Source organism: Schistocerca americana, chromosome 2, assembly GCF_021461395.2.
Source record: "Schistocerca americana isolate TAMUIC-IGC-003095 chromosome 2, iqSchAmer2.1, whole genome shotgun sequence".
Taxonomy (NCBI): domain Eukaryota; kingdom Metazoa; phylum Arthropoda; class Insecta; order Orthoptera; family Acrididae; genus Schistocerca; species Schistocerca americana.
The window spans coordinates 736241073-736385251 of NC_060120.1; the positions used below are offsets into that span (position 1 = coordinate 736241073).

At 40.3% G+C, this 144179-nt stretch overlaps 1 protein-coding gene across 1 annotated transcript; it reads right to left on the reverse strand.

Moving 5' to 3' along the window:
* Window positions 1-24127: 24127 nt before the first annotated feature.
* Window positions 24128-86096, reverse strand: LOC124593674 (coiled-coil domain-containing protein 174). The gene is made up of 8 exons (XM_047131967.1): window positions 85777-86096; window positions 78137-78330; window positions 69803-70006; window positions 59470-59729; window positions 51112-51351; window positions 42523-42642; window positions 27455-27595; window positions 24128-26050 (listed from the first exon to the last, which is right to left on the reverse strand). The coding sequence occupies exons 1-8, from the start codon at window positions 85813-85815 to the stop codon at window positions 25611-25613; spliced, it is 1638 nt and encodes a 545-aa protein (XP_046987923.1). The 5' UTR covers window positions 85816-86096; the 3' UTR covers window positions 24128-25610.
* Window positions 86097-144179: the final 58083 nt, after the last annotated feature.

Consider the following 144179-nt stretch of genomic DNA (forward strand, 5'->3'; position numbering starts at 1 on the left):
CAGTCCGGAACCGCGCGACTGCTACGGTCACAGGTTCGAACCTTGCCTCGGGCATGGATGTGTGTGATGTCCTTAGGTTACTTAGGTTTAAGTAGTTCTAAATTCTAGGGGACCGATGACCTCAGATGTTAAGTCCCATAGTGCTCAGAGCCATTTTTGTCTGACTTTTTTCCTCTCTTGAACAAGTTTCTTTTCCTCTTTTGAATGGATCTGCCACTTCTTGATGGTTATTTTATAGGACACGTGCAACAAAAATTTTATGCATCTTATTTGGGCATGGAGTATGGATAGAACAAACTGAAGAGCTTCTGTATTTACTACTTTGGTTTTTGACAAGTCATTGAAGTTTTCTAAGGTAGCCTTGCAAATCTAGCATCTCATTGTCGATACTATCTCTGTTGCTGCATTGCAGACTTTTGCAAGTAGCCTAGTCATCAGCTATATGTGCTTCATGGATAAATCACCGTCTGTTGTCGAAATTTTTGTTTCTTGTAATGTTTCAATTTTCCTGTTGATATGACCAGCTTCTTCATTAGTAAGAGCAGCTGTGTCATGAACAAATCTAATTCATGTTGGTCTGCAATAGCGAGGAGATGATGGTATGGGATTTTCCCAAACAATTAGGTTCGTACGACAAATATTTAGAAGAGGCACTGAAGATGACTGAAATACGTTCGCATCAGAATCGTGGTTGTTTTCAAATATTTGTTTAAACTGAATTTACTGTGACCCATCACAACTCCGTTTAGACATAAGTTTCAACGCACTTATGCCGTCATTTGGAAGATGATTTACAACTTCTTCCAATTACAATATTAATTGCTCGCATGTGTGATTAAGCAAGGCTTGAAGTTGAATCTCTGCACATGTAGCAGTCACCCAATAAGAATCAGTCATAGGGTGGCACAGCTTTTTAGCGTCTTGAAGGATACAAATGAGACCTTCTTATCAGTTGTTCGAATTATTTCGTACTGTTTCCTTGTCAGCAAGTCTTCCTCAAAGATTGAGAAGGCTTGTATAAGTTAAAGTCGTTTTCTTGCTTGTAAGTGTCAGCGATTCCGTTATAAGGCTTGTCTGCGTCTTACCTCCTCATGTAGAACGTGAAGTAATATGTTTAACCATTTTGGAATCCTCAGCATTTACAGACTGGTGAACGTTAATTCTGTGGCTCCATGATTGTTTCTCAATAGCTGTGTATTATGCATTTTACTGCATTCGCTTAAGTCGAGTTTTGCAACAGGGGATTTTAATGGCATTTTGCAGCCAATTACGGTTATTTTTTAAGAAAGTACTTTAAACTTTGTGTGAAGTAATCAATCATTCATTTAATTGTGACTTCGTATAAGGCAGTTTATGTTTAAAACCTTTCATTTCTTCACCAGGGAAGTTAGGACGTAATAACAGATAATTTTCCATAAATTCCTATCTTTTTACAAACTGTTTTTCAGAACATCTCTTCATAAGATCACAGATGCCTCTTATTACATAATTTTGACCTTCAAAGGACTTATGATAAAAACAAAATGCTTTCAGAATTAATTTTGGAGATGACATTTTTTATAGCTTAATGTAAAACAACGATACAAAATCAAACTACGGGATTCAGCGGCTATTTTTATAAATTTCAAGTAGAGGAATGATTTTTGTACTGTATTTATAAATATGCAGGGAGACACCCTAAACTATAACAAAAAATAATTACTAATATAGTTAAAAAATAATTTGTAACAAAATAATTTTTTATAACAGTACATACCCGGATCTTCACAACCCATGTTGCTTTTGAGCATACTTCACGTAGAAACACATCTTAACACATTCACAAACCCAGTGTGATTTCAGAACAGTAGAGAAACTTCAGATCCATTGCAGGCGAGATGTAAATACAGACTAACTCTACTGCGTATCAGTGTACAGTAAGCAAATACACTCTGCCTCAGCAAGCCCCATCTATCAGACTATAGCAGGAAGTCGTGCATTCCGTGAATTACTCGCACCTAAAAAGTGGACGTTTGGCCAGCTTTTAGGGCAAAATATCTTTAAGTGCGCCGTGTGGACTGTTCCATTTCATTACGGACAGCAGGAAACTTTGCATTTTTTGTGGATGTTCAGTTTTCTGTCATCTAAATTAGACGTTAAGTAAATATCTTTTGCAAAACCGCAGCTGTGATTAACAACTGCTTCCGGTTGTTTTTAAAGGATCAATGTTACAGTAATTTGATACGAGGGTTGTTTTTAAAGTAAGAGCCGTTTTTATTTTTAAAAAGAGATACAAATACTTTTGTAAAAAACTTTTATTTTCTGATTCTACACACTTTTACCTATTTTTCCACATAGTTGCCTTGTTTATTTAAGCACTTGTCATACCTTACAACTAAGTTTTTAATGCCCTCTTCAAAGAATTCGGCCGCCTGCCCGACAGCCAAGAGTTCACAGCCGCTTTCACTTCATCGTCATCATTGAAGCACTGCCCGTCAAGATGGTGTTTCAGGTACCGGAAAAGGTGAAAATCACTAGGAGCAAGGTCGGGGCTGTATGGTGCATGGTCCAAAACTTCCCAGCCAAAAGAATCAATCAAATCCCGAGTCTTTTGAGAGGTGTGAGGCCTAGCGTTATCGTGCAGGAGCAAAACTCCTTTTGCCAGCATGCCGCGCCTTTTCTTTTGAATTGCTCTGCGGAGCTTCTTTAGAGTTGCACAGTAGGCATCTGAGTTGATTGTCGTTCCTCGTGGCATAAAGTCCACTAGCAAAACACCGCGCCGGTCCCAGAAGACAGCTGCCATAATCTTGCGCTTTGACAGCGTCTGTTTGGCTTTGACCTTGACAGGTGAGGTTGTGTGTCGCCATTCCATCGATTGTCGCTTGCTTTTGGGAGTGATATGGTATACCCATGTTTCATCTCCAGTGACAATTTGACTCAACATGTCATCCCCTTCTTCCTCGTAACGAATCAAAGAGTCCAATGAAGTGGCAAATCTCTTCCCTTTGTAGTCCTCTGTGAGGAGTCTGGGTACCCACCGAGAATACAGTTTCTTAAAGTTTAGGTTTTCAGACACAATTTTGTACAAAACCGATCTTGAAACTTGTGGAAATTCCAAAGAAAGAGTGGAAATTGTGAATCTTCTGTCCTCACGAATCTTTGTTTCGACTGCAGCTACCAAATCATCAGTGATTACAGAGGGCCGGCCTGAGCGTTCTTCGTCATGGACGTTTTGACGGCCATTTTTAAACTCTCTAACCCATTGACGCACTTTACCTGCATTCATTGCATTCAAGCCATAAACTTCTGTTAACTGACGATGAATTTCTGCAGCTGATAGGCTTCTCGCGGTCAAAAAACGTATCACTGACCGTATCTCACACGCGGCGGGCGATTCAATAATCGTAAACATTATAAAGTAGCACAGCGATGCGTACACGTCAGTTACAGAGCTGCATCTTGCATCAGTGTGAACGGGAAGGATGCCGGCAAGTGGCGCGGTGGCTTGTTGCGGCGTCCGCGCGAACTACGGGACTATACGCGCGAACGGCCCTTACTTAAAAAACAACCCTCGTAAAAAGAGGCGATTGTGAGACTCGTAGCTAAGGAACTATTCAATGTAAAATTCTCAAACAGAATTCAAAAGGAATGTAATACTGTACAGTTTGAGGCTATATTCATGCGGTATTTTTCGAACTTAGGTACTTTTCATTCTGTTTTACTTTTTTCTGAAAAAAATTTAAATGGAATAATTTATGCCATATCGTTCAACATTTGATTTAAAAACAATATTAGTAAATATTTTTATGGTAAGTTCAGTGGAAATCTTTAGAAAAAGCCTGCTGGTTGCGCTATGTCACATGATTCAACACAACACTGAGGCCTCTTCCCTTGTTGAGTGGCAGACGGGAGCCGATTGCAACGGAAGCGCAGCGCAAGTGTAAATATTTACTATTTGTTTATTCCGTGTCTCGGGCTCTGTAAAACTTAAAACTAAAATCAATGTGTAATAAAAAGAGACTCAAGCCTATGTAAGTTTGATCCTTATGAAAATTGTCTTCATGCTTAATAATGGCATAAAGGTTTTTAAAAACTGTATTAACTTTGTGATGTTATTGATAATACCTCTATCAACAACAGGCATTCAGCTTCAGAATGAATCCTGGTTTACTGAAATCCAATATAAGGTTATTGAGTTACAAGACACACAAATTCTCTCATTCGGCAAATACTGGTAACGCAAACTTCACCGTTTTAACTCGAACACTAGGAACATTTACGAGGTAATTTAATGAAAATTGTTTTCTTGTACTGTAATTGACTCATGTAGAAATTATTAGTGATCTTAGAAAATATGGGGTCAATTTTCACGTAATTCAACTTATTTGGAATGGAATAGCCCATGTGCCTTGACCTGCTGGCGAGTTGCACTTACCAATATTATTTGCGCCGGCTTATTACTCGTACCTTGGGTTGGGTGTTGGCTTAATTTAACTTGTATCAAATGGAGTTCAGGTACATTGTATTTTTGGCTTGCTAGGAACATATTGGGTGTCAGAGGCACTCGCTTATGGACGTCCACCGACTTTGCTATTGACTGCTTGAAAGGTGATTGCGTTTCCTATTTGGGCAAATGTTTTCTATTTGCTACTGATATTATAACAGTTCTATGTTAACTTATGCTGCCATTTGAACGGCAGAAATTGTGTTTTTTCCTTAAATTCTCTGGTGATCATTGACGTTGAAATTTTTTTCTTTTCTTTCTTTTTTTTTTGGAATCATCCACCTGGATTGGAAATAATAAAGCAAATTATGTAGTTGTTTTACAAAGGCAAATGTAAATGGTGTCATATATCTGAAGTTTTTCGAGTTTTTATATAGGGTGAACATTAATAAAAGCAAAAAAGTGTAGGGACGGATTCCTGACTGGAAATGGAGGAAAAAATGTCCTATGAACATGTGTCCGGAAATGTACAGTGTGTGTGCAATGACAACAAATCGTCCCAGAACACAGTAAAGAGCTGCATCGCATCCACTTCACAACAAATGTTGAAAGTGGGCTCCATGGGATTGCAGGTATAGTAGGGATAACACAATCGTAATTTGGCTTACACCATGTTGGTGCGCCACTCACCTGGAGTTTGTACTAGCGTTCATCTCAACATCCTGTAGAACCTGGTCCAGATCTGTTGTACACACAGTCCGCCACCTTCCTGCATGTTCATCTATCTGATAGGACACATGATCACACAAACGTCCAGAAAGAGCTTGACATATTGTGTGATTTGATTAGTGTCTGTGAAGGTACTTGTTTTGGTGTAGCCATGCTGCCCCTCGACCATTTCCATTTGCTTGGCCTTACACAAACACCATCTTGGCTTGTTCCCAACATGAATACTGGACCATTCTGCTGCTTACAGTATGCTACGTCGGTCCCATAGCCTGCAACACACAAGGCACTTACGGCATCTGGTCAAAGGAACTGTCATTCACCAGCACTACCTACCATGGAAACAATGTACTTCTGGACACTTGTCCATAGGATCTTTTTTCCTCCATTTCCAATCAGGAATCCATCCCTGCACTTTCTTGGTTTTATTAATGTTCACCCTGTATTCTGCTGGAGAAAATTGGTACACCTGGAAAAATGATGTTGATTTTGATCCGATGACAGCACATGCCACCTGGGGGATAGGAGATGTACTGAATATGGTTTCAGCATCATCCGCCAACAAATAGCATAGTGGTATAGCTACCAGAATGCTATCTGTGTCTACCCTTTAACAGGGAATGCTCACAGCCAGAAGGCTCAGTGTGGTGCAAATGTGTGAAGCAACCAGGAAACCATGCCATGGAGATGCACTCATGCTTCCTGACTGACCAAGTTTGAAAGGGGTCAAATTGTGGTCTTCCGAGTGGCAGGATGGTTCTATCAGAGAATTGTCACACAAGTTCAATATGCTGCATCAGTTGTGCAACAATGGTGGTATCAGTGGTCACATGAACATTCTCACACCTGCAGATGAGGTTCTGGACATCCATGTAGCACAGATGGTTACCAGGATTGTTGTACTGTAAGGGCAGCAGTGGCAGATCATGCAGCTACCACAGTGCAGATAAGAGGCCTCGTGAGCCCAGACATGTCAACGCAAACTGTTGTGAACCAGTTATTAGAGGTGGGACTACACATACGCACACCTCTAGCCTGTCTTCCACTCGTGCCACAGCTTCAATGTTCATGATTCAGCTGGTGGCATCAGAGGATCGCTTGGAAGACAGAATGGCACATTGTAGTCTTCAGCGATGAAAGCAGATTCTGGATGAATGCAAGTTATGATTGCTCGTGTATAAAATAGACCTGGTGAGTTCTGGCTCATAGTTTGAATTCGTCCAAGATGTACTGGCTCCACCCGGGACGTATGTTTTGGGGTGCAATAAGCTACAACTCTTGCTCACCTTCTGTGTTCCTGGAAGGGGTGCCAACTAGCACTCAGTTGGTGCAGAATGTTCTCAGACCAGTTCTTTTGGCGTTCCTGCAACAGGAAGGTGACATGTTGTTCAAACAGGATAATGCTCACTCATACACTGCCCACGATATTCAATGAGCTCTATGTGAACAGTCGAGCAGGCATGGAATAATGTATCCTAAGACAGTAATCGCCATCTGTACAATCGACTGGTTGCAAGAGTCAGTGCCTGCATAGCCATCCACTGAAAGTACACCATATACTAATGTTGGTGTCCAAGGACGTACCCAGGATCTGAACTGGGGGGGGGGGGGGGCAGGTCATACTAGTCTCAGGAAACAAGGACTTGAGACAACATACAGCACTTCTTATTAAATAAAACAGTAAACCAGTGAAAAACTGCTTTTAATAAACATTTTAAATACAATAATGCACTTGCACAATCCGAAAAAACATGCAGCATTTCTTATTAAATAAAACAGTAAACTAGTGAAAAACTGCGAATATCTTCTGGGGGGGGGGGGGGGCAGCTGCCCCCCCCCCCCTGCCCCTCACTGGGTACGCCCATGTTGGTGTCTCAGCATGGGTCTGTACATAGTATTTCATAACTGTGTGTGCTATTGACCTGCAAATATAATCTTTTCATGAAACTTTGTGGCAGATTAAAACTGTGTTCTGGACCAAGACTTGAACTCAATCCTGTGCCTTTGCAGCTGGAGGAGGGCATCGTAGATATTTTGGGCTACTTTATTTCCTGAGTTTTGTAGAGGGTGAAGTTCTGCATGAGGATGCACAGTCCTGGGTCAACATAAGTGCATGATGCAAGTTCTTCTGGGAAAAAGTCGATAAACCATGATTTGAGGCTCAGTTATGAGTATGTACTTTCTGTATGGCACTCTGGAGTTGGTGCACTATGGTGCACACTGATGTGGAGCTGTAATATACGCAAAGGTTGTCCACATACGATGATGGTTGGTGGGACTGTGGATCCCACTGGAGTAAGTTGGAGAATTTTATAGTTGAGTGAGTAATGGGGGCTCATTCATGAGAAAATCCTGTAGTAACTGATCTCAGAGCTGCACAATTTTAGATTGAAGTCAGCTATTTTAGGGAAAGTCTTTCCAACAAAGGAAACACCATCAATAAGAGTCAGGTATCAAAGTAATGAAGGAATTAGCATGTTTCACCAAAAAAAAGAGGTATTAGAGATAAAGTTAGTGAGCTGTTTGTAGCTAATTGTTGTTATTTATAAGTCTCCTAACTCAGACGTCAGAGCATTTCTGCTCAAGCTAGAGAGAGTTCCTGATTCACTTTGTATGAAGTATCAGAAACTAGTTATATGTGGTGACTTCAATATAAATTTTGTATATGATGGTGCAAGAAAAAGAATGTTGGTAAATCTCCTAAATTCGTATGATCTGATGCAGACTGTTTTTTTTTTTTTTTTTTTTCAACTAGGGTGCAGGGGAACAGTAGTACAGCCATAGACAATATTTTTATTCATTCTTCATTATTAGATGGGCATTCTGTTAGTAAAAGCGTGAATGGCCTTTCAGACCATGATGCACAAATTTTAACACTAAAAGGCTTTTATACTCAAAACAATGTCATATTTCATTACAAACTATGTAGGAAAGTTAATCCAACAGCAATAGAGTGTTTTTTAAACCTTGTCAAGGAACAAGAGTGACAGGATGTTTATAGTGCCGATAACATAGATGATAAATACAATACTTTCCTTAACACATTTCTCATGCTTGTTGAGAGTTGCTTTCCATTAGAACATTATAAATTGGGTACTAGCAGTAATAGGCAGCCTGTGTGGCTGACTAGTGGGATGAGGACATCTTGTAGAACAAAGCGGGAATTATTATTATTATTATATCAAAATGTTAGAAGTAGTCACAGTCAAGGTACAGTAGCCCATTACAAACAGTATTGTAAGGTGCTTAGAAATGTTAGGAAGGCAAAGACTATGTGGTACCCAAATAGAGCAGCTAATTCACAGGATAAAATTAAAACAATATGATCAGTTGGAAGGAAGTGTCTGGTCAGCAGCACAAGTTCTACAATATAAAGTCAGTTCATAGTAAAAATATTTCTGTTACTGATAAATCAGATATATGTACAGTATTTAACAATCATGTTCTGAGAATTGTTGGTGAATTACATAAAAATTTAGTTTCTACAGGAAATCATATAACTTTCTTGGCAAATGCCTTTCCGAGATGGATGTCTGAAATACTCCTCTGTGAACAGACAAGAGGGAGATTGAGTCAGTAATTAAATCACTGAAGACTAAGGACTCTCATGGTTATGATGGAGTGTCTATCAGAATATTAAAGTACTGAGCTGCACATGTTAACCCTGTATTTAGCCATATTTGTAATTTTTCCTTTAGGAATAGTCAGTTTCCTGAGCAATTAAAGTACTCAGTAGTAAAGCTGCTTTATAAAAAGGGAGATAGGGATAATGTAGATAATTTTAGACCTATTTCTATGTCATCAGTGTTTGCAAAAGTTATTGAAAAAGCTCTGTATGTAAGGATAATTGATCATTTTATATCACACGATTTGCTATCAAATGTACAGTTCAGCTTTAGAAGTCATTTAAACTGAAAATGCTATATTCTCTTTTCTTTGTGAGATACTGGATGGGCTAAACAAAATGTTTCGAATGCTTGGCATATTTTTTGTTTTAAGTAAGGCACTTTATTGTGTTGATGACAAAATATTGCTCCAGAAGTTGGACCATTACGGAATACAGGGTTCACAATTGGTTCTCCTCTTACTTTAGCAACAGGCAGCAAAAGATCATTATTCACAATGTTGATAATTGCTGTGATGTGGGGTCTGTGTGGACTACTGTCAAGTGGGGGGGTGCCCCAGGGATCAGTGTTGGGGCCACTCCTGTTCCGTATTTATATAAATGATATGCCCTCTAGTATTACGGGTAACTCAAAAATATTTCTGTTTGCTGATGAACTAGCTTGGTAGTAAAGGATGCTGTGTGCAACATTGGCTCGGTTTCAAATAGTGCAGCTCATAAAAGAAGTTCATGGCTTGTAGAAAATAAACTAATGCTAAATCACAGTAGGACTCAATTTTTACAGTTTCTAACCCACAATTAAACGAAACCTGATGTTTTAATTTCACAGAATGGGCATACGATTAGTGAAACCGAACAGTTCATATTTCTAGGCCTTCAGATAGATAGTAAACTGTCATGGAAAGACCACGTTCAGGATCTTGTGCAAAGACTTAATACTGCCGTTTTTACTATCCGAACAGTATCAGAAGTGAGTGATTGTTCAACATGAAAATTAGTCTACTTTTCTTATTTTCATTTGTTTATGTTGTATGGTATTATATTTTGGGGTAACTCTTCCCATTCTAAAAGGATAATTATGGCTTAGAAACAGGCGGTTGGGGCAATAAGTGGTGTAAGTTCACAAACCTCTTGTTGACCCCTGTTCACAAGTCTGGGTATTTTGACATTGGTCTCTCAATATATATATTCCTTACTGTCATTTATTGTTAACAATATTAGATTATTCCTAAGAATAAGCAGCTTTCACTCGGTTAATACTCGGCAGAAATCAAACCTGCATTTGGATCGGACTTCCTTAACTCTTGGGCAAAAAGGTGTGCAGTAGTCTGTTGCATCCATTTTCAATAAGTTACCACTCGAATTCAAAACTCTTAGCAGTAATCCATGTGCTTTAAAATCGAAACTTAAGAGTTTCCTCATGGGTCACTCCTTCTATTCTGTCGAGGAGCTCCTTGAAAAATTAAGCTGATTCTTGTTGTATTGTTGATTGTGTTTTCTTAAACTTATGGACTGACTTTTTTGGGTTCATGAACATTTTTTTTATCTGTTATTACTTTTATGTTGTAATTTCATGTACTGACACATTCCATGACCCTGTAGATTTGCTCCTCAATTTGGTCCTACAGAACTTGACATGTAAATAAATAAATAAATGTTGAATCTGCCATTATTGGTACACCACCACTCATTAATTTCAATACACCCAATAAATGACATGTAGTTCTTTGCAGATAAGGTCTAATACCATGGGTACTGTTGACGAAGCGAAGGAGTAGTACAGCAGTTGTACATGTCATGATTTTTGTTTGTGGTCATCGAGATACAATAGTATCCAACAAACAATGTCGTGTACATAAACATTATGTACCTATTTGATATGTTTGTTCACATATTTCCTGACAGACAATGCACTTGGGGCATCTGTGTTGTTCTTTATAGTGATGTGATGTCCACAGTGAATGGCAAGCATTGCTGCGATACATAACATGTGGTTCCTGCACGTCAGTTCCTTCATGACGAAGTGTGCACATTGCTAGTATGGCTCCACGAGTGGAGATATCTGTAGAAAAATTCACCGCCAGAGGACAACAAGTAGCAATAAGGACATACCACAACCAGGACGACCTCATAAAACAAATAAAAGTGATGATAAACATATCAGAATTACCAGTAAGAGAAATAGATTCAAAACAGCACCCCAAATTCATGCAGAATTGGTATAAATGAACACAACAACAGTATCTACCGTAACAGTAAAAAGAAGACTGACTGAAGCCGGCTTGAAAGGATGTGTTACAGCAAGAAAACCCTTCTAAGGCCCATAAATAAACAGAAGAGACTTGAATGGGCTAGAAAACATCATAATTGGACAAATGTGTTATTCACCGATGAATCGAAGTTTGAGATTTTTGGAACCAGAAGGAGAATAAATTGTTTGCCGATTTGTAGGGTAAAGGGTAGCTGAGCAGTGTGTTCTACCCACAGTTAAACGTGGTGGAGTTTCTATTATGGTTTGGGGATGTTTTGCCAGAGATAGAGCTGGCGACATTGTGAAAATACAAGGATGTATGGATCAGAAGCATTGCCACTGCATACTTCAGTATTATGCAATATGAAGTGTATTGCACTTAATAGGAAAAGGGTTCACCTTACAACAGGATAATTACCGAAAACATTGGTCGGCATACTGTATGAACTACATTGCAACAAAGGAAAAACAGAAAGCACTGAATGATACGGTATGGCCGTCCCAAAGCCCCCAATTGTAATCCCATTGAAATGGTCTGGGACGAAGTGGACATATGTATCAGGGAAGTTAATATATCCAGCAAGGAACATCTCTGGAATATTGTTAAGGATGTGTAGAATCGTATAGATTCACTATACCTACAAAAACTGATTGACCGCATACCTCAAGTTTGTGAGGCAGTCATTAAATCCAAAGGAGGGTACTTTGATGAAAGCAAAATATATTGATTGGGATTGTATTACATATGTGGAAATTAATATAATTATATTTTGTGAGAAATAACGTTTGATTTGTGTTGTAAACCTGAAATACCTGGCTGTATTTAACTTAATGAGCGGTAGTGTATATCAGAGCACCACTAAAATAATGTGACAGTTAAAGGGCTTTGCATACCATGATACAGATTAACTGGCTACTTTTTAAGGAGCTCTTTGCAGAATGGAGGTACTGAACAGAATATAAACAATCCAGAACAGGAGGAAATTCAAAGTGACAAACTAAAAGTACCATTAAGGCTCATGCACTTAAATATACAATATCTTAGAAATGAGCTCAATGTTTTGCAGACTTTTGTAAATGATCATTCACCTCATGTACTTTTGTTAACTGAGCATGGACTGAAATCTGAGGAAATTATTTACTTTAAACTAGATGGCTATTTCCTAGAAAATAGCTACTGTAGACAGCAGCTTAAAGGTGGAGGTGTAGCAGTATTTGTTAGAGAGCAGCTCAAAGTAAATAAATTAAACCATCTAGATCTGTATAATAATGAAGGCTTCACTGAAGTGACAGTCATTGAATTCCATATCAAAGGTTGCGGAGAGGACACGATGAAACAGAAAATTATTGGGATTTATCGTCCACCTAAATCAGAGGTAGGGTGTTTCATAGATATTTTTAGTAGAATAGTGGGACACTGTGACCCAGACGAGGTAACAATACTTGGTGACTTGAATATAGAGGCAACATCTTGCAATAACCATAACAGCAGGCTAGTAGATACCCTTAACTCCTATAATCTTATGAATGCAGTAAATTCAGATACAAGTGTAACTCAGTCTACTTCTAGTAGAATAGACTACATAATAATAAGTAAAGAGGTAGAAGACAGTATTAGATGCTGGAATATGGACTTACACTACTCAGACCACAAATGTCAATTTGTAGACTATGAACACACAAGCGTCCAAGAAAGGACTCAGGTTGTAGAATATAAAAGAATGCTTAAAGAGAAAAACATTAATGCTTTTAAAAGTAAACTAGAATCTGAGGAATGGCAACTAGTTCTTCAGCAAAAAGGGTCTGAATGCAAATGGGCCAAATTTTATGATATTATTTTATGATATCTTAATTTTTGCTGCCCAGCGAAAGGGATTAAGCAAGTAGTAACTCACAACCAAAATGTAAAAAACACCAGACTGACTCTTCCAGCTTACATGATTAAACTCAGGCAAAATATCGAGGATCTAAGTGTGCTTCATAAGTCAACTAAATTGCAAATATTTAAAGATAAGTAAAATCAACCTAAAAAACAATTTCAGGAACAGCTCTCAAATTTAAGAAAACAGGTCCTAGATAAGGAAATAGCTCAGTCATCAAATCTAGGGAAGACTTCATGGAATATAATAAACAGATATCGGAAAGCCACCCCTAAGTTAGATGCTCAGATTGACAGAATCCAACATGAAGGAAACCATATTAATGATCCAGATAAGATCTGCAATATATTTAATGAATATTTTATATCTTCAGCTGTGAATTCAGTTAATAACACTGGTCTGACTCAGATGGTAAAGCCTTACCATAGGCTGGGAACTGCTTTTGAATTTAAGGAAGTGAAAGTGGAGGAAATAGGAAAAATAATAAATAACTTAAAGAATAAGGCCTCATCTGGCTGGGATGGACTGAGTAGTACTATAATTAAAAAATGCAATAAGGAATTAGTTGGAATAATTACCCATATGATCAGCAGTAGTATTAGGGAGCACACATTTCCAAATATATTGAAGAAAAGTACAGTTAAACCTGTGCATAAAAAAGTATCGAAAGAAGAGCTATCAAACTTCAGGCCCATATCACTAATATCAATTTTCAGTAAAATATTTGATATTGTTTTGTTGACACAACTTATTGATTATTTCACAAAGAATAATTTACTAGCAGAAACACAGCATGGCTTCAGAAAGCATCACAATACCATTACAGCAATTACCGAATTTATCCACAAGGTGTATGATGTTCTGGATGAGGGAATGCAGACAGCAGGGATATTTCTAGACCTTACTAAAGCACCTGACTCAGTGAACCATGAGCTACTACTAAGCAAGCTGGAAACTTACAATATAAATGTCACATCCATACAACTACTGATCATTTATCTAACAAATCGTAAGCAGTATACAAAGCTGAGTTATGAAATTACTGTTCAGATCAAACATTTCCAATCCAGCTATGAAACAGTAAAACAAGGTGTACCTCAGGGCTCCGTATTGGGCCCTTTCCTTTTCCTGGTCTACATTAATGATTTAGAGGCGCCTCTGTACTCCCAACTAGTAAGTTATGCAGATGGTACCTCACTTTTGTTCTTTTGCAAACAAACTAATAACTTGACATTGGCTGCAACTGATGGCTTAAGTCAAATAACTACGTACTTCCATGATCAAGGTCTAAAAGTCAGTATTAGCAAATCCCAGCTATTACCATTTAAACTTGGTAATTCATACCAAACCTGTTTTGATAATATAAGTGGCATCAAAAAATCAAATGTAAATTTTTGGGGATATTCCTAGACAAAAATCTTAGATTGGTAGAACATACCAATGTTGTATGCAATAAAATCAGTAGTTCACTGCACTTAATTAGCAAACTATCAAAATTAGTCTCTCAACAAACATTAAAAACTGCTTATTATGGGACTACATTTGCATATAATAATTATGGAATATAGGTATGGGGATGTGTTGCTGACAGACACATGAACAGAATCCTAGCACTGCAGAAAAGAGCAGTCAGGACCATGCATCAACTAGGATACAGAGATTCATGTAGCGAAGCCTTTGTGCAACATAAATATCTAACAGTACACTCCTTGTATCTATACAAATTAATAACATTTTTTGTGGACCATAAAAATAATGAATCTAAGTGCTCTGATGTGCATACCAATAAAACAAGACAAAAAGATTGCTTCTTCAGAAACAGAACTAAACTAAAGACAACGGATTGAACAAATGGCCCGATATGGTTTAACAAACTTGGAAGTGTTAATCCAGTGTCAGCAGAGACTTTTTTCAAATTCATCAAAGAACAAAGAGTGACAGGATGTTTATAGTGCTGATAACATAGGTAATGAATATAATGCTTTCCTCAACATAAGTAGTGCTTCAAGAATTGTGGAGTAAATTCTAGAAACACTTGGCTCTCCACCATCTCAAACACCAGATATTTTAATGACAAGGGTGAGAGACTCTTTTTACTGCGCCACACATGTCTGTGTGTGTAGGAAGGACAGCTGTCACGAGGAGCCAGGAGCTGTGTCAGATGAGTGGCCCTGACAAGTGGTTACAAGCAGTGCCCTAGAAGTTATATCAAAAATTCAAAGAGTATTTCGGTAATGTTCCATGGTGTGCTGTGTCATGAGGATTGTTACAGAGACAGATGAAGAGTGTGTTGTATAGAGACTTTTACTTTGGCTCTGCATGAGGCAGAACATATGTAACTGTATGAATGTTTAGTAGATTCTGACATTTATCTTGGAACCAGTTGTCTTGCTGGAGTTTGTACAGAATAATTGTTACTTTGGGATGAGAGCCAAAAATACACTCCTGGAAATTGAAATAAGAACACCGTGAATTCATTGTCCCAGGAAGGGGAAACTTTATTGACACATTCCTGGGGTCAGATACATCACATGATCACACTGACAGAACCACAGGCACATAGACACAGGCAACAGAGCATGCACAATGTCGGCACTAGTACAGTGTATATCCACCTTTCGCAGCAATGCAGGCTGCTATTCTCCCATGGAGACGATCGTAGAGATGCTGGATGTAGTCCTGTGGAACGGCTTGCCATGCCATTTCCACCTGGCGCCTCAGTTGGACCAGCGTTCGTACTGGACGTGCAGACCGCGTGAGACGACGCTTCATCCAGTCCCAAACATGCTCAATGGGGGACAGATCCGGAGATCTTGCTGGCCAGGGTAGTTGACTTACACCTTCTAGAGCACGTTGGGTGGCACGGGATACATGCAGACGTGCATTGTCCTGTTGGAACAGCAAGTTCCCTTGCCGGTCTAGGAATGGTAGAACGATGGGTTTGATGACGGTTTGGATGTACTGTGCACTATTCAGTGTCCCCTCGACGATCACCAGTGGTGTACGGCCAGTGTAGGAGATCGCTCCCCACACCATGATGCCGGGTGTTGGCCCTGTGTGCCTCGGTCGTATGCAGTCCTGATTGTGGCGCTCACCTGCACGGCGCTAAACACGCATACGACCATCATTGGCACCAAGGCAGAAGCGACTCTCATCGCTAAAGACGACACGTCTCCATTCGTCCCTCCATTCACGCCTGTCGCGACACCACTGGAGGCGGGCTGCACGATGTTGGGGCGTGAGCGGAAGACGGCCTAACGGTGTGCGGGACCGTAGCCCAGCTTCATGGAGACGGTTGCGAATGGTCCTTGCCGATACCCCAGGAGCAACAGTGTCCCTAATTTGCTGGGAAGTGGCGGTGCGGTCCCCTACGGCACTGCGTAGGATCCTACGGTCTTGGCGTGCATCCGTGCGTCGCTGCGGTCCGGTCCCAGGCCGACGGGCACGTGCACCTTCCTCCGACCACTGGCGACAACATCGATGTACTGTGGAGACCTCACGCCCCACGTGTTGAGCAATTCGGCGGTACGTCCACCCGGCCTCCCGCATGCCCACTATACGCCCTCGCTCAAAGTCCGTCAACTGCACATACGGTTCACGTCCACGCTGTCGCGGCATGCTACCAGTGTTAAAGACTGCGATGGAGCTCCGTATGCCACGGCAAACTGGCTGACACTGACGGCGGCGGTGCACAAATGCTGCGCAGCTAGCGCCATTCGATGGCCAACACCGCGGTTCCTGGTGTGTCCGCTGTGCCGTGCGTGTGATCATTGCTTGTACAGCCCTCTCGCAGTGTCCGGAGCAAGTATGGTGGGTCTGACACACCGGTGTCAATGTGTTCTTTTTTCCATTTCCAGGAGTGTATATTGTTGTTGAACTGACAAGAGCGTATGAGTACATAATTTATTTCAAGAATATAGAGCTGGTTAATAATATTCCCCTTTAACCTGATACAGTCTTTGGAGATGAATTAAACGGTGAGAGTGACATAGCTGATAACCCAAAGAAGAGGATCATGTGCACGCACAATGTGAAAAGTCAACTGGAAGAGGCAGATGAGTCGTGCAACCCAACACCGCACTGCCTCTTGTCGTCCAAGAAAGTGTTAGACACATTTCTCATGCTCTTTGAAAGTTGCTTTCCATTAGGTAGACTAAAAGAGAGTAGTACAACCAACAGGGAACCTTGGTGACTGTCGAAAGGGATAAAGATGTAATGTAGAAAAAGTGGGAATTACATCAAAACATTAGAAACAGTCACAATCAAGCTGCAGTAGCCCATTGCAAATAGTACTGCAAGGTACTTAAAAATGTCATTAGAATGGCAAAAAGCATGTGGCATGTGGTTCTCATGATAAAATTAAAACAATGTTGTGAGTTGTGAAAGGACTGTCTGGGCAACTGCACCATGTTGAGGATATAAAGTCAATTCATAGTAAAAATATATTTTTGTTACTGATAAATCAGATATACATACAGTATTTAGCAATCACTTTCTGAATATAGCATGTGCATTAAATAAAAATTTAGTTTCTATAGGGAATCAATAACTCTCTCAGCAAATGGCAAACTGACATTCTGAGAGGAAGGCTGAATCAGTAATAAAACTGCTGAATAATACGGACTCTCATGGATATGACAGGGTATCTAGCAGGATACTAAAGCACTGCGCTACATTCATTAGCTGAGTAATTAGCCACATTTGACTTTTTCCTTTAGGAATCATCAGTTTCCTGAAAAATTATAGTACACAAGAGTGAAACCGCTTTATACAAAAGTAAAAAAGGGATAATGTACACAATTTTAGACCTACTTCTATGCCATCAGTTTTTCCTAAAGTTACTGTAAAGGCCATATGTGTAAGGGTAGTTGATTATTTCGGTTCACATAATTTGCTGGGTTTGGTTTCTGAAGTAGTTTAACAACTGAAAACTCTGTATTCTCTTTTCTCTGTGAGGCACTGGATGGATTAAACAAAAAGTTACTATCACCAGGCATCTTCTTTGATTTAACTAAGGCATTTTATTGCGTTGATCTTAAAACATTACTGCAGAACTTGGTCCATTATGGATTAAAAGGACTGGCTCACAGTTGGTCTCTCTCATACTTTAAAACCAGATAGTGAAATACCATTCTTCATAGTAATGAGAACAACTATTATGTGGAGTCTGACTGGGCATGGTTAAGTGGGAGATGCCCCCGGGGTCAGCAATGGGACCACTACTGTTTCTTATTCTAATATGACATGTGATTCCAAAATTTTCTGTTTGCTGATGACACTTGCATGGTAGTGAAGGATGTTGAGTGCAAAATATGCAAAGTATCAAATAGTGCAGTTCAAGACATAAATTCATGGCTTCTGGAAAATGAATTGATTCTAAATCGCAATAAGACACAGTTTTTACAGTTTCTGTAACACAGTTCCACTAAAACTGACATTCTGAGTACAAAGAAAGAGCATATGATTAGCAAGTATGAACAATGAAAATTCCTATATGTTCAGTCAGCTGTGATGGATAACCCTTGTTCAGGATCTTGTTCAAAAACTGAATGCTGCTATATTTACCATTAGAACAATATCTTCAATAAGCAATAGTCCAACATCAAAATTAGTTCTTTCCTTTTTTTATTTGCTTGTGGCATCTGGCATTATATTCTGGTGTAAGTCTTCCCATACACAAAAGGTATTTCTGGCTCTGAAATGAGCAATTTGAGCAAGATGTAGTATAAGTTTGCAAACACCTGTTCAAGAGTCTGGGAATTCTGACATAGGTCTCTCAATATATATTTTCTTCGGCGCAGTTTCTTGTTAAAAATCTGAGCTTATTCCCAAGAACTTGCAGGTTCACTCAGTTACTATAGGTACAAATTCAATCTGCATTTTGATCGCAGCTCCTTGAGTCTTGTGCAGAATGGTGTACAGTTCTCTGCTGCATCCATTTTCAATAAGCTATCACAAGAATTAAAAAACCTTAGTAGTAATCCTAGCATTTTCAAATCTAAACTCATGAGCTTCCTCATGGCTCACACCTTCTGTTCTGTCAGTGAGTTCCTGGAAAAAGTTAGGCAAATTCTTCTTTTATATTATTGATTATGCTAATAAAACAATGGAAAATCCAAGATGTAATAACAACACTACGGAAAGGATAGATTGCTACTCACCATACAGAGTAGGTGTTGGGTCACAGACAGTACAATGAAGGAGACTGCTAAAATATCTAAGCTTTTGGACAAAGTCCTTTTTCTGTCATCGAAAACACACATACATTCCCACAAGCACAACTCAAACATGGATGGCCACTGTCTCAGGGCACTAGAGCCTGACTGTGACTGCATCTGACAGAGCAGCAATCAGGGATGCGTGGTGGGGGTAAGGAGGTGGCATGAGCCAAGGAACAGAAGGGATAGCACGCTACGGGTGGGTGAAGATGCTAATGCTGCCTGGAGGAACAGGATAAGGCTGTTATGCGCAGTGTTGAAAGCTGTGGTGGGAAGAGAGAAAGGGGGGGGGGGGTTGAAGGTACTGGAGTGAGAGCAGAGAAATGGACAGGTAAGTGAGAGACAGGAACTAGCAAAAGATTTAGATCCGGAGGTTACAGGAACAGAGGATATGTGCTCTCACAGCGTGCACAGTATGTGGTCAAAGGGAGAATGGATACTTCACCACACTAGGAAAATGCACGTCTGTCAATGTGCCAAATGTCGATGGCCAGGGATAACAGGGTCCAAATCAGTAATCAGGAAATAGCTAAGTTTAACAAGGTCATTGTAAAGAACTCCACCAGGGAGCATCAGTGAGACAAGACAAGTGAGGCTTAGAAAGTCCACAAAAACAATTAAACATGCCACTGTTGTTTACCCATGTGACCTGGTGCCAGCTGATGTATCACTCCGTGCAGCAGTTAGTGACCTCATCAGATAAATGTTTAACTATATTGACTGATGCCTGGAAACATCCAGTGGGACTAACAGAACTCCAGTTGAAGACTGATAATTTCCTAGGTAAGAAAATATTGCCTTCACATTGTCTGTATTAGTTTAGATTTCCAGACAATAGGAAGACCACAATATAATAACAATATTACAAAAAGGATACAGTGCTACTCAGATTATAAAGGGGACATATTAGCTTTCGGCCAAAAGGCCTTCTTCCAACGTAGGAAACATGCACACAGGACCACTGTCTCTGCTTGCTGAGGCTGGACAGCAGAGAGAAACTGTGTCTGATGTGAGCAGCAATCTGGTGTGGGTGATGGGGATAAGGAGACAGCATAGTGTAGGGAGGAGGAGGGATAGCAGAGTGGGGTGGGGGGAAGTGAAGCACTACTTGTACAAGAGTGCAGGGATGTTGTGGGGATAAGGTGGGGCTAGAGGCAGTCAGGAGTTTAGGTTGGGTGGGGGGTGGAGAGGGAACTTGAGAGGAAAAGGAGAGAAGTAGGACAGGGGTAACAGACTAGTAGGTATATTAGTGGAATAGGTTGTGTAGCGCTGCTGTGGGGGTAGGGAAGGGGATAGGCAGGTGAAGAAGAGGAACTAGAGAAGGTTGAGGCCAGAGACAGTTACAGAAATGCAGGATATTGCAGGGAAAGGTCTCACCTGCATATCATCCCCCTCCTCGTCCTCCCGACTGCAGCTAGCAACCCTACCCTATCCCCACCACATTCCTCCACACTACAAGAAGCAGCACTTCATCTTCTCCAACATTACCCAGCTAGCCCTCCCCCTCCACACCCCATACCACCTCCTTAACCCCAACACCATGACAGACTGCTGTTCCCATCAGGCGCAGTTGCTGTCAGCAGTCCAGACTCAGCAGCCAGAGACAGTAGTCATGTTTTGTGTGTGTGTGTGTGTGTGTGTGTGTGTGTGTGTGTGTGTGTGTGTGTGTGTGTGTGTGTTTTGTATATCTGAAGATCTTTATAAGACTTGTCAGAATCAAACTATACTGTTTGTTGTCCTGAATGTCAGATTTTACCATAGTCTTTCCACCGTTTGCCCATATCACACTTTTAAACATTTTCTCTTGATAAACAACCTTCAATCCCCAATAAAGAAACCCCTAGTTCATTGGTTTAAGGTTTGTCGCTTTTAATATTTTATACACCTTCTGAGATTATCTTGTTGTTGGTTTTTTCCATCAATCATGTTGTTGTTGTTGTGGTCTTCAGTCCAGAGACTGGTTTGATGCAGCTCTCCGTGCTACTCTATCCTGTGCAAGCTTCTTCATCTCCCAGTACCTACTTCAACCTACATCCTTCTGAATCTGCTTAGTGTATTCATCTCTTGGTCTCCCTTTAAGATTTTTACTCTCCACACTGCCCTCCAATACTAAACTGGTGATCCCTTGATGCCTCAGAACATGTCCTACCAACCAATCCTTTCTTCTAGTCAAGTTGTGCCACAAATTTCTCTTCTCCCCAATTCTATTCAATACCTCATCATTAGTTATGTGATCTACCCATCTAATCTTCAGCATTCTTCTGTAGCACCACATTTCGAAAGCTTCTATTCTCTTCTTGTCCTAACTATTTATCATCCATGTGTCACTTCTATACATGGCTACACTCCGTACAAATACTTTGAGAAAAAGACTTCCTGACACTGAAATCTATACTCGATGTTAACAAATTTCTCTTCTTCAGTAATGCTTTCCTTGCCATTGCACTTTATATCCTCTCTACTTCGACCATCGTCAGTTATTTTGCTTCCCAAGTAGCAAAACTCCTTTACTACTTTAAGTGTCTCATTTCCTAATCTAATTCCCTCAGCATCTCCTGATTTAAATCGACTACATTCCATTATCCTCATTTTGCTTTTGTTGATTTTCATCTTATATCCTCCTTTCAAGACACTGTCCATTCCGTTCAACTGCTCTTCCAAGTCCTTTGCTGTCTCTGACAGAATTACAATGTCATCGGTGAACCTCAAAGTTTTTATTTCTTCTCCGTGGATTTTAATTCCTACTCCGAATTTTTCTTTTGTTTCCTTTACTGCTTGCTCAATATACAGATTGAATAACATCGGGGATAGGCTACAACCCTGTCTCACTCCCCTCTCAACCACTGCTTCCCTTCATGCCCCTCAACTATTATAACTGCCATCTGGTTTCTGTACAAATTGTAAATAGCCTTTCACTCCCTGTATTTTACCCCTGCGATCTTCAGAATTTGAAAGAGAGTATTTCAGTCAACATTGTCAAAAGCTTTCTCTCAGTCTACAAATGCTAGAAATGTACGTTTGCCTTTCCTTAATCTAGCTTCGAAGATAAGTTGTAGGGTCAGTATTGCCTCATGTGTTCCAGTATTTCTATGGAATCCAAACTGATCTTCCCTGAGGTTGGCTTCTACCAGTTTTTCCATTCAGCTATAAAGAATTCGCGTTAGTATTTTGCAACCATGATTTATTAAACTGATAGTTCGGTAATTTTCACATCTGTCAACACCTGCTTTCTTTGGGATTGGAATTATTATATTGTTCTAGAAGTCTGAGGGTATTTCACCTATCTCATACATCTTGCTCACCAGGTGGTAGAGTTTTGTCAGGGTCTGGAAATGTGGTGCTACAGAAGAATGCTGAAGTTTAGATGGGTAGAACACATGACTAATGATGAGGTATTGAATAGAATTGGGGAGAAGAGAAATTTGTGGCACAACTTGACTAGAAGAAAGGATTGGTTGGTAGGACATGTTCTGAGGCATCAAGGGATCACCAGTTTAGTATTGGAGGGCAGTGTGGAGGGTAAAAATCTTAGAGGGAGACCAAGAGATGAATACACTAAGCAGATTCAGAAGGATGTAGGTTGAAGTAGGTACTGGGAGATGAAGAAGCTTGCACAGGATAGAGTAGCATGGAGAGCTGCATCAAACCAGTCTCTGGACTGAAGACCACAACAACAGCAACCAAGTGTTAGCTATGATTAAGTTATGCTCTGTGCAAAATTCTACCGGGCGGCTTCCTCTTCATTTCTTACCCCTTATCCATATTCACCTCCTACGTTTTCTTCTCTTCCTTTTCCTACTATCGAATTCCAGTCACCCATGACTATTAAATTGTTGCCTCCCTTCACTATCTAAATAATTTATTTTATCTCATCATACATTTCATCAATCTCTTCGTCATCTGCGGAGCTAGTTGGCATGTAAATTTGTACTACTGGCTTCGTAACTATCTCGGCCGCAATAATGCATTCACTATGCTGTTTGTAGTAGCTTACCCGCACTCCTATTTTTTTATTCATTATTTGACGTGCTCCTGCATTCCCCTATTTGATTTTGTATTTATAACCCTGTATTCACCTGACCAGATGTCTTGTTCCTCCTGCCACCGAACTTCACTAATTCCCACTATATCTAACTTTAACCTATCCATTTACCTTTTTAAATGTTCTAACGTACTTGCTTGTTAAGTGATCTGACATTCCACACTCCGATCCATAGAATGCCAGTTTTCTTTCTCTTGATCATCATCCTGAGTAGTCCCCACCCGGAGATCCGAGTGGGGGAGTATTTTACTTCCGGAATATTTTACCCAAGAGTACCATACAGTAAAGCTGCATGCCCTCGGGAAAAATTATGGCTGTAGTTTCCCCTTGCTTTCAGCCGTTCGCAGTATCAGCACAGCAAGGCCATTTTGGTTAGTGTTACAAGGCCAGATGAGTCCATCATCCAGACTGTTGCCCCTGCAACTGCTGAAAAGGCTGCTGCCCCTCTTCAGGAACCACACATTTGTCTGGCCTCTCAACATGTACCCCTCCATTGCGGTTGCCCCTACGGTATGGCTACCTGTATCGCTGAGGCATACAAGCCTCCCCACCGACGACATGGTCCGCGGTTCATATTTATATCACATTTATATGTTTCTCATGCTTGATTTTTTTAAATTTATTCAATAATAAATATGACTTTTGCATTTTACTATATGTAAAGTTTCCGTTTATAACCTCACTACCACTTCAATTTATGGAGTTTACAGACTCTACCGAGGTTGGGACAATTATAATTGTAACAAAAAAATAAATCAAATATCTCTGGTTACTATTGTGCTGCTCATTTGCCAGTTATTACACTTGATGAATATAACATTCAATGGCACTTAAGGCTGAGAACTGGCATGCACGCGCTCTCTCTCTCTCTCTCTCTCTCTCTCTCTCTCACACACACACACACACACACACACACGTGTGCTGTTCAAGGAACCACTGGAGGAACTTAAGGAAAATCACCATTTTCAGCTTTTTATTTTTTTTATTTTTTTTTTACATTCAATTTTCTGTAAGAAATAAAATTAGTTTTTTTCTTTTATTAACAATGTACAAATCTACATTAGATACAGACAGCTGTGTCTGTCATTTGGCCACAGCACCACTACATCTCATCTGACTTTCAGAATATCAGTGTGTGAAGGTTGTTGTAAAGCAAAGTGTGTGAAGGTTGTTGTAAAGTACAGATACATAGTTTACTGGCCCAAAAGAATTCCTCAATGGTAACACTTAAGGCTGAACATGTGAAGTGTCAACTGATTTCTTTGCATAAAGTGATAAGTCTTGTGTGAATCTTCATAGATAAACTGAAAACATGCACAGAAAAATATTCTAATCCTCAAATGTAAACACTTAGAGATAAGTGCTGCCATCTGTTGCTAGGTATGAGAACTATCAAAACTGACATTGGTCTCAACCCTCGATATCACTTAGGAGAGAGACCAATGTCAATTTTGATAGTTCCCATACCCAACAATGGATGGCAACACTTATCTCTAAGCTTTTACATTTTTCTGTACATGTCTTCAATTATATATGTTCACAGAAATATTATGTACTGACATACTGTTTTGAATTTGTGCTGACAGTTCATGAGAGTCAAAGGAAATATGGATGATAACCATGGGAAAAGTAAAATGTCTGTGGTCTCAAAGGAGCTTTTGTAAAGAATAAAGGAAGCTGAGTATACAAATCAACAACTCACACTGCGTGAATTGTGTGTATTCCTTTTTGATGTCAGACATTTATTCATGCACCTCTGACACTACCATGAGAAAAGAAGAAACTGAGTTTGCACCAGGCAACTGGAATTTTATTTGATAAAGAGAATGAGCAATAAATGGGCCCCTCACTTGACTTCTTCTAACAGTATTAAGTAAAATGAATACATTTCTTGGTCAAGTTGTGTTAAGGAATAACATAAAGGTTTCAAATTAGGCAACAAACAATGCAATGGTAGAAATACATGCTTTCCATGAATGCTAATAAACCCAAAAAGTCAATTTCAACGAAGACAAGCATACAATCTTTTGTTTCCTGACAGGCAAGGCAGTGTATAAACTAAAGTTTGCTGTCAAATTTGGCAATGCCTTTGATGGGCCTTACAAAATAAAAGGAAGGAAATAATGAGAAGTGGAATCATCCTGTTTCCTGATAGCACTTGGGCACACATGGAAGTCATCATAGAGACTCCTTGGAAAATTCCATGCAAATGTTCAACCATTTGTCACACAGCAAGAATCTAAGGCTCACAGCTTCCATCTACTTCTGTACCTAAAAACATCTAACGACACAATACTTAACATCAATGATGGGATCTGAATATCTGTTTGGACAATGGTGCCATTTTCTAGGAAAATATGACTTGTACCAGGCAATAACTTATCAAGAATGTTTTTATCAATGAGAAATGTAGTCAGTTATTACCAGCCAAGACAGCTTTCATATTTAAACAATGCTCATAAGACCCTTCTCTGGCTTTGTTTGTTTCTCCTCTGCTTTCTGCCTGAGGTACTTCAGACCTGCTTCCACTGCTTCCGAAATTTCAGCCGGAGACATACCAGCATATGGATCTGTATTTAATGTAGGATGATGTCCAGTTTCACTTATGGGGGGAGCATACGAAACAGCATGAGAACCTACTTCAGCAGCATCACTGTTCTGAAATTTGTTGATTAACTTGTTATGAGAAGGAGTTGGATTTGAGAACACTTTTTTCCTCGAGGAGAAGAACAGAGTATTTTTTGATGCAGCTGGAAGTGATTCCTCAACAAGATTAACACCTGGCTTGTCTGGCTCTTGTAGTGGAGAAAATTCCTGCTGTCGTTCCTCCCTCTTCTTTTCTATCCACTTTTCTTGTGACATAACTTTCTTTTCTGCAGATCGCACTGTAATAGTAATAATACAATTAGAAAAGCAGCATGAAGGAAATAATGCTTACTACAATTTTACCACAAACAACATTTTCTTTCTAGGAAACAACTTACTACAAATGCAAATTGTCAGATGTGTTTAAACATGTGGTGAAATGTGGTTCACAAGAACAACAACAAAACTTGGAAGGGAAGGGTGGGGAAGTTTTCCACTGCATTTCTGCAATTACATTGAACTGCCATTATCTTACTATTGAACAGAAATTTACAATTAAATCTGATGCACACACAGAATCCAGAAACATCTGTGATATCAGCATGAATGATTGTTTAACTGAAAGGTTTTGGGAGTCACAATTCTTTTTCATTGGTCGATTTGTACAATCAAGGAAGACGCCCATAGACTTCGTAAGTCAACTGTAAAAAAGTAGGACTGCCTTATTCTGAATCATACATTAACATGTAAAGAAAGCATAATAAGATACTGGATGCTCCTTCTTGCGGAACATATTATGAAATGATGTGATATCTGAAAAGTGAGATCAAGAAACAGAGAACAGTACAAGTTTGGAAAAATATTTTCATAATCCCCATTTCTATGACTGTCAAAAAATATTGTCTCTGGTATATACTGTGGCCCTGATCAAGACCAGGTATTTAGAGATGTCCAGACAGAAAAGCAAACTGTACAGCAATTTCCAGTACATTGTTAAAAGTGTCACATTGTTTTCTATATAAATGCAGAAAGCAACAGGGAGCTTAGTGTATTCTCAGTTCTCATGTGAGTCTGCAGTTCAATACAAATTTCAGAGTTTTTTTTCTGCAGTAAGTGCTGGCTACTTATGTTTCTAGAGGAATTCAAGATTGATAAGCTAATGTTTCTAATGTTAGTATTTTCATCAGATGATATTACAAAGATATGGCTTTCTCGAGTCAAGCCCTCAAATGAGGTCAATAATACCAAGGATAATTTACATGTCTCTCAGAATAATCTTTGACCAGGCTTTCAAGCTCTGTATTAAACATATGGCACAGTCACATGATATCCTAACTATGTCTCCCTCCTTACCCTATGATTCTTACCTACACAAGCAGTCCATTTGTAAAATTTACTGTATGTGCCCTGATGACACAAATTCTTCAGCTATAGCACTGGAAAATCTTATGTAACCACAGGAAGAGTGAGCAGTTTGAGATGATCATGAATTACCAACAGACCTGTAGGTCTGGTACAGTATTTTATACTGGTATGACCAATACTGAATTGTCAGTAAAAATGCACAGCCACAGATAAAGTGCCTGTATTATGCAATATATGCAATAAGTACACTGGCCCTCAAACTACGCATATTTCAGTCACCTTACCTAACTTAAAATATCCAAAATCCCTTACTCATAATAAAGACATTAATTACTTACCAAATCCGTTATGATATTTAGAAGCAATACCCTCTTTTCCTTCGTCCCAGGGACGGATATGAGACTTCCTTATCGAATCATCCTCCTCCTTCTCCTCCTCCTGCTCGGTCCTCACATATGTTGGTCCTATGACAGCACCTTCTGAAACAACAAAGGAGAGTGCTGTGAATCACAATGTTTCCAAAAGGATGTTATAGATCTGTAAGTCATTTATTACTGTCAGCTAATCTTCTCAGATATTCTGGTATAATGGAGAGGAAGGCATTTATTAGTACACTATTAGTAAATCACATTTGATAAACAGAAATGGAAAACATTCCTCAGTATGTGCTTCATAGTAAATAGAAATCAAGCTCATATAATTTTTGCCTATTCTTATCATTTCTGCAGTAAACACCTCTGTGACGTGGGGGCAGGGTACATGTACTTTTGGTTACACATAATATTGCCTTAATGAACTAAACGTGACATAATATTTATGAATGTGTGATGTTTTTGTAATTTTACACCTTTTACTTGTCTATCACTATGGTTTTCAACACACTGGCAGAGTAAGCTAAGTGTTTGGTGTTGTGAATTAAATCTAAACATCTATTGTTGAGATATTTAAATTGTGTCTAAGTCATACCAGCAATTTTCACACTGTCTACAGATTTCACCACAAAATTATCTCCAACTACCTTATATTCAATATCAGATGGCTACAGCAACTGAGAAGTAATTATTAACAAAATCATTCCGGAATCAAGTTTGAGCTGTGGCTGGGCCCTTCTGTTTAAGGCGCCATAGTCCTAAGAGCCTGTGTGGAAATCAAAAAGGTGGGGGAATTTGTACTTGTAGACTGCAACTATGTGTCAGCCTTCGAGACTTGTGCAAGTGGCACATGAAAAAACAAGCTATAGGTTTCAGTCATGGTCTATAATGCTGTTTCAATCTTTAAGAAAGTAACCATTTAAGTTGATTTCACATCTCCAGAGAGAAAAAGAAAACAGAATTGAAAAATGCAAAACATATGTAGTGAAAAGCAGTATATTAAAATGAATGATAATATAAATATGTTTGATTTTAAATTTTCCCCAATCATAATAATTCTGAATCCTTCTCTTATATTCAGCCTGCAGTCATCATCCAGTTGGTGTGATACTTTAGCAAGTAGACCTGTTATCATCCTTGGGACATCTTGATAACTATTTTCCATTGGGCCATTGTATCCCCACCCTCTTGCTGTCAGTCACAGGGTAGTAGTACTGCCAGGCAGTGGCTCTGTTGGTGAGATGGCAGGGAAAAGGTGCAGTCGGGACATGAGTTGTGTTCATCAGTCTCTATGCTGCCACCACCAGGGTTAGAACATTGCTGATGAATAGGATATGTGTCTATGTAGTGTGGTCTTAGCTGTTCAATTGCTGTGCCCAAATGAATCTTTCCACAGAGTGCCATTGCGCTTTGACCACAGTCAAGACTGGATGCCAAGCCTTACTTAGTTGGAAACCACTGTCATTTATAAGTTTATTGCATAGCTGGGTCTCTTCAGATTATTTCAGGATGCAATCCCAGAATGTGTTGGCCTGTTTCACCTGCAGATGTAATCAACAATTCTCTCTTCACATGTGGAAGACTATAGATCCAGTCTGTTGATCTCAAGCTAACATACCACGGCAACTGGCAACATGCAGATAGCCACAAAATAAGAATGTCTTGTGACTAAACCAACATGTAAAGAACATTGATAACTGTTATCAACTGTAGGGAGAGAAAAAAATTGACACTGTTAAATTAACTGTATTAGGAAAGGGACTAAATTTTGCAGTGAATCTGGCAACACAACAAAAGGCAAGTTTTATTAGTGCTGGAACAAGTTGCTCTTGCCCTCCAATCAGATGCAGTGAAGGAAATACAGCAAGAAACATGTGTACACTTGTAAGGACCATTCCCCCGAAGGCAATGTTCTCTAGAGAAGAAAGAAAAATTCTTAAATGCCTTCAACAAGATTCTGAAAGACATAAATCCTCCCAGCAGATAAAGGAAATCCTACACTCCCGCTACTGCTTCAAGTATACAGGGTGTTACAAAAAGGTATGGCCAAACTTTCAGGAAACATTCCTCACGCACAAATAAAGAAAAGATGTTAAGGGGACATGAGTCCGGAAACGCTTAATTTCCATGTTAGAGCTCATTTTAGTTTCGTCCACCTACACTCAATGGAGCACATTATCATGATTTCATATGGGATACTCTACCTGTGCTGCTAGAACATGTGCCTTTACAAGTACGACACAACATGTGGTTCATGCACGATGGAGCTCCTGCACATTTCAGTTGAAGTGTTCGTACGCTTCTCAACAACAGATTCGGTGACCGACGGATTGGTAGAGGCGGACCAATTCCATGGCATCCATGCTCTCTTGACCTCAACCCTCTTGACTTTCATTTATGGGGGCATTTGAAAGCTCTTGTCTACGCAACCCCAGTGCCAAATGTAGAGACTCTTCGTGCTCATATTGTGGATGGCTGTGATACAATACGCCATTCTCCAGGGCTGCATCAGCGCATGAGGGATTCCATGCGACGCAGGGTGGGTGCATGTATCCTCGCTAACGGAGGACATTTTGAACATTTCCTGTAACAAAGTGTTTGAAGTCACGCTGGTACGTTCTGTTGCTGTGTGCTTCCATTCCATGAATATTGTGATTTGAAGAGAAGTAATAAAATGAGCTCTAACATGGAAAGTAAGCATTTCCGGACACATGTCCACATAACATATTTTCTTTCTTAGTGTGTGAGGAATGTTTCCTGAAAGTTTGGCTGTACCTTTTTGTAACACCCTGTATAAGCAGAAAATGTATGGCCTATTAGAGTGCAACACCTACAGTAGATGCAAATTGAAGAAGAAGACCAACAACCTTCTGCACAAGACTTTCCGAGATAAGATGGTAAAAAGACTTGGTCCACAAGCAGTTGTGCCTCCTAGACATGTGTGTGATGAATGGCAGCTTGCTGTAAATGTAGAAAAATGTAAATTAATGCAGATGACCAGGATCAACAATGCCATAATACCTGAATACAGTATTACCAGGGTGCTTCTTGTCATGGTCACATCAATTAAATGTCTGGGAGTGATGTTGCAGAGCGATATTAAATGGAATTAGGATATAAATACAGTACTAGGAGGGGGCGAAGGGTCAACTTTGGTTTACTGGGAGAGTTTTAGGATAGTGCGGTTTATCTGTAAAGGATATTATGTATAGAACACTGGTGCACCATTCTTGAGCATTGCTCAAGTGTATGGGATTCCAACCAGATCAGGTTAAAGGAAGACATTGAAGCAAATCAGAGACGGGGTGCTAGATCTGTTACTGATAGGTCTCCTCAATAATTGAGTATCATGGAGATAGTTCATGATCTCAAATGGGAACTCCTGGAGGAATTTCACAAAACACTAATGAAAAAAATTTAGAGAACCGGCATATGAAGTTGATTAGTAGTGACACAAGGTACCCTCCGCAATGCACCATACAGCAGCTTGCAGAATATTATGGTGCACTGGCAGTATGTATGTAGATGTACATTTAACAGACTACCTAAAATCCATAAAGAAGGGACCTCACTCTGTGCTATTGTAAGTCACACTGGCACAACAAACATATGAAGTAGAAAAATACCTGACAGCAATATTCAGCACCATTAAAGCAAATGCTAGTACCAAATATGGAATTCAGTGCAATTCATCCAGCTACTTCAGAATATTATATGTAAATTGAAGGTGGAGGGGGGGGGGCAAGGAAAGGAATGGGAAAGCATTACTGATGTCAGCTGCATTGGGATATTAATTAGAATCAGTGGTGATGAGTGAAAATGTGTGCCAGACCGGGATTCAAACCTAGGATTTCCTGCTTACTAGGTAGGCGTATTAACCACTGTGCCATCTGGGACACAGTGTTACTGCAACTCCACAGACTATCTCGGCACACTTCACAGCCGACACACATTCCCACCGAACGTCACCTATCCACAGTCCCTGTCCATTTCCTCCATACTCTGTACTCTGAGATTCCCGCAGGAGGTTGGACGTACTTGTGCATCTGCACTGAAGAAGGTAGCTTAATTGTTCATCATTATATGAATGCATGGTGTCTGTTCTTTCAGATATGTCCATCACACATTCATACACTTCAGAATAACTGACTAGGGCATGAAAATATCAAATTGAGCTTTGATGTGGTTTCCCTCTTCATTAGCATACCTCTTAAATCTCATAGATAAACTTTGAGCCATCATTAATAAAACTTTTTGAATTTGTGCTCGTGTCCTACCTACGTTCTGTTTGATGGGAATTATTACAATCAAGCTAGCAGAGTGTTGAAGGCTGTCTGCTATTACCAGTGGTGGCCCACAAATTGATGGAGGCACTTGAAGAAGAAGCGCTAGAGCCAGTGGTCTGCAAGTCCTGACATTTCTTCTAATATGTAGATGATATGTTCAAAATCTGACTGCATGGGCAACGTGACCTACAAGACCGTTAGCAACATCAGAACTCACTACACTAAATGTCATATTCACGACTGAGACATAAGAAAATAACCAACTCCTCAGCAGTTACTGTGAACCAACACATACAGATTTGTACTTGTGTGCTGGATATCCATCATTCTTAGTGATTTTAATTCGTGTGCCTGCTTGGTAGCTGCAACTCTTGGGGGTACTGATTGGCAATTAGCTTCTAGGCTGTCAAAGGGGGCTTCCTCTGTGGCAGATGTGTGGCACACAGCTGAGGTGAGAAGCTGTCTATTGGCCCTGTGACTTAGTGCAAGTGAGACTTCTCTGTAGTGTAGTGAGGTGTGGCTCGGACATAATAGGACAAAGTGTTAATACTCGATGTCTATGGCCAAATTGTAGAGCTCCAGTTCTTGCACCTTGGTTTCCACATGATTTGTTTGAATTATCGGTTTTGATAGGAGGATATTACAAAAGATGGGATACCTGGTTACTGAATGAAGACTGTTGTTTCATTTATGTTGAGTTGATTGGTTTTGTGTTGTACCTTGGGTCTGCTATTGTTTCTATTCAGCGTCATCACCACAGTTGATGGTAGCTTTTTGTAGACACACACACACACACACACACACACACACACACACACACACACTGGTTGGCGAAATTGTGAGTGCTCTGCCATCTGAATTTTGTCCATTGTTGTCACTGTGAACTCCTTGACTTCACTGTTTTGGCAAGTGTTAGGGAAAATATACTGAAAAACGGTACTACTGTTTGCGCAGCACTCAGGACTGAAATTTTGTGGAAGCTACTAGACAGCAGATGCTGCAAATTAACTATGGGCTTCCTATGGTGTGTTATGTGGACCATCAACAGCTACGGAACAAGGTCAGTGTTGTGTGTGTCTGATGTCACGTACTTGCATGGAAGTGCGGCCCATGTCAGTTGTTGAAGCAGTGTCACATGGTGTTGCTGTTATTCTGTTTGTCTGACTTGGTGTTAATAGCAAGCCATGTGCTATTAATTCTCTCCCTATATGTGCTCACAGCTGTAAGTGTCCTATGGGGACATTTTACACTCCCATAATTACACATTTATACACGTGTGTTGATTTAGCAAGACCATATTTGCAATTCTTGCTTAGACTTGTTTTTCTGGTACCATACGTGAGATAAAAGTGGAGGATTGAGCCTGTGAAAGTATTACAAGCCTTATGTCATCACATTATCATCTTCATCATCAACCAGTTTGAACACTTTGTGGTGTGGCTTCTGAGTTTGTGTTCAACATAGGATCCTTGCAGCTTCTTCCATTTCTGCTGATCTTGAACTTTACATTGCTAATTCAATCTGGCTCTATTTCTTAAGTCTCTGTCTTTTTTGGTAAAGTGGGCTCCAGTCTAGTACTTGTTTTGACCACCTGCCACCTTTTCTTCATGGGACATGACCAGCCCACTGCCTTTTCAAGATATTCATTCTTTCCATTATGTCACTGACTTTGTTATATCTGATATCAACTGGTTTCTTCCTGTCTTCCTGTGGGCAGTTTCCAGCCTAAATTAATATGTAGAAATATTTCTAGTTTTATATCTTCTTTCATATTTAGCAGCTGACTCAAACAGACATATTCTGTGATCCTTTGCAGTTGCATACTTCCCTCTGGTGTCCATTCACTCATCATGAGCTTAGTTTTATTATACTGCATTTTTAGGCCAAGTTCAGAGCAGGCTAATGCAAGTTTACAAACCAATATTTGAAGTTCTGCTATACTATTTGCAAATTGAACAGCATCAGTGCTGAACCTCAGGATATTTAATCTCTTTTGCAGAATTTGGATTCCCTTTGTTTTCTAATCCAATTTAGACATTGTTTTTTAAAGGACTGTTAAAAATAGTTCTGGAGATACAGTCACCTTGTTTCGCAACCTTTTCAATGGGAAATTCATTGGTTTCATCAACTACATTCACAAACACTGGAGGTTTTGTATATGTTGTATAATATTTTAGTATAGGCCTACTCTATTGTTTGTTCTGTTAAGGCCTCAAACACAGGTGGGTGACTGAATCAATTGGCTTTTCAAAAACTATGAGGGCAAGGCAAAGAGGTAGATGTTACTCATCAGTTCTACTAATTCTTTCACTCAGTGTAAGGGTACAATCAATTGTGCTAAACACTGGATGTAACCCAGCTTATTCAATGGGTTGGGCCAGGATGAGTGTAGTGCTCAATCTGATAGTCAGGATTCCAATAAAAACCTTGTACAGTATAGACAGGAAGCTAATAGGGCAATAGTTTATATCTTTAGTACTACCTTTCTTACATATTAGGATTATTTCAGCTTTATTCCAATCTTTTGTATCCTGGTGAAATATACAAGAAAATGTATTGACAGTTTGCCACACTCAATGTGCGCAAGGAACCGATGATTTGGTAATTTGTGATAAGGCAGCATTGGCGTGGCCTTTTGATATTCACTGCCAGCGAGAGTTAATTAAAAGTACAAGTAATTCTAAGTTAGATGTGGTGCATAATGCTCCCTAGTTATCTAGCTTAAATGGTATCAATGCATATCTAGTGCTGCTAAGCTGGCCTGTTTCAAAATCTATCTATCTTAGGGTGTGTAAAGTATTTATGTTCTGCTGCATGAGAAATAGCTAGTGGGCTGATGTTTTTGCATGCAGAAAGCATAGTGCTTAATAGTCTACCATTAAGGTGGTGCACTCATAGTTCTGTGTTGCGTTGTCCTATGGTGATTAGTGATCAGAGTTACATTAGTTTTTATTCGCGGTGTAAAATGTTATGGTTTGTTAAATGTAGTGTAAATTGTTATGCTAGGGTAGTTCTCGCAGACAAGAATAAATTGAATGTAGTTGAAACTTACTTGTTTTGGATATTTTACGGTGGAAACCTGTTAAAGAAAAGTAAACTGTTGACACTGATAATTTAAAATGCATTTTCATTGTTATGTGATTAAGTTAACTTTTCAACGAACGGCAGAATTTGGAGTCAGTTCTACATTTTTAATTAAATGAGACACTGTCAATTACAGAGAGTTTTTTTTTAAAAGACTATGTAAATACTTTCATATTGCATTTACAGGGTGTATACATGGACAAGGAAAAAAAATTCCTGGATTTTTCCCGGATTTCCCAGTTGAAAATACACTTTCTCCCGGGTGAAAATACACTTTTTCAGTGTTAAGAGACAGTATACTTTTCCTCGGCACTGTAAAACTTATCAATCCTTTGAATGTTTATGGTTTTATACACCGACGAATGTTTATGGTTTTATACACCAACATAGAATTTCCTGGCACTTTAGAAAACGAAACTAGGGGGAAAAAACACGTTTTGGGAAGATCTTTGATGTGCAGCAACAAGTACGCTGCATATTTTCGTGTTACAAAGGTATAAATTCGAATTCCAATAAACACCACACGTTACTATCTGAAGCACTGAAATTGAGATTGCTATGTGCTTTTGTAAACCAGTGATAGCTCATGTCACGTGATCTCGCCAGCTGATGACATGATGTAGTCAGCCATTAGCAAAATCACTCTTAAGTAGCACGAGCACACAAATAAGAAAAGTTAATGGTTTAAATTAATATACATAGTGTTGCCACAAGAAAAACAAAGCTTTCACATATAATATTGATCTCTAAGATTAATAAGCTGCAAGAGAAGCTAAGCTTCCACATATAATGTTGATCTTTTTTGCGCGTGTTACACTGTAAGATACAAAACACAAATGTGCCAGTAAAATTTTTAATAACAACGTAAATGTCTGATCTTCTGCGCTTGAAATTCTTCTGGACGGTCGTCCTCAAAGACTTGATTTCTAAATGAGAGTCAAACCCTCTGTGATTAAGAAATTCATCGTACATTCTCGCACATAGTTCATCTTGCATAAAAGGAAATTTACTTTGAAAGTAACGCTTTTCAAACCACCATTCGAAATATTTTCCCGTGGCCTGTTAGAAATTGGTTCGTTTCAGCAGTTGCCAGAGAGTGCCAGATAACAGGCATCACTGCGCTTGCGCAGCTACGATGATGCAAGAAGCCCACATGTTCGTACATGGTAAAACATTAAAAGATCTTGCATTATGTCATAAAAGAAACAAGACAAGGATACTTCAAGAGCATCAGAATTTCGTGAGCCATACTAAAATGCACAATTCGGCTTAAAGTGCACATTCGTATATCCAGATCCGGATGTAAATTTTCTTAAGTGCCAGTACTGTGTTATCTCATGTTTGGTTCTTTATTATGGCATAATGCCATACAAGCTAGAAGATGGAAAACATGTACTTGAAATGCAGCGAACAGTTGAAACTGGCCAACAGTTTGAAATTAAACAGTTTGTTTCAAATAAATTGACTGTCTCGGTGCAAAAGATTAATAAAAGCCAAATCTCTTTAGCAAACTGACAAAAATAGCTTGTTCTGCAGTGCGACTAATGCTGGACTGTCAGAAAGGTGGAAATAAAACCTGAAACTAATAAGATATTTTAGCCTTCCGTAATTATGCAAACATATTTTGATACATTTGATAGTTCCTGGCTACAGAAATCTATTTTGCTTTCATTTAATGTAAGAACAATTAATGAAGAGGAAACAGCAAAATCACTAAACGTAAACACAGGTCACGTGGAGACTACTCACCTCCTCACTACAACTCAGACTGCTCTGTGCATCAGCCCCGGTTCTACAATATTTCCGAACCGGGGCAATATAAGATAATGGCGCCCAGCCACACATCTTTAGCCAGAAGTGGGAGAAGGTACTACCACAATCTAGTACCACTCATATGTGACTCAACTGCGCATGCGCAAGAGCCCGCCCGCAACTGCTCAAACGAATCTAATGTAAACAGTTGTCACGTCACGCTTATCAGAGGCAATTTGTTGTTAGAAAGGATTGTATAGTCTTCCCAAAGCCTTTGACACACTTTGCTGTTGGCAGACGCTTGTATGAGCACTGTGTTTTGTTGTTGTATATTGCACATTTCCTTTGCGACTTAAGTTTTATTTTCGTTGTTGTTGTTGTTTTTTTTTTTCCCCCTTCCCCCCTCTCGTTCATGTTTTGTTACTGGAGTATTATTCTGCAGAAGCGGGATACAGTAGTGTCCTTTCTTAAAGTATTGGTTCTTACCAGTCAGAATCACAAAAATTTAACTGAAAAGTAAAACAATGAAAACTTCCTGGGATTCTAAAAAATTCCCAGATTTTTCTCGGTTTTCTCCCAATTTTTCCCAGATCTTCCAGTTGTCCTGGGTCATATACACCCTGATTTATGGAATTTCAAAAGTAAAACCTTTTCAAAATATCTTTGATACAAAGCCTCTAATCTTGTTGTGTTGTCTGTCATATTTGAAGGGTACTAATGTTTTAAGTGGGCCCTCATTCTTATACTGACCTCAACTATAGGAAGGTGTTGTAGTTCATTATTAGGTGACTGGTGGCAGCTGAGGTCACCTTCCTAGCTATGGTCCTGCAGCCATGATGGAATCTCCACTGTAGCTTCCAACATCACTGTTGCAAATGAATTCTTCAATAAATTCTATTCAGTTCAGTCCCATCTGCTGCTAAAATCCCAGCCCTGCACTTCTTAGCCACCAAAATCTTTGTCCACTTGCATGCTTCCAGCTGTCACACTTTTTCATAACCAAAATGTGTCCTATGCTCAGTAGTGCACAAGGCTTGCAAAATCTCTGACCAAGATAGTTTAGCAGAGGAGTTGTAGCACAATTTCCCATAAGAGCTGTAACAGCAACTATCAGCTCCAGCATGTCTAGGACACAACTTGCAGATGAAGAACAAAAACCTGTTGCTGTGGGGGTCTATCAATTAGATCAGGAACATTTCAGTGAAATGGAGCAGTGCTCCAGAAATATAATTTCAAGTGTGTGTTTCACCTATAACCCAAGACAGAAACCTTGTTGGGGTCTGTTAAGAACAGCTTACAATTCTGGAATTCTGGAAACCAGGAATCTACCACATTCCATGCCAGTGTGTGATAATGTACACAGGCCAGACTATGTGAATGGTACAGGAAAAATGTGTGGAGCGTAAGGGTCACATAAATAAAGAACTACCAACAAAGTCAGCTGGCACAGAACATCTCTAAAGCACATATCATGAATTATGAATGCACCTTGTCAACAGTTCTGGGACAATGCCTTAACAATACCTGTAGAGATCCAGCTATATGATGAACTTTTAATTAGGATAACGGTATCCAACAACGCGAGGCTTCAGAGCCAGTCTTGAGCGTGCTCATGCTCAAAGCACTACGGCAGCCTGTGGAAAGATCTGCTCACATCACGGCAATGGAACAGCTAAGACAACACCACAGGGATATGCTTAGAAACAGCAGCATTGCAAACCTGGCAACTGCAGCACAGAGACTGAGGATTGTGGCTCATCTCCCAACCACACACTTCACCCAACACCTTGTCAGCATAGTCAAGCTCAGTCACTGCCAGCCCAAGGCTGAAAGCAGGAGGGAGGCTTTATAAAGATGGTGACAACAAGTCAGGTTGGTGAAATATCACCTGGACATGACATCTGGCTGAAAACCAGAGAAACGTTCAAAATAATGTACATATACGTAACCCAAAGTGATAGAAAGGAGTGAAAGTGCTCCTCTATGTAAGACATAAAGCACTGATACAACTTACATATCTTTTAGCTATGCATGGTACTTTTACTATTTATGGTGAAAGGGACAATCCACAAGAAGGAAAGTCAATAATTAGACAATGTATAATTAATTTTCAGTGTTTCTGAATTTATGTCCTACCATTTCTACCAGTACACAGATAGGAAGCTTATTATTTAACATCTAATCATTGATTATGAGGTCATTAAAGATGAGGCATAAGCACAAAGTGGAAACAGATTGGGCGGGGAAACAACCTGTGTCATTTTGATATTACCTTTAAGTGATTTACACCAACTACAGGAAATCAAAATAGGAATGACCAGATGGGGATTTGAAAGCTGACGGGGATTTGAAAGCTGTATCCCCTTTATATGAGCCTGGCATCTTACTCACTGCCCTGCCTCGATCAGTGTTGACATTTAGACTATCTTATTAAATTAGATATTTTCATAGCTGCTGTATGCAACTTTTAACATATTTATTTTATTTGCTTTCAGCTACATATTATCCAGTTGAACTCTGGAGTATCATTTGCTGTACTTTTTTCTTACTCACTGCCTTTCAACAATGTAATTTCAAATTGAATATGGGTAAAGCAAGTTTCAGCACAAAGAACTAAGTGGTTAGTCAAACATCACACTTCCTCGACCAGTGGAACAACACATTTCATGCAAACCCGTAAGATACATCCGACAAAGGGATCAAACTGCTGGAAAATATGTCAGACTTACTGACGCATTGTGTATGCATCAGTACATGGATAAAAAGGAATGAAGCTGATTTCATAGACTGGTACAGAATCAGAATGTTTTTCTTTCAAGAAAAGGCAAAAGTGCACATTGCAACTTGTCAAACTGAAATCTGTTTAGTGTCTTTAATGTTGTTTACATTTTTGGATTCATCGTGGTATAGGTCCAATCCTTCTTTAGACTATCCAGTATGGTGACTAGCAACAATCAAAGAGGAAATGTTGAATTACAATGGAAAAACAGTCTGAAACCATGCAGGATGACACTAAGTCAAGTACCTTAAGCAAGAAGCATACAAAATGCCATTTATGTTGCAGCAAGAATGCTGAATATGGCAAAATACACAGTTCATGTTTGGTTATGGTGCCAGTTACAACTGTTTCATGCTATTTTGCCAAACAAGCAACCCTGACAGCAAATGCTTGCTAGGCTCATGTTGCAATACTATTGAAAATAATTTGCCCTGTTATCCCATTCAGGTGAGATCACATTTCAGGCCTGTGGTTAAATAAAAAGGCACAACTGCAGAGTTTAGGAAAATGAAACCTTGTGTCCAATTACTGAGTGCCAGCACTGAGGTGAATGTGTGTAAATGTCTGATGAAGACTGGCAACCTTGGAACATTCTTCTTCATCAAACCCACAGCAATCTTTATCATCTACAGTAGCTAAATATGATGGGAATTTTTCAATGTGTGCTCCTCTCCGCTAAGGTGACTTCATACACTCCTTGCTAAAGGAGAGAATTTCCAACAGCTAGACTGGAGAGGCAAGACATAACTCATGACTATGACTGGTGGACTTGATCCAGTCAGATTTATCACTGAAGTGTGATAGGCTGTATTGCATTCATGTGGCTAATATTGCATATTTGTACGGCCAAATTAATACAGTTTGCAGGCCACCTACAAACAGTTTGCATTACATACTGCAGTTACCTAGTAGAGGTCTAATATAATCTTACAGGCTGCTCTACTCTCTTAGATGTTCTTCATAATTACAGGACTTTTAGGTCAGTGCCCAAATATAAATTTCCCAAATCAGTACAACCCAATCCTCAAACAAACTCAAAAAAATCACCTTCAAATATTCAAAGATTTTGGAGCACTGCTCAGCATAAAACATTCTGAGCATTTTAACAGGGTCACTGTAATCTGAGTGCATAGTGTAAAAGTCTTATAATCGTGAAGTTGCTGGTTTCATTCTTGTTTTTTTTTCTGTATGTGTGTGTGTGTGTGTGTGTGTGTGTGTGTGTGTGTGTGTGTGTGTGGAATTCTGTACTTATTTTCAAGTGGAAAAGTTAATTAACAAATATTGAACCACATTTAAAAACACCCTTTTCTATTTTTAATTACTAATAATTGGAAAAGTAAACTGAAATTTGATACAGAAGCACAAAGGGCGTTATTGTTAAATGTGAAGACTATATAATGTTCAATCTCTATAAATAGAAAAGTATTTTATTTCATATGTAATATTTTCTATATTTGTACTAAATTTTAATATACTGTGAATTGATAAAAAAAGGTCTGCAAGATTGCCAAAGATCGTGTAATTCTATCAGACATGGCAATGAATGGAGTTTCAGAGCAGTTGAATGAATGACTAGCGTCTTGAAAAAAGGTTATATATATATCAACAAATGTAAAACAAGGCCAATGGAATTTAGTTGAATTAAATGAGGCAATACTGGGGGTATTAGATCAGGAAACAAGATACTAAAAGTAGTAGATGAAAATCATTATATGAGTAGAAAATAGTAGAGAGGATATAAGGCGCAGACTGCTAGTATCAAAAGAAACATTTCTGATAATGGGAAATTCATTAATATCAAATATGAATTTAAATGTTAGGAAGTTTTTTTTGAAGGTATTTGCATTGAGCATAGCCTTGTATGGAACTGAAACATGGCTGATAAACAGTTCAGACAAATGGGAATAAAAGCTTTTGTACGTGGTGCTACAGAAGAATGTTGAAAATTGAAGGAGTGAATCAAATACCTAATGAGAAAGTACTGAATCAATCTGGGGAAAAAAGAAATTTGTGGCACAACTTGACTAAAAGAAAGGAAAGATTGATAGCACATATTCTGAGGCATCAAGGAATCGTCAGTTTCATAATGGAAGGAAATCGGGGGAGGTAAAAATTGTAGATAGACACCATGACTTGAATACAGTAAGAAGGTTCAAATGCATGTTGCTTGCAGTAATTATGCAGATATGAAGAGGTTTGCACAGACAAACTAGTATAGAGAGTTGCGTAAAACCAGTCTTTGGACTGAAGACCACAACACAACTCTCCTTTTTATGCAATAGTAATTAATAATAAAAAAGATGTTTTTTTTTAAGTGATTCAATATTTGTTAACTGAATTTACATTTGAAAATAAATGTAGATTTCAAATAAAAATGAAAAAACTTGCTGCTATTGCTGAAAATATAATTACCAACTTTGTGATTATACAAGACTTCGACATCACAGACTCTGCTATAATTGCAACTCTGTTAAAATGCTTGAAATGTTTTGTACTTAACAGTCCTCTAAAATCTTCAGATTTTCAAAGGCACCTTTTTTTGCATTTGTTTGAGAATAGCACTGTACTGCTTTAGCAAACTGATGTTTGAACAGTGACCTACAAGTCCTATAAGTGTGCAGAATATCTTAAGAGGGCAGAGCAGCCCCATAATGTCCCTTTCACGAATATAAACCTTCAACAAAATACAGAAATTGATTTTTGAGAAGCAAATCCTTTTTTAATCAGTTTGTTCCCAGTAGTATTTCATATTTGATTGTCGTTTCATGTTGGCATTATTTTCTTATCAGCATAAGACTGTATGTAATAACAGGCAGGTTTGCTCTCCACTGCTCATTTATGAATTGTCAGAGAAAAGTAATACTTTCACAATTCTGTGTCCAGCGGATTTCTTACACCCTACTCCTGTTTTTCATCAAGGAGGTATACTGACAATCCAATATATTCACACATGCATGGAAATTAATGGCTCAAATATCTGACCACACAAAATATTTGAAATACGTAAAGAGAGACATAATGTGCTGACATGAGAGAGCATAAAAATGGAATGAAACACAATAACTTGAATTCAAAAGTATTAAACAATTCTTACTTATTCTAATATGAACGTGAATGCTGCACGCATAGCTTACCAGTTTCCTCCTCCTTTTCGCTGTTTTCTAACTGTTCTGTTCTTCGCGCTAAGACATCCTTCTGAGTAGCTTCCATTGCAGCCTGGACAGGAGTGAGGATGGATGAAGCTATCTCCGACACTGGTTGTAAGTGAAAACCGCATTTGTTATGTAATGTACAACAAATGAGAAAGATATTCTTACATTTAAACAGACACTTTGGAACTCTACTCTTCAACTCAGAAGCTAAACATTAGACTTTTTCTAAATATTGCTGTCAACTACTAGCAGATTTATAAGTGTCACAATAGTCATTAAGTTTAAGTAATAATAAAACAATGTAAAGGGAGACTCACTGATAGCAGCATCTCAAACAGAAGCATAAAGTCTTTAAAGATGAATCTAGAGCCTTGAGAACATTAAAACAGGGAGAGTTCATGAGAATAGAAGAGTGGAAGGAAAGAATGAAGAATGGTTGGAAGATTAGTGCTTAACATTCCATGGTTAATGGCACCAGGTTGGCTGAGAGGGATTAAATTCAAGATAGAAAGAAATATCAGAATGCAAAACATTCTGGTGTTGGAGTCTGTTTACAGATATCCTCTTTATCAAACAGCTGCAAGTTCTAAAAGATTCATCCTTCTGGTTTCTGCTCTTTTTTCACCCATTTTTCTCCCAAAAGAGAAAACGAATGTCTCAATTTGTAATATGTTTGATCCAACACAAAAAAACACTATCAGGAAATATTTTACACATATGTTAAAACTGAGAAGGGCAAAGATACCACCAACAATCTTCACAATGTGTGTTTAGATGTGGTAACAAATAATCTAACATGTTTAGATATGAATTACCAAGCAAAGCATAACAGCAAAAGAAGATGTACTCTTACATGGTATCAAGCAGAAAACTAACTCTGCAGAATTCCATTGGTGCTCAAGCATGGGCACATCACTGTCCAGATTCCTATTTGCTATTTATTTAATTTTATCCAACTGGATACATATGGCAGAAACACAATGCATGTAATATTCCAAAACACACACACACACACACACACACACACACACACACACACACACACACACACACACACACACACACCCCCTACTGAAAGAAAATAAAACAATACAAAGTATGGAACTACAACATAATAGGATGATAATAATAATAACAATAATAATAATAATAATAATAATAATGGAACATACCCACACAAAATCACACATCTGCTATACATGGATGATCTAAAACTACTGGCAGCAACAAATCAACAACTCAACCAATTACTAAAGATAACAGAAGTATTCAGCAATGATATAAATATGGCTTTTGGAACAGACAAATGTAAGAAAAATAGCATAGTCAAGGGAAAACATACTAAACAAGAAGATTACATATTGGATAACCACAGCGACTGCATAGAAGCGATGGAAAAAACAGATGCCTATAAATATCTAGGATACAGACAAAAAATAGGAATAGATAATACAAATATTAAAGAAGAACTAAAAGAAAAATATAGACAAAGACTAAAAAAAATACTGAAAACAGAATTGACAGTAAGAAACAAGACAAAAGCTATAAATACTTATGCTATACCAATATTGACCTACTCATTTGGAGTAGTGAAATGGAGTAACACAGACCTAGAAGCACTCAATACACTTACACGATTACAATGCCACAAATATAGAATACATCACATACATTCAGTAACTGAAAGATTCACATTAAGCAGAAAGGAAGGAGGAAGGGGATTTATCGACATAAAAAACCTACATTATGGACAGGTAGACAATTTAAGAAAATTCTTTATAGAACGAGCAGAAACTAGCAAAATACACAAAGCAATCACTCATATAAATACATCGGCTACACCACTGCAATTTCATAACCACTTCTACAACCCTTTAGATCACATAACATCAACAGATACGAAGAAAGTAAATTGGAAAAAGAAAACACTACATGGCAAGGAAAACACTACATGGCAAGCACCCGTATCATCTAACACAGCCACACATTGATCAAGACGCATCCAACACACAGCTAAGAAAAGGCAATATATACAGTGAGACGGAAGGATTCATGATTGCAATACAGGATCAAACAATAAACACCAGATATTACAGCAAGCATATTATTAAAGATCCCAATACCACAACAGATAAATGCAGACTTTGCAAACAACAAATAGAAACAGTAGATCACATCACAAGTGGATGTACAATACTAGCAAATACAGAATACCCCAGAAGACATGACAATGTAGCAAAAATAATACATCAACAGCTTGCCTTACAACATAAACTTATAAAACAACATGTTCCCACATACAAGTATGCACCACAAAATGTACTGGAGAACGATGAATACAAATTATACTGGAACAGAACCATTATAACAGATAAAACAACACCACATAACAAACCTGACATCATACTCACCAATAAAAAGAAGAAATTAACACAACTAATCGAAATATCCATACCCAATACAACAAATATACAAAAGAAAACAGGAGAAAAAAATGAAAAATACATCCAACTGGCTGAGGAAGTCAAGGACATGTGGCATCAGGATAAAGTTGACATTATACCAATTATACTATCAACTACAGGAGTCATACCACACAATATCCACCAGTACATCAATGCAATGCAGCTACATCCAAACTTATATATACAACTACAGAAATCTGTAATTATTGACACTTGTTCAATTACCCGAAAGTTCCTAAATGCAATGTAACATATACCGTACAGTTAAAAGGAAGTCACGCTTGATCAAGGTCCGCGTCACCTTCCATTTTTAACCAGACATAACGTCTGAGACAAGAAAGAAATAGAAATAATAATAATAATAATAATAATAATAATAATACAGTATAAGAATTTACATCATTTTATAAGTTTCAATCATGGGTAAGAAAAGGGGAGGAAGGTGCTGACCATGACCTATTAGCAGCAGGAGTCATCTTGGAATTCGTCTCGTGGAGAACATATCCTTCACTTTTGACACACAATATGATATAGTGTTTCACAGCAAAATGGTTTCTTTCACCTCCATCTGCTCACAAAGGTCATTTTTTCCCTATTTTTTCTGCTAATATGATGACTTGGATAAGCCTGAAGCACTTACAGATCACTGTTGGTACTGTCATTTTTGGCACAATGTGAAAATTACGGAGATTGTATTTCAACTGCTTATGCGCTCATTCAGTGTTATTTTGGAGACATGAAGGGGAGGCAAAGCATTCATTTTAAGAAAGTATCCAGTTTCTAAAATTTATTAAAATCATCTTGTTATTTTGTGGGTGTTCTAAATAGTGCAAAAAGCACATGCTGCAATTTAATCACTGATCTGTTTTGTATGGATATTTTGCAGCAAAAGAGTCTTGCATTTTCTGTTTCAATATTTTCCTACAAACATAATCCACTCATTTTATTATAAATCATCTAAACACTCCTAAGGCATTTATTTTAATGCACAGAAAGCAAGAAATTCTAATTTGACAATCAAAATGAATATAAAAAGGTTGGCTTGGTGAATAAAAGAAGGATGGCTTGGTCTGCTTACCAACTACATTTAAAATTGTGCTGAAGAAGAAGAAAATAATATTCAAGTTTTGGGATACACATATACTCTTTCTGAAGTCAGTTTCCCATTCTCATAACATACTTATGAATAAACATACACTAAATTTGTTTCATCTTGACTTTGTGCAGTTGTTTTAGTTCACAAAAATTATTTTGTCAGAGCCAAAGAATTTGTATTCCTTTAACAATTTTAAAAGACAATCGTTTCTATTATAAAACTTCTAACAGTTGTATGAGGAACTGCGACACTGTATATTAATGTTAGTATTTGACAATTCCCAGTTATGGTTTTTGGTCTTGGAATATTTGTTAATAGTGCAATACAGCATGAAGTGAACCTCCCTCATACACTTTAAAGCACATCCAAAGCAACACATACATTTTCTGGACTATCAATGTAACTGTTTTTACCAACAATTTTCTCAGTATTACAGAGTGAAACATTACTTCCCATTCTGTGGCATCATGCAAAACCATGCTCTCATCTGTGGTCACAATCAATTTACCCCCTCAGCAATGTGAAGCATGTGAGACATATGTGACGTTCTTATCCACCGATCTGATCGGGAACATTTACTGATGGACCCAGTTTAATTCCATGCACTGCCATACAAATACTATCAGCCTAAATAAGGGTGGCCAGTCTCACTTTAACCGACGAGATAGGTTAAAATTGTAAAATTTAAAATTTCCTGGTGAATTATATGTTTGAAGAGGTTTCAGGATTTCAGCCAGACATCATAATCTTGACTCCATGATATTTCGATTGGACACCTGCCAGTCATCTTCAGGCAAGTCATTGAAGACTGGCAATGACTTTCTCCACTCTGCCCTATATAGTGCACTGACAATAATGCCATGCATGCATCAGAGTCATGGTGACATATGGACCACACCACGTGGTGGCAGAGCCCTTGCTGGTGGAACTGCGAAGATCAGCTGTCATTGGTACTGTTGCTCACTGCAGCAATTGGAGTATTCTGGCATCTTTGTCTGGAGCAAATCTTGGAGATGATGGAATTCCACGCATTATCCAGCTGGTAGCCGCTGTCATAGTTCATTAGATTTTCCACAATGTTTATTTCAATGGATTCTTTCATAATGGAGTCCTAATAAGATGTTGTTGTGACCAAAATTAATGTTTTGTCATAGTTACTGAATGTCCATTGGCCGTACAATGTTCTGCAACTGCAGACTTTCTGGGTTGCAAAAGGTGAGTGGAATGTTTATGTTCTGTGCAGCGTTCTTCCACTGTGTATGTTCTTTGTCCCATATAAGCTTTACCACACTGGCAAGGTATTTTGTAAATTTCCACCATCCACAATAACAAATTATCCTTCACTGATCCCAGCAGGTTAGAAATCTTAGATGGTGATGAAAGTGATTTTCCGTCCTGCATCCAAGATTTCAGACTTGCTGGGATCAGCAAAGGATGATTTGTTATTGTGGATGGTGGACTTTACAAAATACCTTGCCAGTCCTATACAGAACAAACAACATGCACAGTGGAAGAACGCTGCACCGAACATAAACATTACACTCACCTTTTGCAACAGAGAAAGCCTGCAATTGCGGTCCTTTGTATCTCCAATGGACACTCACTGGAGTATGACAAAACATTAATTTTCACTACAGTAACATTTTTTTGGAACTCCATTATAAAAGAATCTGTTCAAATATGCATCGTGGAAAATCTAATGAATCATGACAGCGGCTACCAGCTGGATAATGTTTGGAATCCTGTCATCTCCAAGACATTCTCTAGATGAAGACGTCAGAATACTCCGATGGCTGTGGCGATTGGCAATGCTGAATACAGCTGATCTTCACAGTTCCACCAGCAAGGGCCCTCTTCCCAGGTGATGTGGTCCTTCTGTCACTGTGACTCTGACGCATGCGCGGAAATACTCTCAGCACGCTACATAGAATGGAGCAGAGAATGTCTTCATCAGTCTTCAGTGGCTCACTTGAAGACGAATGGCAGGTGTCCAGTAGAAATATTGTGGAGTGATATTTATGACGACCGGCTACAATCCCGAAATCTCTTCGGACAGGGTTAAAATTGCCATTACTCATATACCACTAATACTTGCCCTGTAGCAATCCAACTACCTTCAAAACATGCACCACAAAGAGCCACAGTGCCATCTCAAACAGCTTTTTTTTTCTCCTTTCTCTCATCATCAGTAATTTCCCCCATAAACAAAACACAGTAACAATCTAAAGTCAAAAACGATGAGTACACACACAAGAACTCTATACTTAAAATTTCTAATGGAATGAAATGGAATTTGTTACCTTCTAATAAACCTCACCAAGGCCACCTCATTTGTTAAATGATGCTTCCAGTTGGCTAACGGCTTCACACTCCACTCTGCAGCCTCTTCCAACAAAGTATGTGTACGCTCACTAAACAGGAACACTGGTTGTGTCCCACGCCTGCACATGGGAACACACTTGCGACTCTCAAAGCCATTGCTCTGAGAAAACAACTTCAGTGATTGCTAACTACCAACTTCAGAAACACACTCCGCAACACAACCTCAATTTCATGAACCCCACATTGGTTGCCAGTGGACTTCTGATTCCATGAGCTTCAAAACTGCTCCAGGAAATTATAACAACATTCGGGCCTTAGGCCAGTCAGACCCAAGAACAGAATTCAAATATTTCCACTGGCCGTTTCCTGTTTCCACAAACAGAGCTAAGAAAATCGCTGCTTCCTGCTACGGCTGTTAAACCTTATTTCCTGAAATATTGGCCATCCTGTTGAAATCACTTGCCTTTGAAAACAATACTGTCAGCTCCCATCACTATTTAGTAGGAGTAAAGGGGAACCAGACCATTATCCATAGCAGTGGTTCCCAACCTTTGTGAAACCATTACCCCTGAATGAGATCAGACAAAATCCAGTAACTAATTAAACATTAACTGGAAAAAATTAACACTCCTATTTTTGAAATGACAAATAAATTATAACACTTCATTAATGTCTGAAAAACTGAAACTCACATGTTTTCTATGTTTTTCAGTAAACCGAAGTACAGTGAGTCAATGGGGTGTTTGGTTCTGCTAATTTATAACCATCCTTTTTTTTTATATTTGGTTTGGTGTCCTCCACTGAACATCAAAGATGTTATACCAAGTTTGTTCAGTTCTTTATTTTTATTTTCAGTGTTATTGTAACCGAAAGTATACTTTTATGCCTGTAAGTCATGGTGAATTAAATTGGTATTCTTAAGAGTTCTTCCAATAATAATATCTACTAAATACAGAGTGATTGCTAAATCAAGGCTAATTCTGTTCTACAAAAATATAGTGTGTTGACTCTGCAAGGATCAACATTCACTAATTGAAAATATTCATTCAGCTATGGAAACTGGTCTTAGAACCCAGGCTAGTCATCCAAATCTGGAAAAACAGTTACTATTAGATTTTGTTACTGATGGCAATTGATTACTATTTTGTTACTGATGGCAATTGATTACTATTGCCAGACAGACAGTAAAATAAATTTAAAAAAAGAATAGTAAAGCTGATCTTCAGTGCTGTTGGTAAACTGAATAAATTTTCAAAATGAATCTTTTAATGTATATGAATGCATTAATGTTAAATGAAGTTCCTCAGAAGTGGGATAGAAGTAACAAGAAGAGGTAGGAAGAAGAATGAAAGGGTAAGGGAAACTGAAAGAAGAACCCTTGTAGAGTAGGATAGAAATATCAAAGCTAAGATGGTATGGGCACTTAACTACACAGAAAACAAGAGGGTTCCCAGGAAGATAAATGAAATGGAGATGAAAAGATAACTACCAAGAAGACGTCTGAAAGATATGGAGGAGTGTGTTGAAGAAAAGAGGTGAGGACTGAACCGTAATGGGAAAATTACGGGCTTATGTTACAGACTCAGTTTGGGGCTGAGAACTGTTCAAGATGATGGTGATGATAATGATGATGATGATGAATGTGTATGAAACTGAACATTAATGAATATTTCTTATTAATGGTTTTGAGTCATGACAGTGGGACATGATCTTTCAAAGTGAAGATCATTCAAAATTTGAGTACAGTTCCTCCACTAATGGAGAAAAGCATGTTCAAAATTACTGGGAGAGACAGGAAAATGCACAAATGGATTACAGAACAGATTAGAATGGGACACATAACTACGATAGTGGTGAAAGGAAGTGTAAGTGGGCTGGACAGTGACCAGGAATATGGATGGTAGGCGGCCAAAGTAAGTTCTTCTCTGGATTCCGAGAAATGAGAAAATACTGAGAAGACAAAATCATTTATGGTAGGCAGATGACACTACCAGATACGCTGGAGCAACAATAACTTGTGTCACAAATGATCGCAATGTGTGGAAATATCTAGGGAAGGCTTGTATCCTGCAGTAGATATAAAATAGTTCATGATGATGATGCACTAAAGTTTAGAGCCTAATGAAATTTTGGTAACAAAGATTATTTTTAACAATTTAAAATGACCACTAAATCTTCATCTAACCCATTTTGCTCTTACCAATCAGAAATTTTCATTTTATGCGTCAGGAGGCAATTACATGGAGGTTATGAACCACTGAGCTACAGGTTGGAGAATAGCCCTGTCCTCTGGAATCCAGTGTTGGTCTTCACAAAAGCAACTGTCTCAGCCAACTGGCACAGCTAGGAAACGCTATGTTACGAACGAAATAGTAAAATTAACTCAGGATTTTAAAAAAAGTGTGGTGGCATTAATTATCACTCGATTTTTACCTAAGAGAAAGAAAGCAGTTTGCAAAACCTGGTAACCTGTTACAGGAACATGAATAGGCCTGGCACATCAAAACAAAATGGCAAGCATTCCTGGTGGTATAAATTTCTGTCACAGTAATTTATATGTGTGAGAAAAATAATATGAATGCAGTAAAATCTTCATTACATGTGCTGGTGCAGAAACATTTATTAATCTAAAACACCGCAGTAAATACAGTTTGAATCTCCTTTTGGGGGTTAAATATTCCAAATTACCTGCTGCTGTACCATTCTGTTGTTCTCCTCCAACAGCAGCCTGCAGCAACTTCAGCATCCTCTTCTTAGCAGCATCCACACGTGCTGCACTCTGTGTCAGTGCTTGTGTGGCCTTCTGCTTGGCAACTTGCTGCAATGCCTTAGTCTCTTGCCTCAGGCGCTCCAGTGCTGCCTGCTGTGTCGCACGTGCCCTTTCGTCAGTTGAGAATGCGTAGTATCCGACACCGTGTGCTCTGGCCTCTGCAGAACAGAGTAGAGTTACTCAATATTTACTCACATTTGCCAGAAGATTTGTAGCAGAACTTCAATGAGGAGAAAATACGTTGTTGTAATACGTGCATACATGGTGATGGAAAAGCAGTTAGTTATCTTGGTAACAAAATACGAGTGAATCCAACTGTCAGAATATGCTGCTGGAAGCAGGTGTTGGTTGGTTGGTTTGGGGGATTAAAGGGACCAGACTGCCATGGTCATCGGTCCCTTCTTCCAAAGACAAAGAACACCCACAGAGAATAAAAACAAGGAACAGAAGAGATCACAGACGATACAGAACAAGAGATACTGAGACAAAGACAAGACAAAACAAACTAAAACCACACAGAGTGTGACGGTGGTTGGCCGACCATAGACATAAAAAAGGAAAGGCCAACCACTTAGAAACACATTAAAAAATCAGTGTAAAACCATAGGCCAAAGGCCAGAATCAACACAAACAATAAAATAAAACAGAAACACTCAGAGTAAATGATAAAATCCCCCTGCTCGAATAAAACGTAAAACTAAGTCAGCCATAGTGGAGTCGTCTGTTAAAAGGGCAGGGAGCGTAGCAGGCAGTGCAAATGTCTGCCTGACCACAGCTAAAAGGGGGCAGGCCAGCAAAGTGTGGGCCACTGTCAAAGCTGCCCCACAGCGACATAGAGGAGGGTCCTCCCGGCGCAGTAAATAACTGTGTGTCAGCCGGGAGTGGCCAATGCGGAGCCGGCAAAGAACTACTGAGTCCCTGCGAGTGGCTCGCAGGGATGACCGCCACACAGCCGTCGTCTCCTTGACAGCACGGAGTTTATTGCGCATTGGCAGTTCGCGCCATTCATCGTCCCATAGCGCCAAGATTTTGCGGCGGAAGACTGCCCGCAAATCAGTCTCTGGGAGGCCAACATCCAGAGATGGCTTACTGGTGGCCTCTTTCGCCAGGCGGTCAACATGTTCGTTACCCGGGAGACCGACATGACCGGGGGTCCACACAAAGACCACAGAGCGGCCGCAACAGGCGAGAGTATGCAGAGACTCGTGGATAGCCATCACCAAACGAGAACGAGCGAAACACTGGTCGAGAGCTCGTAAACCGCTCAGGGAATCGCTACAGATAATGAAGGACTCACCTGAGCAGGAGCGGATATACTCTAGGGCACGAAAGATGGCGACCAGTTCAGCAGTGTAAACGCTGCAGCCATCCGGCAAGGAACGTTCTTCGGAAAGGTCCCCTAGAGTGAGTGCATATCCGACACGACCAGCAACCATCGAACCGTCAGTGTAAACAACACCAGAGCCCTGATACGTGGCCAGGATGGAATAAAAGCGGCGGCGGAAGGCCTTTGGAGGGACTGAGTCCTTAGGACCCTGTGCCAAGTCGAGCCGAAGGCGAGGGCGACGAACACACCATGGGGGTGTATGCAAAGTAGCCCGGAAAGGAGGTGGAACAGTGAAACCCTGGAGCCCAGAGAGAAGCTCTTTGACGCGGACCGCTATTGTACAACCAGACCGGGGCCGACGTTCTGGCATACGGACGACCGACCGCGGGAACAGGAGGCGATAGTTTGGATGCCCGGGCGAGCTTAGAACATGGGCAGCATAAGCGGCCAGCAAACGTTGGCGTCGGAACCGCAGTGGAGGTACACCTGCCTCCACTAGTACGCTGTCCACAGGGCTGGTGCGGAAAGCATCAGTGGCAAGGCGTATCCCGCTGTGGAGAATCGGGTCCAGCACCCGTAACGCAGATGGGGATGCTGAGCCATAAGCCAGGCTCCCATAATCCAGACGGGACTGGATTAACGCCTGGTAGAGCCGCAACAGTGTAGAGCGGTCGGCGCCCCAGCGGGTGTTGCTCAAGCATCTCAGAGCGTTTAGATGCCGCCAACACGTCTGTTTCAGCTGCCGGATACGAGGCAGCCAAGTCAACCGGGCATTGAAAACCACCCCCAAAAACCTGTGGGTCTCCACCACAGCAAGGAGTTCGTCGGCAAGATAAAGCCGCGGCTCAGGATGGACTGTTCGGCGCCGGCAGAAATGCATAACGCAGGTCTTGGCTGAAGAAAACTGAAACCCATGCGCTACAGCCCAAGACTGCGCCTTACGAATAGCGCCCTGTAGCTGACGTTCAACAGCTGCAATGCCAGTAGAGCTGTAATAAAGGCAGAAGTCGTCAGCATACAGGGAAGCGGAGACAGAATTTCCCACGGCCGCAGCAAGCCCGTTAATGGCTATTAAAAACAGACAGACACTTAAAACAGAGCCCTGTGGCACACCGTTCTCCTGGACGTGGGAGGAACTATACGAGGCCGCGACTTGCACGCGGAAGGTACGACACGACAGAAAATTGCGGATAAAAATCGGCAGAGGACCCCGAAGACCCCATCCATGAAGCGTAGAAAGAATGTGATGACTCCATGTCGTATCGTACGCCTTCCGCATGTCGAAAAAGACAGCGACCAGGTGCTGACGGCGGGCAAAAGCAGTACGGATGGCCGACTCCAGACTCACCAGATTGTCGGTGGCGGAGCGGCCTTTACGGAACCCACCCTGAGACGGAGCCAGAAGGCCCCGAGACTCCAGTACCCAATGCAAGCGCCGGCTCACCATCCGTTCAAGCAACTTACAAAGAACGTTGGTGAGGCTAATGGGACGGTAGCTGTCCACCTCCAGAGGGGTCTTCCCAGGTTTCAAAACGGGGATGACAATGCCTTCCCGCCATTGCGACGGAAACTCCCCCTCGACCCAAAGACGGTTGTAAAGATCGAGAAGGCGCCGCTGGCAGTCCACTGAAAGGTGTTTCAGCATCTGACAGTGGATGCCATCTGGCAAAGGAGCGGTATCAGGGCAAGCAGCTAGGGCACTGCGAAATTCCCACTCACTGAATGGAGCATTGTAAGATTCTGGGTGGTTGGTGCGAAACGAAAGGCTCCGACGTTCCAGCCGCTCTTTAATGGAGCGGAAGGCCTGGGGGTAATTCGCAGAAGCGGAACTCATAGCAAAATGCTCTGCTAAGCGATTTGCAATGACGTCGGAGTCGGTACAAACGGCTCCATTCAGTGAGAGCGCAGGGACGCTGGCAGGGGTCCGATAGCCGTAGACGCGTCGAATCTTGGCCCAGACCTGCGAGGGAGTGACATGGAGGCCAATGGTGGACACATACCGCTCCCAGCACTCCTTCTTGCCTTGGCGGATAAGGAGGCGGGCCCGCGCACGCAGCCGTTTGAAGGCGATAAGGTGGGCTAAGGAGGGATGTCGCTTGTGACGCTGGAGCGCCCGCCGGCGATCTTTAATCGCTTCAGCGATCTCAGGCGACCACCAAGGCACAGCCTTCCGCCGAGCGGACCCAGAAGAACGGGGAATGGCAGATTCGGCGGCAGTAACGATGCCGGTGGTGACAGATTGAACCACCTCATCAATGTCATCAGTAGAGAGAGGCTCAAAAGCGGCAGTGGAGGAGAACAAATCCCAGTCAGCCTTATTCATAGCCCATCTGCTAGGGTGCCCAGAAGAGTGATGCTGTGGTAGTGACAAAAAGAGCGGAAAGTGGTCACTACCACACAGGTCGTCATGCACACTCCATTGGACAGACGGTAAGAGGCTAGGGCTACAGATGGAAAGGTCAATGGCGGAGTAGGTGCCACGCACCACACTGAAGTGTGTGAAGGCGCCATCATTTAACAGCGAGAGATCGAGCTGTGACAACAAATGTTCAACGATGGCGCCTCGACCTGTGGCCACTGACCCACCCCACAGAGGGTTATGGGCGTTGAAGTCGCCCAATAGCAAGAAAGGCGGCGGCAATTGGGCGACCAGTGCAGCCAGGACATGCTGCGAGACATCACCATCCGGTGGAATGTAAAGACTGCAGACGGTAATAGCCTGTGGCGTCCATACGCGTACAGCGACAGCCTCTAAAGGCGTCTGGAGAGGGACAGACTCGCTGTGCAGAGTGTGAAGGACATACATGCAGACGCCACCAGACACCCTTTCATAAGCTGCTCGGTTCTTGTAATAACCCCGATAGCCACGGAGGGCGGGGGTTCGCATCGCTGGAAACCAAGTTTCCTGGAGAGCAATGCAGAAGAAAGGGCGAAGGCTGAGAAGTTGGCGGAGCTCAGCTAAATGGTGGAAAAAACCGCCGCAGTTCCACTGGAGGATGGTATTGTCCATGGCTGAGAAAGGCGTGAAAGGACTGGGAAGGCAATTTACGCCGCTTGTTCACTCACTGCCACCGATTCAGTACCCGTACGAGAGGCATCCATGGCGTCTGAGGGACCAGCGAGATCAAGGTCCTCGGCGGACGCTAGAATCTCGACTTCATCCTCAGACGCAGAGCGCGAAAGGTGCGGTGGGGTTGGTGCCACCGCAAGTTCTTTGGCCTTAGAGGTCTTTCTCTTGGACTTCTCTCACTGAACCTTGGGTTTCACCGGCTGGGAAGGCTTCACCGATTCAGTCTCCGGGACAGAGGAGGATCGTGAAGCCCTACGCCCGGCCGCTGGTGAGGACTTATGCCACTGGTGGCCGTCATCCTTCCCGCTGGTGGAACCCTGGGAAGGGAGGGTCCCAAGGGAACTCTTACGGGCGAGAGTAGTCGAAGAAGTGAGACGCTTCTCCGGCTGAGAAGCGGGGACGGACGTCCTCGACGGGTGGGAGGAGGTCGCTCCTGAGGTAGGTGGTGCAGGAGCAACCTGTTGGGTAGAGCCCCCCACGGGCAAGGGGGCAGGAGGAGTCTTACTGCTTATCGAGCTGGCTGGAAGTCTCGAAACTGATGGAGCTAGCACAGTTGTTGTAGCAGCTGCATAAGAAGATGTCATTCTCACAGGATGGAGTCTGTCATATTTCCGTTTGGCCTCAGTATAGGTCAGCCGGTCCAGGGTCTTATATTCCATGATTTTGCGCTCTTTCTGAAAGACTTTGCAGTCAGGCGAGCAAGGTGAATGGTGCTCCCCGCAGTTGACGCAGATGGGAGGCGGAGCACATGGAGTATCGGGATGAGATGGGCGTCCGCGACATGTGAGGCTGGAAGTGCAGCGGGAAGACATATGGCCGAACTTCCAGCACTTGAAGCACCGCATCGGGGGAGGGATATAGGGCTTGACGTCACATCGGTAGACCATCACCTTGACCTTTTCCGGTAACGTATCACCCTCGAAGGCCAAGATGAAGGCACCGGTAGCAACCTGACTGTCCCTCGGACCCCGATGAACGCGCCGGACGAAATGAACACCTCTACGTTCTAAGTTGGCGCGCAGCTCGTCATCAGACTGCAAAAGGCGATCCCTATGGAAAATAACACCCTGGACCATATTTAAACTCTTATGTGGTGTAATAGAAACGTTAACATCCCCCAACTTGTCACAAGCAAGTAACCTGCGGGACTGGGCGGAGGATGCCGTTTGTATCAGTACTGACCCAGAGCGCATTTTAGACAAGCCCTCCACCTCCCCAAACTTGTCCTCTAAATGCTCGACGAAGAACTGAGGCTTTGTGGAGAGAAAAGACTCCCCATCAGCTCTCGTGCAAACTAAGAATCGGGGCGAATAACTGTTACCTCCATCCTGAGACTTACACTCTTCCCACGGCGTGGCCAGGGAGGGGAACGTTTTCGGATCGTACTTCTGAGCATTAAATTGAGCCCGAGAACGCTTAGAGACTGCTGGCGGCTGGCCGCCAGCGAGAGATGATGTACCACGCTTCATTGCGGGTCATCCGCCCTGATGCCACCTACTCCGACCAAGGGCCCTCCCCACGGGCGCCACCCAGCCACAGCAATAGCCACCTGGCAGGATGGCCATTGCTGGGAGTCCTGATGCCCCAGGGAGATGGGCATCTACTCCTTGGCATACGTGGGGAGTGAACGGCGCAGGCATCAGTAGAGCGATCCCTGTGTTGTCAGGGGGCTACAACCAAGAGGGTACATGGCGGCCCCACCACAACGGACTGGCTACCGTGCTGGATGTTAGGTGACATGTGGTCCATGGGCGTCGTCAGTGCAGAAAATGGCCCTGCACAGTGCTTGGCAGAAAGTGCACGCAGGGGCGCATCGATGCCCAAGAGATGGAGAGCGGGCAAGACTGCAGTGCAACGACGAATAAGATGGCGAAAGATATCAAACACAACACGGACACAATACACCAAGTAAGGCGCCCTTCCCCAATCGGCTCGCTCTTCGGAAAAATTTTGAGATATGGAGGTCAAACCCGACAGGGGACCATCACATAAGGCCGAAACGTTTGAGACTCCTTTTAGTCGCCTCTTACGACAGGCAGGAATACCGCGGGCCTATTCTAACCCCCGAACCCGCAGGGGGGGGGGGGGGGGGGAAGCAGGTGTGTATTTGAGCTGAAAATGATCAACATTATGGTAAAAAATGCTCACATGTCAAAAAGAACTGTTTAACATTTTGACTGGCCTGTCTAAATAAAGAAAACTGCTCACACAGGCCATACTAAGTGGTTCATATAGTTTTATTACTTATTTTCGTTTAGTTCATCTGCATCATCAAAATGTTAAATAATAATTTTGAAAGAAAAATTAGAGCTGCAAATTAAACATAACTAGCACATTACATAAATCACTCGTGTCAATGAGATTAAGCAGTCTCCAGTAGGTGTATTTCAAACTGTGTTCAGCAATTCAGTCCATCTATACAGCACATGATTAGCAGTTTTTTAGTGTTGACTATATGTAGTTCGCTGGTATCTATCATTATCTGTGATTAATTTTCCTCATAAAATGGCTAGTAACAACAAAAATCTTAAGGAAGAGATGGGCATGCCCAAATTAGAACAGGATGTGTTTATGAATAAATTTTACAGCGATGGAGGTTTTCACAGTCCTCTACAAATTATGAAAATATATGTAAATAATGCACATCTGTAAGGTCACAAATTAATATTGCTGATATTGTGTTCTTTCCAACCTGACAATGACCTTGAATCTTTGCATTTTAATATTGTAATGTATTTATGATAATCATGCTTTACTGTATGTATGGATGTATAGTTTTTTTATTTATTTTACATTAAGTTCATGGGAATAATGACAATGGAGAACTGTCTTTTGTATTTGATGTGAATCTTTGCCATGATGGACAATGCAACCTTTTAGCTGATAGCCAATGACTATGAGAAGATGGCAGCTCCTTATTCAAGATACAAGTTTTCCGAAAGAGACAGTTCATGATGACAGTAATATGTTTAATGTTGGCTAAGCCTCTGACTGTGTAATATGAAATTCTACTGTAATAAAAGTATTTATAGTGAGATAGGAATTAAATATATTGTACAAAGTAGAAGTCAGATTTGACTGACAGAGTGACAGTTCTACATTTCTCTGAAGAGAAAATAAAATGGGAGCAGAGTACATTGAGTTGTGTGCATCTTATTCTGGTGTTTTAATCATTCAGGATTTGTTAGATCACACATAAATGAAAAAGTTATCTGGAAGGAAAGGATTGCCAAAAAACACCATTCCAATAAAAAGGGAAATAATGTTTGTAATTAAAATAAATCTGAAAAACAAATCTAACTATAGTTATGAACATACATTCCATTGAGTAAGAAGGGAATTGAGTATCTCTGATCTAGGTGAATTAATTTTCACAAGTTTTTGAATTTGAGTTTCTACTCACATTTTGAAACAAAATATTTAATTTATTTATGACTGAGAGCTGTGCATTAGCGGATAGATGGAGATTTGGGTGAGACATGTCGTTTTCAATGGAATAACCCTGGGATTTATCTCACACAATTTAGGATAACAGTGGAAAATAAAACAATGTATGACCATATGGGGATCTGAACCACTGTCCTGAATGTGAGTCCAGTGTGCCATTGAGTATGGCACCCGCTTCAGTAGAGGAAGCACAATTACAACTACACTTATGTCATATCAAATGCATTTATGAACATAACTAATCAATTAACTTACATCCAGCTAGCACTGACAGAATGATTCATTACCTTAAGAGATTACAGAAAACAGTTGTTGGTAATTTTCAGAGAAATAATTCAAAATATGTTCACATAAAGATATACAGTACATAACTCAGGCCTCATAACATGCCTGTTTATCACTATTACTATCCTATCTGAGAGAGATACACACCATTGAAGAAGACATCCTGGTAGTGGATGTTCTGTTTTTCTTTCAACTGTTTCTCTTGCTCTTCCCACACTTCATGAAGCTTCTGAAGAAATTCAGGCCGCTCACTAATTTGATCTGTTAGCAGCGCATCTGGAGGATGAACGTCTTGGCTGGGCTCCTTAGACAAAGTCCTCTGGAATTCAATATCTATTTTCTTCATCCTCTCTAAATCTTCTTTCAAGCATTTTCGAGTACGCCCTAGGAAGTCAACATACTCCACCCTACAAATCAGATACAAATGTCAGTGATGTTCCAACGAATTGTAAGTGTTAAAAGCCATATATTTTCACAACTGAGCAAAAATGATGATGTTAACATGACTATGGAGGAAAATAAGAACTAAAGGAGGCACTATTCTTATGACAAAGTTAAATCTCAATGATGATTCAGGATTGCTGCCAGTCGCCAATTGCTGTTAAGCATGATATTTTATCTGCCAACAGCCAGACATCTTTAGGTGAATTATGACAAAATCTTTGACAAATTACTAGAAAAAGACCAGTGGGCACAAAATGAAATATTGCATTTGACAGTGAGCAACAACTGAGCAACTGGCTGCACTCTCAGAGCATCACTGAATATTCAGTATCTCTAGAAAACATCAACATTCACAAGGTTAAACTTGTCTGTTGCAGTCTCTCTCTGGCACAATAAAATCATGTATCCTATGCAGAGACAGAACACTTGACAAGAAGTATTTCGATTTCCTCCTGCTCCTATTTTGTTCTCTTCTTCTTCTCATGGAGAATAAATGAAAAAGATTTTTATGATAAATGGAGCTGAGAGGGTATGAGATTTCCCATGATTTTAGCAGTAATAATTCTGATTAAAATTAGTGGACTGATCAGAAACTTCCATACTGTAATACCACATAAATGAATAAATGTGACAAATTTTGCATTAGTGGGAAGAGGGATAATATCATCTTCTCAGGAATTAAAGTTATCTCTATTAGGAATCAGTTTTCTTTAGGTTATGTTCTGTTGTTGTGTGAAGTACTACTTTTGGGCTTTGTGTGGTGCTGAGTTTAGTTGAGTTGCACCTGATGTCATTACAAGTGCAACAAAGAGACATCCACACCGTACACTGCCCCACAGAATATCAGCAACCCGAACATCTGACAAACAATAATGTCAATGTCATAGATGTTTTTGTAATGTTCATTTTGATGACTAATATGTTATATTCGGTACAAGTAAGTCACTGTATGCTAAGAGAAGTTCAAATCGTGCTTTCATTCTCAAGTTGTTGGATTACTCCTTTAGTCGAGTTGCTAATTACTGTAATGAGAAACTAAGGAGAATACAATGTGAGGCTGTTGACTTTTACTGAGTGCGAAGTGTTTGACAGACACAGAATCTCACAGAGCCAACAACATAGCCCATAACACAGCTCCTCTGTACAAAGGCAGAAAAATAGTAAATGTTCAATTTAAGATTATTAAAAAGTAATGTAAAAATCCTAATTAAATGCAAAAAATGACAATTTACAAATTTTGTTGGGAATTCTATTTACAAGAGCTAAATAAGTAAGGAAAACTTAATAAGTGATTCGAAGGAAAATTTTCATCCAAATTTTCATAGCTAAACGAAGAGAAATGGACAAATGAGGTATCAAATTGACCTGCAAGAGGTCTAGTTTCTAAAAATAATTAATTGTTTAATTGCTTAAATGTAATTAAGATATTTAAGAAAAACTTAGTTACCATGATTTCTTTCAAGTATTTAAGTCTTTTGTTGAAAAACTAGATCTCACACAGTTTAACTTGATACCCCATTTTTCCATAACAGACTCTTTGCCTGCCTTGAAAATTTGGACAAATATCCATACTGTAATTTCTCGCGCGTCTTGTATTCACCACACCTAAAACATTTGAGCAGTGAAAATATTAAGTGGCAGATGAAGCCTCATTTACCCGCCACACCATTAATATGGCTTTCTGGTCGAAAGTTAAAACTGTGTGTCAATAAAAACCATGTTTCAGTAGTGAATCTTCACTGGAGCACATGGAGGTTGTGTGCTGAACAGCACATATTCCACATATATGAGATGCTATTAAGATACTTGGTGGTGTCACAACTTTATAATACAGTTCATTTTCTGTTGCATTACTGTTCTGATCTGTTCATTCTTTCATTTTTTCTTCCTCTCTCCTTGGCTCTTATGACACTTGTCCTTTCAAGCAGCCCACTAGATACGATTAGTGTCAGCTGTTCTCATAGCATAGATGTCATGCACGGGACTGCTCATCCTTTGGTTTTTTGTCCTTACTAACATCCAATGTCCGGCGACATTGGCTCTGGCAGATTACTTGAATTTGCATGTGCAACGACCTGATTGGCCAATGTCAAGGCTGATTATCTCAGAAATGGTGTATTGAGTTTTTTTCTTAAAAATTATTTCACAGTGCAGCCTACTCTGCCACACCCTTTTTTCAGACTGTTTCTGACCAGCCTGTATAAAATTATTCTTGTGCAACCTGAAAATTTTAAATAATATCTATATAGTGTTCATTGTAAACTGTTTCTGCATAAAGTTCAAACATCAATAGTTTTGATCCAATCAAATTTTGTTGAGCATGATTAACATGTATTTCTCTGAGGAAACTGAAATTCTTCTCTATGGTTGCATTAAACACAACTGAATGAAGGTTTGTAGCATTGCAAATCAGAAACTGTAGTCAACAGAATGGATACACAAGGATTCTCTGATATCAAAAGAAGTCAGGCATTAAGGGGCAGCTGGAACTTCTAAAAAATAACATTTATGTGACAGTAAACATGCTGGATGATTATATAATACTTCCTGATGTCATGAGTACAAAAAGTCACTACGTGAACAATCAATCAAAGTAAGCAAAATGATAAAAGTTGTAGGGTTCTAAAAGAGAAAAAGGATAGCCTCTAACCACTGATGTTTGTTCATATGCCACAATGACAGTTCCCTATACACTAGTGTGTTAGTTACTGGTATAAAAAGTAATTTCAGAGTATCAAAGAAGGAAATCACAGGTATGGATTAAATCTCAAACAAACGACTGATATTACTCAGCACAGAAAAAAAGTTTAAAAGCAAGAACTATTACAAAATGAAGACATTATTTTATGTTTTGTCTTAAAGAATTTTTCAAGACCTTCATACTACCACAATGAACACCATTTCATTATTAGTTTAATTTTTATTTATTTATTCAGTATGCTTCTCCTGTAAATGTTCTACACACAACACCCACAATTTATTTCACAAATGATCAGATATTTGATAATTTTTTAAGCTCTTCCACAATTTTCTTCATCTTAATTTAAGAGGTAACAATAATGACAAGTGCCTATTAACAGACACACTTTAACAGACACACTTTGAACTTCTGAATAACATTACCATGAGATTTTTAAAAGAAGTGGCTGTGACAATGGTGGGAAACCTATAAGTGAGGAAAGCTTTGAAGTAAAATTGTACATAATTAATAGTGTGTTCGAGAAGATACATGCTCTCACATTTACTTGAGACAGAAAAGCTTCTGCTCACTAATTGGCAACGACTGCTTGTGTAGAACACTGCTTGGCTTTTCTAATGATACCCTACGGACTATGGACAAAGGACACCAGGCAGATTCTATATTCCTTGATTTGACACAGTGCCCCACTGCAGACTGATAATGAAGGTCACAGCAGAGGTAATTGATCCTACATATGTGAGTGGCTGAAAGAGTTCTTAAATAAAGGAAGCCAGTACGTTTTTCTCAATGGCAAGTGTTCATCAGAGGGAAGGAAGTCATCTGAAGTGCCCATGGGAAATGTGACAGTACTGCTCCTGTTCTCTGTATACATAAATGATCTGACAGATAGAATGAGCAGGAATGTGTGATTGTTTGATGATGATGATGATGATGATGATGCTGTGATGCATGAGACAGCATTGTCTTTAAGTGACTGTTAGAGGATATAGGATCACTTGGACACAATTCTATTTGGAGTGATGAATGGCAGCTTGCTCTATATGTAGAAAAATTTTAAATTGATACCGATGAATAGGAAAAACAATCATATAATATTGAAATACATTATTTATGGTGTTCTGCTTGACACAGAAATGTCAATTAAATATCTAAATAGCAACACGAAATGGAACAAGCACATAAGGTTGACCATAGAGAAGTCAAATTTCGAACGTATATAAATGAATTCCACCAAACGCAGAATGTTAGTTTCTGAAGCATTGAAATTGAGATCGCGATGCGCTTTTGTAAGCTAATCATAGCTCATGTCACATGATCTAACCAGACAATGGTAGCAGATATTCATCGCATTTACATGGGGCACCCAAAACCGGATTTTGTAAACTGATCTCCCAATACCACTTCTGGATGGTCATGTAAACACTTCAAAATCGATTCTGGAAATCAGCTTCTGGTTGTCGGTTTTTCAATTCCACAATCAATTTTTGCTCCCATGTAAATGCAGCCGCTACTGAAATGTGCTTGGACTGTCAGGTTTCATCTTGTTTTTAAAAATTTCAGCTAATATTGACAGAGTGGCTTTTTGTAAAATGAAGGATAAGTAGAGATATTAGACTGAAGCTGTTTATACCTCGTCTAATTGAAGAGAAATAGCGATTGTGCTGACTAAATCATAAACTATATCTGCTGTTTTCCAGGTGCCATAGTTAAATGGGCTAGCAAATCCTCTTCAGACCTTAACATGTAAACACGACAGCGAAAAACGGTTTCTGAAATTCAGTTTTCAACTTTCAGAATACATGTCGCATGTAAATGTAGTGATTCAGAGCATAGGACACGTGATGTAGTCAGCCTATAGCAATATCACTGTTAAGTAGCACGAACACATAAATAGGAAAAGTTAGTGGTATAAATTAATGCACATAGCGTAGCTACAAGAGAAGCTATGCCAGTAAAATTTTAAGTAATGACGTAAATGTCTGGTCTTCCGTGCTCAAAATTCTTCTAAGTGGCTGGCCCTCAAAGTGTTAAGCTTTAAATGAGAATCAAATGTTCTGTGACTTAAGAAATTCAAAGCATATTCACACATGTAACATAACTCATATTGCGTAAAATGAAATGAACTTCGAAAGTAATGCTTTTCAACCCACCAGTCGCAATATTTTCCTGCAACCTACTATAATTTGTTTCAGTAGTTGTCAGAGAGTGTCAGAAAACGGCGTTACTGTGCCTGTGCAGCTACGATGACGTAGGTAGTCCATATTTTCGTACTTATACAGCATTAAGAGACCTTATATTATGCCCTAAACAAAACAGGACATCAGAGAATACTCCAAGAGCATCGGAATTTTGTAAACCACAATAAAATGCATTATTTGACTTGAAGAGCACATTCATATGTCCAGATTCATAAAGACATAGGCCAAAAGTTTAAACTTTTCAGTGTGATTTTCGTGATGCAAATTTTCTTGGAGTACCAGCACTTTATTATCTCATGTTTAATTCTTTATTATAGCATAATGTCATACGTCCCAAAAGATGACAATGTGAACTTTAAATTATGCAAACATTTGACAACAGCCAATAGTGTTTCCAATAAATTGACTGTCTCTAATGAAAAGACAAATTAAAGCCAATTTTTTTTATCAAATCAACAAAAATAACTTCAGTGTTCTGCAAGGCAATTAATGTCTGACTGCCGAAAACCTGGAAATAAAATAAAATTAGAAAACTGAAACTAATACCATATTTTAGCCTTCCATAATTATGAGAATGTATTTTAATTTGCTTTATAGCTACCGGCCACAGAAATCTGTTTTGTTTTCATTTTACTTGAGAGCTGTAAACCAAGAGGAAACAGTAAAATCACTAAACGTAAATACGGTTCACATGGAGACTACCCCTCATCCCACTACAAATCGGACTGCTCTGCGCATATGCGAATCTGGCAGCTTGAGCGTGCCACAAAAATGTTTCCAGGTAGCATCAGTCTGCTTGTTGCTACTGCCGATACAACTCGTGTCTAGTTACATTGGATACAGCTAACAGCCGCACTTCAAGTAGCCAGAAGTGGGAGAAGATACTGTTCATACGTGGATCAACTGCATATGCGCATAAGCCCGCTGGCAACTACTCAAATGAACCCAATGAAACCGTTGTGATGTCACGCCCATCGGAAGTAGTTTCTTGTTATGAAAAATTGCATAGTCTTCGTCCTAAAGCCTTTGATACATTTTGCTGTTGGCAGATGCCTGTATGTGTACCGTGTTTTGTTGCTGTAAATGGCACATTTCCTTTCTTACCAGTCAAAACTACAAAAATTTAACTGAAAACTGAAACAAAGAAAAATTCCTGGAATTCTAAAACATTCCCGTGTTTTTCCCAGTTTTCTCCCGGATGAAAAGATTCCCGAGTTTTTCCCGGATTTCCTGGAATGTATATACCCTGGATAGGATCATGTAAAGAAAAGTTTTTGGTGAATGGAAAACCGGGAAGATCTAGATGTTTTAAAAACATCCACTCCATACCTGAGATTTATGAAAACAATGCAAAATCTTGGATGATATCTGATATTTTTGAGAACTGCTTGCACAACTGGGACTCAGATGAAATCAAAGAAATGAAAAATTATCCTCCTGGTCGAAACTTCCCAGCTCACCTAGTAGTTGACAATCTACAGTGCATGAAGCTTGTGTTTTTACCTCCAAATATCACTTCAGTTCTACAACTTACAGACCAGAGAGTTATAAAATTACTGAAACTGCAGTACAGGAAACATCAGGTGATGAATATGTTACAAAAAATCAAAGGAGGTAAAGAACCAGTTTTCAGCTTTCTTATAGCAATTTTAATGATCAGAAATGTGGGGAAATGTCACTCAAAAGACAATTGCCAATTGTTTTAAACATGCAAGATTCAGAGATCTCTCTTCACTAAACAAGAATATTAAATTCCAAAATCACAGATGTGTAATAACAGTGTATTTGTTACTAATGTTTTGTGTGTTGGGTATTTTCAATGTGTTAGATACAGTGCATCACATCTGTACAACATTTTAAAAAGAAACAGGAGAAGGTGTAGGCCTTCATGTGATTTACATATGCAGTGCTGCCTTTTAATTTTGGTACCCAAAATACTGTCAAGTGCACATAACAAGATTAAGTCAACATAAGTATCAACGTGCACCCCAGTACTGAGACAAAACTCCTTAATGGCACCAGTAAATGAGATGGATGGAAGGAAGGGTTTAAATTCTCCCATCTAAAGGACAATTAGAAATGAAACATGCGGTGATTCTGGAACAGTACCAGGAAGGCAGTTGTACCCTTTTTAGAGAAAAAATTCTGGAATTTACCTTAGAGATTTACAGGAACAAAGGAAAATGTATGCTATATGCCCAAAAGAGATTTCAGTCCTTTTTCTGCTTGATGCAAACCCATGTGCCACATCCATCAGTTGATAAAGGAGGATGTAATACTAAATGTGACCATACAATCACACTATCTTTTCTAACCTTTCAGAGCCACTTAGGAGATCTGTCTATCCCTATTCCTTAATGGTATTTGCAGCTAAACCTCAGTTTCAGATGATTTATACAGTCAGAATACAAAACACAAAAACAATACTCACAAAAGCAAGAAACTGGATATCCCTCAAAATTCAAAATAAAATTAAAATAACATCTTATCAGTCATACCTTCTACACATCACCCAGTTTTCTTGAGTCAAAGACTGATGACTGTTGTTAACAACACAATCAGTAAAAAAGTCTACTCTAAAGGGCCTTCTATTATTACAGGATGCAGACAACTATTCTTATTTAACACTTAGTAATAGAGTAATGTAAATATTAAACAACAAGACATAAAATAAGTGGCAGTTAATACATATGATTACGGAAACAGCAGTTTTTTCACAACAGCAGCTTTCCTACTAATTTTACTATCTTCATGAGTAACCTGTGTAAGAACCGAAGTAATACAACAATTTAATGGAACTTTTACTGTTAGTGTAACTGACAGAATCAGTTTGTATCTGGCGCGGTTCACTTGCTGTTTGCATTTCCACGAGGATTCTCCTTCACTGAGGTATCTCGTATGCCCATTGAGATGTTGAATTTTCCCAGAATGTAAGCATTCACTCCAAATATGGTCTTGGTACACTCTTGAGGCAGTAGTGCAGCTGAGCATGGTGAGTCCCTGCTTCTACCAATGGGTGCTTAGAGGATATCTTTCTCATGCTGTTAGGCAACAAACACAGTATATAACACACGGTATTGTCATCCAATTGCCAGGAACCTCGGCATATTATGTGGTGAAGAAAGATAAACTAAACCCATATTGATATCTCTGAAGAAATGCAAGAGCAGTGAGCATTCAAACTTATTTCACAAATTTACAAAAAGCAATTTACAGAAAACTTGAATTGACTTAATGGAACGAGTTACAAGAGAGGTACAAATAAAAAACCTCCTTATGAAAAATTTAGTGAACAAATATTATTCAGGTTGTAAATATGTAACTCATTAACATTATACAGGGTGGGGCAAATAAAAGTAGCCCAGACGATGCACACAACTGGCTGTGAATGCATGCATTTAACCACACCCCATGGTGCACACACATGTACACCCACCAGGTGATCCACATTGGTTCAGAGTGTAGTGCAACTGTGTAAGTGTGAGTGGAGCAGTGCAAAGGAGACGATGGTACTCAAAGTGGAGCAGCGGGTGTTCGTTGTGGCCAGTTATGTGACAACAGTCATGGAAATGGTGTGGTCAGTTGTTTGCTGAGAAGTTCAATGGTGTGAAAGTGCCACCAAAGAGTGCCATGCAACACTTAGTCCAAAAATGCCATCAAACAGGATCTGTTTTGAACAAGTCAAAAAACATTCTGAAACCATAAAATGTGGCTGCAGTTCACCAGAAAATGTTTCAGAGTCCTACCAAATCAACCTGATGCCTATTGCACAAGACCGGGAGATCACGTCGATCACGCAGACAAATACTCCACCTAGACTTGCACACGCGTATCCCTACAGAGTGTATATTCTTCATTCATTAAAACCAGCAGATGCTCCTCAATGCCTCCAGTTTTGTGAGTGGCTGTTCACTGAGATACCAATGAATGGCTTGGAAAAGGATCTGTTCTTTATGCCTGATGAAGCCTGGTTTAATTTGAGAGGTTATGTCAACTCACAGAATCACAGGCTATGGGCAGCGGAGAATCTGCATAACTTCCACAAAACACCACTGCACGATCTGAAGGTTGGGGTTTAGTGTGCTGTGTCTGCATGCCTCGTTATTGGTTCCATCTTCTTTCAGATGCTGACTTCAGCGCATTACATTGCCAACATTTTGAAACCATTTGTGGCAGCATTAATGGAAGAGGAAAAGACCTACAGTTACTTCCAACAGGATGGAGCAATTGTCTACACTGCCACTCAAACACTGGAGCACATTTACACAATCTTCATGCCCAACAGAGTTGTTAGCAGAGGCTAGCTAACCATTCAGATCTGCAATTACTTTGTGTGGGGATCCCTCAGGTCTAAGGTGTATCACAACAACCCTCACAGTCTCCAAGAACTGCAGCAGAACATTTCGAATGAGACTGCAGCAATTCCAGCAGTCTAACTTCGATCCGCCTTCAGCAATTTGCTGACCATGACCCAAAAGTGCCATGAGATGAATACTGGTCACTTTCAACATATGCTATATAGTCAGGTTAGTACTGTAATTCCTTTCTTCTGCAGTGTTTCTTTGTACCCTGGAACTCTGTTCTCTGGACTACTTTTATTTGCACCATCGTGTATAATACCATATTATACGCAACACTATGTTATCATACACTCCAGAGGCAGTGTAAAAGGAAAAAGAGATTTGGAAGCATTTTGGTGCTCATTACCGTTGCTGTTTGAGCTTACTACCATTATCATTATACATGCAATTTTTTGTTTCAAGTATCAGACTGTCATAGCTGTACCACATGCAGGAAGATAAATATATTCACATGGAAATAAAGGATAAATTTATATCAATTTATAATGCAATGAAAATCCAGCAGATAATTTCAGTATATAAAAAAAGAATAAAATGTGGTGTTTTGAAAGTGTAATATTGTCAAACAAATGAAATTTTTTGAAGAGAAACACAAAAATGGAATTTATAAACATTGTGTTAATTGCATCTCACACATAAGTGTGTCCTTACACATCAATAATCTCAAAGAGTCTGAAATTTACATAGTGAATGAAACATAATTGGACATTTAAACTGGATATTTCATTTAATATAAGGTAAGACCACAAACCAAATAATCCTCAATGGCAACATACCAGTCACTATCATCACCATATTCATTGCATAAGTCATCTGGTTCACTGTTGGTATCTGATGGTATTTCATCAGTTCTCTCTCCACTCTCCTCAATATTTTTCTGCTCGAAATTGACAAGAGACTCACTGTCATCCTCACCTGCTCTCCTTCCTGCCAATCTTAATTTTTCATCATATAACCTAGCTTTATTCTCTAAGCATTTCCTGCAAGGAAAAAACAACGGACAAATAGTTTTTGTAGTTTCAAGAAATTATAACAAGCAATGCACCAACATGTTTACATTTTAGTATTATTAACTTGTTATAAGAATAACAGCAAAGTTTACTTCACATAAGAAATTACTATAGAAATAACAAGCAACTAAATAAGCTTGAATCAATTATTTATTAATGGCTTGATAAAATTTACTCAATTAATTAATTGCTTTGGCAGTGAAGTTTGAGAGCTCTGAGATAAGGGAAATTACTACTTTTCTATTTTGACAATCATACACAGCAGTGTGTTGGATTTTTGTGTGATACCAATATCTGATTGCCACGCCTTAAAAATAAGGGTTATCGGTATTAACACCTGTAGGTATTAAAGCCAGTGTTTATAGAAGTTATCCATTTGCTTACCCATGACATTAACAGATTTCTTCTCAGCCAGTCAAACACAAACATGAACTGTAATTTAACTGTCTCATAACATACATTTATTAATCATGTGATTAGGGTGTAGGAGACACATTACAAATGAATTCACTGATATAAAATAATATAGCCAATGAAAAACAGAAGTATTTGAAAATACAGTTATTACTGAAAATGAAGAGCAAAGTTTACATGTGGATAATGATGAATTACATCTTACTAAATATCATCAGTTTATGTTTCATGATCCCCTTCACTGAATAGTAACTTTTCTGTAGTAGAGAATGATGTAACTTTTTTTTCGAGTGGACTTGGTTTTAAATTCAGAACGTTGCCATCTTTTAGCCTGCTGTAAATTTTCACTCCCCTTGCTGTGTTTGAAGAGGAAATGATTGACCGCCACACCGATTCACAAATGAGAGATATCAATAGGCTATTATCTGCCCTTGTACTAAAAATCATTAAGACTACTTTAAGCGAACATGACATCAGGCCCTGACAGAATTCCAGTTAGATTTTACATTGAAAATTCCACAGAAGTAGCTCCTTTCGTAGCTTGCATTTATCAATAATCTGTTTTGGAGTGTTTAGTTCCGTGTGACTGGGAAAGAATGCAGGTCACTCCTGTTTACAAAAAGGATAAATGATCACAGACCAATATCACTGATGTCCATCTGTTGCAAGGGCCTACAGCAAATTCTAAGCTCAAACATAATGACAAATTTCTCCCAGAGAATCAGCAAAGATTAAGGAAACACCATTCATGCAAAATACAGTTTCCTTCATTCATATACAAAATCTTGCAAGCAACAGACGCAAGAGCACAGGCAGATTTATGAGAGGCATTTGACACTGTACCACATCGTAACTACTAGCCAAGATATGATCATACACAGTACGATCACAGATACGTGACTGCCACAATGAATATTTGTCTAACAGAACACAATGTATTATAAGGGATGGTGAATGTTCTACAGGGATAAAAGCAACAATGGGTGTTTCCTAAGGACCTCTAATGTTTCCGATATCCATAAACAAATTATCAGATAGGATCAGCAGCACTGTAATATTGTACGCTGATGATGCTGTTGTCTTCAGAACAGCACTGTTGTTGGAAGATCATAAAGAAATGTGGTGAGCAGCAATGAATGCTTGCAGACAAAGTTGTTCACTACAGAAAAGTGTTGTTGTTGGATGATTGTAAGGAAATGCAGAAAAACTTGATCACAATTTCCACTTGGTGGGATAATTGGCAGCTCACTTTAAATGCGGATAAAAGCAAGATGATGGCTGCAACAATGATAAAAACACTGACTGTATTCAGTTACAAGTTTAGAGTCCATATAGAGCATGCCATTCTGTAAAAGTAGTAATAAAAATTGATATTACAAGGGGAAATTGTGTAAAATCTGTATTAAAGCATGAGAACAGAAGGCAGATTTGTTGGAAGGGTTCTCAGAAAGTGCTGTGCATCTGCAAAGGAAAGTGCATGCACAACACTAGTGTGAGCAGTTTTATAGCGTTGTTCCAGTGTCTGGAGTCCTTATGAAGTAGGCATTACAACACATATCAAACAGTTTCAGACACATACTGCTAGGATCATGTCAGATTGGTACAGCCCACAAGAAAGTGTAACGCAAACACTAAGGGGAGTATGGGAGTCCTTGGGAGAAAGAGACCATATTTTTCAGAAAATTTCTGGTGGGTAAATTTAAAGAAACTGCCTTCAGAGAAAAAAAGTGCAGCCATTATGTTTCCACCATCTGACACAGGGACCACAAGAATAAGAAACGAGAGATCAGAACATGTACATAGGCAGTCAGATATCATTTTTTGCTTGCTCAATATATGAATGGAGTAGGACAGAAAAACTACAATACTGGCATGAATTGCCACCCTCCATTCACGGTATAGTGGCTCGAGGAGTACATATTTAAATGTAGATGTAGCTGTAGATGTGTTTTATTGAACTTAATGCCCTTGTCACATCACAGATGTTTCCTGTACTTTACTGTTCTTGTCTAGTGATCTGCTAAACTGAACAACTGACGTACTTATGACATCTACACTGATTTTTCATTGCTGGAAAGTAAAATGATTATTTGATTGTCTCCCTTCATCCTCAAAACAGTTGGACCCATGGGGTCTGTGTGAGCTGCCCCTCCCTTTTAACCCCCAAACTACCCCTCTCTCCTCCTTGAGGAAGGAACTAGGAAGTTCCAGAAGCTAGGATAGTGTACACACTTTTATACGTGTCCATCAGTTGCCAGTACTAAAATTCTCCTGAAAGTAAAGTCTGGACATGGATTTGCTCTCATACTTTTATAGTTTTCTTATCATAATATTCCTTTTGATACAATTATTTAAACAATCTGATGTTTTACAGTAAAATATTTTATATGTTGGAAATTTTATCAAACACTTCTGATATCATTTTCAAGCTTAATTTTTAAGCCTTTGGTGATTTATTTCTTGCTTTTCACTTTTCTATCCAAGAGGTCTTCAAAATTATCAGTAAGTTGGGCTACAGAATGTGCATGTTCTACTTTGTTCAACACATGTTTACATCTCTTTTTACATCAATTTAAATACCACATATAATAACAATCCCTACTTTTTATGGTTTTACCACGATAAAATGTTGGTCATTATTTTTTGCATTTTTATATCATGTTATGGATATAATGAAAATATACAAGAGTCATTCAATAATTAAAAGAGACAAATTGATCTGAGAAAAAACTGTTAGTAGGCCAAGTTTGGTACTTTTATGGCTTTAAGTTGCCATCACTTGGATGAGCCCTGATGAGCTGACGTATCAACAATGTTTTGTTAATAAGCTTAAGAATACATTTCAAGATGACGAGTCTGCTTGAGACCTCCACATTATTTGAACAACGTTCTGTTATTCGTTTTTTACTTGTGAAGGCGAGAAACCAGTCTGATAATACTGTAGAATGTCTAAAGTTTAAGGTGAAGATTGTATGAATCATGCAAATTTTTACAAGTGGGTGGAGCAGTTTAAAAATGGTCGTGACTCAGTGACTAACGAACACCGTTCTGGCCGACTAGTTGCAGTTTCAACTCCGTCACTTGAAATTCGAATTGATGACATTATTTGTGCCAACACCATGGAACTGTGGAAATGATAGTTGATAAGGTTCAAGTTAGTACTGGTACAGTTCATAACATTATCTGTAACAAACTGAAGTACCGCAAAATGAGCAAGATGGGTCCCAAAGGAGTGGCTACACAAGGAAACAAAGTTGACAGTGTGCACAGAGCTAAAGGAACATTATAAAAGAGAAGGTGAACACTTCCTCAACAAAATTTTAACTTGTGATGAAACTTCGGTTCACTATTATGAGCCAGAATCAAAAAGACAAAGCATGGAGTGGAAGCACACCAACTCGCCTGTCAAGAAAAAATTCAAAACCCAAGCATCAGCAGGAAAAGTCATGTTGACGGAGTTTTGGGATGCTGAAGGTCAAGTTTTTGGTGATTATCTCAAAGAGCAGCATATAATGAACAGCCAATACTACTTGGATTTGCTTTTAAACACAGTGAAGTCAGCCATGAGAGAGAGATGTCGTGGATCTCAGAGGAGATGTGTGATTCTCTAGCAAGACAATGTACGTCCTCATATTGTTCAACTAACCCATGAAACCATCGACAAAATTGGCTGGGAAGTACTGCCTCATCCCCCTTACAGTCCTCATTTAGCTCCTAGGGATTTCCATTAGTTTGGTGCACTGAAGGAGGCATTATGTGGGAAGAGGTTCCAGGATAAAGAGGACGGGAAAAAGTTTGTGGGAAATTGGTTCAAACATAAAGATCTACAGTTCTTTGCAGCCAGAATAAAAAAGCTTGTAGTCCATTGGAAGAAGTGCATAAATGTTCAAGGGGATTGTGTTGAAAAGTAGATGAAGTACTGTTCTGTAAAAATAAACACTTTTTTCTCCAGACCAATTTCTCTCTTTAATTATTGAATGACCCTCATAACTGGAAAAGCAACTTCAAAATATATGGTTTGGTACCCTACATAGTTGTCATTAGCAGTCTTCAAGCTTTGTGAAATTTAATTTAAATAGTGTTACTGCACCAAATCATCATCATCATCATCATCATCATCATCATCATCATCATCATCATCATCATCCTTTTGATAAGTTTATGTACGAAACATTTTACAGACACCATGTTTAGTTAATGCCAAAATTTATTTAAGTCAAACGGGACTGATGAACACACAAATTAAAAAACAAATTATTTGTTTAATTTTCAAAAACTAATTTGTCAGAAGAAAGACATAGACAAGAAATAAGAAAAACATGGATAAGATGGAGGAGGATGTAAAAGCTACTCCATCTTCAACAAGAGGAGACAGTACCAATACTAGTTTTGAGTTAGTGGAGACGAACTGCATGTTTCAGTTCAAGATTTGCTGATTGCATATTACTTTTCAGAAATTTAGTCTTTAACTGTGACTACAATAAACTTGAAACTGATATAAATGGTATACCCTTCATAGAGTAATGTCTTACAAAAAGAGGCTAGTCACATATATTACAATTTGCTGGTGCTTAAGAAGCAACCAAATGTGAAACAATAATACACAGGACAGAATATTATGTAGTTGCTGAACTATTTCTCACTTGCAGTACGTGAAACATCAGTAGCAGTAATACAAAAATGCACTGAAAACAGAGGGTATTCATTCAGAATAAATAAATATGAAATATGGCTCATCCAGAGATCTCTTCTAAAATTAAATAAAAATTGACAGTACATGGAAAAAACAACAGTTTCATTAATAAAAGATACTGCATTGCCATAAAAAGCAGGTGTTCTTTCTTATGGCACAAGAAGACCACTCAAGAAGGATATCACACATACATTCTCAATACTCATGTGTTCAACTAATAAACTGTCTACTTAGGAATCTGCAGGACATAATGAGTGAGAAGACAACTACAAAAGCTGCCCAAGAACTATTTACTAATACAAAATTTTACAATCTAGAAACAAATATAACTAAATGAATTAAAAGTTATATGCTCTGTAGTTACCCATGTAAAAGTGATTCTACAAATAAGCACATGACAAATAAGCATATGACATTAATACACAACTACTTAAAAATGTACATAATACTGATAAGCACCATACTTAAATTTATTGTTGTAAATTGTAATATATAGGCTACAAATTAAAACATCACATGAGCTACTGTCTCGCCCTACTTCGCAAGTATACATTCTGTGCGTAGTGCAATCAACTGGGATGAAATAAAAATTGAAATCAAATCAATGGTAGTCCTTTGCGCCAGTGCATGATCTTGTACTGGCAATCTACGTGTGTTATCAGGCTCCTTTCATATACACTATCCAGTCACATTAATGTGATCATCTGTCAAATGCCTGAATAACCATTTTTTGGAGCACAGACCACTGCGACTGCAGGAAGGGTGTCAATGACGTTCTGGAAGATAGCAACAGGGAAGTGGAGCCATGTCAACTCCAGCACTGTGACCAGCTGCATTAGGTTTCTAGGTTGAGGATCCATAGTATGAACAGCCAAATCACGGTGGTCCCATAGATTCCTCTGGGTTTTAATCTGGGAAGTTTGGTGGCCATGGGAGTAGGGAAAACTCATCCCCATGTTCTTCAAACCCCATACGTACATTGCAAGTTGTATGTCATGTTGCATTATCCTGCTGGTAGAAAAACAAACTGCATGTAGAGGAGGATGTGGTCCCCAAAGACAGAGGCAAGTATTACTTGGGTTGATCGATTGTGCCTTCCAGAATGATGAGATCACCCAGGGAATCTTACGAAAACATTCCTCAGCTCATAATGCTCCTTCAATTGTTGCAGGGTGTTTGCTTTCGATGTTTCATGCTGTACACAGCGAGGCCCAGCTGTTCGGTGGACTCTAAAACGTGATTCACCTGAAAAGGCCACTTGGCGCCACACATCGGATGTCCAGCTATGGTACTGACACAAATTCCAGCCTTCATTGTTGATGAACAGCAGTCGGAATGGGTGCCTGAACCAGAAGCCTGCTGCATACACACATATGTAGCAATGTTCGCTGAATGGTTGTTGAACTCATGCTGTTGGTAATCCCTTGCATTATCTCAGCAGTCATTTGCTCACCGGTTGCACATCTGCACACATCTCCATAGCCATTGTCTGTCTCTGTCATCCATGGCCTGTGGTGCACCACAGTTGCCTTGGCACCGGTTTTGGAAAGCACCATTTTTCCATGCACGGTACATTTCAACCACAGTGGCACATGAACAGTTTACAAACAGCCGTTTCTGAATTACTTGAAAGAATGCTTCCATCCTTGGCCCGATAGAAAATGATCATGCCCTTTTGGACATCAGATAATTTTCTGCATTTCCGCATTATGACAACAACTGCACTGTTTCCTGCATCCCCCAACATGCTTTATATACCCTCCACTGCAAGTGCTGCCACCTACTGTCTGTGAGAAGTTATTGCAAGTCGACGTCTACCATCGGTGGTGGTCATTAATTTGATTGGACCACGCACAATATAAAATGCCTTGCACATGCAGTAAAATGTACATTGGAACTACTAAAAGAAGTATCAAACCCAGATAACTTTTCTATTCAGATTCTAAAGTTCTGCAACTTATTGCTGTTTGTTTTCTGAGATCCCTGTTACTGTCTACTTAGCTAAACTTCATGTGGCAAGATACAGGCAAGAGTCAACATGCTGTACCTCATTTACTTGAGAACTGTGCTACACTTCAGCAGAGGTTTGCTCGAAGGAGTCACAAGTCATACAATGCCAGAGTGTTCCTTAATCTCAGAACCGGGGATCAATACAACTTTGCCTGCTGATAAAGTACTCTTAATGCTGATTCTATAATAAATTTCTCAAGACAGAATCAAAACTAATATCTCGTTTATAAAAGTGAAACAAATTTATTATAGTGGTGCAAAATAAAGAGGTAGAAAGATAAATCATTGATATTCGAAACAAATGAGATCTCTGTCTCTAGTGCTTTTCCTGTCAAATAATCGTTTTGTGGCTCCAATATTTCACAATTACCAACACATTTCTTTTTCTTTTAAAGTGTATTTTCTTAAACTATTGTTTCCACAAAAATTCTTTAATAGCTATAGCTTCATAACTTCATGATATTTGATGGAGTCTTCAAAACTGATTTTATCCATTCAGTACCACAAATCATTGCAATAATTAAAAAAATGGCTCTGAGCACTATGGGACTTAACTACTGAGGTCATCAATCCCCTAGAACTCAGAACTACTTAAACCTAACTAACCTAAGGACATCACACACATCCATGCCCGAGGCAGGACTCGAACCTGCGACCGTAGCGGTCACGCGGTTCCAAACTGACGCGCTTAGAACCGCACGGCCACACCGGCCGGCCCGCAATAATTAAGAAAGCATTACATGGCCAGTACCTAATTCGCTTATTGAGGGGAAAAACAAATCAGATGCCATCACAACAATGAACACAAGTGCTGACAACTATGCACCAATGTGACTTTCGGAGTCCTCCTTGCACATAATTGCTACAAAAAAATTACATGATACGAGACAAATATTCTCAAAAAATAAAAGAAGAGAGATGTGGATGGAAAATTCATTATGAAAATTTAAAAGTTTTATGTGGCATAAAATATTCAAAAGTACCGAGATTTTATTAGCAGCTCTGTATCATCAGTTTCTTCAACATCTTTGATAAACGATTTTTCTGAAACAGTCTCATCACTTCTTTGTGGTTTGTTCAATGACTTCAGTTTCTTTCTTGGGACGTGTACTTGTTCTGCTTTTGTTAGTAAGCATTCTTCTTTCTTCCTTATGAGCTCCGATTTCAGGCTGCTCAACTGCAAGAAATTAAAAACATACATATAAAACATTTTTCTTTAAAAACTATGGAAGAACATAACTGTCTGAATGACTGCTGAAACAACTTTGCTGTTATTGTACATAGAGCATATCCTGAAGGAAAAAGAAAAAGATTGAAAAAGGGTTGTCAGTTTGCTATTTAGATTTGAAAAAAACACTTAAAGTTAATGACTCATCTACACAACAACTGCATTCATTACAACAAACTTTCTTAAACACTAAACATACACCAAGTTCATATATAAATTTTTAAAGTTTTAAGTGTCTAGACTCTTCAGTATTTACCATCAAGTTTTGAATATTGGCCACTACCCATCAACATGAACACCTCATTAGATGCAGCAATTGATGAACACATATGAGTTAGCTGCGTACAGGGAGTGACAGCATATTTACAGTGTTTGTATATTCACCTTCAGGCAGACCAGGGGATGCCAGTTATTACTATGTTTTCATATGAGCATGAATGCATTCTTCAGCTGCACCTAAAGGACTTGCTTTATCTGCTATTGATTTTGGCCCTACAATGAGCTAGATTTGCTGTATTCTGTACAAATATGACAAAAATGTGTTTACTGTACTCAAAGGGCTGAAGGTGGTGCATTATAGCACCAAAAACAATCACAAATAAAGCAAGACCTTTAAACACAGCAGAAGCATTCATTCATACTAAGATAAAAACAAAGTATATGTACAGTGTTGTGTGCAGTATCTACAGTCCTTTGAATACAATACCTGCAAAGGGAGAAGGTGACAGAAATGAAAAGAGATAGGGGTCGACAGAAGCGTCCGATCCCACGCGTCGGCTTTGACCCGTGACGTAAGGGTGTTGTCGTGTGTGATGTCATGACGGCGCGGAGTTTGGTTTGAGTCTGGCTGTCTCCGGTTCTGTTTTATCTTATTTTATTTACTTTTCTGATCTGTTCGTTCTATCTCGTGAGATTTTTTTTTTAAAAAGACAAAAAACACTAATCAGCTACTGAAGCATCTTTATCTTCTATGGGTTGCAGGGGTTACGACCCCTGGGGAGGTGGGTGGGTATTCATGCATGGCTGTCTTCACTTGCACGTTGTAGCTACGCAAGGCGTCTAAATTTGTTTATATTTAGTTTGCCCCCCACCCAAAACACCCCATTTCCCGCGCTTGTCCCGTTAGTGTCATTAGGCTTCTTGTGGAAAGTGTGTGTGTGTGTGTGTGTGTGTGTGTGTGTGTGTGTGTTTGTTTTTGTTTCTGCCATATTTGTGACGTCATGGGTCAAAGCAGATGGGTGGGATCGGACGCTTCCGTATTTCCAGAGATAGAAATTCAACACCGGAAAGGTTTCTCCATTGTGAAAGCTGTGATGTTATTTTGAATCTGTTACTCAAATGCCTCCAATTTTCAGCACTGTGGCATCATCACATGTTGTTACCATGGAAAGTAAGTAACTGGTTCAACATTACTATCAACCATTGTGGTGCCGCTATTCAGATGGCACTGATCCACGGGCATATCCTCTCACTGGATCATGCTAGATCCTGGCATATAAGTCAGCACAGGACCAGTCTGTTCCTCTTTTGTGTGTGTGCTGATGTGAACAGTAGAGTGAGCAGGGAGAACCTAATTGCTTTGGCTACAGTGTTACTCAGGTGGACACCATGACAGGCAGAGTGTTGGTATGGACTGGACTGGACTTTGCTTGGAATTTGGACTTACGACACAGTGTGTGTGTGTGTGTGTGTGTGTGTGTGTGTGTGTGGGCGCGCGCGCGCGCATGTGTGTCTATCGTTGCAAACAAACTCTGGTAGTGTGCCTAAATCATCTTTTTACAAAAGTTGTGAAATCTCAGGACATGTGATGCACAAAAACTGAAGCTTGAATGATTTTGTAATTACACAAGAGTGCACATTTTTTACACATAGCACTTCTCCAATTGGCATGCAACATGCCACAGGTGCAGCAAAAATGAACACTTGTAAGAGTTACAATTTAGCAGTTGCAATTATGGAAGAGTGGCAAGTGTATGATAAATCTTCAGAAGTACAGGCTTCTCAGGACAAAACCTCAGAAAATGCAGTAAAAAAACTCTGTGAAGTTACTTTTGGAGACAGGTGTTTCTGTGCCCCTTATAAACCAATCTACTTACTTAAGTTCAGAAGTGTCAGCTTTGCAGGCAGCCAAGACAAAGTTGTGGAATTATGGATACCATCATAAGCTCTTCCTAGGGAAATTGCAGTTTTACATACAACAAAGTCACTCAGCCAGTAAACTTTGTTGGGGTAGCTGGACAATGTTTTTGGGATAATATCTTATCATGCTTTTGGGTTTTTAATTAATAAAATGAAAAAAGGACTTGCACACGTGTTCTTTCAGACAACTGCCAGTAACAGACTTGCATTTCAACCTCTCAGCCAATTGATTCGAAGAAGTAGAAGATTGTGTTGCAGCCGCCACCTGCAAGGAAATGATTTCCAACACCACACCCAATGCACGCTGTAGTGTCCTAGTAACTCGAAGAGCCACTACAATTCAAGGCTGCAGCCCAGTGGAATGGCTACATGGTCTCCCATCACTTCACCCTCTTGGACATTTTGCATCCGCTGCCACTGCATGTCTTTGCCAAGGGCTCTCCTTTCCAGGAGGGTACTGTGATGTGAGCCCACGAGCTCAGATGCTACCCATCCTGGATCTGTGGGATGATCTCCATCTGCCACAGTTCCATGAAGTGTCCCATTACATCTGCCCAAGAACTTCTGTGGCACCACCAACATCAACCTTACGTCTGTCATATAGTCAGCAGCTGCCAGTCTCCCCGATCCAGGGAGTCACATTTTTCCACTAGTAATGCCCCAGTATAATGCCACTGATGCCATGCCTATCCTTCAGGATACAAGCAGTTCTTTCCGTTACAAACTGCTGACACAGGACGCCTTCAGCACCTTGCTGAATAAACCGACATACCCACACTACCATGTTGACCAATAGGGTTTGTGGGAGGGGAGTCACATGTGTGATCTTGTATTCCAGCCTTCAGCCAGAGTGGACAGCTCCTGCCATCTGCCCCTGGCCCTGCTCACCAGGAGCAACTCTACACAGGAGTAACTTTAGGTATGCACCATGGAAGTGCATTGGGGCCCTTGTTGTTCATGTTGTATATTAATGACCTTGTGGACAATATGAATAATAACCTCAGAATTTTTGCTGATGACGCAGTTCTCTATAGTGGAGTACTGTCTGAAAGAAGCTGCATATATATTCAGTTAGATCTCGACAATATTTTACAGTGGTGCAAAGATTGGCAACTTGTTTTAAATGTTCAGAAAGGTAAAATTGTGCACTTCACAAAATGAAAAGACGATAGTATCCTATATTATATCAATCAATCACAGGTGGAATCAGCCAAGTTCTATAAATAAATGGGTGTAACACTTTGTAGGGATATGAAATGGAATGACCACAGAGGCTAGATTGTGAGAAAAGTAAGTGGTAGATTTCAGTTTATTGGTAAAATGCAATCAGTATGCAAAGGAGATTGTGTACAAATTACTCTCGTGACCATTCTGGATACTGCTCAAGTGTGTATGACCTGTACCAAATAGGATTAATAGGGGGTACTGAATGCATACAGAGAAGAGAAGCACAAAAGTCACAGATATGTTTGACCTGTGGGAGATTGTCACAGAGATGCTGACGAAACAGAACCGGCAGAATCTACTTACAAACTTTCAAGAACTAGCTTTAAATGATAATTCTGAGAACGTACTACAACCCCCTACTTATCAGATATAAGGGACTGTGAGGACAAGATTAGATTAATTATGGCACGCGCGCACACACACAGAGAGAGAGAGAGAGAGAGAGAGAGAGAGAGAGAGAGAGAGAGAGAGAGAGAGAGAGAGAGACAGAGACAATCATTCTTCCCACACTCATGTGGATGGAATGGGAAGAAACCCCAATAACTGGTACACGGGGGTATAGCCACTGCCATGCACTTCACAGTGGTTTGCAGAGAATACATGTAGATGTTGATCCGGAGAAAAAATAACTTTCCACAATTCACCTTTGTTATGAGATATACAATCCATAGGCTGAGGCCACTTGTAAAGGACTGGTGCACATGCCTCTACCATCACTGACATGTCAAATTTATTTGCAGTAATCATTCTAATCACTTCATCAGGATATTTTTTTCCTTAATATGTCAAAGCAATCAATTTCCAAGGTTCAGGACTTAATTCTGGACACATCTGACATTGTCAGCCACTGCTTACATGGAATCTGATCATTTTCAAGCACTTATTCTGTATTAGTCAAAAGAACTGAGACATCTTTTATTTCTTCTTTTGCACAGTCAAGGAATTCCTGTGGATTAGACACTGTGTACAGACGAGACTTTATACATGTCCAAACCTTTCTTTTAACATTCCCATCAACTTCGCCTTTTGATGGAATGTTGGAGAAAAGGACCAGTGGAGCTCTGCACCAAAGTCTTGCTTTGAATAACATAATAAGCTTACGATAAATTTATTTTTACACTGCTTCATCAGAGGAGACAAAGACTATTTTTAGTTCATGCAGTTTTTCTTTCAGCTCATGTATTGTATTGTGCAAGAAGGTCCAGAGAGCATACTTGTCATGTGCAATATAATTCACTAGTATTGCAAAAGATTGTACTCCTACAACAGTCTGAAGACGTGCAGTGAAGATAATCACTTGTTTGTAACATCGATGTGCTGATTGTATTTCATCCTGGGAAAACAACAAGTGTTTTTCTGCAAAATCTATCTGCAGAAAACATTCTGTTGCACCAGTATTCAGCTTTATCTTCTTGAATTCTGCAGCTTGGATTTTTTAAAGTGCTTCTTGAATACTGGAAACTGATCTTAAATTTCAGAAATCATTTCATGCACAGGACCACTTTCTTGTGAAATTACTGGCTGTTTATTTCCCCCCTTTCACTACTTCCATTTCACAGACTGAGTGGTGTCAACATCTTCAGGGAGAAACTGATAAAGATCCGAGATGTTATCAAAATTACCACAATCTCCTCCTAACAAACAGGACTCTTTCTCCATGTCACAACAACCAAGAGGAAGCGAGTCTTCCCCTACTAGGAAAATTTATGCACACAATATTTACAGCCTCTAGCAGATAAATAAAGTTAGCGTGATATTGGAAAACTCACACATCATATGGAGTATCTGAAACAGGCAGTACATACTTGGAATGAAGCTGCTAAAGGAGAGACTTCTTTATGCCAATTCCTGATTCTTGTTTAAAGATGTCATGTGCCTCTTTAACAGTTAGCAGCATATACCATAGTCTACATCTTCTGGCGAATCCCACATTTCCCTGTTTCAAAGTTCTTTACAGACTTTATCTTGTTTTCCTGCTGACTGTACACCAATATTATTTTTAAGATAAATATCACAAATCATCTGCTTTATTTCTTCAGTGATCCTGGGCTTCTCATGTTCAATTTCTTTGACAACTGGTTCTGAAAACAGTTTATTTGCTAATTCTGGCATGTGATTATGGAATACTTTTTTCAGAATTACTCTCTTTTTTGTAGGACTTATTGGTAACTGATTCTATCATTTTCACAGCCTTCCCCAGGCTCTGAGGATACTTACAGGATCCTAAGCATAAATCAGGTGAAGTAATCTTTCAAGTGAACTTTTATGTTTTCCTAGCCTTTCTTTCTCCCTTTTCAAAGTTTACTTGTTCTTTAACAGAGTCTGTTTTTCCTTAATTCTTGTTGTTTTGTTTCTTTCTCTGTCCTTTTTCAAATATTCACTTTGCCCCCTCTAATTTCAGACATGATGATACTATTTTGATCTTGCATTGTCCTCCATTTTCTTCACTTAAATAATTCTATATGTTATCCCTTAGGGGTTATGTTTTACATTACTTATCTGGTATATATTGTCCCACCTGCCACAACATTTTTTTCATTATAAACAATTTCTGCCAAAATATACTTTACACAGTGCAGTATTTCTTGAGCAACAGAGTTTCATATTTCACTCATAGGCTCCGTTACTCATGGAATGCCTGACTGGTCTCAGATTTGGGAGGCTGGAAGCTCCTGTACTGTCCAGCTTTCCTCATTTATGTTCTCCTGTATGATTTCAACCAAATTTCAGGGTGGTTCCTTCGTAAAGACCATAGCTGACCATCAGTCTTACTCTTATTAAACAAATTTAAATACTCACATGTCTGAATATGTAGCTCATGTTGTTATGTCTTAAGTCAACAAAACCTATATCATTGTGATATTATTCTTGGGTGAATAAATTACTAACATTAACTAAGTATCTGAAGTAATAAAGTGTCAAAATTATCAAGACATGAAGGTGACATTGCATAATCTCCACTTTCCTCTCCTTTCTCCCACCCCGCATTCTCCCTCTTTCTATATTTCTTTTTGCTCTTCCCTCTGTGCTTCTTTCATCTCATAGTGTCGTAGCAGAGTCACCTGTCCAAAGACCCACCTCTTTCCCACTACCCCATCTTTGCATCATTTCCTTTACCCTCCCTACCTCCATCAGCTCAATACAACCACAAACAAATATAAATAACAAACAAAATATTTAACTCCAGCAACAAAATGTAAGTAACAGGAGGAGCGTGGGAAGCAGGGGTTTTTGGGAGGGGGCAAACTAAACATGAGACAATAAGACTAACAACACATTCCAACACAAATACTAACTCAAAAATCAAGGGCACAAAATTATCAGCACTCAATAAAATAAAGAAATGTCAAAACCAAAACCACTGGCATCACAAAATTTGCTTGACCTGACTCCACTGCACTTAAATTAAACTAAATGTACATATTTGACTTCTTTCCAAGTCCTTGGAGCCACTGTCCATGGGATCCATGGAGTACAATGTGTGACTGGAACAGAATGGTAGGAATGAATACACATAATTCATTTAGGTTTTCACACCTATCTTGGGGAAATTTTGCTGTAGCTTATCTGCAAAACCTAAAAAGTAGTAATAACATCATAAGACAAATAGCTGTAGTTTACTAACACGTTAACACAACACAGATTGATAGTATCGTCATCTTGTTAAACAAAATATGAACAACCAACTAAAAATATTAATAATGAATGTGGCGCGTCCTGTATCTAGGCACCAAGGCAGACGTCAATGCCAGGAAGTAAATAAATTATAACGGCTTCTTGAAGTGTTGTCCACTTCCAGGCAGGAGATCTCTGCCAACTGTTTTGTATGATGGTGCCAATGCTCTTTCATAGGTTTCAACGTGGGATCTAAATGCTAATACCCAATGACAATGAGATATGTCACACAGTAATTTTTCCACGATCTCATTATTTAAAAACTAACCATATGAACAAGAATTTATCGTTTGACATTCTTTTGCGTAAGATGTGCTTTATGCATAAATATCAATATCGAAATTTTATACTTACAGCTGACTGTTTCACCTCAATTTTCCTGCTTCCATCCATCGCAAGAAGATACCTCTACGTCACTTCCAAGGCGAAGAGACAATCACTATTCAAGCGTTCACACGACACTATCTTCTGACAAATACATGTTCCACTCATTGCACCAGTGTGTAACTTTCGAGATAAGGTTTTGCAATAAGATGAACTACATCGTTGTATTTCTGTAGAAAATTACATATAACACTAGTGTTCTGAGATCCTGTAAAGCCTGACACAAACAACATACGTCTGTTTTTGTTTACATACAACAATTTCATCAAAGATACACTCTGTCGCAACTCGACGAGAAGTTGACGCCAAAGAGATAATTTCGCCAGAGAGTAGCATTTCTGAGCGAAACATTCATGGAGGTAAGAATAGATTACCTCTATGGAAACATTTATGGAAGTTTACCTTCTTTCGGCTGCGGCGCTAGCGGTACAGCAAGATTATACCTGTTACCTTGCCTACTTTTGTTGAAGCTGACAAGTGTTGCGCGAGCGATGGAATGGGCTGAAAAGCATGTAATGTTGCTCATAAAAGAATATAGATATCATACGTACTTCTGTGATCCAAGAGATACACATCAAAATGCTGAAGGAATAAAAAAAAAAAAAAAAAAGAACGCCAGGCAGAAAACTGCTGACTCACTCAATAGTTTGAATAAATTTGAATAAATGTTTATTAAATGCGTTTACTTAAAATTTGTTCTTTTTGTTTGCCTGTTTGTTCCACGTGATCCGTGGAGGATTTACAAAGGGTGTTCGCCCAGAAGCAGAGTCTCGCGGTGCAGGTCGCTACAGCAGACAGAGTCGCGGTTGTCACCGGTGAGAACGTCGCTCCAGCAGTGTCTTAGACTTTTGTATTCATTGTTGATGAATTAGTTAAAATGTTACTGTTTGAGGCTCAAACTGTTAACATGTACAACATTCGTGAGATAGCTCTGTTGTGCGAGAAAATAAAAACGACCGGTTATATCGTTAAAAAAAAAGAGAAAGATATCTGGCGTTGGGGAAGTTTTTCGTGAGTGACAAAGTCAAGAGTTACTTACATGAAAATGTATATGTGTGCTTCTTTTTTTTTTCGAGCGTCTCAAACCTTTACATTGTAAGATGATACTGAGAATTAACGTGAAAAGAAAGTTCATAGAAGATACTGAAGTCCTTTCTTATTACTGGCCTGTTTCGAAAATATTTTATTACACATATCTCATGTTTTACGAAACTTAATTTTTCGTATTTTTTATGTGTGTGTGTCTGTGAAGAACAGTGCGCTGAACCAGTGATTTTTTTAAGCCCAGTGAGTTCAAAAGTGATAAAAAACGGAATTCCTTACAATGTAATCAGTGATAAACAGTCGTATATTCTAAATCTCTAAAAAGTGATTCAGGTCACTTTTGGTCGACATAGTACCAAACTGTCGATCTGAGCACAGACAGATTACATGAACTTTACCATTGATTTTTAAGGATGTAAAATATTTCGGTGCATAGAAAGTAGCGCTCGGAGTAAATTAAATGCAAATTCAGCTTGCATAATCAGTGTTAAGTGACTGAAATATTATGTCTAATATTGGATTCAAGACATTACGCACAGTGAAGTTAAACAATTTAGCTGATCGATTGAGCTTTTCCAGTCAACACTGCATTGTTTTACATAAATTTCTGCAGCTTGTGACCAACGACGACGAATTATACACCGCAGTGTACGCCATCCTTTTTATCTAGGCCAGGTAAAACGATCCTGCGCAATATATTCAACGTAATCCAGAATAATAATACCAATACAAGCAATATTACTAAAAAAAACTTCGCCCGAACAGGCCTTGGAAGGCCCAACGGTAACGACCGACCGCAGAGTCATCCTCAGCCGATAGCCGTCACTGGATATAGATGTTGAGGGGCATGTGGTCAACACACTGTAAAGCAATATCAAAGAGGAAATAAAACTTTGTACGAGGCTTCGTCCCCCTCTGATAAACACAGTCACATTAGTCAACTGAAGAGTATTCTATGAAAAAAGGCAGCTTATTCACGTCTTAATACATCATATATGGGACCAGATGCCTTATAATCTATGTGACAGGTCGTATTTACTGTATATTTCACAATTCATTCATGATATTTTATTACTATTATCTTCCTTACGTGTACTTCAACAGAATCCTTGGAATGCTTCGCTTATGACACTGCAGACATCTCATATACAGGAGCTACTGAAATGCAAAACTATCACTAAAATAAATGTATCTAGTTAGCAGAACAAATGGTGTTAAAAATTACGCGTTTTTAAAGAGAAATTATTGTAGTGTATCACTAAAACTCCGTGTTTTCATAATGTGCAGGTATAAATACGAAAACCACCAAATTTGGTATGTTAGCTTCACATAAGGGCGAATACAAATGTGACTTCTAATATGAGAATCGGTTACAAAGTTAAAGATGAAAAAAAAAAATTACGTCAACACAACATGAACTAACATCCTTCAGCTCCTTAATTTGGCGTCTCTAACCACACAGCAACGCTATGTACTGTATGTCAAGCAGGCAATATTACTATTATTCATCTTTGATTCTCATGAAGACTTTTACTACCAATACAATATTAACTAACATTTAAGTATAAGGACTTGTGATAAAAATTCAATATATCAAAAACGATATTTACTAATATAAACCTGCATGAGGATAAACCATAGTGCTTTTGATTAGTGTTCCAATTCTGATTTTTCATTGGTCGCTTGGTTGGATCCCAGACATTGCAGTGGGTATATTGCTATAACTCGTATTCTTTCCATTCTTGTATAAGCATATGCGCAAAGTTGAACAGAAGCATAGTGTGAACACGCCTATATGGAAATGGAGAACGACCGTTGCGCTCGTAGTGGACTGACAGTGAACATTGAATGTGGGGAAAACAAGGCTAAAAAATCCATATTCTTGCTTTGCGGAATACAAGCCAGTATGTAAATTGTAGGTGGAGGGGGAGAAAGGATAGGAAAGAGCAAGAACTGATGACATCAGCTGCATCAGGATTTTGTGTGGAATTGGTGGTGACGAGTGAAAATGTGTGCCAGACTGGGACTCGAACCCAGAGTCTCCTGCTTACAAGACAATTGTTTTAATCTTGTGTCATCTGGACACATTGTTTATTGCAAATGCATGGACTATCTCGGCATGCTCCCTTGCTATCTCACATTCCTACTGAGTGCCATCTATCTGCAATCTCCATCCATGTTCTCCATGCTTGCTAATTTTAGATTCCTGCTTGGAGGAAGAACGATATTATGCATCTGTTCTGAAAGTTGTGGATTCATTGCCCACCGAAGTGAATTAATTATATGAATGTGTAGTTTCTGTTCTTTTGTATGGAACAGATAAGTAGCTTAGCCTAGTATGGAACAGTACAAATGAGGTTATGAGCTACCATGCTGATACGAAAAGTCAGATCATAGTAGCAGAACTAAGGAACTAACAATGATAAAGTTTATTAATGGACAAAGCAAACTTCATTACATATGTTCGTCATGAATTTTGTTTGGTAAAGCTCTGAGAAGCGAAAACTATTTGCAAACAAACACATCAAATAATATTTATGAGGGAGTGAATAGAACTGAATTTTTCATTTAAAATGTTTTTTTTAATGAAAACTGCCTCATCAATGTATGTTCTTATTTATACAGGGTGTTACAAAAAGGCACAGCCAAACTTTCAGGAAAAATTCCTCACACAAAAATAAAGAAAAGATGTTATGTGGACATGTGTCCGGAATCGCTTAATTTCCATGTTAGAGCTCATTTTAGTTTCGTCTGCCTACGCTCAATGGAGCACATTATCATGATTTCATATGGGATACTCTACCTGTGCTGCTAGAACATGTGCCTTTACAAGTACAACACAACATGTGGTTCATGCATGATGGAGCTCCTGCACATTTCACTCGAATTGTTCGTATGCTTCTCAACAACAGATTCGGTGACCGACGGATTGGTAGAGGCAGACCAATTTCATGGCCTCCACGCTGTCCTGACCTCAACCCTCTTGACTTTCATTTATTGAAAGCTCTTGTCTACGCAACCCCGGTACCAAATGTAGAGACTCTTCGTGCTCGTATTGTGGACAGCTGTGATACAATACGCCATTCTCCAGGCTTGCATCAGCGCATCAGGGATTCCATGCGATGGAGGGTCGATGCATGTATCCTCGCTAACGGAGGACATTTTGAACATTTCCTGTAACAAAGTGTTTGAAGTCACGCTGTTACGTTCTATTGATGTGTGTTTCCATTCCATGATTAATGTGATTTGAAGAGAAGTAATAAATTGAGCTCTAACATGGAAAGTAAGCATTTCAGGACACATGTCCACATAATATATTTTCTTTCTTAGTGTGTGAGAAATGTTTCCTGAAAGTTTGGCTGTACCTTTTTGTAACACCCTATATACAGTGTGGGTGTCAGCTCTGCTCTGTTACTGTAAAACCTAAATAGTTTTTTGCTTTCACATATCTGACCTCGCTTGAGGAAGAACACTCGATGGTAAAATATCCAAGTCATCATGGGACATTTGCAATTTACCCAAAAACAAAACATAACAATAAAATAGAGAGGAAGAAGACACAAAACCATGAAATCTGCTACCACAATCTAAAATGACTGTGTCCACTACTACAGTCTCCACCACTAAACAGTCCAGTCACATTAATGTAAGTACTGCCTATGTTCAACATCAACATTCAATAACCACTCATTGATTACCAGTGTCAGCACTAGCAATAGAAAGATATATAAGGTACGTTTCTGGGATATGGGAAGAGTGCAATCATTCTCCTAATGCGGAAATGGAACAATTTATTTGACGTCCAAAAGGCCATGATCATTGCCTTTCAGGTCAAGGATGGAAGTATTTTCGAAACAGCTAAGATTGTGCACTGTTCATGTGCACTATGGTTAAAGTACACACCGTGTGGAGTGGCCGTGCAGTTAGAGGAACCATGGCACGGATTTCGCAACCCCTCCCGCCGGAGGTTCAAGTGCTCCCTCAGGCATTCGTGCGCGTGTTGTTCATGTTCATGCACCCATTCTGACTGCTGTTAGTAAGCAAGAAAAGCTGGAATTTGCACGCCAACACCGCAGCTGAACATCCACCAAATGGCGACAGGTAGCCTTTTCAGATGAATGAAGCATTATCCTCCATAAGAAAGATAGCTGCTGGAATGTGCGGTGTGAAGCTTCTGAAAGCAAACAAGGAAGGAGAATTATAGTCTGGGGAATCTTATTGTGTGATTCCCTAGGTGATCTCGTCATTCTTGAAAGCACAATGGACTAACACAAGTATGCATCTATCTTTGAGGACTATTCCAACATCCTTGGCACGATGGCATCTACAAACAGGACAATGGAAGGTGTCAAATAGGTCACAGTGTACGTGTGTAGTTCAGAGCACACCAGGATGAGTTTACCACGCTCCTCTGGCCACCAAAATCTCTGGATTTAATCCTAACTGAGAATCTGTGGGACCACCATGATCAAGCTATTCACACCAAGGGTCCTCAACTGAGAAACCTAGCGCAGCTTGCCATAGCACTGGAGTCAGCATGGCTCGACATTGCTGTTGGTGCCTCCCAAAACCATACTAACTCTTTTACTGGACATCTCACAGCAGTCCAAGCTGCATAAGAAGGTTATTCTGCCCTTTAAGAGGTGGTCACATTAATGTGGCTGGAGACAACGACACCATCAAAATTTTCTTCCCAAGAAACCTTGATGTGACCCAATAGTCCATTGATGGCCTGTTTGAATGCCACTATTTGAAATGCACTGTGAAATGTTCTGATGTGATATAATGACCAATTGGAACTGACCTACAGAGTTTTATATGACAATATTTTTCATTTATACTTTATGGCTGGGCCTCCATAGACTGCCGACAAAGTGTCTGCTTAGAAACTTTTTTGTGACCTTGTAAAGTAATATATGTTCACAGTCATGTAAAATTTTGTAAATGACATAGTAGTCGCCTTTTCACTCTCAAATTATTTATTTGTAAAACCCAATCTCGCTGTCTCAACAAAGTGCCCACTATAAAATGGATATAATTGTGCTTTAGAACAGGTAAAAACATAAAAATCATCTGAAATGACTTAACACTGAACCTAATTTCATAACATTGTGTGCCTGATTACGACTTCTTGTGAGTAATACAACCTTTGAATAGCACTGTGTTTAATTTTTGATCACATCTGTAATACTGGGTAGGATAAATGATTCCTTATAAATCAGAAGCCGGTTTCATCACATGGTGTTCTGTGTACTTATGTATATTTAACAAATCTGTGTGGGGACTAGTCGATTTAAATGCATTGTTAACATATTGCTTTATTACACTTTATTTGTGTTCACGTCAGTTTTTCGTACTTTCTTGCATTTATGGAGAATTGAAATTTTCGTTGGAGGGTTTGTGACTGTAGCACATTGATGTCTGCTAAAGTGTGCTGTCTGTTAATACTGTATTAACACATTTGTGTAACTACTGTTGCATTTGTAGCATTTGCAAGGAAGATTGTTTACCCACTAAAGCCAAAAAGCAAACTCATCTACGTCTACACCAATGTACTGTACATACTTTGCAAACTACTGTGAAGTGCATGCCACTCAGTGGCAAAGAACAACACCTTTCAAAGCCTAATTACACGCTCATTCTGTGACAAGATGTAATACGTTGAATACCATTTCTGTCAAAAACTGCTGATATGGGGTTCTCCATTAAATACCAGAAAGTACGAAAAAGAGATTTAAACTAATATAAAGTAAAATACGAGCAATATACTTGTAACATACTTAAATCGAGCTGTTCACACACAGGGTCGTAGGTAGGAACAAATATTCACAGAACAATATGCAATGAAACTAGGATATGTTTTACATGCAACAGAAACAAGTATAGAATCATTTACTCCACCCAGCATTAAAGATTCGTGCAAAAATTAAGCATAATATGAGCAATGTATTCACAATTCAATTCAAAGAGTGCAATACACACAGGAAGTCGTAATCAGGAACCAACAGTATGAAAGCAGCTTCTGTTTTGACTGAAACTAAAACAAATATGGAAGACTTTAAATCACAGAATAAGAAACAGAGATGATGGACTGAAAAACTTGCAGCACTCCAAATGGCCTAGCAACACACCAAGGTTGTGTTATCGGAAGTCCCTATACAAGTTTCACCGCCACGCCATACGGGATGTGTTACATACACTCAGTGCTGACTCTGAAGTGATACATCAAAATGATGTGTTCAGTAACCCGAGCATGCACTCAACATAACGACATATTGAGTTAGTTGTATTTAGTTCTTTTTTTTTTCAAAAACAACTTGCTTGTTATGGCAGTATGTCTTTTCAAGGCAAAGGTACCTTGAAGATTTATCAAAAACGCTTTACACCCCTATACATGAAATGTATTTGCACTTGCGAATGTGGACAACCATCAGCTGTATAATGGAATGACGACCATGAAAAATGTGTGTACAACCTGAACTCATACATCCCATTACACGGCCGGTGGAAGCCTAACCACCATCCCGTGCGAGCTGAAAAATTATGGGAACCCGTCTTTTTAAAAAAGTTTGTGAAATGTTAAAATCTGTCAGTTTTTTGGCATGTGTGGAAATTCAACTTGAAAAGTTAGTCATATGATCTAAACAAATCTAGCAGTTAAAAAATAATTTAATAAACCATGTGAATTTACGGTTACAGTAAATGAACATTTTTCTGTGTACCGATTATGTATTATGGGAAAACAAAATATAATTACAACGCGATTTAAAATTTACATTTTAATTTGGTTTGAACAATAAAGTGTACACTAACAATTTATTTTGCATTGAACAAAATGAAACAACATGGTCAGGAACCAAGCAATTGAACATTAAAAAAAAAAAAAAAAAGAAAAATAAACCTAGACAAACCGAATCTTCCTGGCTTTTGCATTGCAAACTTTTTCACACGATCCACCTAATTTAATTCCTCTACAAGCTCGTGGTCCGTAGATACTGCTTAAACGAGTTTTTTAATCAAATTTAGCTTTGAGAAACTTCTCTCTCAGCTCGCAGCTGTCACCGAGAGTGATAGCAGAATTCTTAGAGCTGTGTTAACATTGGAGCAAAAATTATGTCTTCCTATAAACTTCAAAGTCTCTGTTGGATCTATTCCAGATTTCATCAACGTTGAAAGCACTTTTAAGTTCTTCCCTCAACTCTAGGGCACCAACGTCGTTTGACTCGTTGTCTTGCAAAACCACTGTGAGTTTTTTACACTTTTTGTCAAGGCTATTAGGTGGTGCATTCCTCACCTTGCCGATGTCGTAGACAAGATTCAAATGATCGCAGTGGGACTTCAGCTGAGTGAACCTCACGTCTTGAGATGTGGTGACTACATCTAAAAGATAATAGCAGAATTCAATCTTGAAACGTTTCGTTGGATCCTCTATTGTCTCATCCCTTTCTTCTTATGTAAGGTGTCTTAGATTCTTGCTTTGTTGCTGGGAAACATTTATACACGATAACTTTAGATCTTCTAGCCTCAATTCTGTCGCCAATTCTTTGCAATCCGTCAAGGAAGACATAAACTTTCCTTCTGTTCTGCAATTCTCAAAATATGCTTTCGTACTTTCAAGCATTTCCATGGCCTCAGAAACATTTATGTCAATGCTTTGGAGGATCTTACTGACTACACTCATATGAAGCAGTACGTCGTACCAGATTACCTAGGAAGTAAGAAAGGTGTAATTTTTTATTTAATTGGCAAGTGCCATGGCCCATGATCAGTCATGCCATCGAATTCCTCTGATATGTGAACAAGCGCGTCATAAATTCCTCCCATTTGAAACGTGGGGGGAGTAAGTGCTTCGATGTGCTTTTTCCACCTAGTATCGCTCAGAGGGGTCAGCGTCAGGCTAGGCAGGTACATCTTCAAGACATCCCAACGCACAACGGAGGACGAGAAGAAATCGTACAAGCTCTTCAGTGTCGAAAACGTGGAAACAGCATACTGGGAAGACATAGAGGAGATGTTTGCAACGAGATTCAGTAATTGACTGCTAAATTGTAAACAAAATGCACTATTGTTCAATTCTAAAATTCCTTTATGGAGACCACAATGCTTTCCCTGCATGTTCACCCCATTGTCGTACCCTTGACCTCTCATATTAAGCCCGGTCCACACGCAACGATCTGTCTGCGCAGATGTCTGTACATGCAAAAGATTGCTGCAAATGTGGTGAGTTCACACGACACAAACCCCAATCTATTACTCGCCCGCCATCTGTCGGCGTACAAAAGAAATATCAGTGGCAAGCCACTACACTCCCCGTAAACGTCAAAAATTTAATTCAGTTATTCTGAAATATAGAAATGGAGGAAGTTCTGTTGTGGTCTGTGTTCGCAACTTGTGTTGCAAAAAACATTCAGACCAACCGCAGGAAACAGAGAAAGCGGTCAAAATGGTGTAGACAGTGGCTGCTAAAGCGAAAGCAGTTTTCTCACGTAAATTTACTGCGAGAGTTGCAGGGCGAACCTAACGACTGGCGAAATTATTTGCGGATGGATGTCGAAACTTATACTTAAAGCTTGTAACCCCTCATATTATGAGAAAAAATACTTGTATAGAGAAGGGCAATTTCTCCTCATGAACGGCTGGGGGTAACATTTAAGATTCCTAGCAACAGGAAGGAGCTACAAGGATTCGGAATTTTCAACTGCAATATCGAAACAAGAGTTGAGTGAAATAATACCCGCAATTTTTCAATTAGAGCATTGTATGCTGCTGTCTTTTTGTCTCGGTCATTATATTCTTTACCTTAATCTTCGACAAACGTGGGTGGTTTCTATATATTTCAATGAATTCACTTACAAACTCTCGAGAAGGAGAGTATCAGTCATTTTAATGCCCAGCTGTGCGCACAAATACAAACACTAGACTGAGCAAACAGCTGTTTCGCGCCAGATTTGCGACGATCTCCTGTCCACACGCTCCAACTTGTCTGCGCAGATGTGGTTTGAACCCACAGATTTGAGAGGTTTCGCTCAAACCTCCAACTCCAACTTCCAGGTTTGCACACACCTCAGGTTGGTGCAAATCTTCAGTCCACACGCAACGATCTGTCTGCGCAGATGTGATGTGCGCAGACATTTGTGCAGACAGGTCGTTGCGTGTGGACGGGCCTTTACACAATGGATTATTTTCTATCTTCCAAGAACTTCTGCGTCAATGTGGAACTTGAAGAATCGGGCACTGGAAGAAAACGCAGGAAATGCTTGTGAAGTCAGACATCGTATAGCCCTTCGAGTCGCGTCTCCTGGACGAAGCGCACCGAACTGTCATCTGCTCAACTTTTGAAATGTCTGGTGTGCAATCCAGAATGCTGCTGTAATACTTTGCAGATTTCATCATTAATAAGATGTTGTTGGTTGTAAATAGCCCAGTAAGGCGAATCATTTCTTCATTTCTTTCTGTGTGTCTTTTCCCAGATAATGATCATCACTGCTCTCCCCTTGCTTTGTTGTGTGCAGATGCTCCGTCATCACAGCGTCGAACTTTCCGAATAACTCAACGAGTTTCGAGAAGTTTGCGTTGCCACGCCAGGAGATTGTGTCTGTACTTGATCTCTAAGGTAGTCATTTGCTGGCCCTGCAAATTTATTATAGCTATTAAACGCTAAAGAACGTTTGTCCAATGTTCGCTTTCAATATTCAGTAGCCTTTCATGATGGGCGTTGACAGGTCGTGAAAGCAAATAAATCACCAGGTCCGGATGAAATCCCAGTTCGGTTTTACAAGGAGTACTCTAAGGCATTGGCCCCTTACCTAGCTTGCATTTATCGTGAATATCTCGCCCAACACAAAGTCGCAAGTGACTGGAGAAAAGCGCAGGTGACTGCAGTATATAAGAAGGGTAAAAGAAGACCCGCAAAATTACAGATCAATGTCCCTAACTTCGGTTTCCTGCAGAATCCTTGAACATATTCTCAGTTCGAATATGATAAACTTTCTTGAGACTGAGAAGCTTATGTCCACGAATCAGCATGGTTTTAGCAAGCATCGCGCATGCGAAACTCAGCTTGCCATTTTCTCTCATGATATATTGCGAACTATGGATGGAGGTTAAAGGGCAGATATTTCTAGATTTCCGGAAAGCATTTGACACGGTGTCCCATTGCTGTTAAGTAAGATATGAGCGTATGGAATAAATTCACAGATCTGTGAGTGACTCGAAGACTTTTTAAGTAACAGAACCCAGTATGTTGTTCTCGACGGTGAATGTTCATCAGAGACAACGGTATCGTCAGGAGTGCCCCAGGGAAGTGTGATAGAACTGTTGTTGTTCTCTATATACAGTAGAGCGTCGATTAACCGAACGTCGGTCAACCGAACGACCGCTTAACCGAACTGTGTACTCGCTCGCACCTGTTACTCTCCCACCCTACCGTCCATCATCCCCCTCACTCCCAAACCAAGTTTCCCACAGTAGTCGTCGCACTGGGGACGTATTAAGCGAAGAAGATTATGCTCCCGAAAACGTTTACACTGCTGACGAAACTGGACTTAACTGGAAAGCTTTACCGAGAAAAACTCTTGTTTCACGTCATGAATTAGCAGCACCTGGTCCTAAAACAAGCGTATTACAGCTTTGGCTTGTGCTAATGCTACTGGAAGTCACCGACTGCCTATGTTCGTCATTGGTAAAAGTAAAAAACCGCGTTGTTTCAAGCACGTTAATATGTCAGCCTTGCCTGTTGTGTACACCTCACAAAAGAGTGCCTGGATGGATAGTACGATTTTTATGAAGTGGTTTCTGGGCGTTTTCGTACCCTCTGTAAAAGCTCATCAGCTAAAGAATGGGAAGAGGGAGAAAACACTACTTCTCCTTGACAATGCACCAACTCATCCGTCATGTGATATTTTAAAGAAAAAAGACGAGTTCATAAAGGTAACATTTCTTCCACCCAACGTAACCCCCTTATTACAGCCCATGGATCAAGGCGTTATTGAGACTTTCAAACGATTTTACAGGAAGAATTGTTGCGTAAGTTATTGTTAGAAAGAGAAGAGGATGGAGAAGAAAGTCTCTTAAGAAATCATAAGAATATTGACTTGGGAGATGCGTCCTACATGATCAGCGCAGCATGGAATAGTGTAAAGGAAGAGAATTTGAAGAAAGCCTGGAATAAAATTTTCGACACAGAAGAAAATTCACAAGGTATGATTGAAAATGACGAACAGAATGATATGTCCGAAATTCTCGGTATGCTAAAAGAAATAGATTGCCACGAATGTGATGAAGAAGACGTTCATGAATGGTTGAATATCGATGATGCAGATCCAGGACACCAAATCATGCAGGACAGCGAGATTGTAAACGTCGTCACTGATAAAGATGACGCCGCCAGCATCTCATCAACCAGTGCTCCAGAAAGTGAAGATGAAAGTATACCAGCAGCTTCTGAGGCGTTCACTTGTTCAGATACTGCCTTGCGATGGTTTGAAGCCCAAGATGAAAGTGACCAGTTTCAGATATCTGTAATGAAAAAAGTACGTGACTCAGCTGCTTGTAAGTGTGTAGGCTTGCTTAGACAGACTAAAATAAAGGATTTTTTTAAACGTTAATTTTGTATGCTGTGTGTATTGTTCATGCAAAATGCATATGTAATATGTATATATTTTTGTTTAATAAACTGGACCACATACTATATATTCCTACTGAAGTTGCCTTTGTATGTTACTTTGTAATACTGCAAGAGATGCCTGTTTTTATGAATAAATTTACTGTACAGTACTTCTTTTTGGCAAATAAACATGTACAGTTCGATTATCCGAACAAACCAGTTTTCCGAACACCCATGTCCCCCAATTACTTCGGATAATCGACGCTCTACTGTACATAAATGATTTGGCGGACAGGGTGGGCAGAAATCTGCGGTTGTTTGCTGATGATGCTGTGGTGTACGGTAAGCTATCGAAGTGACTGTAGGAAGATATCAGACGACTTAGACAAAATTTCTAAGTGGTGTGACGAATGGCAGCTTGCTCTAAATGTAGAAAAATGTACGTTAGTGTGGATGAGTAGGAAGGACAAACCTGTAATGTTCGGAAACAGTGCTAGCAGTGTCCTGCTTGACACAGTCGAGCGAATGTCGACTTCGGTCTATTGGGAGATTTTTAGGAAAGAGTGGTTCACCTGTTAAGGAAACCGCATATAGGACGCTGTGCGACCTATTCTTGAGTACTGCTCGACTATTTGGGACCCATACCACGAACGGTACGTTGGCTTGTGGAGTACCTGTGTCAGAGTAGACGCAGATTTTTCAGTCCTTCAAAGACCACGATCCACTTTTTGTGTGAATTCAAATGCTCCGTAGATTTACCATGGCTTTCGAGATAAGAAACACAGTGCCGCCAGTCGCTTATATTGTTCTTGGAAGTTTTCAACAAACGCAGAAGACAGCATCCTTGCTGTTTCAGTACACCAACAAATATCCATTTGCTTTTTCTACATTCTTCAAAGAATAGATGTATACACGGGGTTGACGCGCAGGTTGCTCGCGTTTTTAGGACATTCTACAACCTCCTTAATGCTCTCGAAAGGACCTGGCAGGACCAAAATCATTCGAATGCAATCGTTAATAAATTCCGGCCATCATCCGGGATCGGAGTCAAGTGTGTCTTCAAGTTTAGGCTGATGTCCCTCCGGTACTTTTCCCAGTCGGGTCGCTTAATTTCAGTTCTGCCTAATGTGTCGTTCTCGGAGCTTCCCTCATAAATAACGCCTTCAATCGAACGGAAGCCTGTTGAACATCTTGTGACTGGCCCACTGTCAGTATTGCAGCTATCTTCCGTGACCACAGGGATGTTCTCTTCAGCTCTGTGGTGATATCCGGCAGATGAAGACGGAGCTTCGGTAGTTCCACTAGTTTCTTCGGTCTGTGGCCCGCATCCGTCTTTTCACCCTCGACGCTGCTAGGTCGTTCTCTCTATGGGTTAAAATATGGCTGTAGTCCATCCTTCAGCTTCTTATCGTCATCTTACGTAAGCGCCCGCCTTTTCCTATATTCACTGCCAGACAGTCTTTTTCTCCCGTCGAACATGTCTCGATCCGTTCTGTAAAGAACGATTACGTGAAACTAAAGTAGGTGCTTTTTTAAAAAAAATATTTGTCTTCATTTGGCTTTCCTCGTCTCCGCTTTGCCCATTTCTTAAACAAAAAATTAAAGAAATGTGGGAAGGAAGCGACTCTGATCGAAGTAAAGGAATGATTTCGGAATTGATCTCGTGGAGGTGAGGAATCCTTTCCCTGTCATACAGTTCGTTGAGATTATTTCACGTTTCGTCGAACACATATAATTTTCTTTCTGAATTACATACTAGGCCTTCAGAATTTTATACAGATTGGGTTTCTGGCAGTTTTCAGAAATAATTTCTTATGGATTATAATTCCTTGAACTCATACATTAATAAATCACATCAGAGTATTAGAGAACATCACATCGTGAATTATTAATGACGTAACAAGCGAATATTTATACAAGGGCCGAGTTGAAGTACAGTAAACAAAACAAATAGCTTGTTGATACAAAATTTAAATTTAAAGTTCTGCTCAAACAATTAAGTTGTTCAGTCTGATTTTAGCATATTTTTTGTTGAAAAAAATACATGCACACACGTACGGATCCATGTTTTTCAATCAAATACTGTAAAAGAAATAACAACTCTCTAACAAGTTATATCCTTGGTTGACTGTAAATAGCCGAACCTAAGAAATAATTTACAATTATCAAGGCTGGATCATTCAGCAGCGTTTACAACGCACTTATTGATCATAATCTTTCTTCTATCAATATAAATAAAAATCAGTTGGCGCATGTATGAAAGAGCATCACCTGAGAACGGCTTGACCGATTTGGTTGATTTTTGTTGTTGTTGTTGTGTTCGTTCTTGTTAGGACAAGGAAAGATAATTTTTGGAAAATCCAATGGAAAAGCAGGAAATTAACATCAACTGCCACATGTATGAAATACCGTCAATTAAGAACGCCTTGACTTGACGACTTGGCTCTGAGCACTATGGGACTTAACATCTCAGGTCATCAGTCCCCTAGAACTCAGAACTACTTAAACCTAACTAACCTAAGGACATCACACACATCCATGCCCGAGGCAGGATACGAACCTGCGACCGTAGCGGTCGCGCGGTTCCAGACTGAAGCGCCCAGAACCGCTCGGCCACCAGCGGCCGGCAATTAAGAACGCCTCGCCAGATTTGGTCGATTTTTATCTTGATTGTGTTCGTAGTTGTCAACATAAGCTTTGCATGAAAGAAAATTTTTGCAAAATACATAGGAAAAGTCGTAAATTAAAATCATCTGTGAATGATCGTCACTTGAGAACGGCCCGACATGTTAGGTTCTCTTTTTATGTATTCGTAATTGTAGGTAGGTTAGAATCATGAAAGAAGGTTGTATACATGGAAGAACCCTGGAGATACTAAAAGGTATCAGATAGATTATATAATGGTAAGACAGAGATTTAGGTTGGTTCAAATGGTTCAAATGGCTCTGAGCACTATGGGACTCAACTGCTGAGGTCATTAGTCCCCTAGAACTTAGAACTAGTTAAACCTAACTAACCTAAGGACATCACAAACATCCATGCCCGAGGCAGGATTCGAACCTGCGACCGTAGCGGTCTTGCGGTTCCAGACTGCAGCGCCTTTAACCGCACGGCCACTTTGGCCGGCCAGAGATTTAGGAACCAGGTTTTAAATTGTAAGACATTTCCAGGGGCAGATGTGGACTCTGACCACAATCTATTGGTTATGACCTGTAGATTAAAACTGAAGAAACTGCAACAACGTGGGAATTTAAGGAGATGAGACCTGGATAAACTGAAAGAACCAGAGGTTGTACAGGGTTTCAGGGAGAGCATAAGGGAACAATTGACAGGTATGGGGGAAAGAAATACAGTAGAAGAAGAATGGGCAGCTTTGAGGGATGAAGTAGCGAAGGCAGCAGAGGATCAAGTAGGTAAAAAGACGAGGGCTAGTAGAAATCCTTGGGTAACAGAAGAAATACTGGATTTAATTGATGAAAGGAGAAAATATAAAAATGCAGTAAATGAAGCAGGCAAAAAGGAATACAAACGTCCCAAAAATGAGATCGACAGGAAGTGCAAAATGACTAAGCAGGGATGGCTAGAGGACAAATGTAAGGATGTAGAGGCCTATCTCACTAGGGGTAAGATAGATACTGCCTACAGGAAAATTAAAGAGACCTTTGGAGATAAGAGAACGACTTGTATGAATATCAAGAGCTCAGATGGAAACCCAGTTCTAAGCAAAGAAGGGAAAGCAGAAAGGTGGAAGGAGTATATAGAGGGTCTATACAAGGGCGATGTACTTGAGGACATTATTATGGAAATGGAAGAGGATGTAGATGAAGATAAAATGGGAGATATGATACTGCGTGAAGAGTTTGACAGAGCACTGAAAGACATGAGTCGAAACAAGGCACCCAGAGTAGACAACATTCCATTGGAACTACTGACAGCCTTGGAAGAGCCAGTCCTGACAAAACTCTACCATCTGGTGAGCAAGATGTATGAAACAGGCGAAATACCCTCAGACTTCAAGAAGAATATAATAATTCCAATCCCAAAGAAAGCAGGTGTTGACAGATGTGAAAATTACCGAACTATCAGTTTAATAAGTCACAGCTGCAAAATACTAACACGGATTCTTTACAGACGAATGGAAAAACTAGTAGAAGCCAACCTCGGGGAAGATCAGTTTGCATTCCGTAGAAACACTGGAACACGTGAGGCAATACTGACCTTACGACTTATCTTAGAAGAAAGATTAAGAAAAGGCAAACCTACGTTTCTAGCATTTGTAGACTTAGAGAAAGCTTTTGACAATGTTAACTGGAATACTCTCTTTCAAATTCTGAAGGTGGCAGGGGTAAAATACAGGGAGCGAAAGGCTATTTACAATTTGTACAGAAACCAGATGGCAGTTATAAGAGTCGAGGGACATGAAAGGGAAGCAGTGGTTGGGAAGGGAGTAAGACAGGGTTGTAGCCTCTCCCCGATGTTATTCAATCTGTATATTGAGCAAGCAGTAAAGGAAACAAAAGAAAAATTCGGAGTAGGTATTAAAATTCATGGAGAAGAAATAAAAACTTTGAGGTTCGCCGATGACATTGTAATTCTGTCAGAGACAGCAAAGGACTTGGAAGAGCAGCTGAATGGAATGGACAGTGTCTTGAAAGGAGGATATAAGATGAACATCAACAAAAGCAAAACAAGGATAATGGAATGTAGTCTAATTAAGTCGGGTGATGCTGAGGGAATTAGATTAGGAAATGAGACACTTAAAGTAGTAAAGGAGTTTTGCTATTTGGGGAGCAAAATAACTGATGATGGTCGAAGTATAGAGGATATAAAATGTAGACTGGCAATGGCAAGGAAAGCGTTTCTGAAGAAGAGAAATTTGTTAACATCGAGTATAGATTTAAGTGTCAGGAAGTCGTTTCTGAAAGTATTTGTATGGAGTGTAGCCATGTATGGAAGTGAAACATGGACGATAAATAGTTTGGACAAGAAGAGAATAGAAGCTTTCGAAATGTGGTGCTACAGAAGAATGCTGAAGATTAGATGGGTAGATCACATAACTAATGAGGAAGTATTGAATAGGATTGGGGAGAAGAGAAGTTTGTGGCACAACTTGACCAGAAGAAGGGATCGGTTGGTAGGACATGTTCTGAGGCATCAAGGGATCACCAATTTAGTATTGGAGGGCAGCGTGGAGGGTAAAAATCGTAGAGGGAGACCAAGAGATGAATACACTAAGCAGATTCAGAAGGATGTAGGTTGCAGTAGGTACTGGGAGATGAAAAAGCTTGCACAGGATAGAGTAGCATGGAGAGCTGCATCAAACCAGTCTCAGGACTGAAGACCACAACAACAACAACAATTGTGGATGGTAATAATATTTTTGGTACGAAAAAGAAAATAAAAAAATGTGTTCATTTTGACAATGCTGCTGTCACATGTTTTCACAACAAAACAATCAGTTCGACAGTTATGGAAATACGCAATACGTATGAAATGTATAAAGGGGAATTGGTTACCAAAAATCTTGGAAAGATTTTGATGGATTTACTTCAGATTTTTAGACGATACTCTACCGAAGTTTCTGACGAAATGGACACCGAGACGGCGTAGTAGAAGGTGGACAGAGAGAGGGGGAGAAGTTTGTACACAGGGAGATGGGTGAAGGAGGAAATGTACGGAAAAAGAGGAGGGGTGGGTGGGATGAGAAGATAGGCAGAGAAAGGGGTGGCAAGGAATTTAGGATGTATATACAATTCCGATACGTATTTAGCAGTTGGGAAACAGTGTCACACTTGCTAATCATGCCTATAAATATACAAAATTACGTGTTTCCCAATCAAATACTTAAGGAGGAATAACCACTTGAAGTTGTCACTCCAACAAGCTGTATTCTTGATAGATTGTACATGAAACAAAATTTGATTTTAGAAAACTAAGATATCTCATATTATTACATTAAAATCAACTTTTTCTCTAGTTGCGCTTTTGTCCGTCCTGTGAAACATAGTCTTTCCTACCGTTTTTTTAAAAAAAGCTCCTCATTCAAAACAGCGAAGCATGCGTTACAACAAATGGTAGCCCGCTGCGTATGTCTACCTTCATGCGTCAATAAGGCTCAGTTTCGTAATTTTTTGTCACTTTTTTCTGATCTCGCTGTTTTAGAACTAGCGTGTAGCAGACTATGGACTATGCGATTCGTAGTAGCAACTATAGATAGAGATAAAGAGAGGACAGCTCGCGACCGCAAGCAAATGGGATGACGTTTTTTTTCTATTTTTCGTAACTTTGCTTTATAATTCTGAAATTAAGAACGCAATGGAAGTATTAACATTCTGCACCGCTGTCACTTCTTAGGAAGAACGACCATTTGACGTATGTCGTCCTTATCGTCTATTACTTCTTTCGTGTCTGATTACTCAATAAAGGGTAACAACCTAGTGTTGATCGCCGTATCACTTCACTTTTCTTCTCTTTATTGTCATTCTAGGTATTGGGACAAGTCGTGCTTATCTGCCGCCCTGCCAATTTTTCAAGTAGTAGATTATGTTCTTTTTTGCAACCTTGGAGGAGAAAAATATTAACTTAAACGAGCAAAGCGCATGCACAATGCTAACCGTACTGTACATGAAAATCACTCACCTATTACATCGATCTAAATTGTATAATCCCAAGTTACAACAAATTGTGACGTGCTTCTTTTTCCACGGTTACGGAAAGCAATAATAGTGCTTCTCATCGGTCTTGACGCCCTTGGCCAACTTCCAAAACGAATTCTGTGTTTTTCAGTCGTGAAGATCGCAACTGTCGCTACAATGGTTCTTCTAAAAATAAAGAGAACTGACAAAAATGGCTTTCATACCCTGCGGCTACATAAACACAAAATTGCAGTGCCTCTGTTGTCCAGAAATACGGTGCAAAGTTCCTACCCTTCGTACTTCTGAAAAACGCAGGGATTCCATTGTCTTCTCTATAACCCTTGTGCGAATGCACATAGTTCAATGTTAGTTAATCACACACTGGCGATAAAGGCCTACAGGAGATTCCATATTTCCTGTTAGTCTTGTTTGATATGGGTCCCGCACACTTGAGCAATATTCTAGATTGGGTTCCATGAGCGATTTGCAAGCGACTTTCTTTTCGAGTTGTTTGCATTTTCCCAGAATTCTAGCGATACGAGGTGCATTCAAGTTCTAAGGCCTCCGATTTTTTTTTCTAATTAACTACTCACCCAAAATCGATGAAACTGGCGTTACTTCTCGACGTAATCGCCCTGCAGACGTACACATTTTTCACAACGCTGACGCCACGATTCCATGGCAGCGGCGAAGGCTTCTTTAGGAGTCTGTTTTGACCACTGGAAAATCGCTGAGGCAATAGCAGCACGGCTGGTGAATGTGCGGCCACGGAGAGTGTCTTTCATTGTCGGAAAAAGCCAAAAGTCGCTAGGAGCCAGGTCAGGTGAGTAGGGAGCATGAGGAATCACTTCAAAGTTGTTATCACGAAGAAACTGTTGCGTAACATTAGCTCGATATGCGGGTGCGTTGTCTTGGTGAAACAGCACACGCGCAGCCCTTCCCGGACGTTTTTGTTGCAGTGCAGGAAGGAATTTGTTCTTCAAAACATTTTCGTAGGATGCACCTGTTACCGTAGTGCCCTATGGAACGCAATGGGTAAGGATTACGCCCTCGCTGTCCCAGAACATGGACACCATCATTTTTTCAGCACTGGCGGTTACCCGAAATTTCTTTGGTGGCGGTGAATCTGTGTGCTTCCATTGAGCTGACTGCCGCTTTGTTTCTGGATTGAAAAATGGCATCCACGCCTCGTCCATTGTCACAACCGACGAAAAGAAAGTCCCATTCATGCTGTCGTTGTGCGTCAACATTGCTTGGCAACATGCCACACAGGCAGCCGTGTGGTCGTCCGTCAGCATTCGTGGCACCCACCTGGGTGACACTTTTCGCATTTACAGGTCGTCATGCAGGATTGTGTGCACAGAACTCACAGAAATGCCAACTCTGGAGGCGATCTGTTCAACAGTCATTCGGCGATCCTCGAAAACAATTCTCTTTACTTTCTCGATCATGTAGTCAGACCGGCTTGTGCGAGCTCGAGGTTGTTTCGGTTTGTTGTCACATGATGTTCTGCCTTCATTAAACTGTCGCACCCACGAACGCACTGTCGACACATCCATAACTCCATCACCACATGTCTCCTTCAACTGTCGATGAATTTCAATTGGTTTCACACCACGCAAATTCAGAAAACGAATGATTGCACGCTGTTCAAGTAAGGAAAACGTCGCCATTTTAAGTATTTAAAACAGTTCTCATTCTCGCCGCTGGCGGTAAAATTCCATCTGCCGTACGGTGCTGCCATCTCTGGGACGTATTGACAATGAACACAGCCTCATTTTAAAACAATGTGCATGTTTCTATCTCTTTCCAGTCCAGAGAAAAAAAATCGGAGGCCTTAGAACTTGAATGCACCTCGTAAAACGAAGTTTGCCGCGTGCTTTACCTGTGTCTAAGTCCACTACGTTTTCAGGTTTTGTGAAGTGTTCTGTTTTGTATTTTTGAATATTTACAGAAAGCTGCCAATATTTACACTATTTTGGAATCTTAAACAATACCTGACTGAATATTTGCGCAGCTTCTTTCATATTGTAGTCCTGCTTCATTATAGATAACTGCATCATCTGTAAAAAGTCTGTCGTTACGGTTAATATCGTTTGCACGGAAAGGGCCACAACATTCTTTGCTGCGGCAAGCCAGATGTTACTTACGCATATGTTGATGACTGTCCATTCAGGATGACGTGCTGTGTCCTCACAACCAAAAAATTCTCAATCCAGTCACTAATTTCGCTTGATACCACATATGATAGTACTTTGTATGTTTGGTACTGAGTAAAATACTTTACGGAAATAAAGAAATCCTACATCCAACTGACAGTCTTGATCCATAAGAAGGCAGCTTGTGGAAACAAGAAACCACTTATTGCTGTTTATTTACACTCATCAGTCTTCAATCCTCCTAGTCCTGATCCACGGTGCGCGCAGCAAATCCGCCAACATAAGGTTCCCGGTTTGCAGATCTTCCAGACCGATCTTGTCAGCAGTAGCACAGGCCTTGTGCTGTCACTGCTTCTGATGCGGCATGGAAGTCGCACTTCATCGGCCCTTGGCTGGTACGCCCCACGTCTGCTGCTGTCATCACAGAAACAGCAGACTGCGTATCGCTCTAGGTTAAAGGAGTCCTCCGTTTGAACGTCGGTAGAAGTGGGGATGGCTGGTTCCCAGCATTGTAGTCTCCTGAAGCCAGTAGAGTGGTGAGCTGCCCAAGCACCCGCGTGGTCAGGTGACAGAGAAAAGTTTGAGCCTCGGCGACGGTGGTGACAGGAGCATATTCGGAACATTGCCGGCTGGTACAGGCTGGGTGTCAGACGACTGGCCATGCCCAGCTGTTCAACAACGATGCAGCTGTCTTGGGCTGACTACGAGGAGGAAGCCGCGTTTCTGTGGTACACGGAAATGTCTCGAACAACGGCCAGTGATCGATGGCCGATGGTCGTCACGTGATAGTTCGTCAAACTGCAGAAAATTCCCGAAGGTTGATGAGTGTCCCAGGCCGTTGACTCGCAGTACTCCAGTGCAACAGAAGCGCCTCACTCCTGCTTCAGCAGCAGGACGACAACTGCGGCTAGTGGGGACAGTTGTAAATGTCCTAAACTACTGACTATTAAAATTGCTACACCACGAAGATGACGTGCTACAGACGCGAAAGTTAACCGACAGGAAGAAGATGCTGTGATATGCGAATGATTAGCTTTTCAGAGCATTCACACAAGATTGGCGCCGGTGGCGACACCTACAACGTGCTGACATGGGGAAAGTTTCCAACCGATTTCTCATACACAAACAGCAGTTGACCGGTGTTGCCTGGTGAAACGTTGTTGTGATGCCTCGTGTAAGGAGGAGAAATGCGTACCATCACGTTTCCGGCTTTGATAAAGGTCTGATTGTAGCCTATTGCGACTGCGGTTTATCGCATCGCGACATTGCTGCTCGCTTTGGTCGAGATCCAATGACTGTTAGCAGAATATGGAATCGGTGGGTTCAGGAGGGTAATACGGAACGCCGTGCTGGATCCCAACGGCCTCGTATCACTAGCAGTCGAGATGACAGGCATCTTATCCGCATGGCTGTAACGGATCGTGCAGCCACGTCTCGATCCCGGAGTCAACAGATGGGGACGTTTGCAAGACAACAACCATCTGCACGAACAGTTCGATGACGTTTGCAGCAGCATGGACTATCAGCTCGGAGACAACGGCGGCGGTTATCCTTGACACTGCATCACAGACAGGAGCGCCTGCGATGGTGTTCTCAACGACGAACCTGGGTGCACGAATGGCATTTTTTCGAATGAGTCCAGGTTCTGTTTACAGCATCATGATGGGTGCATCCGGGTTTAGCGACATCACGGTGAATGCACATTGGAAGCGTGTATTCGTCATCGCCTTACTGGCGTATCACCTGGCGTGAAGGCAAAGTTACACGTTTCGGTCACCTCTTGTTCGCTTTGACGTCACTTTGAACATTGGACGTTACATTTCAGATGTGTTACGACCCGTGGCTCTACCCTTCATGCGGTCCCTGCGAAACCCTACATTTCAGCAGGATAATGCACGACCGCATGTTGCAGATCCTGTACGGGCCTTTCTGGATACAGAAAATGTTCGACTGCTGCCGTGGCCAGCACATTCTCCAAATCTCTCACCAATTGAAAACGTCTGGTCAATGGTGGCCGAGCAACTGGCTCGTCACAATACGCCAGTCACTACTCTTGATGAACTGTGGTATCGTGTTGAAGCTGCATGGGCAGCTGTACCTGTACACGCCATCCAAGCTCTGTCTGACTCAATGCCCAGGCATATCAAGGCCGTTATCACGGCCAGAGGTGGTTGTTCTGAGTACTGATTTCTCAGGATCTATGCACCCAAATTGCGTGAAAATATAATCACATGTCAGTTCTGGTATAATATATTTGTCCAATGAATACCCGTTTATCATCTGCATTTCTTCTTGGTGTAGCAATTTTAATGGCCAGTAGTGTAGTTTCGGTACTTGGCTGTGCAGCCACTCCTACTACTTCCTCATAATAATATCAATCATTCCGGATTCATGTTTGTAAGACGGCTGCAACATACGAGGGTTGGAACTTAAATAGTGGCAACTATTTATTCACAACCGATACAAAAGAGTTATATGTTTGCACCTGTTGCTGTCCTTCAAAGTAGTCACCAGCGTTGTGTAGAACCCGTTGCCAGCGATGTGAAAGGCGTAGTATTTCGTTAGCAGAGTCTGTTGTCTTGACTTCACCTAAGTCTCTGGATATGTGACAAACCAAAAACCCTTATAATTAGCAATCAAATTCACTACCTACGCGTCTGGATTATTTGTGAGTATGCGCAAAGCCGAAACTTATTTTGCTGTAACTGCGGGGCCCCTCCTTGATACATCCGCTCGGTTCAGACCCCAGCCGTGTTCCCCTCGCACAATGCCGCGACCTCCTCTCTGCTGCCCTTACAGGGTGAAAATGACGCCGCATTACTACCTTTAACAACCGTGGATTTTTTTTATATTAGAATACTTCCCATCGATATCTCAAAGTGAGACTCTTGCAGAATGTCTGCCGGAATATATCACTCTTCTAACTATTGCAGTGCACAACATTACGAGGACCTACTTTTTCTGCGACTTTTTATGTTACTCTGGACTCATCCAACCGTTCGGAAATAAGAGGTGTCTGCTGCTGCAAACTATACAGTATTTTTGGTTTAGGGCACATTTCGTACCCATCTGTCAGTCTTCGAAACTTAACACCAGTAGCTGTGGCTTCTCCCGCGCCCTGCTGACTTGCGGCTCTCGGCCAACACCGCCCCATTTCGCGTCGTCTGCGGAACCCGCTCGCATGGAGCACTCGTCAATTGAAACTAGTCAGCTGAATTAAAATATAAATATCTTGTGAGCCGTTTATTGCATCATGTTGCGGTTTTTCACCAACATTATTCTAATAAAATTCTCTTTCAGCCAGATAGACTTATACTTGCTCAATTCTTCTTTAATTACGTCAATTTACGCAGTCATGGACGAGGAGCACATCGAGAGAGGACAGTGGACAGCCATACCACTGCCACATCTCAATGTCCTTGTTCAGAACTAGTAAAAGTGATGTCCTCTGAGTTTGCCGCGGAGTATGACAAACGTAATCCTATGGTTTGAAAGAATTCAATTTTATCTGTGATCACGTGCTTGGGACATTCCATCACAGATTTCTGATTATGGAATAGGGTGAACTCCCACGACGCAAGGCAGTGTGTACCCATTGTGTAGGGCAGATGGTGATGGGCCTGATCTGGCTGTGTGGAGAACAGGGCAAGGCACTGTCTGTCCAAAGTCGCTATTAGCATTTCCTGTACTCTCAAACACACTTTTTTAGGACTCCCCGCGCTACTGGGTAAATATGGAGGGCGTAACATTCAAAACTGCCGCCTTTGAAGGTAGTGTATTTGTATCTGAATTTTCAGCTGAGTACCGTCTTGTGTACTAGCGACAGTGGCCATATGCTAGTACAGTAATAAAAATTCTTTCCGCATCTCTGTTATTAACCCTGGTGGTGCAGATATTTCTGCTTGAATCTCATGTAAGTATTCTAGGAACTGATCTGGGAGTAGTAGCATCAGTGTTATGCAAACCTGGACAGCTTCCTGTAGTTCAGTTGTTTCTATATGTACATCTGTAAGCTATCAGCCAGGATAAAAAGAAGCTTGGCTTTCGTCAACTGGCTGTCTATGTTACCCAGACGTTCCCTGAGTATGCCCGAGTCATAATTAGTGATCTCTGACTATGCCCGAATGTGGCACATAAAGTGTTGTAACGAAGGAGTCTAGGTGTTTAGTACTATTTACTATGTGATTCTCAAGAGTGGCGAGCTGTTTGGTGTGTATGTATGTCAACTGTTCCCTGGTTGACTGTTGTATCTGCATGTCTTGCAACAATGCTTTATTCATCTTGTATAAGTCCTCCGTGTCAGCCGTCTGACCATGGGACCAACTCCACAGTTTGGCATAGTTGCTTCTGTAACCATGTAAAAGCTGACTGTGATAACTGACATTCTCTTTCTGATTGTTGAACCTTTTCTGGTTTTTCATCATCAGTTGCAGTTCGCCAAAATATTTTCTAACAGCTGAATTTAGTTGTTAAGACTTGCTGTTGTGTGAACAATATGCCGCGTCTTAAAGAACGTACCTTGAGGGCTTCTAGCATCCCACAAAAGCACAGCAGATTTATTGTATCAGGCTTCCCATGTTCTTTTTCCCCTTTGTCCTCAGCTCGACGCTTGGCGCTGGAACTGCTATCTCTCATCCTGGATTTGAATCAGACCATACCCTAAAGGAAGAGAACCTCCTATTGTTAGACTATCATTCCCATTTGTGGCCTAAGTGTATAACGATGTATCGGAATAATGTAGGAGTGTCCTGTTTCTCTTGCCTGATTTTACCTCTCTTTTTCCTTTTCCACAAGTTCTCCCCTTCCCCTGTCTGAAAGTGCTGTTGGAAAGAGAGACAGCATCTCTGAGTTCTTTTATATGGGCAAAAACGGATTACGTGCACTGCCGTGGAGTGTGTTTGCAGTTGTAATTTAACATTATCAAGTGGTGGCTTCATTTCTATTACTTGATAGGGTCCTTGATTAAGCATAATGAACTTTTCAGTCTTTCCCTTCGGTACACAGGAATTTTTGTAATGTTGCTATTTCTTATTACAGATATTTTCTTAGCATTCCAAGGCCTTAGTGTTCATCTTTTTTAAAGTGGCACCAAATATTTAATCTTTTCAAGACATTTAGATCTGATGATATATCTTTCCCTGGAGAGAGTTTACGTAACTCAAAAGAAGACACTATCTTTTGACCGAAAATGATATCATATTAGGATCCACTCTCATGGGTTTTAGAGTTATACATCATTAATACATAATGGAGTGGGACGTCCCAGCCATTGCGATGACTGTTAATGCAGTAACTCAATATTTTCCTAATTGTCTGGTGGTCTCTTTACTGCATCAATTTACCCGTGGGTGAATTGCGCTAGTCTTGAGTTTCTTAATGCAGAGTAATCAACATTACTGCTTTGTTAAATCTGACATAAAATTCGTTCCTTGGTATGTTGTCGGTGTCTCAAGTGTTCCAAACTTTAGTATCTATTGATTAACCATCGCTTGTGCTACTGTTTCTGCCTGCTGGTTAGCTATGGATGTCATGGACACGAAACACAAATAATGATTACTTATCTATAGCACATGATAGTTTCCTGCTAGTGTTTGAGAAAAAGGTTAGACTATGCCCATGCTAATCAACTGAAATGGTTTATCTACCTCTGGTAATCTGCAATGTAATTTTTTGATGACTGAATTCTGCTCTCTGACACTGTTTATGACATAACAGTCGGCATCTTCTTTGTATATCATCCACCAGTAATTTTGTGCAGCTCTGTGTTCTGTAGCTCGAAGGCCAGTTATCTACCGGAAACTGAATCATGAGTCTGCCTCAACACCTGGCTTCATATTTTTGCTGGTACCACTATGTGTAAAGCCAGCTGGTGTGGCCGAGCGGTTCTAGGCGCTTCAGTCTGGAACCTCGCGACCGCTACGGTCGCAGGTTCGAATCCTGCCTCGGGCATGAATTGGGTGTGATGTCCTTAGGTTGGTTAGGTTTAAGTAGTTCTAAGTTCTAGGGGACTGATCACCTCAGATGTTAAGTCTCATAGTGCTCAGAGCCATTTGAACCACTATTTGTAAACCACATCTAGTCTTTCTGTGTAGCATCCTGTCTTCTGTGCTGAACTGTCATTGCCTTGCAAATTGCTGACAACCTGGATCAGCACCTTATGTTTCCTTCCATTCTTCTGTGTCTATACTGGTGCATTCTATGACAGCATTTTGGGGCTATGTCACTCTGCTTTCTGTGCGATATACCTGGCCAGTGTACTACTGTAGAATTGGATTCGCTCAGTTGTAATGCCTATATACTGGGCATTTAAATCGCATTAGCTTCAATGTTGACAGTACAACTCTGTTGCCATCAATTTCCCATATACTGGACAAACTGCACTATGTACAACATTGTGCTTTACCTAACTCTTCATTCTCAAGCAGAAGCCTAACCATACAAAAATAATTAACCAGTGGATCAGCTCCTGTGTCTATCCAGATTAGTTTTCCAGTTCCTTTCAGAACAGTATCCCACAAGTTGACTTTAAGGGACCTTATATACAGTTTAGGTGGTTGCCCCTGGTCTAGAGGTGGTCCTTGCGACAGTGTTACTTTCCCAGCGGTGAAATCGAGATGAAAGTATGTTCTCTCTGGTTCTACTATACACTGTCCTAAGTCAACTCGGGTGTGATGCACAAGCACGAAATCAAAATCAAGTATAACTTCTCCCCACTTGGAGCTTCAGCATTGCCGAACTGAGTGGTTTAACTTTCCCCACACCTACGCCGCTTTAACCTCCAGCGTGGCGAATTCAGTTCTACTTCACCAAGTGTATTCTTACTTGCCACTGATACTTGAGACCCTGTATCTAATAAGAATTTGCACAGCCTTCCTTTGATGTAGTTGTTCACAAAAAGTTTGCCACTGATTCTGCGCAGAGGTGACCTGTGCTAAATTTCACTGGGAATATTGTACTGTTGGCACATGGCCTCCTGCTCCATTTCACAGAGGGTCGTGAGGTTTACCCGGTGACCACCTTCCCTGTTTACGTGAAACTGCGCATGTGCAGTTCCACGGGGGGGTGTCCCAACCATTTACATGGTTAACATTTTTGCCCTCTACAGTTATTTTTATATGATCTGGGCAAGCAGATTTAAAACACTTGACATCTATATTAAATGTCATTCTCTTTTTCGTTATTTGGTGACAACATCAATTTCAGATAGTGCTGCTGCAGTGTCTATCGATTTTTGCGTACCCTATGTGACATTTCTGGTGGCAAAGCTCCCTTAAGCCCTAGCTTTCCCCACTAATTTCAATCTAGCTACATTCAATGATTGCTCATTATGCCGATTTCCCTTACAGGGAAGCTGCATCCATGTTATCAAAAGACATAATGCCATTTTCCTCTGCATAATCAGAAAATAGTGTTACTAGTGAAGTGATGTTAGTATCAAGGACTGGCGCAATAGGATGTGCTGCGCTAGTACTAGTCTTAGTCGTAGGAAAGGGGAATTTTGTTAAAATTCAGTAAAGGCACGGTTGGGCGATGAAGTCTGGGGCCGCTGGCAGTGTGTGGTAACAGTCAGCACCCAGTAGGCCAGGCAGAGTAAACATGGTGCAGAGCTGCACGTACGAAGTGTTTGGAGTGGAGCAACAGCAAGGCAGGGAACTGCAGCGCTGCTTTAAGTTATTACGATGTATGAGGCAGTAGGCCAGAGCTGGGAGTGGCGATGTGTAAGTGGCTGATGTATGGGAATTTACCCATGCCATAGTTTCTGTCTCTCTCTGACAATACGTCAGAAGCGAGGGGAAAAGCAGTATAAATAGTCAGGCACTTTTAGCTTGAGGGGTGTGCTAGGTCAGTCGAGAGTCGGGTCGGAACTGTGCTGGTCTACGCTTATAGGGGCCAGTCTGGCAGCGATGTTTTAAATATTCTGTGTAAATCTGTACTTTGTTTCTATATACTTGTTTGGGCTGTATTCCGCCTCTGGGACACAACACCGGGGCAGGATGGAACAGCAGCCGGGTACTTGGAGATTGCACCATCTGCCTGAAGGAGGGCAGTGACAACAGTCTGCAGTGGGTCCAGGACAGGCCACGTTCGCTTCCCACCTGGCGTTCCGGGGCCTGGGCGAGGCGTACGCTGCAGGAGGCGTGGCAGTGTTGCTGCAGTGCCGGATATGGTGGCGGGTGTTGCCATCCGGCAAGCACACTAGCAGCAAGTTGTGGCACCACATCCAGGAGGCTGCGAGTTCGAGTCTGGGCCTGTCCTGGGAGTAGCGGCGGTCCAAAGGCCATGGGTGACCAATACAACCACCTTCGTCCCATGGTCAGACAGAACAGGCCAAACGGGGTGGAGGGCAGCGAGGACCAGGCACTGTAGCAGTCTTCGGAATCACAGGCAGCTATGCCTTGATGGGCGGCGAACAGGCAGAGCACAGCTGACTTGCAGCTGAGCGGCCTTGATGGCAGAGTAGCGGCGTCAGCATCCCAGGAGCTGCTGAGCCAGCTAGACTCGCGGGACAACGCTGCGGGCGGCACGCCGACACTACGCTGCACCCATCGTAGTACTGTAAATTATGTGAATAAAGGAATACTTCCGAATACCGCTGTATCATTCTGCACTGCCCTTGATGCTATTGAACGTGCTCAGCCTCCGGACAAAATACAGCATGGTGAGTCCCAGTTTCAACTCTGCCATCTGGAGCCCCGGCTTCGACCATCAACATCCCACAACAAATGTGATGGTTCACCTCTTTCTTTTATTAGTTTCCCTATTTCTGCTTGTGTCAGCGGAATCGCATCCTGAGCTAGATAATGCTTAGACATGTTGTTTACTTACTACCTCTACAAGTAAGCAATACACCAAAGTAACAGTGAAGAAAAAGAAAAGACAAAACAATGATACAGCCAAAAAGGCTAAAATCGGCACTTACTCATTTAAGTGCACAGAATGCCCTGGCTGCAGAATCATGGAACTGGCTGCTATATTCCAAGTGTTATCCAGCTTCATCTTCAGAGTCCTTCTGTCACTAAATATAACGTAGTATTTAGGGTGGCTTGGAGTGGGAAATGGTTCTCCTCCACAGATGGATGTGGATGCAGCAGAAGAAGGCAGTTTGTGGATACTAGAAGCACTTAAATGCTGCTTATTCTCACCAGTCTTTGATGCTGTTTGTGTTGATCCATGACAAGCATGGCAAATACACCGACACAAATCTCTTGCTGTGTTGGCATTGCAGCCCAAGCTAGTCAGCAGTAGTGCAAGGTGTGGGCTGCACGTTACTGGCCTTTAGCTGGATGCCCCAGCATTAGCTTCTGTGACAATGAGCACGATGGATTGTGTCTTGCTCCAGAACCTTGGCAGATGCGGGAGTAGCTGGATCCCAGTGACACAGTCCCATAAGCTGGCGAAGTGCTGAACTGCCCAAGCGCTCTGGTGGTCATGCAGAGGACAGAGATTATAGGCCTGGTGGCTATGGTGATGGCAGGATCATCGGTATGGCGCTAACTAGCATGGGGTGGATCTCATACTACTATCCACCTATTTGATAATGATAGGCTGTCCCTGGGAGTTTCAATGCAGCTGTCTGGATCAGACTACGTGGAAGAAACAGCGTTTATGTGTCACACAGCAATGTCTCGAGCAAGGGTCAGTGACCAAGGCCCAGTTGTTGTCATGCAGTAGTGGGTCGAAACACAGAAACTTCCTGAAGGCTGCACAGTGTTCAAGGCCATTGACATGCAGTAGTCTGGCAGCATGGAAACATCTCTTACTCTTGCTGTGTCAGCAGGTCAACGACTACAGCAGTTGGAGACAGTTTCGAATATCCTAGATTTAGCACTTGGCTGTGTCTGTGCCTCTTGTCCTTACAATCTTCTCTGCATTGGCTAAGTTTGTCCAGTTATTTCTTCACTTCTTAAACAGATGCACAGTGTTGTACATGACATGTATCACGCTGTAATTACTATTAAAAGAAAAATTGAAGTAATAATTACTTTAAGAGTATTGTAATCAACCCCATGGGTCGTGGGGTGGCTTCAGTGCGGGTGACTAGAGGTGGAGGGCTGCGGCAAGGTTACTGACCTGAGGCAGCCCAGAGAAACACTACTGTCAAAATAAACACTTTATTTCACTCCAGACACTTGCACTCTGCCAACAAAGAGCAGCGATCATGCCCCTTTCAGCACACGATGAAGACAGCGTGGTCAGCGATGTGACAGCTAGTGCAAAGCCAACTGGCTGGGCCAGGATTTCCTACACCAGTACCTAGTGTGCAGCACACGACCCAGGATGTGAGTCACGCCACAAGGCTATGGTGTCAGGAGCTCTGGTGGCGGAATGCGGCTGCCGTTCCTGGGACTTTTCCCGCTGCCCCTCTCGCCAGGGGTCTGGCTCGCTGATGGAGTGGGCCAGGGACAGACGTGCTGCACTGTGGGACCAAGTCTAGAAGGTCAGCTTCTGCAGCAAGCAGATACAGCGTTGGGGTCCTGGAATTGTGAATGCTGCTGGGAACTCCATGTACTCCTCACATCAGGCACGGCCTCCATGTCCTAGTAATACTGCTGGGCTGTGAATGAATGTGCTACAAAATGGCAGCTATTTATACTGGATAAGAGCACGCCAGCTATGCCAATGCACCGCTTCTATCCGCTTTCTTAACAACACCACTGAAGCCCAACGATGTAGGGATCCCCTTGGCTGTACAACAAGAACTTTATGTTACCACTGTGCTGGCAAGTTTTGCAGAGTCAGACCTGGCCTATCTAGCAGTGAATAAACAGCCCTGTTGCTATAATTTGAATGCTAACACTTGCTCTTGCCAAATGGCAGTGGCTGCTGTAATGTTTTACCACCATACTCCGACAACTTTGCCCACAAGACAGTTATGGCGCTCCAGTATTGTGTCAGTTTCAAGAACAAATTTTCATTTACAGCACTGACATTGCAAATTATAGATTCGACTTTGAGTTCACAACACATTGCAAGCTGTAAAACTGCTGGTGTTTTTTCATATCATTCCTTCCCATACATATTTTTACTGGATGCACAGAAACGGTTCCCTTCACGCTGCCAAATGCAGATGCCACTAGAAAAACCAGAACTGTAGTAGTTTCAGTTCTTATGAATCCATAGTAACACCAGTTAAATCTCCCTTGAGCTGAAATTTTGGATTAATATTAATCTTACCCAACTGCAAAATACATATTCTTCCCTCTTCACGCAGTCTGGTTGATACAGTCTTAAGAAAATGAAAGTTAATAATTTCCTACTCAGATGTTTAAGGAAGCAATAAGTTTTTGTATTCGCTTTGGATATGATGCATGCAGAAGCGCAGTATATGCCGCACTGAACTATTCCACTATTAAGAAATAGTTTTAAAATTTTGTACGTGGCTGGAGCACCAACCGTAGGATGAAATCTTCTTATAGAAATAGTAAACAGCCGATCAGTTGAAAAATTCAATGCCGTATGAAAATAGGGGGAGAGGAAATAGGTCAAGTCAGTAACTTCAATTACTTGGGAAGTGTAATAATGAATGATATGTATTGCTCAACAGAAATTAGAAAAAGAACTGCAATGGCAAAAGAAAGATTCAAGAGGAAACAGAAATTACTTTGTGGACCACTAAACAAAGATCTGAGGAAAAGACTTGCCAAATGTTACATCTGGAGCGTTGCACTATATGGTGCGGAGATCTGGACATTGAGGAAGGAAGATGAAAGAAGATTGGAGGCACTAGAGATGTGGATATGGAGAAGAATGGAAAAAGTGAAATGGGAAGACCGAGTAAGGAATGAAGAAGTATTAAGAAGCGTTGGAGAAGAAAGAAACATGCTGAAAGTCATCAGAATGAGAAAACGGAACTGGATTGGACATTGTTTGAGGAGGGACTGTTTATTGAAGGAAGGAATAGAAGGAATGGCGAAGGGAAAAAGGGGAAGAGGAAAAAGAAGATATCAAATGCTGGACAATATCTAAGGAGACAAATATTCAACAATGAAAAGACTGGCTATGGACAGACAAAAGTGGAAGAGGCTTAACCCATGACAAATGACGTGCTGTAAGGCAGAATACCGTACTACTACTACTACTAAATCTTCCATAAGACCCTCTCCATTTCTCTTACGAGTATCTGCATCTCGCTTCAGTCTTCTTTCATTTCAATCCTTTCTAGAATCAGATGTAGACCGTTTGCTTGAATAATGAAGTATATTGGCCAACATTCTTGATATTGCGTGCTTGTTGGTATTTCTGTACGTTTCCTGGCATACTTGTCTTTAGACACATCACAGTTCATTATACAGGGTGAATCACCTAAACCTAGCACAGCAAATGTTGTAGAAATGGAAAGTGCTCTTGCTGTGTGGTTTTCACAGAATAGATTGGTAGTCATGGTCTCGTACTGTTAGGCAATAAACAGATTGTGACAATACTTAAAAAGAGTATTTTTTGTGCACACATTTTAAATGGAACAATGCCTATCGACAGTAACAAACTAAAGTAGGTTAAATTACAATGCCAGTGGTGTTTGTTGCAGGACTCTAGAGGGAGTCGTTTATGAGACATCGTATTTTGAAAAGGTCCTACATGGACACTTGTACAATACCCATGGTAGCACTCACTAAAGAACAACACAAATGCATACACTACCTATGTTAGTGGATCTGACTAGTAACGAGACAACTGGCCATCGCAGGTTGTGTTCAAAATGACAACCGGCAGTGGCAGTACACGCTTCCAGTCTGGCACAGAATAACTGCTGCACATGTGTTACTGATATGGATAAGGCAAATGTAAGTGGTTATAAGCTCTCTGCACATGTAATGAGAGAAAATATGGAGAAAGGAGGAGTTGCCATATATGTCAAAAGTTATCATTGTGCAAAAAGTATAGAAACAAAAAAGTTTTGTGTAGAGAAACATATAGAAGCATGTGCCTGTGAGCTTAAATTAAATAAAGGCCCATTTGTAATTGTAACTGTATATAGGTCCCCATCAGGAAATTTTCATCTATTTCTGAAAAATTTGGACTCCTTGTTGTGCTATCTGTCAGACAGGGGGAAGCAAATTATTATTTGTGGGGACTTCAATGTAGATTCTCTGAAAGAGGGTAATAGGAAAAATGACCTTGAAGTATTACTCGGTTCTTTCAATTTGACACCCGTTATTGATTTTCCTACTCGGGTGGTAAAGGATAGCAGCTCACTGATAGATAACTTCTTTATAGACCAAGATAAGTTTAACCAGATAAATGCTCAGCCTGTTGAGAATGGTCTTTCTGATCATGGTGCACAGCTAGTTACAATATATGACATAGTTCCATTCAGCAATACTAAACAGTCCTCCAAAGTAGTACGTTCAGTCAACGATTTAAAAATTGCAAATTTCAGGGAAAGCCTACAGCAGTTAGACTGGGATGAGGTGTACCGTGAACCTGATGCCAATTTAAAATATAATTTATTTCATGACATTTTTGTAAATGCATTTGAAAACTGCTTCCCCAAGAAAATAGTTAAATATACTCGTAAGAAACCTTGTAACAAACCATGGCTTACTAAGGGTATAAAAATATCTTGTAACCGGAAAAGGGAAATGTATCTGACAGCAAGAAAGAGTAGTGACCCAGATACTATCAAAAATTATAAAAACTACTGTGTTATATTAAGAAAAGTTATTAAAAAATCCAGGAGTATGTGTATCATGTCTGAAATCAGCAACTCTGATAATAAAATTAAAACAATTTGGAATATTATTAAAAGAGAAACAGGTCAACCAAGAGCAGAGGAAGACAGTATTACCATCAAATTGAATGAAAACTTTACAAACAAAAAGTCAGAAGTTGAAAATATTTTTAATAATCATTTTCTAAATGTTGTGGATATAGTAGGATCCAGGTGTTCATTAGAAGATGCTAGGCTGTTAATGGAAGAGGCCATACCTATGCAATTTGATACAATTGAAATCTCACCCACTTCTCCCTCTGAAATTAGGAAAATAATAAACTTGCTTAAAAGCAAAAACTCACATGGAATTGATGGCATTTCCAGCAAAATACTAAAAGCTTGTTCTCAACAGATAAGTAAGATTCTCAGCCACCTGTGTAATAGCTCTCTGGAACAGGGCATTTTCCCTGATAGACTGAAATATGCTATTGTTATACCTTTGCATAAAAAGGGGGATAGATCTGATGTCAACAATTAGCGTCCAATCTCCCTTCTAACAGCTTTATCCAAAATTTTTGAGAAAGTAATGTATTCAAGAGTAGCTTCACATATCTGTAAAAATGAAGTACTAACAAAATGTCAGTTTGGTTTCCAGAAAGGTTTTTCAACAGAAAATGCCATATATGCTTTCACCAGTCAAATTTTGAATGATCTGAATAACCGAACACCTCCCATTGGGATTTTTTGTGATCTCTCAAAGGCTTTTGATTGTGTAAATCATGAAATTCTGCTAGACAAGCTCAAGTATTGTGGCATGAGTGGGACGGTGCACAAATGGTTTAATTCGTACCTAACTGGAAGAGTGCAGAAAGTTGAAATAAGTAGTTCTCGTAACATGCAAAGATCAGCACATTCCTCAAACTGGGGAACTATCAAGAATGGGGTTCCACAAGGGTCAGTCTTGGGTCCTTTGTTGTTCTTATTATACATTAATGACTTGCCATTCTATATTCATGAAGAGGCAAAGTTAGTTCTCTTTGCTGATGATACAAGTATAGTAATCACACCTGAGAAACAAGAATTAACTGATGAAATTGTCAATACTGTCTTTCAGAAAATTACTAAGTGGTTCCTTGTAAACGGACTCTCACTGAATTTTGATAAGACACAGTACATACAGTTCTGTACAGTGAATGGTATGACGCCATTAATAAATATAGACCTTAATCAGAAGCATATAGCTAAGGTAGAATATTCCAAATTTTTAGGTATGTCCATTGATGAGAGATTAAATTGGAAGAAACACATTGATGATCTGCTGAAACGTTTGAGTTCAGCTACTTATGCAATAAGGGTCATTGCAAATTTTGGTGATAAACATCTTAGTAAATTAGCTTACTACGCCTATTTTCACTCATTGCTTTCATATGGCATCATATTTTGGGGTAATTCATCACTGAGGAATAAAGTATTTATTGCACAGAAGCGTGTAATCAGAATAATAGCTGGAGTCCACCCAAGATCATCCTGCAGACATTTATTTAAGGATCTAGGGATATTCACAGTAGCTTCTCAGTATATATACTCTCTTATGAAATTTGTTATTAACAACCAAACCCAATTCAAAAGTAATACCAGTGTGCATAACTACAATACTAGAAGAAAGACGATCTTCACTATTCAAGATTAAATCTAACTTTGGCACAGAAAGGGGTGAATTATACTGGCACTAAAGTCTTTGGTCACTTACAAAATAGTATCAAAAGTCTGACAGATAACCAACAAGTATTTAAGAAGAAATTAAAAGAATTTCTGAATGACAACTCCTTCTACTCCATAGAGGAATTTTTAGATATAAATTAAGAAAAAAAATATTAAAAAAAAAAAAAAATAATAATAAAAAAACACAAAAAAATAAAGTTGTTATATTAACTTAAGTATGTTGTTAAATTAACCTAATTATGTCATGTATTGGAAAATTTGACTCGTTCCACATCATTACGAAATATCGTATTCTTGATCCATGGAACTAGTATTAATCTAATCTAATCTAATCTAATCTAATCTGTGCTAGCATTTGAGCAGTGATGTCTGAACGCCCAGCAGTAATACGTCACTGCGTATCGTTAGGTGTAGTTGGTATATCTTTTTAGACAGGGACTACAGTCATCAAAACTGGGGAATATGCCGGCCAAGATACAGGTCCTTTGCATCCACTCCAACGATTTGGAAACAATTCGTGAAGACATGGTGTAATACTTCGTGCACTATGAACTCGACAGCCGTCATGTTGGTACCACAGGTCCCTCGAAGTCTGCAGAGTAACTACTTCTAGCATCCATGGAAGATGGTCTGTTAGGAGGCTACAATATTTGTGCACGTTCAGTGCCTGTGAGCAGGTGGTTCACTATTCCACACCACACGTTTACACTCGATGGGCGCTGACATTCCACGTAAAGAAGCTAATGGGGATTGTCAACAGTCCATTAGAGCATGTTTTGGTTGTTCACCTGGGGATGATTGATAAATTTAGCTTCTTCGCTAAACAAGTCACGATACATATGGAGTATTCTGCCTTAAAGCCCATGTACATGATTCTCATAGTTGTTCCCCTGCAGCTCTTGATGGAGAGAGATGTGTGGGGGATGGAACCTATGTCGATAGAGAATGCGTAGGACATTTGCCTGACTCATACCACTTTTTCGAGCAATTGCAGAGAAGCTACAGTGCAGGTCAACTGCAGAAGCAGCAAGAACATTAATGTCCCCTTCTTCTGTCGTCACTTGTTTCCATCTGTTACGTAGTTTGGGTGTTACACTACGACTTTCATGTAACTGGTTGAAGACATTGATAAATAATCGTTCACACGCTGTCTACTGCTTGGACTGCCACGCACTGACTAGCAAGTTGCAGTGCACACAAAAGCACACTGTAAGCTAACGTAAAACCACTGTACCTAGCAAACAAGCAGGCTGAATGGCACAAGCAAATGTTGCTGTGGAAACTTTTCAAAATACGATGTCTCGTAAACGAGTCGCACTACAATCCAGCAGCAAACACCACTGATATCCTAATTTACAGCACTTTTAGTTTGCTAATGTCAATGGGCATAGCTCCATTTAAAAAAGTGTGTGTTTGCACGAAAAATTCACTTTCTAAGCATTATTACAATCTGTTTATTGGGTAATAGTACGAGCGACTTGTCTACCAATCAATTCTCTGAAAACCACACATAAATAGCATTTTCAATTTTCACAATATTTGCGGTACAAGTTTTAGTTGATTCATCCTATACATTCTTCCCAAGAATACTTAGCATGGATTGCAAATCTCTTGGAAAGTAACCAGTCTTTTCTTGGAATTACTTTCAAGAATTCATGGCGTGTGTGACCATATCTGGCGGGTACTAGAATATCATGATATCGCTTTTACCACCACTGGAACAATAATTGATTGAACATTCTGGAGCTGAACACTTGTTTGACAACTGAGAAATATCACAGAATTAATAGTAATACCGTTTCCTACAAGTAACACATTACTCTAAACTAAAAAAAATATCTTTTACAGATCATGTGACTTCACTCTCTGGTAAATTTCCTTTCTGTTCGAACAGACCAGTCAGAAAACCCATATTTATAGACTGGTGGTTCCCAACGTCTTTGAGATAATTGTCGCTGATCAGATATTAGCTATTACCCTCCCCCCCCCTCCCCCCCTTGCCACCCATCCATCAATATTATTCCCTAACTAAACTTTAGAATAAACATTAATTTTCTTTGAACTCTTTTATTTTTATAACGTCGAAAGATAAATGATATTTACTTTTTGTAGGTATTTTGTTAAACCACGAACTAATGAGTCAATGAGACAACTGGAATTGCTTCTTTCTAACAACTTTTTTTTATAGAACAATGAACCATTTCCGATTGTATCGAGAGGTTACCTGTAACTCCTCCAGAGAATAGAAAGCTAACAGTCCACGTTACAGAACATGCTTTCTCTGGACCACTCTTCTCTGCAGTGATTCCTGGGAACCTCATCCTGTATGCTTATTTAAAAAGAATCAAGTTAAAACGTGTCCAATATACAGGGGGTATCAAAAAGAAACATCTGATTTGGCACGTCTATATTCCTGAATCTAATAAAGATATACAATGAATTTTGCTTTTTGATGAACGGGAAACTCAAAAAGTTTTTTTCATACATTTAAATACGCCCACTTGAGATGCAGCGCATACGTCCGTGGGGTATTCAAATTGTTCCCACACTGCAGCGAGCATGTCTTGAGTTACAGCTTCCACAGCTGCTGTTATGCGATGTCTCAGTTCATTCATTGTTGCTGGCAACAGAGGCACATAAACAGAGTAGATATATGCTCCCTATAACAGTGTTCTTGGCAAAGAAAAATAGACCATACATCTTTTCCCGTGAAACTGCGCAAAACACATTACATTTTGGACAGTCTCTCTCATGTTGTACAACTTCATGTGGTTGTTCCGTATCCCATATTCTCACATTACGACGGTTCACCTTTCCATTTAAATGGAATGTTGAATCGTTACTAAACACTAAACGTGGAAGAAAACAGTCGTCCAGCACCTCGCCAAGAACGAAATTACAGAACTCCACACTTTGTTGTTTGTCACCTTCACGAAGAGCTTGCAGTAGTTGAATTTTGTATGGTTTCATGTGTAAACAACGACGAAGCACACGTCAGACGGCCATCGAGGGCATGCTGAGCTGTCGAGCTGCACGGCAGACCGCTTTCTGCGGACTGCGTGTGAAGCTATGGTGGATGCGTTCGATGTCTGCGTCAGACACTCGTGAACGGCCTGCAGATTTGCTTTTACACAAACAACCTGATCTGATGTAGTACCACACTCATTTACAGTCGCGAGTGGCAGCGACTAAGCCATCGTGAAATATGCAAGATGTTCCTCACACTCCATAAACAGTTTGAGATATTGCAATATGATTTTTGCAAATGATAGCATACAAAGAGGAGAGCATTTTGCCATATGGTTATTATGCGAAACTTCGTTATCTATCGTATTACTCCACTAACTACAGAGTTTTTGAAGAAATAATGTAATTTTTAAGGACCATCGATAGCTGGTGAAATGAGAAATGCTGTGAATTTCAGAGCTACAAGTGAAGACATTACACAATTACTTTTGTACTGATACAGTGCTTTTTCATAAGCTACTGGCCTTGTTTTTCCTCCTTACTTACTAAACTCAATATACCACAGTTTCAGAATTCTCTCGCAGTTGCGTGAGGTGACTCTGTGTTAACTTTGTTGCGTTCTAGCAAAAGAAGCAAGTTTTTAACATGGCAACAAGAGAAATTTATAGGTTTTACTCAAAATTCAACACTTATGTCGCTTTTCTGAAAGTTACAAGTTGTTAACAAGTCAGGCGAAAATAAATCGCTGCTTCTGTTGCATTGCACTAAATACAATGATGTTACTTCCAACCACAGAAAATGAAATCAGTAAAACAACCCAAAGACTAAAAAGTAAAAATTCAGTAGGCTTAGATGAAGTACCAGTGTGTGTACTGAAACAATGCATGGGGATTATACAATCCCCCTTAACAAATATAATAAATGAATCCTTCACATCAGGCACATTTCCAGAGCAGTTAAAACAGGCAAGAGCTGTCTGTACCTTTGCTTAAGAAAAGTAATGCAGAAGACATAGAAAATTACCGGCCAATTTCCCCGCTCCCCGCATTCTCAAAAATAATAGAAGCAATTATGAAAGACAGAATAATGAATTACCTGAATAAATACAATCTTTTAAGCGAATCACAGTTTGGTTTCCAAAGTGGCAAAACTACGGAGTCAGCCATAGTAAAATTCACAAAAGTTGTACTTGATGCTCTTGATAAAGATGAGTGTGTCACAGGCATATTTTTGGATCTTTCTAAGGCGTTTGATACAGCCGATCACGAGATTCTATTAAATAAATTAGAAGCATTAGGAATAAGAGGGGTAGCTAACGACTGGTTTCGATGATACCTAACAGATAGGGTACAAATACTTCAAATAGATCTAAACATTTAGTAAAAAACTTATCAGAACCAAAATAAATTAATATAGAGTTTCCACAAGGTAGCATATTGGGACCAATACTGTTCCTGATATACATCAATGACTTTCCCAGTAGTGTTACTCATGGTGAAAAAATTCTCTTCACTGATGACAGCAATATTACAGTCACTGAGAAAACAAGAGAACTCCTTGCCGAGAAAGCAAATGAAACTCTCAAGGAAGTTTATGATTGGTCAATAAGTAATAAAGTGACACTGAACATAAATAAAACTAATGCCATGAATTTCAGTTTGAAGAGGAAAAATGACAATGTTAAATTAAATGTAGGTGGTACCTCTGTAACAAATGCAGAATTTCTAGGAATGAATATTGATTCTCAGTTGAAGTGGTGTGAACACACAAAGGTACTTGCAAACAGAATGTGATCAGCATATGATGCCCTTAGAATCCTATCATCAATGTGTAACATGCAGCGTCTTTTAGTTACATATTATTCATATGTACACTCAATTCTTAGCTATGGAATTCTTTTTTGGGGGACAAATGCACAAAATATGAACACAATTTTCAAACTACAGAAAAGAGCCACAAGAATAATAACCAAAAATACTAGTCGAACTCATTGTAAAGATCTGTTCAGAACACTAGGAATTTTAACTGTTCCATGTGAATACATTTACAAATCAGTTGTACACATCAGAAATAACATTGGTAATTACTGCACAAACAGCTCTTTCCATGACCATGCAACAAGAGATAGACTCAACTTACATTTACCAAGAAAAAATAAACATAAAACTCAAAACACCATTTTCTACCAAGGAATAAAACTGTACAATAAATTACCAAAAGAGATTAAGGAAACTGCAAAAATACACTTATTTAAAAAGGCAGCTAAAAAGTACCTGTTATGCAATACATGTTTTACATTGAAGGATTACTTAGCTAAAACAGAGTAGGGGTTTGATAAATGTTTTTTTCCTTCTTTTTCTTCCTTGCTAGAAATACTTACCCCCAAGCTATGCGAGGCACAATACTAACACCTCTTCCTCTTTCTGAGCTCAACATCTCACTCATTATGGAGGGATGCTGACTTTGTTTTTTAGGATAACAAATGGGAACTTGCGGTACAGAAAATGGCCCAGAGATGTGTGTGTGTGTGTGTGTGTGTGTGTGTGTGTGTGTGCGTGTGTGTGTGAGTGTGTGTGTGTGTGTGTGTGTGTGTGTGTGTGTGTGTAGTGAGTGAAGTGTAATGAAACAATGTGCGTATAGTGTGTGCAGTGACTGATAGTAAGATATGAGCGAACAATGTGGCATTAAATTATTTAATAAGTTATTTGTAAAAAAAGTATTGTATACCAGGAGTAAATCTATTGATTGTCCCTAACTAGAAGTGTGTAAATATATGTCTATACAAATTAGCTTGTTTTAAATTGATCTAAATTTGCAAATACTTTGACATGTCCTATATCCTTGTAAAAAGAGATCTATGAGTGAATTAAGTTACTCCTATTACTACTATTTTCAGTGGAATTCTTTTTAGATACTGACCAAAGCAGAGGTGACAGATTTTTGAATGATCACTATGAAAGTGTGGGTGTGAAGAAGCTCTACTTAATATTTGCAAAAAACATGAGTGTAGACTTTAGTTTGTAACCTCACCACTACCGCTCTCCATATGTATGCCCTACCAACTGCACATCTACCGGCCACCTAATTCTGTGTGGACTTTACAAAATATGTATTTGAGAGTAAATCGAAGAAATGCATAAGTAATGAGAAGCAGCAGAAATTAGAACAGTGAGAAACTAAACATCAGGATTGATGATCACGAAGCAGAGGAAGTAAGGAATTCTGTTACCTAGGCAGCGAAATAACTCATGATGGATAGAGAAAGCAGGACATAAAAATCAGACTAGCACTGGCAAAAACGGTCTTCCTGGCGAAGAGGAGTCTACTAGTATCAAACATAGGCCTTAATTTGAGGAACATTTGGAGCATAGCACTGTATGGTAGCGAAACACGGACTGTGAGAAAACTGGAAAACGAGAGTTTTGAAGCGCTTGAAATGTGGTGCTGCAGAAGAATGTTGAAAATTAGGTGGACTGGTAAGGTAAGGAACGAGGAAGTTCTCTGCAGAACCGGTGAGGAAAGGAATATATGGAAAACACCGACAAGAAGAAGAGACAGGATGAGCGGACATCAGCTAAGACATCAGGGAATAACTTCCATTGTACTAGAGGGAGCTGTAGAGGGCAAAAATTATAGAGGAAGACAGAAATTGGAACATATCCAGCATATAAGTGAAGATGTAGGTTGCAAGTGCTGCTCCGAGATGAAGAGGTTGGCACAGGAGAGGCATTCATGATGGGCCGCATCAAATCAGTCAGAAGGCTGATAAGTCAAAGAAAAACAATAGCCTGCTCCACTGACATCCATTCTTCTACTTCCAGTTCATCTTATCCTGGTTCCTTTTCTAGAGGATCTACGTCCTCTCTCTACGTCTCTTTGAACTGCAAGACCATATAAATCTACCCTTTGTACTACTTTTTTGCAATTAGTTTGGGCCTATTCTGAAGTTCCAAGATTCGCATAACTGGCACCTTTTGCTGCAAAAACGATACCACTATTGCCTTTCCTCTGACATACATTTTTGTATAACAGAAATCAGATTTTACGTCACTAACACACAGCTATGGAATAATCAAAAATGTATTCTCTGTTGTGACATCGTTAAATTGCACAGATAGTGTGACTTCAGGCCAGATTGCTTTCGACACTTCACTGTAGCATCAAAAATTTTAACATTGGTGATCGGCGCTACTGCCATGTCTGTTTTTCTTCGTAAAAACGTAAAGTAATCTTGTAAAATCACAACAATCTCAACGACTGTCAACCAATAACTCGCTCTTCAAAACACCTACTAATATTGTTACAATAGGATTAACATCAAACGGAATGTGTGGTGGAACTTCTTCATAAAACAACTCTTTAATTACGGCTACTCTAGCAAACTCAGATTTAGCTAGCGAATTTTCAGCCTTTACTCTTTTCTACACGCTGTCCTTTAAATTCTCTAAGCATTCTGCCATGACGCAGCAGCATACAAAGACACTGGGCTGCACCCCACTCGGCCTGACAGTCTAATAACATGATCGTTATCCAACCTTGAGAGCAGATCATATTCAGAATCCTCAACGAATAGTAATTTTTAGATAATGTTGCCCCCTCCAGATGCACTCTTTCTACTGTGCTTGATTGTTTGAATTCTCTTGGTTGTAGTTCATAAGTGCTGTACCCTTACATTCTTTAAATACTGTTACGGAGCCCGAAGTTTGCACACTCGCCAGGTTAATGAACTGTTTATTCGTTCCTGTTACTCTTCCAGTCAGTTCCTGTGCCTCAAACAGTCACAATTCCAAAGGTATCAGAGGCATGAAAATCATCTACAATATCGCGACGCTTGAACCACTATTGGAACGGTCCCGCCCCCCCCCCCCTCCCTCCCCTCCTGTCCTCTACTCTCATGCTCAGCGCTGCAGGTGTGCCTCATCCCCAATCTTCGAGGCTACTGCCGGTCTCCCCATTGCAACCTAGGTCATTGGAGCACTCCGGCCACTGCTTGGACCCTCTAGTCAGTGAAACTATTTCTCCCACCAAACGCCCCTGTGTGCCACTAAGGTGCAGTGTAGGGGTCTGCTCTCTGCAGTTCAATTATATTCAATCCATGAATATTATCTACCACCTCCCTGCTTAAAATTGGGATCTCAGATCTCATTGTCTCTGGCCAGTCCTGTACCGATGTACTATCTCGCTGAATGGGCTATTTGGAGTACGCTTACTGTCGTATTCAGCATTGTCATCACAATGACTGCCACTCTGTCAGCTGTTATGTGTATATTGCACATCACCCCTATTATGTAACACACACTGGCCTTCCACCCTGTTGTTGCTGCTGTACATTCTGCTGCCCGTAATAATGACCATGCAAGTGTTCGACTCTTTCGAGGAACCATACATATTTCTCATAATTACTGCACGGTGCTGCAACCAACGTACTCTGAATGTAGAATAGTGACATATATTCTATGCACACAGCAGATTTCTGTTGCCGTGTCCAAGTTCAGACATGTAATTCATTTCCACCAGCATTTGCAGAACCCTTTCATTGTGCTGTGATCTGGTTGATACTAGTTCACACTCCAGAATTCGTCTAGCAACTCTCGATAAATTTCCAAAAACCTTGATCTTCTGTAAATCATTACAATCTTCAGTTACATCATTCGCCCACATAATGGCATCACCTCTCGAATGATAAAACCTTCTTGGCTGATCCACAGAGCAGTACCATTGGCTCGTCACAATATTTCAATGACTTTCGTACCTATCATCTTCAGGCATCTACGAGGTGCGACAATAAAGTTATGAGACTGATTTTCTTTGCAAGATGTGGCAACCCTGCAGGCTTGTGTAGGCACAATATCATTGACCTTGGTCTATAAGCTGCTCCTAGTTCAAGCGGTACATAGATGCAGCTGCTCAGTCATGAGTTCTGCTATAATAAGTTAACAAGTGTTTGTGTCTCTCGTCACGGAAATGGAACCGCATAATCTAGCACAAAGGTATGCCATTTGTTTTTGCGTTAAACTGGGTGAAAACGCGACGACAACTTATGGCAAGCTTCGGAAGGCTTTTTGAGAGGAGGTTATGTAAAGAGCTCAAGTTTTTTGTTGGCATAAAATGTTTAGTGAAGGCAGAACGAACGTTGAAGATGATGACTGCTGTGGACAACCATCAGCCTGAGGGACAGATGTCAACTTGGTCAGGGTGCGTGAACTTGTATGATCTGATCGAAGATCATCCGTGAAAATGATTGCAGAAGAACTGAACATTAATCATGAAACGGTTCGTCTAATAATAACTGAAGATCTTGGTATGAGAAAGATTTGTGCAAAAATGGTCCCCAAAAATCTGACACCACAACTGCAATTTTTAACCTCAAAACAAATTTCAGTACTACCACAGCCATCTTATTCACCACTTTTTTCTATTTCCAGGGGTCAAAACGGCGGTCAGGGGACACTAATTTAACAAACAACACAATATCTCCAAAAAGCTGTGACGAGGGTCTTGGAGGATATTACAGAAGATGAGTTCCGGAAATGTTACCATCAATGGCAGAAGCATTGGAAAAAGTGTGTGCAATAAGAAGGAAACTACTTTGAAGGAGACAACACTAAACTTGACTGAAACAGTAAGTAACATTTTTTTTTTCACATCAGTCTCATTACTTTATTGTCGCACCTCGTATATAGCCGCTGGACCGCTTCTGTAAGCAGGTCAATCACGCACCTTGTGACGGACCTTATTTTGGTTTGTGCATGAAGCATGTCTCTTAATAAATATTGCAACACTGTGCGGGGCAAAGATGCAATATAAACATGCCCACGCCAAAAAGAGATAGGAAAGATGAACATATTTCTATATTCTAACGTCTCCTTAAGCCGGTATCAAATTTTTCACCCTTCAACTATCCGTCTCATCCTGTCTGTGGTTCTGGGTGGACGTACTGCATGTCGTGTTGGACAGCTATGTGTATTTGCGTAAAAGATTTTCTACAACATCTACTGAAAATGGAGGCAGTTTCTTTCTTTTCTAAGTAAATCATCCTGGAAAAGATACCTGGTTGCATCGCAGCCTGCAATCTTCGCATATAACGGCGACATTATTTGTAATTGTGTAGGCTGCAGTAGGTACTGGGAGATGAACAAGCTTGCACAGGATAGAGTAGCATGGAGAGCTGCATCAAACCAGTCTCAGGACTGAAGACCAGAACAACAACAACATTATATAGCATTCTTTATCATGACGATGGGCAACATTTCCTTTTCTTCAAGAAATAAGAGGTAAATACGAGGTGCATTCAAGTTCTAAGGCCTCGGATTTTTTTTCTCCGGACGGGAAAGAGATAGAAACATGCGCATTGTTTTAAAATGGGGCCGCGTTCATAGTCAATACTTCCCAGAGATGGCAGCACCGTACGGCAGATGGAATTTTACCGCCAGCGGCGAGAATGAGAACTGTTTTAAATACTTAAAATGACGACGTTTTCCTTACTTGAACAGCGTGCAATCATTCGTTTTCTGAATTTGCGTGGTGTGAAACCAATTGAAATTCATCGACAGTTGAAGGAGACATGTGGTGATGGAGTTACAGATGTGTCGAAAGTGCGTTTGTGGGTGCGACAGTTTAATGAAGGCAGAACATCGTGTGACAACAAACTGAAACAACCTCGGGCTCGCACAATCCGGTCTGACTACATGATCGAGAAAGTGGAGAGAATTGTTTTGGAGGATCGCCGAATGACTGTTGAACAGATCGCCTCCAGAGTTGGCATTTCTGTGGGTTCTGTGCACACAATCCTGCATGACGACCGGAAAATGCGAAAAGTGTCATCGAGGTGGGTGCCACGAATGCTGACGGACGACCACACGGCTGCCTGTGTGGCATGTTGCCAAGCAATGTTGACGTGCAACGACAGCATGAATGGGACTTTCTTTTCGTCGGTTGTGACAATGGATGAGACGTGGATGCCATTTTTCAATCCAGAAACAAAGCGGCAGTCAGCTCAATGGAAGCACACAGATTCACCGACACCAAAAAAATTTCAGGTAACCGCCAGTGCTGAAAAAATGATGGTGTCCATGTTCTGGGACAGCGAGGGCGTAATCCTTACCCATTGCGTTCCAAAGGGCACTACGGTAACAGGTGCATCCTACGAAAATGTTTTGAAGAAGAAATTCCTTCCTGCACTGCAACAAAAACGTCCGGGAAGGGCTGCGCGTGTGCTGTTTCACCAAGACAACGCACCCGCATATCGAGCTAACGTTACGCAACAATTTCTTCGTGATAACAACTTTGAAGTGATTCCTCATGCTCCCTACTCATCTGACCTGGTTCTAGCGACTTTTGGCTTTTTCCAACAATGAAAGACACTCTCCGTGGCCGCACATTCACCAGCCGTGCTGCTATTGCCTCAGCGATTTTCCAGTGGTCAAAACAGACTCCTAAAGAAGCCTTCGCCGCTGCCATGCAATCATGGCGTCAGCGTTGTGAAAAATGTGTACGTCTGCAGGGCGATTACGTCGAGAAGTAACGCCAGTTTCATCGATTTCGGGTGAGTAGTTAATTAGGAAAAAAATCGGAGGCCTTAGAACTTGAATGCACCTCGTATGACTGTGTTCAAAGGAGAGTTAACATATCAATCAGTTTTGACTACTTCAGTGATAATCGTAGCGAGAGACTGTGGAGGTGTGAATTTAGACGCGTGAATTGTTGCTGGTGAAAGTATTCGCCAGCCACACACCTCGAACAACCCACATTATTCGCACCTACTTACGGCACCAGTACTTAAATGACCTGTAGAGGGTGCCGCGCAGGCCGTGGGGGAACCTGGTGCGGCTGTTGGTGGGGGGATACGGCGTCGAGTCCCAGAGTCTGTCCATTCTGTCCACGTAAGACGCCACCTTCAGAAAGGAGTGTTCCTATAGTATTTTCGCAATTGCGGAATCCTACGCTGTATTCAGATGAAATTTGCTTTCCCATTTTATTAGACTGTTCTACAGATGTATTTCTGTCACCTTTTTGACAATCAAACTCATTGGCACTGCATAGGTTCCCTCTTCGTTTGTTCAAAATCGAAGGCATGGGCCTCGTTTACATCATGCTCTCCCATGGCAGATTTGTCTGTCAGCAGTAGTCGAATATTATTGATGTGTTCTGTACAGAACTGGGAATTGCAGCGCTGTATCTGTCCGACGTATTGCACCCATCTTCGCATTCTGTTCTGTAATCACCCAACGTCTGCAGCCCTAGCTGTTCTTTTGTCGAACCAAGCACGTCCTTAATATTAAGCATTGTGTGGAAAACGACCTTTATTCGGTGTTACTCCATTTTTCTCGCGATCTTTGCTATCGGCAATCCCACATCCGGCAGGTGCACCACATATTTCCCTCCTTCTTCCTCTTGTTTGTCTTCCCTTCTTTTATCAGCTGCAAGGAGGTCTTATTTGCGTCTCGTGTAACCGTTTATGCGGAAAGTCCCCACAGATACTGTAATCCATTCGACAATCGCTTCTCCTACCTCCTATGACATTCCGTAATTTTATCATTCCTTATTTTTCCTCGTCCCTTCTGTCCTTCCAGCCGGCCGGTATGGCCGAGCGGTTCTAGGCGCTTCAGTTTGGCACCGCGCCCGCTACGGTCGCAGGTTAGAATCCTGCCTCGGGCATGGATGTGTGTGATGTCCTTAGGTTAGTTAGGTTTAAGTAGTTCTAAGTTCTAGGGGACTGATGACCTCAGATGTTAAGTCCCATAGTGCTTAGAGCCATTTGAACCATTTTTTTTTTTTTTTGAGAGATTTTTAGGTCAGTAGCAGTCAGTGGGTCGGTGAAAGGAGAAGCGGTTGTGAAGTACGCGTGTGGCGGAGATGTGGTTGTAAGCACTGGAGGTGGCAAGTTTGAGACAAGTGCTTCCGTGCGTTACCCAAGGTCGCAATGTCTTTACAGGGCGATTACTGTTATTTTGATACTATTGATTTGATTCCTGTGGAAACACCGCACTTTCTACATTACATGTGTAATTGGTAGTGAGTGTGAAAGCCACTACTGGTGTTGAGCTATACGACACATATAATATACAATCTGAGGGTGTGACTGTGAATCCTTATTTGAAACGTGGCACGCAAATCTGTCGTGCGAGTGAATACACTGCATTCGGCCATGTTTCACTGGGTCTGGTGGCACTCCAACAGCGAAGACGGAGCAGTTTCTCCAGCGCACCAGTAACAGCATCTTATAGGAACCGTACTGCGGTAAAGTGACGCAGCTCTGGGCTAATTTGTTAGTGTGGGAAGTTCCCGCACACCAACGAGCAGGTGCGTTGTTCCAGCTCTGGCGCTACACCGTGAGAGAGAGTGTGTATCTTAATGTGTTCAGTCACTGATCCAAATAGTCGTTAGGTAACGGTCTTTGATAGTCGGCCGCTTTATGATTGTACAGTTTGACTAAACCAATTTCACACACAGGCAGACGCAGTTAAAGTCCATTTTGTCTGTATTGTCAGGAATTACATGTGGAGCTGCTCGTTTTTTAATGAACATTTTATGGAATAAGTGTTCTAATTAAAATCAGCCACCGGTTCTGCATTTATATCCTATCATCATTAGAATTAACAAGCATGATGGGATCCAGAATTTATATTTTGGAATTATTTGTTGAGATATTACTAAGTAAAATTCCTCTAACAGCGAATGGGCTTTATGGTGCATTTCTGATTAATATTCTGGGGAGTTGAAAGTCAGAATACTACCTTCATCATTTCGCAGTACAGGTATTTGCATGGCTTACGAAGCATTAGAAGTCTGTGACACTATGTGTTCCTCGATAAGGCTCAATACTCCATTTATAGGGTCACATTGGTGCAAAAACCTGAGTTATGACATTTGAGGTATTTCAAGGGAAATTCAAGTAGAGTAGAAAACTTATCAACCAACGAAATGCACGTAGAGTAATCTCGCTGGTCATAGTGTACCTAGCAGTAATGCGAAGATTCAGTCAAGACACGAGGGAATTACTGACATAAACTGCCAGTGGGCATTGATTTAAATCACTGGGGAGAATTGAATAATTGTGCCGGACCAGGATTCAAATCCGGGTCTCCTGGTTACTAGGCAGGTGGGCTGACAACATATATGGAGCAGGAGATCAGTGTTTAACTTCCCGACGACAGCGATGTCATTAGAGACGCAGCACAAGCTCGGATTAGGGATGGATGGAGAAGGAAATTAGCCATGCCCTTTCAAAGGAACCATCGCGGCATTTACCTGAAGTGATTTAGGGAAATAACTGAAAACCTAAACCTGGACGGCCAGACTCTGGTTTGAGCCGTCGTCCTCCAGAATGCGAGTCCAGTGTGCTAACCACTGCGCCACCTCGCTCGGTACAATATACAGGGTGATTCAAAAACAATACCACAACTTTAGGAATTTAAAACTCTGCAACAACAAGAGGCAGAGCTAAGCACTATCTGTCGGCGAATTAAGGGAGCTATAAAGTTTCATTTAGTTGTACATTTGTTCGCTTGAGGCGTTGTTGACTAGGCGTCAGTGTTAGTTGATGCTAAGATGGGGACCGCTCAACAGAAAGCTTTTTGTGTTATTGAGTACGGCAGAAGTGAATCGACGACAGTTGTTCAGCGTGCATTTCGAACGAAGTATGGTGTTAAACCTCCTGATAGGTGGTGTATTAAACGTTGGTATAAACAGTTTACAGAGAATGGGTGTTTGTGCAAAGGGAAAAGTTCTGGACGGCCAAGAACGAGTGATGAAAATGTAGCACGCATCCAGCAAGCATTTGTTCGCAGCCCAGGAAAATCAACTCGCAGAGCTAGCAGAGAGCTGCAAATTCCACAATCAACTGTATGGAGAGTCCTACGAAAAAGGTTAGTTATGAAACCTGAACGTCAACCACCCGAGGCGATGGATCGGCCGCCAGGCAGCCCGTGACAGAGCACTTCATCACTGGCCTCCAAGAAGCCCTGATCTTACCCCCTGCGATTTTTTCTTATGGGGGTATGTTAAGGATATGGTGTTTCGGCCACCTCTCCCAGCCACCACTGAAGATTTGAAACGAGAAATAACAGCAGCTATCCAAACTGTTACGCCTACAGAGAGTGTGGAACGAGTTGGAGTATCGGGTTGATATTGCTCGTGTGTCTGGAGGGGGCCATATTGAACATCTCTGAACTTGTTTTTGAGTGAAAAAAAACCTTTTTAAATACTCTTTGTAATGATGTATAACAGAAGGTTATATTATGTTTGTTTCATTAAATACACATTTTTAAAGTTGTGGTATTCTTTTTGAATCACCCTATATATAACTAAGGCGACGGCTACAACTTGATCACTTCAGTGCAGATGCACACCAAGCTCTAACAAACTCTTACGGGAATCGACTAACGCCGCGAGTAATGAGGACAACGGCCAAGGGGCACTAAATCTGTAGCTTGTGGGTAAGTTGAGAAGGTATGTTAGGGCAGTCCGTGCAGTTGCGATGACCACTCAGTCCGGATAGCACATCTGCCTGGTAAGTAGGAGACCTGGGTTTAAATCGTAGTCTGGCACAAATTTTTAACTTTCCCATTGATTTAAATCAGTGCCCACTTACAGCTCATGTCATTAATTCATTTGTGGCCAGAATGAGATTTTCACTCTACAGCGGAGTGTGTGCTGATATGAAACTTCTTGGCAGATTAAAACTGTGTGCCTGACCGAGACTCGAACTCGGGACCTTTGCCTTTCGCGGGCAAGTGCTCTACCATCTGAGCTACCGAAGCACGACTCACGCCCAGTCCTCACAGCTTTACTTCTGCCAGTATCTCGTCTCCTACCTTCCAAACTTTACAGAAGGTCCCGAGTTCGAGTCTCGGTCGGGCACACAGTTTTAATCTGCCAGGAAGTTTCATATCAGGGCACACTCCGCTGCAGAGTGAAAATCTCATTCTGGAAACATCCCCCAGGCTGTGGCTAAGCCATGTCTCCGCAGTATCCTTCTTTCCTGGGGTGCTAGTTCTGCAAGGTTCGCAGGAGAGGTTCTGTAAAGTTCGGAAGGTAGGAGACGAGATACTGGCAGAAGTAAAGCTGTGAGGACCGGGCGTGAGTCTTGCTTCGGTAGCTCAGATGGTAGAGCACTTGCCCGTGAAAGGCAAAGCTCCTGAGTTCGAGTCTCGGTCGGGCACACAGTCTTAATCTGCCAGGAAGTTTCAATTCATTTGTTTCTTGATTGTTCATAATGGCTGCGGGATCGAAATTACGCCTCATGTCAGAAACAGCAGACACCACATACATAAAGTGAAGAATGTAGTGTGTACATTGAGCTACCAATGTGGACATTCCGCCCAGGATTGCGAAAGTTGCGCATGGCTTTGCTTAAGGAGGAGTAATTAAACAGAGAGAGCGAAATAGGTCTAGAAGTTACGGTCGACTTGGACGGCAGATGGAGGACAGTAAGGAAATTTTACCTTATGGCAAAACGTTTGGAAGAGTAATGAATCTATGTGACTAATTTATTGGTTCAACACTGCATGTGTGGTGGTGCCGTTACTTTTCACACGGACGTGAAATAAATAGGAGAATTGCAGCGTTAATAGTTTGGCTTTTAACGATTCAAAACTAAATAGAAATGTTGTATAGACGTAATTTTTAACAGATGAACTAGCCACAACTCTAAGCAAAAATGAATCCCATAATGTCACTGAATATCAAGCAAGACGAATCTCTTTTGACGTATTTAGCGTAATTTGTAATTGAACTGGGGATTGTGTGTTTCTGCCACAGAATTCGCCATCTTGGTGACTAGCTTTGCCGTATGCGAGACGCGCAAAAGTGCTGTGCATTATCATTGCTGGACAAAGGTGGTGCGTGGAACAACAGCCGCAGGATACAATCGGCAGGAAGGACTCTCGATGAGAGCTAAAAAGGGACGGTACCAGGCTACGCCAGTGACGTGAGCCGTGAAAGTAACGGGAAATCCAATGACAACCAGAACATTGGCTCTGAACAAGCTAGTAATGCGCAGAAGGACTCAGTCGATTGCCAAAACGATAAAGAGAATGTAAAAGCCGGAAAATTGGATCCATGCCAGATGGAAGATCAGATTCGTAAGAATGTGTTGCACACCAAGAATGCTGCTGATCTAACAACACAAAAGCAGGCGACTGGTTGCTGGAACGATGGCGAAGCGAAGCAACAGATTAAGGGCCAGCAGAAATTCTGAACCAAGAGAGGGTAAGCGTAGCGCCAAAAAGTTTTTGTGATAACTCAACAAACGGTAATAGCGACGAAAAAAATTATCATACTAAAACAATCGAGTTTCTGAGCGATATAAACAAAAGGATGAAAAACCGTAATGAGACAACAACGAAAAGACAGAACAAAATAGGAAAAACATTAAGGAAGTGATAGATAAAAGAGGGGTCATAGATGAGGAGCTGCATAGGACGTTCCGTGAAGTAATAATAAATAGTTCGGAAGTCGGAGGCATGGTGGAGGTTACCAGGAAGATGATACTAGAAGTTAAAGTAGCGGGGAAATCACAAGCGAGGTCAAGGCCGGATGCGAAAGGACCGAGAAAAGCAACAAAAGGACAATGTCAGGAGTTGGTAGAGAGAATTAAAATACTAGAAATACAAGACAGTCACAGGAACTTACAGGCAACATAGGAAAGGAAATAACGGAAGAGGAATCCAGGAGAAGAAATGATCATTGCCTAGACAGGGACCTAGGAGGAATTGTAGACGATATGAAAGGAAGTGCAGCCAGAACAATTATACAAACCGCAGCCGTAGCGGACAGAAACAATTTTTCTGTAATGACAACAGCGAGTATGGACGTGAAGATTCTGAAATTGAATGGCCACAGCCTAATGACTTCATCAGTGGTGGTCTTGAAACAGGCAAACAATGGTGGGAATGGGGTCAGAGATTTTTGCACTGCCGGCCGTTGTGGACAAGCGGTTAAAGGCGCTACAGTCTGGAACCGCGTGACCGCTACGGTGGCAGGTTCGAATCCTGCCTCGGGCATGGATGTGTGTGATGTCCTTAGGTTAGTTAGGTTTAACTAGTTCTAAGTTCTAGGGGACTGATGACCTTAGAAGTTAAGTCCCATAGTGCTCAGAGCCATTTGAACCATTTTTGCACTGCATAATAAGTAATAATTTAAGAAATGGGGGGGGGGGGTTAGATACTTGGACGAAAAATTTAACGTAATTTAATGTGGTATTTTGATAGGTTTCCATTTAAATGTATTTGGTAGAATATGCGTGCATGGCCATGAACCAATAAGTGGAAGACTGTGCATTCTTTTTGGTGACAGTATTATGCGTGATCTGACTTGTACGTTTCTTCTTCCATTTCTGGGAATCTTTCTCTCTCTTTATTTAGAATAGCTATGGAATATCCATCTGATAAAATTAGGTTTCTGATGTTCTATTGTCTGGTAATATATAAATAGGATATAATGTTTCATCTCCAAAAAACGGAAGAAGCAATGCCAAGTTTTTTAACGTGTATAATACACCATTTCGGGTACGCCGCATTGGGCACATGTGAATGGAAATGAGCGTTTGGCGTCATTGGCCGGGATGCCCCTTATGGAGCAGGTCCGGCCGCCATGGTGCAGGTCTTGTTACATTCGACGCGCCGGATGGGGATGAAATGATGATGAAGGCAACACAACACCCTGTCACTAGCAGAGAAAATATCCGACACCAGCCGGGAATCGGGCACTCCTTTACCTTGACCATTCAGCTATCGGGGCAGACATCGCGCACATAAACACATTTGAGCTTGGTGTGATAAGTACAAGGAAGTGGTCATTGCTGGTCTGAATGTTACTATTGATTAAGAACTCACATCTTAGTTGAATGTATTTGACAACAAACGTGTTTTCTATACTACACTGAGCTGACAAAAGTCATGGTATATCTTGTCGGACCTCCTCCTGCCTGGCGCAGCGCAGCAATTCGACGTGTCATGGACTCAACATATCGTTGGCAGTCCCCTTCAGAAATATTGAGCCATGCTGCCTCTACAGCCAGTCACTGATCCAAACACTAGTTGGATAACAGTTTACGATAGTCGGCCGTTTTATGATTGTGTAGTTTGAGTAAACCACCTTCACACACAGACACGCAAAGTCCATTTTGTTTGTATTGTTACGAATTACATGTGGATCCGCTTGTATTTTAATGAAAATTGTTCTAGTTAAATTCAGTAATCTGTTCTGCATTTATACCCCATCATCATTAGAGTTAACCAGCATAAGGGGATACAGTACTTATATTTTAGAATACTTTGTTGTGGTGAATATTTTGCAGACTTCAGAGTTTAGATAATTTGTTCACATGACAGAGTCTTTTGGGTAATTATAATGTACACTGGACCATGGTTTAAATCATTGAATCAAACCACCATGAGAATTTTAAATGAAGGAGAGGACAGCATTTTCTCACTTTGAAGTCTGGTTAGTGATCATTACAGCAGTCCGATTTAATGACATTTTACGTTATCCATAACTTTGCACACAATAAATCAGTGTTCATTCAGTACATAAAGGAGTAATTTTTTGAGCCGTTGTGAATTTTTTTTAACAACCTTTGACAGTATAAAGAGAGCAGATTGTTACTAATTTGCCATTTATAGCGTATGTTGCCACAAGAAGAAATAACCACTAGAATACAAACAGGTGGCAAAACAAATAATCATTAGCATCATCATAATCTCTCTCTAACCAATATTCTGGAAACTGAAATTCATATCTTTGAAATAATCCAATAACTGTCACTAATACTCTGTTGTTACATTGCTTACAAATAACAATACACCTTCCAGCCTTAGTAATGGATAAAATGACAATTTAACAGTAAACTGTAATCAGCATCAAAACCTTGTGAGAATAATGAAGTAATCGTGAAATTAAGATTATATTAATTCTGAAAGTATCAAAACTGAACTGTAAATCTATAACTAGTAGTAAATCTGAATTAATGCACTTTAGTAACAGGAAAGTGTTTTCAAGAAAGTATTACAAAATAAAATGTTTCTTTACAAAAGAAAGTAATTTTGCGTTCACACAGCTTTAGCTTCTAAGTTCCAAGTTGTCTGTCTTGTATTTGCCAAAGTTGTTTATTACTATTATTATATTATTTAACTTTGGCGACACCGATTGCATGTAAATACACTTAAATGTGAATAAAGTATTTGTAAACTTTTAGTTTTGCTAAACAGATAACGGTGACAGAGTTATCTGAGAACGTACTGGGAGGTACAATATACAACGACATTCTGAAGTAGACTTTTGTTGTATACCAAGTAGGTCAGTCAGCACTTAGGCACAATACACGAGAAACCTCAGTGCTTGCAAGGAGTTTTTTTTTCATTTTTGAAGTTACGTACCTATATTTACATCAGAAAGGTTGTAACAGCTGTGTAGTTTACAATGTCTACTTGCACTGAGCACGTCGTGATGTCTCTGATTTTTCATTAACTAACGGCAGCTACCCGCAGTACCATCAAAAAGCATTCTTAATTAGTTTTATATTTTACAGCATGATAGAGCCAACGACAGCAACGGACATCATTAGAGAGAACTGCAACACGGGACAGGTAGGAGATAGTCTAAATGCTTGCTCACGAGATTAGCACTAGGATGAGCTAATCCCACCTTGTTCTTCTCAGTGAAATGGAAGTGCTCAGCAAACTATGTGGCATCGAAGTCACTGATTACAGGCTAATCGTCTGCTTCTAAGTAGCAATATTAGGGGCTAGTCGTGAAAGGGATGTAGCAACATCAGCTTTTCTTCAGTCTTCGACTTAAGAAAGGTCTCCTCTTCTTCCTTGAGAAAGATGTTTCACCGCGCACATTGTGCCAAGGTCTAATCTTCGTCGATATGAACGTCGTCTCGAGATGCTACCTCTGAGAAATCTGAAATTAAGCCTTGTTTCTTTGTCAACGAGACTATTTTGAATAGTTTCTACGCGTCTTGTTTAAACTCTAAATGTTTGGGAATGTAGTCCACAGCACGCTCCATGTAATTTGCCATTTCTCATTCGAATGTTTTGACATGGTCGTCATTTATTGACTTGGAGACGACTAGGATACCACTTAAACATAAAACTACTCTGCACAGTAACAACAATTTGTTGTTATGAGCGACTTCTAATTTGTTACTGAATGCGAGTAACTTCGATTAATAGATGTTGAGTGCATGTTTAAGACAAAAAAAACAGTTTTTAACTTTTACTAGACTGCTTCTTAATTTAAACACTCTCGTGAGTAGCAGATAATATTTTGATTAATATTGTCCCTTTTGATGGAATCATAATATTTAGATATCCCGACAGGTTTTAATTCGGAGCTGTATTTTCAGCAGGAACGATGGATCAACAACACCTGAACCGGAATATCTGACAACCCCCGTTAGCTCCCTCTCCCTCAAACAAAGGTCCAGGGTGCGTTCTTGTCTTTTGCTCTGTTTGCAGCTGGGTTTAGCTGATCATTGAACTTCATATGCCAATACATTATTACCACTCGCAGTAAACATCCTGCAGTCCAAGGCTAGTACTATATTTCTAGGTTTCGTGAAGTACACAGTTTAGCTTTAGTTT

Coding starts and splice junctions, on each gene's coding strand:
- LOC124593674 (XM_047131967.1), bottom strand. CDS start 85,815: ATGGATGGAAGCAGGAAAATTGAGGTGAAACAGTCAGCT. Junction 78,331..85,776: donor TTGAGGTGAAACAGTCAGCT/GTAAGTATAAAA, acceptor AATTTCTTGCAG/TTGAGCAGCCTGAAATCGGA. Junction 70,007..78,136: donor GAGCTGCTAATAAAATCTCG/GTACTTTTGAAT, acceptor TTTTCCTTGCAG/GAAATGCTTAGAGAATAAAG.